At 46.7% G+C, this 135139-nt stretch overlaps 16 protein-coding genes across 25 annotated transcripts; 7 read left to right on the top strand and 9 right to left on the bottom strand.

Annotated features, from left to right (window-relative positions):
- Positions 1 to 4991: 4991 nt before the first annotated feature.
- LOC112896192 (AT-hook motif nuclear-localized protein 1-like) lies at positions 4992 to 8608 on the bottom strand. The gene is made up of 5 exons (XM_025964110.1): positions 7745 to 8608; positions 6660 to 6727; positions 6116 to 6247; positions 5827 to 5988; positions 4992 to 5680 (listed from the first exon to the last, which is right to left on the bottom strand). Exons 1-5 carry the CDS (start codon positions 8262 to 8264, stop codon positions 5396 to 5398), a joined length of 1167 nt encoding a protein of 388 aa, XP_025819895.1. The 5' UTR covers positions 8265 to 8608; the 3' UTR covers positions 4992 to 5395.
- A 7135-nt stretch (positions 8609 to 15743) lies between these two features.
- LOC112896984 (50S ribosomal protein L9-like) lies at positions 15744 to 18543 on the bottom strand. The gene is made up of 6 exons (XM_025965136.1): positions 18350 to 18543; positions 17830 to 17964; positions 17470 to 17529; positions 16652 to 16714; positions 16423 to 16494; positions 15744 to 16341 (listed from the first exon to the last, which is right to left on the bottom strand). Exons 1-6 carry the CDS (start codon positions 18470 to 18472, stop codon positions 16177 to 16179), a joined length of 618 nt encoding a protein of 205 aa, XP_025820921.1. The 5' UTR covers positions 18473 to 18543; the 3' UTR covers positions 15744 to 16176.
- Positions 18544 to 18682: 139 nt separating this feature from the next.
- LOC112896983 lies at positions 18683 to 22715 on the top strand. The gene is made up of 7 exons (XM_025965135.1): positions 18683 to 18886; positions 19784 to 20326; positions 20738 to 20904; positions 20992 to 21072; positions 21168 to 21243; positions 21323 to 21439; positions 22249 to 22715. Exons 2-7 carry the CDS (start codon positions 19804 to 19806, stop codon positions 22377 to 22379), a joined length of 1095 nt encoding a protein of 364 aa, XP_025820920.1. The 5' UTR covers positions 18683 to 18886; positions 19784 to 19803; the 3' UTR covers positions 22380 to 22715.
- An 88-nt stretch (positions 22716 to 22803) lies between these two features.
- LOC112896986 (cation/H(+) antiporter 15-like) lies at positions 22804 to 25794 on the bottom strand. The gene is made up of 2 exons (XM_025965137.1): positions 25294 to 25794; positions 22804 to 25160 (listed from the first exon to the last, which is right to left on the bottom strand). The coding sequence occupies exons 1-2, from the start codon at positions 25744 to 25746 to the stop codon at positions 22944 to 22946; spliced, it is 2670 nt and encodes an 889-aa protein (XP_025820922.1). The 5' UTR covers positions 25747 to 25794; the 3' UTR covers positions 22804 to 22943.
- Positions 25795 to 28264: 2470 nt separating this feature from the next.
- LOC112896815 (cation/H(+) antiporter 15-like) lies at positions 28265 to 36027 on the bottom strand. Its single transcript, XM_025964945.1, has 3 exons — positions 35776 to 36027; positions 33615 to 35663; positions 28265 to 28471 (listed from the first exon to the last, which is right to left on the bottom strand). Exons 1-3 carry the CDS (start codon positions 36025 to 36027, stop codon positions 28265 to 28267), a joined length of 2508 nt encoding a protein of 835 aa, XP_025820730.1.
- Positions 36028 to 39826: 3799 nt separating this feature from the next.
- Positions 39827 to 43167, bottom strand: LOC112897329 (probably inactive leucine-rich repeat receptor-like protein kinase IMK2). The gene is made up of 4 exons (XM_025965606.1): positions 42657 to 43167; positions 41633 to 41893; positions 40667 to 41542; positions 39827 to 40543 (listed from the first exon to the last, which is right to left on the bottom strand). The coding sequence occupies exons 1-4, from the start codon at positions 43108 to 43110 to the stop codon at positions 40071 to 40073; spliced, it is 2064 nt and encodes a 687-aa protein (XP_025821391.1). The 5' UTR covers positions 43111 to 43167; the 3' UTR covers positions 39827 to 40070.
- A 6777-nt stretch (positions 43168 to 49944) lies between these two features.
- On the top strand, positions 49945 to 50932 carry LOC112897726 (probable calcium-binding protein CML7). Its single transcript, XM_025966120.1, has one exon. The coding sequence runs from the start codon at positions 50069 to 50071 to the stop codon at positions 50513 to 50515; it is 447 nt and encodes a 148-aa protein (XP_025821905.1). The 5' UTR covers positions 49945 to 50068; the 3' UTR covers positions 50516 to 50932.
- A 2861-nt stretch (positions 50933 to 53793) lies between these two features.
- LOC112897724 (40S ribosomal protein S13) lies at positions 53794 to 55643 on the top strand. Its single transcript, XM_025966118.1, has 5 exons — positions 53794 to 53912; positions 54044 to 54116; positions 54219 to 54357; positions 54438 to 54624; positions 55386 to 55643. The coding sequence occupies exons 1-5, from the start codon at positions 53890 to 53892 to the stop codon at positions 55417 to 55419; spliced, it is 456 nt and encodes a 151-aa protein (XP_025821903.1). The 5' UTR covers positions 53794 to 53889; the 3' UTR covers positions 55420 to 55643.
- A 2408-nt stretch (positions 55644 to 58051) lies between these two features.
- On the top strand, positions 58052 to 59978 carry LOC112897725 (40S ribosomal protein S13-like). The gene is made up of 5 exons (XM_025966119.1): positions 58052 to 58209; positions 58298 to 58370; positions 58490 to 58628; positions 58745 to 58931; positions 59710 to 59978. Exons 1-5 carry the CDS (start codon positions 58187 to 58189, stop codon positions 59741 to 59743), a joined length of 456 nt encoding a protein of 151 aa, XP_025821904.1. The 5' UTR covers positions 58052 to 58186; the 3' UTR covers positions 59744 to 59978.
- A 453-nt stretch (positions 59979 to 60431) lies between these two features.
- On the bottom strand, positions 60432 to 62921 carry LOC112897723 (28 kDa ribonucleoprotein, chloroplastic). The gene is made up of 4 exons (XM_025966117.1): positions 62294 to 62921; positions 61530 to 61631; positions 61061 to 61366; positions 60432 to 60640 (listed from the first exon to the last, which is right to left on the bottom strand). Exons 1-4 carry the CDS (start codon positions 62774 to 62776, stop codon positions 60581 to 60583), a joined length of 951 nt encoding a protein of 316 aa, XP_025821902.1. The 5' UTR covers positions 62777 to 62921; the 3' UTR covers positions 60432 to 60580.
- Positions 62922 to 62985: 64 nt separating this feature from the next.
- On the bottom strand, positions 62986 to 67823 carry LOC112897722 (kinesin-like protein KIN-1). Of its 6 annotated transcripts, none has more exons than XM_025966111.1 (17): positions 67558 to 67823; positions 66824 to 66953; positions 66323 to 66425; positions 66159 to 66202; positions 65921 to 65950; positions 65706 to 65822; positions 65572 to 65597; positions 65390 to 65471; positions 65215 to 65256; positions 65100 to 65133; positions 64936 to 65011; positions 64300 to 64448; positions 64136 to 64197; positions 63943 to 64034; positions 63734 to 63848; positions 63465 to 63644; positions 62986 to 63338 (listed from the first exon to the last, which is right to left on the bottom strand). In XM_025966111.1, the coding sequence occupies exons 2-17, from the start codon at positions 66935 to 66937 to the stop codon at positions 63174 to 63176; spliced, it is 1431 nt and encodes a 476-aa protein (XP_025821896.1). In that variant the 5' UTR covers positions 66938 to 66953; positions 67558 to 67823; the 3' UTR covers positions 62986 to 63173. The 6 variants fall into 6 exon arrangements, with proteins under 6 accessions (XP_025821896.1, XP_025821899.1, XP_025821897.1 ...); XM_025966114.1 differs by having other exon boundaries at positions 66824 to 66938; XM_025966112.1 differs by having other exon boundaries at positions 67584 to 67823.
- Positions 67824 to 76735: 8912 nt separating this feature from the next.
- On the top strand, positions 76736 to 80216 carry LOC112896989 (beta-1,6-galactosyltransferase GALT31A-like). Its single transcript, XM_025965143.1, has 11 exons — positions 76736 to 76945; positions 77145 to 77184; positions 77275 to 77336; positions 77436 to 77641; positions 77712 to 77772; positions 77866 to 77944; positions 78047 to 78167; positions 78257 to 78344; positions 78550 to 78675; positions 78762 to 78871; positions 79888 to 80216. Exons 1-11 carry the CDS (start codon positions 76830 to 76832, stop codon positions 80034 to 80036), a joined length of 1158 nt encoding a protein of 385 aa, XP_025820928.1. The 5' UTR covers positions 76736 to 76829; the 3' UTR covers positions 80037 to 80216.
- Positions 80217 to 80655: 439 nt separating this feature from the next.
- Positions 80656 to 104927, top strand: LOC112897164. Of its 4 annotated transcripts, XM_025965385.1 has the most exons (48): positions 80681 to 81033; positions 81414 to 81491; positions 81583 to 81695; positions 81791 to 81884; positions 82206 to 82249; positions 82346 to 82414; positions 82947 to 83020; positions 83922 to 84102; positions 84268 to 84333; positions 84449 to 84528; positions 84970 to 85119; positions 85764 to 85827; positions 86314 to 86415; positions 87167 to 87343; positions 87486 to 87610; positions 88516 to 88666; positions 88746 to 88835; positions 88941 to 89042; positions 89560 to 89618; positions 89701 to 89803; positions 90273 to 90464; positions 90548 to 90664; positions 90823 to 91082; positions 91169 to 92751; positions 92838 to 94000; positions 94547 to 94675; positions 94751 to 94903; positions 95185 to 95775; positions 95854 to 95925; positions 96093 to 96554; positions 96636 to 96822; positions 96904 to 97138; positions 97212 to 97580; positions 98562 to 98678; positions 99085 to 99358; positions 99431 to 99544; positions 99628 to 99711; positions 100280 to 100330; positions 100454 to 100630; positions 100794 to 101104; positions 101178 to 101501; positions 101584 to 101665; positions 102325 to 102471; positions 102880 to 102984; positions 103072 to 103182; positions 103261 to 103365; positions 103595 to 103664; positions 103912 to 104927. In XM_025965385.1, the coding sequence occupies exons 1-48, from the start codon at positions 80937 to 80939 to the stop codon at positions 104571 to 104573; spliced, it is 10266 nt and encodes a 3421-aa protein (XP_025821170.1). In that variant the 5' UTR covers positions 80681 to 80936; the 3' UTR covers positions 104574 to 104927. The 4 variants fall into 4 exon arrangements, with proteins under 4 accessions (XP_025821172.1, XP_025821173.1, XP_025821171.1 ...); XM_025965387.1 differs by lacking the exons at positions 102325 to 102471; positions 102880 to 102984; positions 103072 to 103182; ... (1 more) ...; positions 103595 to 103664; positions 103912 to 104927 and adding an exon at positions 101923 to 102318 and having other exon boundaries at positions 80656 to 81033; XM_025965388.1 differs by lacking the exons at positions 102325 to 102471; positions 102880 to 102984; positions 103072 to 103182; ... (1 more) ...; positions 103595 to 103664; positions 103912 to 104927 and adding an exon at positions 101904 to 102318 and having other exon boundaries at positions 80656 to 81033.
- A 1087-nt stretch (positions 104928 to 106014) lies between these two features.
- On the bottom strand, positions 106015 to 107531 carry LOC112896205 (60S acidic ribosomal protein P1). Of its 2 annotated transcripts, none has more exons than XM_025964126.1 (4): positions 107413 to 107531; positions 107230 to 107335; positions 107012 to 107135; positions 106015 to 106457 (listed from the first exon to the last, which is right to left on the bottom strand). In XM_025964126.1, the coding sequence occupies exons 2-4, from the start codon at positions 107296 to 107298 to the stop codon at positions 106321 to 106323; spliced, it is 330 nt and encodes a 109-aa protein (XP_025819911.1). In that variant the 5' UTR covers positions 107299 to 107335; positions 107413 to 107531; the 3' UTR covers positions 106015 to 106320. The 2 variants fall into 2 exon arrangements, with proteins under 2 accessions (XP_025819911.1, XP_025819912.1); XM_025964127.1 differs by having other exon boundaries at positions 107230 to 107330; positions 107417 to 107494.
- Positions 107532 to 115223: 7692 nt separating this feature from the next.
- On the top strand, positions 115224 to 121033 carry LOC112896461 (polyadenylate-binding protein-interacting protein 11-like). Its single transcript, XM_025964436.1, has 10 exons — positions 115224 to 116135; positions 116236 to 116367; positions 118690 to 118734; positions 118834 to 118906; positions 118991 to 119103; positions 119216 to 119275; positions 119355 to 119402; positions 119525 to 119593; positions 120430 to 120491; positions 120577 to 121033. Exons 1-10 carry the CDS (start codon positions 115788 to 115790, stop codon positions 120632 to 120634), a joined length of 1008 nt encoding a protein of 335 aa, XP_025820221.1. The 5' UTR covers positions 115224 to 115787; the 3' UTR covers positions 120635 to 121033.
- A 2359-nt stretch (positions 121034 to 123392) lies between these two features.
- LOC112896460 (adenosylhomocysteinase-like) lies at positions 123393 to 125789 on the bottom strand. Its single transcript, XM_025964435.1, has 3 exons — positions 125015 to 125789; positions 124042 to 124578; positions 123393 to 123947 (listed from the first exon to the last, which is right to left on the bottom strand). Exons 1-3 carry the CDS (start codon positions 125723 to 125725, stop codon positions 123738 to 123740), a joined length of 1458 nt encoding a protein of 485 aa, XP_025820220.1. The 5' UTR covers positions 125726 to 125789; the 3' UTR covers positions 123393 to 123737.
- Positions 125790 to 135139: the final 9350 nt, after the last annotated feature.

The following is a 135139-nucleotide window of genomic DNA, read 5'->3' as shown; positions in this document are numbered from 1 at the left end:
CTAGAAATGAACCAAATTTTGTCCATACTGCTGCTTGCTGCCCGTATATTCCATGCAGCTCGTCCCCTTTCTTCAGAATTTAGCTTGCCTTTGAGCACACTTCTGACGAGCACGAGCATGCGGAACTGAACTCGGTTGATGTTCAGTTGCTTTCTGCACTTCCAATAGCAACAGCTCGAGCGAGATTTGGACATGGATCAAAGCAGGTGGCCTGGCTGGCTTTACTCCGCCTCAAAGTGTACGACGACGTTTCTGGTGGAAGGAGGGGGCCAAAGATTCCATTAGTCAAACGCTAATGCCTCGAAAAGCAGGGGTTTGGCCTTTTGCCCGGAGACGAGCGTGGTTCGTGCAATCATGCAGCACCTCTTGCTCTGAATAAAGATCCCTGCAGGCGTCCCCGGCCGGCTCCAACAGCAAGAAACAAGGAGCTCGACAACAAACCGGGCTGTTTTTTTTTTTGATACTTAACTAACCGGGCTGTTGATGAGCGCAGCTGATGTTCTTGTCCTGTCCTTGTTGGGTTGGGAACTTCCGAACTTGGGATGAGCATCTCTTGACTGATGAGGACACCCTGCTGTGTTCTTGGCTTAAACAAACACCAGTTGACGGTTCTACTTCTGCGGCAGGCTCTTCGGAATTGGGAGATGGGAGTGGGACTCGGTGGCGACAAGCGGGACGAGACGGGCATCTGCGGCCAGCGCAAGGTCCATGCCGCCGCCCGCACGGCCGGTGGCATCTCCATCAAGCAGACAAGCAGTTGGGGCGTTGTGCTGAGCAACGCCGGCGCTCGGCGGCGGCTTTTCATGCCGGTTGGATGGTTCCGCATTGGCGCGTGCCGTCTGGGCGCATGCGTGTTGACCGGCTCGGCTCGGTCAGGGCCTGGCTCTGGCTGCCGGTTGCAGCTGCATGGACCAGCAGGCTTCCGTGCCGTGCGGGCCAACATGTGCGTCGGACACGGCTCGAGCGTGACATCTGTAGCAGTCGGACGAGACAGTGAGAGAGGGAGGGAGGGAGGCAGTTTGGTCGGATCGAGGAGTCAACGCGCGCCGTGGAGGCTGCCGATGGTGACCCTACTACTTCGTTCATGTTTGCAGGCTGAGAAACTATTCGTCTCACGCCGTGCCGTGCCATGGAGGGCTGACGACGAGCTGCTCGCCGCCGGGTGAAGTCGCCGGCTGCTGCTGTGTTGGAAGCGAATGGCCTCGCCCCCTATCCGTAGACGGATGCATGGAGCAGCTGGACATGAGACATGCAAGCAGCAGGAGCGAGTCATGCTCTTGTAGCCGTAGTCTCGTAGAGCATAGATGCCAACCAAAACTGGCCGGGCTGATGGATGCCTAGTCTCCTTATTACTAGCCAGGTGTGTCTGATGATCCAAGGTTAGTTAGTTAGTTAACGAAGAGTAGAGCATCATCAGGGTGTATGTAATCACGTGGGTGGCTGGCATGGAGCGGTCGGCTGTCAGCTGCTTGGTGCGCGCACCGGCATGGCGGCATGGCATGGCTTTCCACGCACGCTCCCTTGTCTCCCTCCAGGCTTGGTCCTTCTGACCAGGGCGCTGCCCTGTCCTGTCTGACCAGCACGCAAGTGTCGCCTCGCTTCCCTCCGATCCCAACTTGTTTTGTGCCAAACCTAACCACGCGCCTAGCTCTCAACACACACACCCCGCGACCGCAGCGTGCTCTCTTGGTTACTGAATTTTTTGAGAAAAAAACGCTTGGTTACTGAAACATGATGCGCTATCCTCATTGACAGTAGGTAGAGGAGCTGTGCTGACCTGCATTTCACCAGGAATTACAATTCAGAACGAACGCTGAAGGGCTGCTACCACGTTCGGTGATCAGAACGGTGCTGGAGTGCCTCAGTAACCAATTGGCTGGACTGACATCTGTGGGTAATACAATGCTATCTGCTTACTGAAACTGACAGTTTTTAACTGGTAGTGCAATCTATCTGGGGTTACCAATGGGGACCAAGGGCAGGTGCATTGGAGTCATCTAATAGACAGTCTTTAATGACACGTCATCCTGAGATAATTGAACAAACAACCTCTACAATTGTTGTCTGGTAGTAGTATTGTATCCCTTGAATTATGGAAATGAAAATGGAATATTGTGAGTAGCACGACAATAAGTGAACAATGGTGATTAAGCGGTCTCATAGTGCTTTATTTTAGACTATGAGGTGATTGTTTCGCGAAGCAACCACCTAATTCTCTTTCCTCCACATCATCATAAATCCTATGTGGATCTGCCTAAGACAACCTACGAGACCGCTGACATGTAGAATATACTTGCCCTAAGAGGATGACCATATGCCTAGCAGCCTAAGACACAGAGCAAGCAACTGAGCATGCCTTTTTTTTTCCAGAGCTGTGCAGCCGTGAAACAGTGAGTACAGACTGGATAGTTTGATTGCTACCATGAAAGTTTAGTGACTAACAGTACATAGTATTAACAGTGTGCACAAAATACTGTAATTTGCAAACTTGGTTTCCAGTTGATTGTTTTCAAGGTCAAACAGTTTCTTCATTGCATAGCAATTGCCTCGCATTGCGATTCAACAAACAAGATGTTCAATCGCAGACTATGACTTCTCACTACACACTACCAGTGCAGTGCGAAGAGAAACCGGGCAGATCCACGATTTTCATTATGACTTCTCTCTGCCAACTAGTTACCATATCTGATTCAGATGTACAACAGTTAGACAGAGAAGAGGTAACGAGGACGAACTTAAGACTATTCAACTGTCTAATAGCCAGAGTACACGACAGAGCGCAAGTCCACCAACAGCAAACTGAAGAAACTGGACACAAAATTCTCCCACAGCAACAGTCAACTTGATGTTTATTTATCCTTGCTGGGGATGCTCTGTCAGCACCCAGACCCCTGATGTCGATCCCCAATCCTAAGGGCTCCAACGTTGGCGGTGTTCGTCATTGAAATCGGCAACCTCGTAACTGTCTGCAGCAGAAGGTTCACCCGCTCCACCAGCATTCTCGGACGTCCTCAGCATGCAAACCTATCCAATAGTGCATAAGAACACATGCATAACAATGTATCTCAGATGAGTTTTTGATATTTTTTCCATCAACACAAATTTAACTCATGTTTTCCAGATAGCCCAGCAAATGGCTGCTATTCCAAATGTATAAAACATGTCCCCATTATGAAGCCACTTTTTAACCCGAAACCCAATGCTGAGCTAAATTCCCTGTCTGCTATCAGCACCAATACTTTGAGCAATAATGGCCCAAACAACCTTTAGCACTGAACACTTGGAGAACAGATGAACAATTGTCTCGCCATGATGGTGAAAGTAATATTTAGGGTCTCCGAATGAATAATTGTTTGTTTGAGTATATTCTCGGACAGGGGGAGTATCTTAGTGTTCACAAAGTTGAAATAACAAAGAAAATTTCATGCATATTGGTTCATCATACAGCCAGCTATATTTCCAAAAGAGGGTATTACTACCATTTTTGTTAGTCCAACTCCCATGGAGGCAGGTGGGTTTGACCTTGAGAGTGTCAGTCCGGATGGGAGTCATCAGATACCTTTCTCACAGTGCGTATAGACTGACCAAAAAGTGATAACCTTGTTGCAATTAAGCTTAGACAAAAGCAAGCAAGTATCCTTTGGTTCACATATTCAACGTTAGTCTGCCACAAAATGTTAGGACAAGAAGGAATGGATTTTTACTCTGAAGTTAGCCAGAATAAAAATAATATATGCTTATAGCTCAGAAGATCCCAGTTAATATGACTATGCATGATGGGGCTACCGAGGAAAATAAGAATAGAATGCAGCAAAATGACACTGTTGTATGTTCTATAACGCTTAGGATTGGAAGAACATCAATGACACGCTATGCTGTGACCTATACAAGCCATGCACCAAAATGAGCGGAGCGATGCCGTCCGGGCCTGGCCCCCAGTAGCGGTCGGATTCAGCACGTGCGGCCCAGATCGGGGCGCGGACTAATAAGCGGCCAGGGACTCGGTCGTCCTCGTCAGCCGCGCGACAGGCTGGCGCGCGCGGGAGCGGAGCGGCGCGGCGCCAAGGTGGAGGCCGCCGGATGACGAGAGCACGATGCTGCGCGGCGGCGTGGCTCGGGCTCGGAGCCCTCAGCGGGACGGGAGCACGATGCCTGAGATGCCTGTCAGTCGAAGGAACGTCGTGCAATGGGTGGCGAGGTTGGTTCACACACACCTGCTGATTGCTGGACGCTCGCCGACGGTCGAAGCCAAGGCCCAAGGAGAAGCTCGCCGGAGCCGAGAGGCTGAGCGGAGACGTCATGAGTATACCCACAGCACAACAAGGATTCAGGCTCACCGGCGTCGTGGCCCGTGGGCAATGCCGCCGTTGAGCGGCGCTGTGTTGTGGCTGCCTGGTTGGCTCCGCTCCCGCGTGTGCCTTCCCATGCACGCTGCCTTTCCTTGTCTCCGGCCTGAACGCCCCCATCACATGGCCTGAGACCGGGTCACCGGGATGCTGCTGTCCGGTCTGCCAGCAAGCAAGCATCGCCGTCCGGGGCAGGCAGGTAGCTCTACGCTGCCGCTGGCTGTTCCCTCTCCCCAGGCTAGCTGCTTCATCTCTCCGTCGTCCGGACCCTTAATCCCGCTGCCTCGCCTTGTTTAACGCGTAACCACGTGCCTGCTTTGCCCTAATCATCAGATGGTCTCCGGGAAGTCTGGCCTTCACTGCCGAGCGAGCTAGCTAGCTAGGCAACGCTAAAGCTTCAGATCTAATGTCTGACAGGCTACCAACTGTATGTGTCAATGTCCAGAAGAATTGTAGCCTCCTTTACGCATCCGAACCCAGCCTCAGCCAGCCGGAGTGCAAAACAAACACCGGCTACTTGGCTGGCTGGCGTGCGAGCTAGCCCGAATGAGGTGGAGCACTTCTGAACATATAGATAGGGAAAATCACCATTGCCACACTGAACATCCAGAATGATGAGGCCACACATGAATGAAACAGTATGCAGAAACACAGATCAACAGCAAGGCAGAGAATTTCTAATGCTAATTTAAGGGATCCAACAGGTAATAATCCAACACAAGAATTACTAATAGGGACGCCGCTAGCACGCAAACTGTAACTACACACACACACACACTCCCTCTCTCTCTCGGACAAAGGTTACAAAACCGTAGGTAGGGTAGAACAACTAAAGTCGCACAGCTACAGCAAATGCAGTTAGACTCTCCTGCCTGATATATGTAGCCCAATTAAAACCTAGTGCGAGATCCGCAGACACGCATCTTTTACAAGTCAGGAACGAATGAACCCATCCATCCATCCATCTTCTGCAGCAGCATCGGCGGCGGCAGACGCAGCTTCAGTACTCCGCTCCCCCTGTCAGTGTGGCTCCGTGCTGGGTTTCAGGTTCAGGATCCAGAGGCAGTCGTCTTCTGGTCGCCCGACGGCGTCCGGGACGCCTCGGGTGTTGGCTGCTGGGCAGGGGACACCCAGCTCTGGTCTGCGCCGTACGAGACGCTCGCTGTTCTCTGGTGGACCGCGGAGCTGTGCTGCCCTTGATCGCCGCTGTGGGTGTCCACACTTGAGATTGGAATGGCGGGAGGTGTCTGGGGGAGGGTGGGTGCCGGGTCCACCCGCGGCTTCTTGTTCTTCTGCTCCATCTGATAGCTTGGCAGGAAGGTCCCCACGACAATCTGTCAAGCAGACTCAACTGTCAGCCAAAATCAGAATTTTCACAGCATGTAAAGGAAGATCATCTGGGGACCTCAAACACGGCATGCAGTTCAGTTGTACAATTAAGCTTATAGGCATTCAGATCTCGAAGAGGGCAAGCACATACCTGAACAGGACTTGCTGCCACCAGGAGGCCGGCAACTCCACCGCCGACGACACGACCGTCTGGGCTGGCAAGAGACACACTCATCCCACCAGATCTACTTCGTGTTCCGCTATTTTCAGTTGGCATAAAGGAGCCAGACAACGACAGCAGCTCAAAGCGTCCCTGCAATCAAAATAGGGCATCAGATGGGGTTAAGTAGGACCACCCAGAATCCTTTGTGTCCTCACAGCCATATGAAACCCTGCCCACAGTAAGTCATGAAGGAGTAAAAGAGTTCTGCATTGCTAACCTCATAAGTCAATGTGCCACCAGATGAATCAGGCTGGCGGAGTGTAACATTTGATATCACGCCGTTTGCAGAGAGAATACAGATAGCCCGTGGTCCTTGTTGCGAAAACGATATAACCTTCATTGTCACATCCTGAACCAACAGGGAAAATACAGATCACTCTTTCACACAACGATAGAGATCACTTCAAGAAAAAGATTAGTATAGCTGTAAGCTTTGAGGAGTACAGGTACAGTGATCAACAAGGGAAAAATAAAGACGCATTCATTTCAATCTTTGTCGACTTTGACACAGATGACACATAAGATCTGTTCACCTCTCCTTATCTAATTGAATGAATGGAAAATGACACTAAAATAAGAGCATTTCATGATCACGATTTGCTTAGGTAAACCAACAGAGCATACAAAATCCATTGTGTCCTTCTGTACAGCATAACATTTGATCTGTGAAGTCATCAGCAATCACATTACTTCTGTAAGTTATTATATAACCTATAGTGCATAAACATAAATAAAATGATGCAGGTGATCCAGATCCATACCTCACCAGGTGCGACAGTAATTATATGTGGGGTGAAATTTGCACCAGCAGAACAAGCCACCATGTCACCTGCCAACACATGGTGGAGTTAAGAAAATCACAGCAAATTGTAACGGACCAAACTGAAAGATCAATACGGAACTACCAAATGGAAGGACTGCCAATTTGCTAGAAAAGATATTTACACTACTGCGACAGTGATCCCCCCATCATCAGTAGATCAGGTCTGCACACCATCCTGAGAAAGGTGCAATTCTGAAGCTACAACGCTACATCATCAATATGATCCCTCCAACTACAAGTGCCCCGCAAATGTTTATTCACTATACATCTCCAGTCCAACCATTCTAACTTTCACAGCCGTGTTCTAATGCTGCATGCATTAACCGACTGCCTTGAAAAACAGATGTCTGCACAATATCCATGGCCATCTCCCTGAACATGGTGACACCAGCAGACAGGGATGATGAAAAGCACCATGTTACAACCTAACAAGGAGGATCTTCGTGTGATTCACCCTCCCCTATTTTGTTCCAGAATCGTTAACCACCAGTACAGCACCACCATGGCACCCCCACAACAGCAGAACCCCACCACAGAACACCATGAAGCCTTGAGAGCAACCCAACAAATTGGGTCGGATTCAGGCAGGATATGCCTCCATCCTGGCCCACACTTTGCTCCCCGGCCGAGCCACGAATCTTGGAACACACCAACCAGCCGCCTAAGCCTGAGGTCCCTGACTATCAGAACTATCTGATCATGCAGCACGAGATGCGTAGAGCGGAGGAGACAAGAAATATTCGGATAAGAGAGGGACAGACACGGACAGTGTCATGACAAGGAGTGAGCGGTGACACCGCCAGCCAGTTACTACTCGTGCCATCGCCTTGGCCCCTCCCCCGCCGCCCAGCCATTCTCTAATCGACTAATTCCTCAAGAGGAAAGCGAGAGAGAAATCCAAACTTTTTCTCCGGAACAGTATGTGGATTAACCCAAAAGATTAGTAGATTTTTGGATATTGATTAATCTAGAAAAAAATTGGGGGAAAGATGCGAGCATGAGTGAGCTTGAGTAGGCTGGTACCGATCGAGTCGAAGTGGAAGCCGAACGGCGACTGGTGGTGGTGGAGCTGGTGATGCTGGTGATGCTTGCCCGCCGCTGCTGCTGCGGCGAAGTCGAGGGGCCGTCCCCTCCCGCGCTTCATGGCGGCGCCGACCGCCGAGGCGGGCGTGTACTGCCCCGCCGCCACGGCCGCCGCCATGGGCGCCGACGCCGAGATCGGCGTGGCGTTGAGCGGCCGGATCAGGCTCCCGTCCGGCCCGTACTTCCGCGGCCTCCCGCGCTTCTTTGGCACCTTCATCGCCACCGGGCCCAGCGCCAGCGCGCCGCCCGGTCCCGCCGGCGGCGGCGGCCCCGCAGCGGGCGGTGGCCCCGTAGCAGGAGGCGACACCAGCACGCCGCTCGAGCTACCCTTCTCCACCGCCGGCGACTGGAAGCTCACCGTCGCCTCCGGTGCCGCCGTAACTACTGGTGCTGCCGCTGCCGCCATAGGCGCAGGCGCAGTCGCAGGCCCGGCACTCGCCTCCCCCGACTTGGCCTCCATGCACGCCGCACCCCGCACGCGTCCACCTCCTCTTAGCCCTAAGCTTCCCGCCACGAGCACTCGCCATTGGAGCTCACGCACGCTCGCCCCATCTCCTCCCTCCCTCCCCTTAACCCCCCTCAAAAAAACAAATTTTCCCCGGCCAAAAATCCCCCCAAAAATCCCGAAATATTCCTCCAAAAATCCCGAAATATTCCACCGGAAAACTCCCCAGGCCCGCGGCGCGGCGGAGGGACGAGGACGGAGCGCGGAGGTCGCGAGGCGAGGGGGGAGCAAAAGGGGGCGGCGGAAATGGGGGCGAAATAAAAAGCCAAAACTAAAAGCAAAAAAGGAGGCCGCCGCGGGGGAGGGGGCGGAAGCGAATTACGGGATTAAAAAAGGAAATAAATTAGATTATCGGGGGAGTATTAAATTAGTATAATCCCCCCGCGCGCGGCCGTAAAGAAATGGGGGCCGAAATTGTCGCGGTTTAAGCGGGCGGGCCGGGGGCCCACGCGGGGCCGGGGTTTTTAATGCGGGGATCGAAAAATGCCCGTTGCTTGGCGCCGTGGGCGAGGGGCAAAACCGGAAGCGGGAAAAGGCCTTGGCCTCACGCGGTTAATTAAGGCAGGTGGGGCGCACGGTTCTGCCACTGAGGGGGGTGGTTGACCGGTCGCCGGCTTGTCAAAGCGAACAGTGACCGCATAGGACAGGCGCTGTGGGGGTGATCCGTGTGGAAACAGCTCGGATCCAACCAAAAAAAAAAGAAATTAGAATTCAACCAGCGACCAGTGTCATCTTGTGTTTTCGGCAAAGCTTTCTCTTTTTTTTTTTGTTTGGTTTTTGGCCAACCAGGTCCTACTTTTTCTCATGGACCAAGCTCACCTGTCGAAATCCGTAAAATGGGGTACTTTATCTGTTGACAATGGCCTGGAGTAAGTTTGTTGCACTGTGGCGTATTTTACAAAAGGAAACGGTTTTGGTTATAAGGTTATCTTTTTTCCTACAAGAATGGCAGGAGCTATGCCTTTGGATCAAGAAGGAAAAAAGAATTTAGCAAAAGTTATAGCCTGTAACAACCAGCACAACCCTTTGGTGGCTTGGCGCACAGCAACGCACGTCCAAGCGCGTGTGTGCTCTAAAGGAATAGAACTTTGATCAAGATCGACTACGCTAGCGCCCTGGAAGCTCGTCTCCTTTTGATCGATCCTCCTTTATTGTATCCTCTTCATTAGTATAGTTTCGATTTACAAAAATTCACTTACGGGTTTAAACTTCCTAAAAATGAAGGTGAAGGTAGATTGAGCAAAATGTGTTTATTGACTTGATAGTTACAAGAACAGAGTAACCATTTCTCCCATCAAAATTTTCCAATTTAGGACTGAAATAGAAAACAAAGAATTAATGCCACCACTTGGTAGCTTGGGTCCCCCTTCTTCTTCATTTAATTCAATGGGCAGTCTTTTGTGTGAAATACATTTTGCTGAAACTCATAAATAGTACACAGCCCACCAACTATTTTATCATAAAATATATTGTTTATAGCTAAAATGGCCGCATGAAGCGGTTCGAAATATGATTCCTGCGTTCATAGTGTGAAATGAAATAAAAACACGTTTCTCTTTAAAAGAGCCTTTTCAATCTGGTCAACAACTTATCTTGCAGACCAATTTCCTAGAAATCCATAATAGCGTAAAGTAGTGCGTAGTTGGCTGCATACGGTACTTTCTTGCTTTCCATTCCATTCATATATATATATATATATATATATATATGTATGTTTAATATCGCTACATTTCATCATCCAGTTAGGGGTTTCCCCCATTTTTGTAGTTAAACAGGATATGCTGATTTCATTTGTCCAAAGAAATATGTCTTCTTAATCGGATATTCTAAAAAAATTTCTGCATCGTATTCTTCACCAAATATTTCCACTTTTGATCTGTATGTAATGATGATAAAAAGAAGAATTCATGCCGCAGCTTGATGTGTTAGGCGCAAATTCAATATGAACGGAATATGTATGGTTGCTGGAACCACCACCTTTTTAACGCTTTTCTCCTTGGCACAACTAGAACCCAAATATATCCACCCTAGCTTCCATCCAATCTCCAAACATATACAAGACAAAAATCGCGGAAAATAAAATACAGGACAAGCGCCAAACTTCCCACTTACAAAAGAAGACAATTATCTGCGAGCTGCATCTCGCAATGAATTGTTGCCATCCTTAATTATCTCTCACCAAATGGGCACCCATAAACTAATACACACACACAAAAAGAAAAAAAAAACAATGCACAAAACCATGCTGCAATGTAAAGGTTTATTAGGAGGAGTAGGAACTGCAGGAGGAAGCCAGCAGCAACACAGCAGTCAGAAGCAGATAACTTTTCTAGCCTCTCCCAATTTTCTTTTCTACCGTGAGTGCTACGAGCTGGAGTGGAGTGGCTTTATGTTTCTTCTGCGCGTTGGAACGTGTCCAGGTAAAGCTAAGCAGCGGCGCGGCGCACTGCACATGCATGCATGCATACATACTGGTATACGTACGGATTGGCTTGAGGTGACCTACGCCGGCCAGGCTGCATGCATGTATGATGTGCATGCGTACGGAGGCCAGTGTGAGGCGTAGCTTTTGCAGTAGTACGTAGCAGAACTGGAAGGCAGGGTCGGTGGTCAAAAGACTCAGACAGCACCCCATGATTAAGATCACACCGAGAGAGAGATAGGGTGTCCATTGATAGGTACATGAGAAGTCAGCGGGTGAGGTGGCATTGCGTGCGAGTGAGAGTGAGCGAGTCCAAACGGAACGCAAGGCTGCTGGCCGGTCAACTTTGAGGAACCAACGCAACGCAACGCAACCTAGGTCCTTGTCCTGACACTGCTGCTGAACGCCGGTCCTGTCGCCGTCCTGCTCGGCGAAAATGGCGGGAGCTGCTCGCCTGGACTCCAGCGGCGGCGGCGGCGGCATATGCGGTTGGTTCATCCTTGTTCATACGCGGCCGCCTTGTGCGACCAGCGTGTACACCACGCGGGCCCGCGCTGTCAGTGTCGCGAGATTCGTTAGGGCTTCCTGCAGCCGACAAGCGGGCCCTCCCTGGAAACATTCGGCACCATGCGTGCGTGCTTTGCCCAGATTCTCCCGTACGGAACGGATCTGGTTGTGCGTCTCCGCTCATCTGCCAGTGGTCTCGATCGATCCCTCGTAGCACTGTACAGTGTGATCGTCGTCGCAAAGAGGTGTAGCAGCCTGGCAGCAGGAAGACGACCAGCCACGTCAGCGTTCGTGGCTTGCTCCTGCACGCGCGTAGGTGCACTCGTACGGACGTCGTCTCAGACTGTCGGAAGTCTTCGGTGTGAGCGAGGGTGAGGCGGAACAGAAACCTGTTTATCCTGAAGACTTCCTCCGTTTAAATTATAAGTTATTTTATCCTTTTTCTTGTTTCAGATACATGGTTTTAACAGTGTATTTAGATGCATAATAAAATATATATACTTAGAAAGACCAAATGACTTATAATTTGAAAATGAAGGGGCGCTTAATTAGACCCAATGAAATATGCTTATCCGAAATGCGTTTTTCTTGCTTCATCATCAATTTAGGCATAGCCTCTTGCTTCAGAAAAAGTTTAGGTGCATGTTAGGATGATGACCGGAAGCAAATTTCTTTTGACAAACAAACTAACTAGTACTAAATATATGATTATTAGGCTCTTGATTTCTTCAGGTAGGCCATGCATGGCTCTGGATTGATCATGTTGAAATTTGAGTGCATTACAAGGGAGCCGCTCAAGGCCGGCCGAAAGTAAAGAGCAGTTGAGATTAAACAAAAAACAAAGTGCCGGGAAAACAGTTCACTACTGCTACTTTGTAATCCTAATTCAACACCCACGCTGATTATAAATATATATATGTACACACACTCACATAAGTGTACATTCAGAAAAGGCCATCCGCGGACAGCTCATCAACCTTCAACAATATTTTTGCTCCTACTACTTTTTTTCTTGGCAAGATGATAATCTATCAAATCTTTCATTTTCTTCCAAGACAAGTATGCGAAAGGAGCGAGTTTATTATTCCTCGAAAACAAAAGAAAATCACAGGAGGGATTAGGATGGGAGCATTTATAATGATGAAGGGATGGTGGCAATCAAGCGACAACCATACTGAGGAGGAGTCAATGCCCAACAGTGGATGAAAGCCTAGCAACACATAAGATAATGAGATTAGTTGATTAAGATAGGCCTAATGACAAGCTTTACTCCAACCTGGCCCCCCTCTAATCCATCTACCATCTATCTAATAAACAACCGAGAAAAAAGCCAAGGAAAAGGGGATAGATAGATGCATGAGGGAGGGAGGGATCATGGGCACTCCACCACCACCTCTAAGCAAGCAATGTTTACCCGTGGGAGGACAAGCAAGCAAGCAAGCAAAACCTAAAAAGCAGGCTATGAGGCATGCATGTTGTACTTAAAGGATGTGATGGGCATGCAAGTGGATACCTTGGTCACTTTATCGCAGTTAGGAAAACGGGAAAGTGATTGTAGTTAAGAACCACTACTTATTCACAAGTTTAGGTGAAATGCTCCCTAGCTAACTGAGGGCCCCTCCATCAGGAAGCCAACAAGTGGCTGCAGCACGCACGAAACAGCTTGCCGTAGATGCTAGCTCAGCAAGGCAACAAGGGGCAAGCCCATCAGCTATTTTGTTGGCTTGCACACAGCTTCGAGCAAGAGGAGTTCGTTGAGATGCACGCGTGTGGGTCGGATAAGGGAAAACAAATGTCCTCTTTTCAGTTCGATCGATGCAAAGCTGTGTGATCCAAATCAAAGAGCATCTATCGAGTCCTGGAACAAATCAAATCAGGCCAAGTGATGAAAGATAGACTTACGTATCCTGCAAAACAATCAATGGATTGGAAATATTTTTTCCTCTAACACGCAGATGAGCGGTGTATCTTTGTATTAAGAAAGAAAAAAAATCCAATTATAAACCCACCACCTCACCTTGGACTAGAGTGAGGGATGTAAGTGTTTTTAGGAGAACTATTACATGCGAACAAAAAAAACCATCACCTCAATGGATCAGAACTCAGAAGAGCTATATATATCTCGCATCCCTGTTGAACTGATTTTAGTTCGACATCCAGATTTTGAATGAAAACAAACAAATTGATGTAAACTCAAGTCTGTACTGTGTTTTGCAAAAAAAAATTATCAGAGGTACTTCCTCTATCCTACGAAGAATGTAATTCTAGTTTTTTCAGACAGATTAGCGGTGGCATGAAAAGACTCTCGTACTCTCATTTGTTTGCCACATCTTGCAGTTTTTCAAGCCAGCAAATTAACCAATCCGACCTGTTTGATTTGCAGGCTTAGTGGAGTGGCAGGCACATGCATTGCCCAGGGCCGTTGTTGAAAAAGGTTAATTAGAAGCGTGTTTAATTATCTACAGTACCAAGCAAGCAAGCAACGGATATATTCTTCTTCAGTTCATCAGTGATTAGACGCTCGCATGCAACTAACGAGAGCAGGCGGCAGCTAGCATGCTAATGCTAAGCCCGAGCCGCGTGCAGCACTAGCTGCTTGCTGTGGTCCAAGCTACTTGATTATTGTTACTGCCTGCGTACTGATTAACTAAGCACCCACCCAGCCAGCCAGCATGATTATTGTTACACCGTCGCCACTTGCATGATGCTCTGTGTGCATCTGTTTTTGTTTTTTTGAATTATTTGTAGTTTAATCGGTTTGGTTTTGTTGCTCCTCGCTTGCTACGGTGGGCATATTCCACTGGCTACTTTGGAGAAGCTCCTTTTTTGGGGCAAGCAAAAGGCAGCTGCTGGCCTGCTGCCACACTGCTTGACAGGCCCAGATGAAAGGGGGAGAAAAAAGAAAGATGGGTGGATTAGTGGCCTGCAAATCGAGTTCCAGCACGCATGCGCGCTGATGCTGGCGGCATCTATCTCTGCAGCTGAGGCTACTGTGCCCCTGCTGGCGCCTACTGGTTGGTCGACGCGCGATACGTGTCTGCTGCTAGGAGTTGGCAGCTGCTCCCTCCGTTCTAAATTATAAATCGTATTATAGATTGTTTTAGTAAATTTAGATGCATAATTTTTGCAATGTATTTATAGATACATAGCTTAGATTTGCCAAAACGGTCTATATTTTGAAATGGAGAGAGTAAGTTACAATACGTTTTAGACTTTTAGATACATAATTTTTGCTACGTATCTATATATATTGTATATCTAAATACATACGAAAATATATATAGAAAATTTAAAATAAATTGTAATTTGGGACGGAGAGAGTATCCTATCAGAGTGATGGATGCCGATGAGCAAAGAAAGGGAGAGCAGTTTACAGTGCATGAATGTTCACAGTTACCGAGTTTTGGTGACTAGTGCTTTCTTTCCTCCCTTCGTTTGGGAGTGAAATTGCAAAGATAACCATCCACATTGAGTGTTTATTTGATACTACTCCCTCCGTTTCAAATTGTAGGTCGTTTTAATAAATCTAGATGTATATGCTATATATTTAGATATAATGATTATCTAGATAAATAGTAAAATTTATGTATTTGGCAAAGGATCTGCATTTTGGAGCAATGGAGGAAGTAGTATTGAGTGACGAGCATACTCCCCCTCTAGGCACCAGCGAGCACGTAATGCATGTGCAGCTGGTGCTAAAGCGGAGCCTCTCTGCAAAGCACGCATGCTCTTTTTTCCCCCCTCCGATCCCTGCTGCTTTGAGCTGCATTGACTGAATATTGTTCAACGTTCAAAGTTGAGACTTCAGGGGGACGAACCAAGGCAGGCCTTGGCCTGACCTGCAAATCCATCGTACGCCGGCATAATTGCAGCCATGAGCAAGGAGCCTGCGGAGATGCCAGCACAAAAGGTCCATGCTGTACGACTGTACGAGGCCAGCTTGCATGCTGGAACGCAGCAGCGCGGAGGCTCGCCGGCCGAGCGGTGGCATCGTGTGGCCAGCAGACAGGCAACAAGCCTGGATGCAGTAGAATAAGAATGCAGAAGCTTTGGCTTTTCAGAGCTACTAGCTGAGCTGGGGCCGGACAAGGCAGCTCCGGCGCAGTTTCAGAACATCTTTAGAGGGCAACTTGATCATCCCAGTCCCCAGGCAACGGATCAGACAGACGAGCTGGTTGAAGGTCCTTGCGTTGTCTTAACCCAAATGAATATCAGAGCATCAACTTGTTTTTTTTTTTTGGGAACATACAGAGCCCCATTCCCCTTTCTGTCCAGCAGTCCAAGGCCCTCTGATTTTTCTCCTGTTCCACTTCCCAGATTCGTATGAACCTGAAAGAAACAGTCTGTGTGTAGCGTGCGCTATCCAGGTTCCAGTGCTCCACCACTTTGGGTAGCACCCCTTTAAAGCACACAAAAAATCATTATAAAAAAATTACACACAAAAATCCCCAACCAGAATATAGATGGATAGGGCATGCAGTGCAAGCATCCATGTGCGTGCAGTGTTTGATGTCAAACTTCATCTTTACTTTCATCAAATAAATTCGATCAAATGGCCGTGTTGCATAACAACCCCTATCCTATCCACTGCTACCACAACCTCCTGATATGGTTCCTCGCCTTTTATCAGCCACACTCCCGTTGTGATTGGGGACACTAAACAAGTCAACAACAACAATATAAGATTTGCCCTGTCCTATTGCAAACAAATTATTCAACACTTCCCGCTACATTTTCTAACAATCACATCGCCATTGATGGCATCCTGTCCAAAGACGGGCAAGAAGTTCAAACAGCAAAAATAAAGCCAGGAAGGAAGCTTGCAAATCAGATATATCTGATCAGCAAAACATTTGATCTGAAAACCTATTCCACAGGTCCCTGGATCTGAAAGCTAGAAGGGCTCGGGTGGTGAATTAAATTTCCCCAATTACTGCACTATTTCCTCCTGATCTTGACATTCAGAGTCCATTGTAGCTTGCCTTCTGGGCGTGGTATGTCCTGCGGTAAGCGCAGGGGCAGCTCAAATTCACCAAGGGACGACAAAGGTGACGACAGATGCAGATTGTCCGGGTGGATGTTGATGTTGAGTTGCCTTGCCACCTGTAGGTAGAGTAGACAAGTTTCATGGGAAAACTGAATTTTTGGGATAACACAGGCAGGACATTTGAGCTTGAAAGGTACCTCGGAGACAATTTCATCTTTCGTTACAGGAGTGCGCAGCTCGGTTCCAGTCGAGATAAACCGCCTCAACACCTAACAAAATAACAGTGATGAACAAAACTAACATGAGCCAAGTTTATATTAATCGGAAGATGCAAGCACACCCTACATGAAAACATAATTGCATGACTAAAACATGAGAACAAATACGATGCAGGAGGATTTCCACTTTTAGTGGTAGCATACTAACCAAGAGTGCATTATCTAGCCGCTTTGCTGCTGTCTGGTACTGCTTCAGTCTCTCTTCCTGGAGCTGTTGAAATGATGGTTAAGTACATGAGTACCATCAGAAAAACAACAGGAAGCAAATGGCAGGGAAAACACAGAAGATCAGCCTTTCAGCAGAACTAGAAAAAAATTAGCATTAAATTTATCCAAATTTTATCTTACATTCAGAAAAGAAAATGCTGTTTTATAGCTACCAATGGGGCTTTTTATATACTAACACAGAAGTATAAACATTTCACTTTAAGAGCCAGAAAGAAGCTGCTGAGTAAAATTAGGCAGTGCAAGGACATGCAGGCTACATTTTTTTATAAAAAATAGTAATAAATTATGCAGCACTGCCCATATTCAGAGATAAACAGGTAGAGGGAAAAGATTAACCTTCCAAGGCAACTATTCAGCTTTTTGTATATTAGATCAGTTATTAAATGGTTATGAAAATAGATTGAGCCTATGATCATAACCATTCTTCTCAATATAAAGAAGAAAAATACAAAATATTACTTTCAGAAAAGAGAACCCCCACAGCACATTCCTATGCTGAATCTCTGGCATTATGATATGAAGGTTAGTGAGCACACCCTACTTTAATGCATTATAACACATCAAAATAAACTTTAAGCCCAAACAGGAAAATCGATAGCTAATCCTGGACTTGACGTATATTCACTGGTGACCGGCTTGCAGAGAAATAAACGGTAGATTAAACTAAGCTGTTTGCTAAGACATTTCATCAACAAGGCAGGTCAGAAATATTTGTATCCTCTGAGATTCAGAACCTACCCGAGCATCATCATCTTCTTTTGTGACTTCTTTCACCACCTCCTCTTCACGTTGATAGAGCTGGTATAAAAAAACCATCTAGTGAGATTGCTATTATGAACTGAATTTAGGTAACCAACTTTGAGTAGGAATGGAAAAAGAGTCCAAAGTTACACTGAGCTCTAGGCTGTCTATCAAATTGCCATAGTAAACAGATGTGCCAAGGAATGTTGCATGATGTCAGGAGTGTATAGTCCATAGAACAATACACATTCATATAGATGGACAAATTTATCATATCAAACACCAAAGCTCACGCTTTTTCAGCAATTATCCTACATACTTGTCATACATTTAAGGACTAGAAGAAAAGAAGCATACCTTGCGCTGCTCTCGGATGAGTATGGCGAATTTGTCCATGTTTGGGACAGCGAGCATCTTAGGCATAAGGTGGTTGCGGAAGTGGCCAGGCGCCACCTTCACCACCTCCCCTGCTTTCCCCAGCTTATCAATCGTCTGCACAACAGCAAGAAGGGATGAAAGAGAGCAGTCAATTTCTTTCCCTGGATATCTATTTATCACAGAGGAATTAACAACTTGGGGTTATGCATATTTTTATAGCAAAGCACCAATCAAGCGGGCATTACTTGCTCCAACGAATCAAATGAAATGGCTCAAAACAAATTCAGTTTTTTTTTCCTATCCACCCTAAGGCGCCACCTCTCCGCCATTTCACGGTACAGCGCACCACCCACTGGATCAGGACATCTCTTTAGAATTGAAGCAAAGAGATCCCTCGCTAACATACCACACCCGCTAACATACCACACCGTCGTATCAATCAAACAACAAATTTGCAAAGCGAGGCATGGCGGAACGAAGGGACAGGTGGGTCCGTTACCGTGGTGAGGATGACCTCGAGCTTGCGGTAGCGGAGGCCATGACCGGAGAAGAGGTACGGGTTGGCCGCGGCGGCGCCGAGGCACTGGCGCCGCAGGAGGAGGGCGGCGCGGGCGGAGGCCATGGCGACTGTCCGGTAGGGTTTTGCGGCGGAGGCGTCGCGATGCCGAGCCCAAACTCACTCAGGGGCCCTCCGCCCACAGAGGTGGTGATCCGGGCTGTGGGCTTCCCATCAGTGGACAGTGGGCCATACATTCGGACCTAGCATACTTGGGCCAAACGGGCCAACAGGCCTTCTGCATCCAGTTTTCGAGCCTTCTGGAATTCTCTCTCTCTCTCTCTCTCTCTCCACCATTGCTAGAGCTCGACACGGGAGGGCACAGCACGAGCAAACAACAGAGGAGGAACTCAATTTCTCCCCGCCCCGTCGCCTCCGCCTCGCCCAATCGGAGCTTCGCCCGCTTCCGCCATTCCCAGGGGTCGGTCCGATCCGACCGATCCCTTCGCACGCCGCGCGCCCGGCCCTCGGGGATTTCAGGTCTGGTGCTCTTCCCCCGCGTCCCGTCTCTGGATCTGCGCCCCCCTGATTTCGGTCCGGTCCGGTTGCTTGTTCGTGTAATCGTGCTCCGTGCGACGGTTTCTAGTACGGTCTCTCATCCGTTTCCAGTCCGGTGTAGCGACGCTGGGTCCGTTCCCCCGTCATTTCTCTGGCTCAAGGGTCCATTTTGAGGTTTTTCTGAATAGGAAAATAAGTTGTGCCCCGTTGGTTGGTGCTGTCTTGCGGGAAGCAGATGTTGATCATGCATGATACTATTTCCTTTGTCTTCAGATGCTTGAGGCACATGCTATGATGAGTACCGACACTGGTAGTACATCTGGGAGAAATTTATTTATGCTGGGACATCACGGTACTGCCATCGTAGGTGTCTGACGATGGCGTTGAGTGCATAGAAAATCCTGTGTGATTTTTTTTCGTCACGTATTGAACGAGGGAGGAACATTTTCGCCTGCCCAGCTGGTTTATTTGGTATTCGGTGGGGAAGAAGTGGAGAACGGTTGTACGTCTGCTTGCTCGAATGGAGCCTAATGGATTACTGTCGCACCTATGCTTGTGTCATTACTCATTACTAGCTTACTGGCTTACTGCTTAGATGATTGTAGAGTTAATGTCATTGTTGTCATTTAGGACACCATGTTTGATCATCTGGTTGATGTTATGGTTCAAGGTTCGGTCTTGGGATAAACTCCTTGATTGTGTGATGTTGCAGTTTCAGTTATGTTATGGTTTGCTGTTTATTTACCTATGAACCATGCTGCCGCTTGTTCATGTGAGTTGATGATTTTGGACTGCAGCTCAGGGTGTAACTATGTCACTTTATTTACTATCTAGCCATGACACGCAATCATTTATTATTTTGCCTGTATTTTGAACCAGGTAAGGTGCTTTAACAGAAGATGCAAGGGGGAAGAGGTGGGAGACATGGTTTATTCGGTTCCGGGGACCCTTTTGCTGGTTTTGGCGGCTTTGGACAACCAGGGAGCCTTGTTTCCGGTTTCTTTGGTGGCGCAACTCCCTTTGACGACCCTTTCTTCACTAACCCCTTTGCAAGCATCATGCAACCTAACTTCCCAAGTCCTTTCAGCAGTATGATGCAACCTAGCTTCATGAACCCCTTTGGTAGCTTGATGCAACCTAGCTTGCTTGGACCGAGTATGCTTGGGCCCCATAGCAATCTCAATGGAGTGATGTTTGGAAGCCAGACAGATCTCAATCAAGGCATGAGCAATGCCAGTGGTTTTATTCAGCAGGCCCCTGAACCAAGCAGGCCTAAAGGGCCAATTATCAAGGAGCTGTCTTCAGATGACGAGGATGATGCACGCGATGATAAAGAAGATGAGAAGAAGAAGGTTAACTTCAGGAAGCATCCACGGGAAAGCAAAGAGCCATATGTGGAGGACCCAGATGGAGAAGTAGAAGGTCAGTCCATTTACCTCTTCGTGTTTGTATTATGCAAACATTTGAATTAACATAGGCGGTCCTGTCTTGAGCCCTAGACCAATTTTTTTTGCCTTCGTAACTCAGGGGCTGAAGTGTTTTCTAGTAATTCTTGGAAAATCCATTCAGTAAATACATTTTTTTATTCAGCAAATATACTTTGATCTCATATGATGTAAATAACTAGCCATCTTCATTGTTCATAAAAAAAAATACTGTATCACATTGGTTCAATATGATCTCATCTTGTAGTATTGCTATGCAGCCTACATAATTGATATTCTGTCTTTCTTTTGTTAAGCAGAGTACTTCTGAGAATATTCCCTTAGTGTATGTCTTAATGGATTCACATTACAACTGGAGGTTACTATTGCATACATGTCCTTTAAGCAGATAATAAAAGACCTAAGCATGGACAATTTGGGAGGGATTTCAGCAGAGCTAGCACATCACATCCGCAGCCTCAGACATTTATGTTTCAGAGCTCGACTGTTTCATATGGTGGTCCAAATGGAGCCTGTTATACATCTTCAACAACTAGGAGGACTGGTGCAAATGGAGTAAGTGTATCTCATGAATGCTGTTTTCTTCATCGGTGTATTTGTAGGGTTCAGAGTTGTAGTCGTAATTATTTTTTAATGCATTAGATTACATTGGAAGAAAGTAAGGAGGCTGACACAACTACTCGTAAAGCTACTCACAGGATTTCACGTGGCATTGGCAGTAAGGTACCTAGTATTTCTTGCAGATCTCTTCCTTTCTCTCTTCCAATGGCATGTACTACGATTGGAGCTACTGACTATCTGTTGTTTTCTTACTGCAGGGTCGCTCTTTAACAAGAAACCTGAATTCTGATGGGCATGTTAACAACTTACAAACCTTACACAACTTGAATGAAGGTTAGTGGTTTTTTATTCCTGGCACCTTATTATTTTTCTGTCAATCTGATTCTGATGCCATTCTTCCTTTTCTATTCAGATGAGCTTACTGCATTTGAGGAATCATGGCGAAATGCCAGGGATAATTTACCTGGCTGGGATCCCGGAATGAACATGCTTGGCAACAGTACAGCGCCTCTCCCTCCCTCCCTCCCTGGTACATTCACTCACAACCATTTCTTTTTTATCCCATCATAGAGAAGAAAAGGATATTATAGAGGCAGGTATCTTTTTTACAAAATTAAGGGTTTGACCATAACATTTCTTTCTTTGTATTGGTGATGGTATCTTGACGGAAATGCTGTGCAACAGTAATCCAGTCCCCCTACAATAATGTCAAATGTGCTAACACTGTAGATGGGGAGTGATTACTGGCTTAGAAGTGGTTTAGATATCCTGGGGAAATGAAATTCTTTTTCTGAACTGAAATAATCACATATAAAATTCTGTCATAGAATAGATCTCTGAATTGTTGACAAAAATAAACCTTAAGGGTATTAGGGAGAACTACAGAACCTTGGGATGGATAACTTGTACATGTGGCTGCATCTACTATCTACACCACACAATTTGCATTGAGATCTCCACCAAAGTTTTGTCACATGTTCGCCATCCACCCTTGGAACATGCATTTCAATGCATAAATCTATGGTGTAGATTGTACATGTGGCATAACAGTTGACCACAAATGACATAACAGTTAACCATGATGATAGTTTGATCATCACACATCCTCTGTAGGCAACAGCACAAATGTAGAAGGATATATTGTTTGACCCTGTATTGCATTTTGAGTGTATGCTTTCAGTTGGCTTTCAAGATCTTGGATGGTACTCATGTTGGTCGTACTATTCTCTCCGTGCACTTGTTAATAACTTTGTTTGTGCTCGCCTGATTTACTTATTCAAGCTTGATTCGTAGAGTTCCGAGATCTATCACTCCGTCACTCATTGCAAATGTATGCAGGAAATGTTCACCCTGACTTCCAAGATGCGAATCAAATGCTTGCACTTCCTGCGCATGATCAATCCCGTGGCACCAATTCCTCAAGGAACTCCCAGGTTGGCTCTTCCACGGGCCGTGGACGCCGCACATAAGTTCCTCTGTAGTATATGCAGATCACAGTGCCAGATAAGGGTGAATTCCACTGTTTTGCAGAAAAAGTGTTGTAACTTGAGTTCTTGTAGGAAGACTACTGGAACTTGTGAGGGTCCTATAGTCAAGAGCTTCACGCCAGATGACTGCTTTAGATAACTGAAAATTTTCTTTGTTCAACACTTCTGTCCCAGTGCTCAGTCACGGTACTTTAGAAATTTAGAATCTAGTGCCTGCTGCCTGAGATACAATTAGAATGTGTGGATGTAGCGGATTTCTTCGGAAACTTTACTGAATTTGGTGCAATCTGATGAAAAGGAATGTCCCTTATAGTCTTATCTAACAGGTTTTGGTGATCTATAGCCTCTTAAACTTCATGAATGACTGTCTCGGCTGTAACGTACTTGTTGCTGCAGTTCGTGATCCTTGTGTGGAGCTGTGAGTCGTAGTGTGTTTCTCGTTTTTCTTTCAAATGCAAACTAGCTGCCAAGATGCTACGCACAGTACAATGATTATGGTTACAGCTTACAACTAGAGAGAAGCTAAACAAAGTTGCATGGTTCTTTTCAGACGTGGCCGTCAGATTCAGGCCGCGGCGACCGGCTGACTTCGCCGGCGGCCGCCCTAGTCTGCTGCTGCACTACCAATGTCGTCACTCGGCACCCGAAGTCCGTCGACGTGAGGAGATCCCCGAGGACGCCGAGCTCCATGTGCTCGCTCCAGTCCGATATGCCGGCCGTCAGCGGCGACTCCGGGCTCTCCGCTCGCCGGCCGACGATCAGCAGGTCGGATGCCGGGCTCGCCTTCCGGATGACAGCAACCATCTCGTCGGAGCCACTGACCACGTTCTCGCTGTACACGAGCCGTCGGTCATCGACCCCCCGCCGGACATGCTCCTCCACCGCCTCGTCGTCGAGCCGGTCCTCCTCGAGGTCGCCGCCTTTGCGCCACTCCGGCGGCAGCACGAACCGGAACACGGTTAGCCCGATCTGCGCGTCCTCCGCCATGTACGCTGCCAGCGCGAGCGCCTCCCGGTCGTCCGGCCCGCCGAGGAAGTACATCGCGACGCGGTGGGGGTACCCGTCGGCGTCGCCCACGGGCGCCGCGGCGGGCACGACGGAGAGGCTGCCCCGGTCGACTAGGAAGGCGACGGAGCAGGGGGAGTAGTTGAGCACGTTGATGTTGGCGGCCTGGACGGCGCCGGCGTTGGCCGTGGTGTTCTCGACGGAGCCGTCGATGGCGAGGCGCTTGTGGAACGGCACGACGATGAGCGTGGCGCGCTTCTCGAGCGCGACGGCGCAGACGTCGTCGTGCATGGTGGCGTAGGGCGCGATGCAGACGTAGGGGAGCAGCGACGCGGAGCCCAGCGGGCGCTGCTGCACGAAGAACTGGAAGGCGTTGACGATGCGCTCCGCGTCAGTGCCGCCCGACGGCGTGCAGTTGCGGTCGCCGCGCTTGAAGGGGCGGAGCACGGAGGTGGTGAGCCCCGCGAGCGGCGCGAGGTGGAGGAGGTACACCGCGATCGGCGACGCGGGCGTCGGGCTGGACGCGTCGAGCAGCGCCAGCATCGGCTCCACGTCGGCCTGCGAGTGCACGCACGCTAGCAGCCGCAGCTCCTCGCCCAGCTTCTTGTGCTGCACCGTGCGCCGCCGGTACGCCACGTACTTCTCCTCCGGGTGGTACATGTGCTTCACCAGCGACGCCGTCGTCGCGCCCACCACCAGCACGTTGATCATGAAGGTCGTGTACACCTGGTCGTCGAACACCTTGGCGTCCATGAACGCGGAGGCGTAGACGACCTCGGTGATGCCTTTGAAGTTCATCATGAGGCCGATGAGGAAGGCTTCCTCGTGCGACATCCCGAAGTAGAGGCACGGCAGCATGCAGAAGACGAACTTGGAGACGGCGCCGACGACGAGGAACACCTCGAGGAGGAGGCACGTCGAGGCGTCGGCCAGCTTGAAGATATCCATCCTCATGCCGCCCTGCGCGAACAGCAGTGGCATGAGCACCCCGGCGACCAGGCGGTCCAGCCGCTCCGCCAGGGTGACCCCGAGCGGGGCGCCGCCGGGGAGCATGAGCCCCAGCATGAAGGGGCCGTACGTGGCGTGCAGGCCGAGGATCTCGCCGGCGAAGCTGCAGGTGATGGTGATGAGCAGCACGGCCACGAGGCGCGCCTCGCAGAGGAACGCGCCCTCCGGCACGTCGCGCATCAGCCGCAGGATGGTCGGGCGCGCCACGAACGCCATGAACCCGATGAAGACGCTGAAGGTGATGAGGGACAGGAAGCCGATCCGCTGGATCTTCTCCGAGGGGCTCGACGCGAGGAGGTAGGACGTGACGCCGGCGATGGAGAAGGTGTTGGCGAAGTCGCCGATGAGCGCGGAGGACATGGCAAGGCGGCCGAGCTTGGAGGAGAGGAGGTTGAGGTCGTCCAGCGTGCAGCAGACCACGATGAACGCGGAGAGCGACCACCACGAGTTGAGGTTGGTGAGCATGAAGGTGGCCTTCCAGGCCGCCGGCACGCGCGCCTTGAGCGCGGCGCCCGCAGCGAACATGGTGAGGTGCGGCGCAGCGGTGCCGAAGAAGGCGATGGCGACGGCCTTCTTGCCGGACTTGACGATCATGCCGAGGTCCGTCTTTACGCCGACGACGAAGATCTGCAGCATGAAGGCGTAGCCCCCAACCGTGTTGATCTGCACCCACCCCTCCGGCGTGGCGAAGAGCTCGCCGGCGTGCGGGAGCACCTTGCCGAGGAAGGATGGCCCGAGCAGCGCGCCGGCCTACATGTACACGTACACCTCTGCGCAGTTAGCTAATCGATTCAAGTGTTCTGATGGATCATGGGCACGATCGACAAGGACGCAGCCCAATGCAAGCAAGCTTAGGACGGAGGAGCCACAATTAAGGACGTACGAGGATCTGGGAGATGACGAGGGGGACGTTGGCGCCGCGGAGCATGGCGTGGATGGCGCGGGAGAGCGCGAAGACGGTGCAGACATGGTAGAGGAGCAGCGGGAAGTAGAACTTGAGCGGGTCGTCGCCGGCGAAGACGCCGGAGGAGGTGGCAGCGGAGTTGTTGGGCGGGAAGCAGAAGAGGCTCTTGTTGACGGTGAGCTCCCCGTGCAGGTGCGCGCCGGGCGGCGCATCCAGCGACATGGGCGGCCAGGGGCTTGGGGCGAGGAGAGCACGGGTGGAGGGGGCAGCAGGGAATAGAGCGCCGGGAAGAATGGGGAATTTTCCATGGCGCGCCGGATGACTTGCGTGCAAGATGGCAGCCAGCCAAGGACTCACTATAGCACGCGGGACAAGCCGGGGCGATGGCTGAGCGACAAACATGGGAAGCCCTCTTTGCATGCATGCATGCATCCTCTTTGTGTTTTGTTTTTTTGCTATTTTCTTGTGCAGTAAATTTGTCCGTGGTTTCTCTGGATGGAGGAGTAGTGTGTTCTTCTCCCCACACGAATAAGTTCTGCGTTGAATCTGAGTCTTTTTTTTCTCTCTAGTGTATTTGCTTTTTCTTTAGTTTTCTTTTGAAAGTTGACGGCGACTCGGTGCTGGTGGTGCTCAACAATAAGACCCATCTCCTTATAGTCAGAGCGACCCCTCAAGCTCCTGACGATGCCGGTGGTCTAGTCTATCACTGGTTCTAAAAAATGAATACTCGGCGTTAGTTCTTTACCTTGGCGACTTCATGCAGTGTGATAATAATGGAGCAGCGGAATAATCAAATTAGCAAATTAACTTCTCGCAAACGTTTCACCGAACACCTTGTATGCAGGAATAAAAACAGCACCTATGCTTGAAACCACCAAAGCATAAGTTGTCCAATAATTCAATAACAAATAACAAGATACTTGCAGCAGCTAGCTCACTAAACATCAATCCCCATCATCTCATAGCAACATATCAAAGAACACACATATATCTCTAATGCCAACTTATCCATACAAGCAACCACTTGGGATATGGATCAGTAGCAAGCAAGATGGTGACTTAACCAACACAATAGCAAGGGAATGGGATATGGATCAGTAGCAAGTAAGATGGTGACTTAACCAACACAAATAGCAAGGAAATGGGATATGGATCAGTAGTAAGCAAGATGGTGACTTAACCACACAAATAGCAAGGGAAGGTACCGGATCGACACTACAGACCAAGATTTACGTGGAAAACCCTTACGGGGAAAAATCACGGGCGGCGAGCAATCCACCGTACGAAGAAGCAATACAAGGTGTGGGAGCCGACAAGAATGGGGAGACTCCAAATCCCCCACGAGTTTACTTTCTATTGAATAGATTTGGGTGGATTTAAGCTTCTTCTTTCCTTTCCCTAACCCTAGCTTTCTCCCAAGGATAACAGCACGACACCCTATCAGTTCCCGAGCTGGGGATGAGCCACATAATGATAGCTTTTCAGAATAGCCCTCGGAGCTTCAGAATATTACAAACAGCCCCAATTTCAGTATACATGTTGTATAGGACTTATTTTGCATAACAGATGAGCTAATGGGCTTCCATATTGGTGAATTAGGAGCTGCACAACACACGCAGCAATATACAGTGTATCAGATTTATGAATGCTCATTTGTCTCTAAATATTCATTGTTCTGTGTATTTATCTCTGAACATTCAGTTTTCAGTGTATTCAGTGACCATCGTCAGTATGCTAAGGTTTGTGAATATTCAGTGTAACAGCTATGTAGCAGCTTCTGCTGCTGTGTGAAACCATTCTGTTATAGCACTAGAAATCAGTGCCGTTAGTCCCTTTTCGAGCCTATATAGTTCATAATTGTTAAGTATTAATCAATTTACAGTCCTATTCATGTCTTCAATTTAATTTTAGATTTCATTTTTTGGCGGATTTTCTAAATAGTTAGTCTGACCTCTCTATGTTCAGTATGAGTGAAATGTCCCTACGTTTTCCATGTCCACTTAGCACGAACATGAATGAGATTCTGTTTTTTGTAAAGATCACTAACAGTCCCCTCTACTATGGTTCCAGAAGGAACACACTTTCATCGGCATCAAGTCTGATGGCGTCCAAAGCGGCCTGGTGTTCAATATTCAGCTGTGTCTCATGTACAGTTTATTCCGTTTCATGTTCTTTTTTTTTGGCAGTGTTTCCTGTTCTTATTCTGCTCATAAATGAACGCTGGAACAAAATTATTCTGAAAGTACCAGTTTCAGTTTTCTCATCTCTATGTTCAGTTTTCTTTCAACGCTTTTATGAACCAAGCAACAATGATCGGTGCTACATATATAATATTCAAAGAACAACCAATATTAAATGAATACTGCACGTACCTTTTAATTAAGATCATTAAACCCTTAGCATAACACCGCAGATGAGTTTGTAAGGGTCCGTTTGGATCCAAGTGCTAATAGGTGAAAGTGCTAAACTTTAGCACTAGGTCATCCAAACGAAAGTGTTAATGGGGTGGACTAAATAGCCAAGACTAAAAAAATTTAGCATGTGTATGAGTGCTAATATGTGCCAAAGCTTAGCACTCCACTTTAGCTCCTCCAAACAGACCCTAAGTGATTTAGAAATTCAGAATCCGGTGCTTGCTGCCTGAGATACAGTTAGAATGCTGTGTGGATGGGGCGGTTTTGTTCAGAAACTTTACTGATTTTGGTGAAATCTGAAGAAAAGGAATGCCTCTAGCTCATAGTCGTATCTGACAGGTTTTGATGATATAGCTTGTTGCCCTGTTAAACCTGATGGATGCGACTCGCGTGTAAATTTGCATATCTTGGTGCTGTAGTTCGTAACCTTTGTGTGGAGCTGTGACTGTGAGTTGCTTCCAATTTTCCTTTCAAATGCATTCTAGCTGCCAAGATGCTACATTGATCACGTTTACAACTTACAACCTAGAGAAAAGCTAAACAAAGTTCCGTTGTTTACAAACTTGGCCGTCAGATTCGAGTCGCTGCTCCACGTTCTTCACCGAGGACTGGCGGCTGATCTCGCCGGCGGCGGCCCTGGTCTGCTGCTGCACCACCAGCGTCGACAACCGGCACCCGAAGTCCGCCGATGTGAGCAGGTCGCCGAGGACGCCGAGCTCCAGGTGCTCGCTCCAGTCCGATATGTTAGGAGTAAACTTGTGTTTATCTTTACCCTTTCTTTTTCATTAGCTTGTGGGGCTCTGCGTTCCGGGTCAAACTGGCTCAGAGCCGCGTCGGTAGGACGTGCAAGTCCTGTGTCGGCATGTCGTCCGCGTCCGTGTCGCGCGGCGCGACGGGAGGAAGTCTGTATATTGCCTCTCGCCTTCTTTTGTTAAACGCTGCTATATATAAGAGAAAAATAGAAAAGGTCGCTGGTTAGCGCGACACCAAAAACTATCGTCTTGTGTTCACTTGTGTGTGTTCATCGCGTTCTCTGCGTTCCTCGCCGGAACGTCCAGAGCAACATCACCGGAGAGAGTCCGGCTGACATTTGGTATCAGGGCTAAGCATCCAGGGAGCTGATGTCCTCGCAGCCGCATGGCGGGCGGTCGCACACGCCGCCGCGCCGCCGCCGTCCATCGCTCTCGCCTACGCCACGCCGTGGCCGCCGTCCGCCGGAAGTGGTCATCCGACGCACTGTCAAGGAGACCGGCGCATCGGTGCAGTACCCCATGCTCACCCGTTCCAATTATCAGGAATGGGTCATGCTCATGCAGGTGAACATGGAAGCTCAAGGCATCTGGTATGCGATCGAGCCCGAGGAGGACGAAATCGTCGAGTACCGTGACGACCGCCTGGCGATGGCGGCCATCCTGCGCTCCGTCCCGGCGGAGATGCTGCCTGCACTTCGTGGCAAGTGCACTGCGCAAGCTGCGTGGGAGGCAGTGAAGTTGATCCGCGTCGGCGTCCAGCGCGTGCGCGAATCGAACGCCCAACAGCTCCGACGGGAGTTCGCGGCGATGGGATGGAAGAACGGCGAGACGGCGGAGGACTTCTCCATGCGCCTCACTGGACTCGCCAACAACCTGCGCATCCTCGGCGACAACATCACGGAGGCGGAGGTGGTGCGCAAGATGCTTCAGGTCGTTCCCGAGGATCTCTCCCAGGTGGCGATATCCATCGAGACTCTCCTCGACCTCAACACCATCTCCGTCGAGGAGGTGACCGGTCGTCTGCGCGCCGTGGAGCAACGCCGCAAGCCGCCGCCCGTCGTCGATAGCCAGGGCCGGCTCCTCCTGACACAGGAGGAGTGGATGGCGAGACTCAAGATCGGCGGAGGCTCCGGAGAGAAGGGGAGCTCCAGTGGCGGCGCGGGGAACAAGCGCGGCAGCGGATCCCGTGGGCGTGGCCGTGCTAACAGCGGCGTGCGCCAAGCTCCTGGGGCCGGAGAAGGTACGGGCCAGCCCAGGAAAACTGACAAGTGCAAATATTGTGGAAAAAAGGGCCACTGGGCCAGAGAATGCAGGTCCAGACTGCGGGATGAGGCCCATCTGGCCCAGGCGGAGGGAGAGGATAACGAGCCCGCACTACTGATGGCGAGGGCGTCGTTGACCTCCGATCCGCAGGGCTGCTCCTCGCCCCTTCCGCACGCGATCTCCGATCCCGATCCGCAGGGCTCCTCCTCGCCCCCTCCGCATGCGACCTTCGATCCCCTTCCGCAGGGCTCCGCCTCGCCCCCTCCGCATGCCGCTGGCAAGCGCCGGCCGCTCGAGATTGTTGAGGCGAAGGTCTTCGCCTAGCTCGACGATGGGGACGACGACCGCGACGATTCGGTGTGGCACCTGGACACCGGCGCCACCAACCATATGTCCGGGTGCCGCTCCGCATTCCAGGACCTCGACAACAAGATCTGCGGCGTAGTCAGATTCGGGGACGGCTCCGCGGTGCCGATCGAAGGTGCCGGGACGGTGGTCCTCGAAGGAAGACCGGCGAACACACTCCCATCACGGGGGTGTACTTCATCCCGAGGCTCACCACCAACATAATAAGCCTCGGGCAGCTCGACGAGGGCGACTGCGACGTCCACATCAGGCACGGGATCCTGCGCATCCGCGACGAGAACCAGCGCCTCCTCGTCAAGGTGAGGCGCTCCGGGAACCGTCTTTACAAGCTGCAGGTCAAGGTCGCTCGCCCACTCTGCCTGGTGGCACGGCGAGACGACGAGCCATGGCTCTGGCATGAGCGCTACGGCCACCTGCACTTCGACGCGCTGCGGAAGCTGGGGAAGGACAAGATGGTGGACGGGCTCCCCTACGTGGAGCATGTTCACCAACTCTGCACCGGGTGCGCCACCACCAAGCTGAAGTGGAAGCCGTTTCCTGCTCAGGCGAAGCGGCGCGCCGACGGGCTCCTTGATTTGGTCCACGGTGATCTCTGCGGGCCCATCTCTCCGGCGACACCAGGAGGGAAGGCGTTCTTCCTACTACTCGTCGATGACCACAGCCGCTACATGTGGCTGTACCTGCTGACGAACAAGGGAGAAGCATTGGCGGCGGTGCAGCAGTTCCAGGCCCGCGTCGAGGTGGAGACGGGGCGTCACCTGCGTGTCCTGCGCACGGACAATGGGGGTGAGTTTACCTCCGTCACCTTCGTCGAGCACTGCGCCAAGCACGGCATCAAGCGCCAGCACTCCGCCCCCTACGCGCCGCAGCAGAACGGCATCGTCGAGCGAAGGAACCAGACCGTCGTCACCATGGCGCGCGGTCTCCTGAAGACCAGGGGCCTCCCAGTGGTGTTCTGGGGCGAGGCCGTCACCACCGCCGTGTAGCTCCTCAACCGGGCTCCAACCAAGAGTGTGATGGGCAAGACCCCGTTCGAGGCTTGGCACGGACACAAGCCGAATGTCGAGCACCTGCGCACCTTCGGCTGCGTCGTGTACGTCAAGACGGCGCGTCCTCACCTCAAGAAGCTCGAAGATAGGAGTATCGCCATGGTCTTCATCGGCTACGAGCCCGGCGCCAAGGCGTGGCGTTTCTACGACCCGGTGGCGCGGCGCGTGCACGTGTCACGAGATGCCGTGTTCCAGGAACACGAGAGGTGGAACTGGAGCGAGGTGTACAGCGATGAGGCCGAGCGCAACCCCGATTTCGTCATCGACTACGCCGTGGAGGACATCATCAGCAACCAGGGCACGACGAGCTCATCACCTGGGCACGCCGCACCCACTTCTCCAACGACCTCGAACATGGGCACGGTGGAAACAGCTCCAACACCTGCGTACGTGTCGCCGCCGCCTGACGCCCATGAGTACCTCGACCCCGACAATAACGACGTCACGCCCCGCTACCGTGCCATCGACAATGTTCTCGGGCCAGCGACACCGCCCGGCCTCGCTCCCCGCAACCTCGACGCCGAGCTGCACCTGCAGATTGGGGAGGAGCCAGTCTCTTTTGCCGAGGCCGAGCAGCACCAGCCGTGGCGACAGACCATGCTGGAGGAGATTGAGTCCATTGAGAGTAACAACACCTGGTGCCTAGAGACCCTCCCCGCCGGCCACCGGCCAATCGGCCTCAAGTGGGTCTTCAAGGTAAAGAAGAACAACGCCGGGAAGATCATCAAGCACAAGGCGAGGCTCGTTGCCAAGGGATACGTGCAGCAGCAGGGAGTGGACTTTGAGGAAGTCTTCGCACCAGTGGCGCGTATTGAATCAGTGCGCCTGCTGCTGGCTCTCGCATCCCAGGAAGAATGGACAGTTCACCATATGGATGTCAAGTCGGCGTTCCTCAACGGTGAATTGCAAGAGGAGGTGTACGTTCTGCAGCCGCAAGGTTTCGTCGTCAAGGGGCTGGAACACAAGGTGCTGCGACTCACCAAGGCCCTGTACGGGCTGCGGCAAGCCCCTCGCGCCTGGAACGCCAAGCTGGATCAAACTCTGCGCGCCCTCGGCTTCACCAACAGTGACTCCGAGCACGCGGTGTACACACGAGGACATGGCTCCTCCCGGCTGCTTGTGGGAGTGTACGTCGACGACATCGTCATCACCGGCAGCGACGCCACCGAGATTGGCAGCTTCAAGCTCGAGATGCAGGCCCAATTCAAGATGAGTGACCTTGGGTTGCTCAGTTTCTACCTGGGCATCGAGGTGGCACAGAGAGGTGATGGAATCAGCCTCTCCCAGGCTGCGTACGCGCAGAAGGTGCTCGACAAGGCGGGAATGTGCGGCTGCAACCCTTGTCACACTCCCATGGAGCCCAGGCTGAAGCTCAGCAAGATCAGCAACGCTCCACCAGTCGACGCCACCGAGTATCGTGGGATAGTTGGCTCCCTTAGGTACCTGGTGCACACAAGGCCAGACATCGCTTTTGCCGTGGGTTACGTGAGTAGGTTCATGGAAACACCAACCACCGAGCACTTGGCGGCGGTGAAGAGGATCCTCCGGTACCTGGCAGGAACAATCGACTACGGCTGCTGCTACAAGAGGGCTGGAGCTGAGGCAAAGCTGCTCGGTTTCAGCGACGCAGACATGGGTGGCGACATCGACTCAAGAAAGAGCACCACTGGTGTTCTGTTCTTCTTCGGCCCATGTGCTGTAAGTTGGCAGTCACAGAAGCAAAAGGTAGTGGCGTTGTCCTCCTGTGAAGCAGAGTATATCGCAGGGACGACGGCAGCCTGTCAAGGCACCTGGCTGGCACAGCTTCTTTCAGAGCTGAAGAGTGAGCAGCTAAAGAAATTCACTCTGAAGATGGATAGTCAATCGGCAATTGCACTCAGTAAGAATCCTGTTTTCCATGAAAGAAGCAAGCACATTGATGTTCGTTATCATTTTATTCGGGATTGCATTGGAAACGGGAAGATGGATGTTGAACATGTCCGGACTGAGGAGCAACTCGCTGACATTCTTACGAAGCCGCTTGGACGCGACAAATTCTGTGAACTGTGTCTTCAGTTGGGGGTCGCCAAGATTGTCAGTGAACATCAAGTTTAGGGGGTGAAATGTTAGGAGTAAACTTGTGTTTATCTTTACCCTTTCTTTTTCATTAGCTTGTGGGGCTCTGCGTTCCGGGTCAAACTGGCTCAGAGCCGCGTCGGTAGGACGTGCAAGTCCTGTGTCGGCATGTCGTCCGCGTCCGTGTCGCGCGGCGCGACGGGAGGAAGTCTGTATATTGCCTCTCGCCTTCTTTTGTTAAACGCTGCTATATATAAGAGAAAAATAGAAAAGGTCGCTGGTTAGCGCGACACCAAAAACTATCGTCTTGTGTTCACTTGTGTGTGTTCATCGCGTTCTCTGCGTTCCTCGCCGGAACGTCCAGAGCAACATCACCGGAGAGAGTCCGGCTGACACGATATGCCGGCCGTCAGCGCCGACTCGGGGCTCTCCGCTCGCCGGCCGACGATCAGCAGGTCGGAAGCCCGGCTCGTCTCGCGGATGACAGCAACCATGCCGCCGGAGCCAGTGACCATGTGCTCGCTGTACACGAGCCGTTGGCCGTCGACCAGCCGCCGGACGTACTCCTGCACCGCCTCCTCGTCGAGCCGGTCCTCGACGGTGTCGCCGCCGTTGCGCCACTCCGGCGGCAGCACGAACCGGGAAACGGTAAGCCCTATCGGCGCGTCCTCGGCCATGTACATCGCTAGCGCCAGCGCCTCCCGGTCTTCCGGTCCGCCGAGGAAATACAGCGCGACGCGGTGAGGGAACCCGTCGGTGTCGGCGCCTTCCCCGGGCACGACGGAGAGGCTGCCCCGGTCGACGAGGATCGCGACGGAGCAGGGCGAGTAGTGGAGCACGTTGAAGTTGGCCGCCTGGATGGCGCCGGCCTTCTCCGTGGTGTTCTCGACGGAGCCGTCGATGGCGAGGCGCTGGTGAAACGGCACGACGATGAGCATGGCGCGCTTCTCGAGCGCGACGGCGCACACGTCGTCGTGCACGGTGGCGTTGGGCGCGATGCAGACGAACGGGAGCAGCGACACGGAGCCCGGCGGCCGCTGCTGCATGAAGAACCGGAACGCGTTGACGATGTGCTCCGAGTTGGTGCCGGCACCCGACGGTGCGGAGTTGCGGTCGCCGAGCTTGTAGGGGCGGAGCACGGAGGTGGTGAGCCCGGCGAACGGCGCGAGGTGCAGCAGGTAGAGGGTGATCGGCGACTCCGGCGACGGGCTGGACGCGTCGAGCAGCGCCAGCATCGGCCCCACGTCGGCCTGCGAATGCACGCACGCCAGCACCCGCAGCTCCTCGTCTATCTTCTTGTGCTGCACCGTGCACCGCCGGTACGCCACGTACTTCTCCTCGGGGTGGTAGATGTGCTTCACCGCCGCCGCGGTCGTTGCGCCCACCGCCAGCGAGGTGATGATGAACGTCGCGTACACTTGTTCATCGAACACCTTAGCGTCCATGAACGCTGAGGCGTAGACGACGTCAATGATGCCTTTGAAGTTCATCATGAGGCCGACGATGAAGGCCTCCCGGTGCGACATCCCGCAGAACAGGCACGGCGCCATGCACGAGGCGAACTTGGCGACAACGCCGACCACCAGGAACACCTCGAGGAGGAGGCACGTCGAGGCGTCCGTCATCTTGTAGACGTCCAGCCTCATGCCGCCCTGCGCGAACATGAGCAGCAGGAGCAAGCCGGCGACCAGCCGGTCCAGCCGCTCCGCCATGGTGACCCCGAGAGAGGCGCCGCCGGGGAGCAGTAGCCCCAGCATGAAGGGGCCGTACGTGGCGTGGAGGCCGAGCACCTTGCTGGCGAAGCCGCAGGTGATGGTGATGAGCAGGACGGCGACAAGGCGCGCCTCGCAGAGGAGCGCGCCCTCCGGCACGTCGCGCATCAGCCGCAGGATGGCCGGGCGTGCCACGAACACCACGAACCCGACGAAGATGGTGAAGGTGGCGATGGACACGAAGCCGATCCGCTGGAGCTTCTCGGAGGGGCTGGACGCGAGGAGGTAGGACGTGATGAAGGCGACGGAGAGGTTGTTGGCGAAGTCGCCGATGAGCGCGGCGGACATGGCGAGGCGGCCGAGCTTGGAGGAGAGGAGGTTGAGGTCGTCCAGCGTGCAGCAGACGACGATGAACGCGGAGAGCCACCAGGACGAGGTGAGGCCCGTGAGCATGAACGTGGCCTTCCAGGACGCCGGCACGCGCGCGCTGAGCGCGGCGCCGGCGGCGCTCATGGCGACCTGGGGCGCGACGGTGCCGATGATGGCGATGGCGACGGCCTTCTTACCAGACTTGACGAACACGCCGAGGTCCGTCTTGACGCCGATGACGAAGATCTGCAGCATGAAGGCGTAGCCGCCGACCGTGTTGATCTGCACCCACCCCTCCGGCATGGCGAAGAGCTCGCCGGCGTGCGGGGAGACCCGGCCGAGGAACGACGGCCCGAGCAGCGCACCGGCCTATACGTGCATGCACCAGACCTCTGTGGAATTAGTCGGTCGATCGATCAAACGCTCGGAAGGGATGATCGTTCATGACACGGCACGCACGGCGACCTCAAGAGATACGTACGAGTATCTGGGAGATGACGAGGGGGACGCTGGCGCGGCGGAGCAGGGCGTGGATGGCGCGGGAGAGCGCGAAGACGATGCAGACATGGCAGAGGAGCAGCGGGAAGTAGAACTTGAGCGGGTCGTCGCCGGCGAAGACGCCGGAGGAGGTGGCGGCGGCGGCGGAGTTGTTGGGCGGGAAGCAGAAGAGGCTCTTGTTGACGGTGCCGTCGCCGTGCAGGTGCGCGTCCGTGGGCAGCGCCTCCAGCGACATCGGCGAGCGGGTGGAGGGGCGCGGTCAGCTGGGAATGGGGAATTTTCCATGGCGTGCTCTGACCGCATGCAAGATGGCATGCCAAGGACTCTAGCAGGTGACCCGCCCAGGACGATGGCTAAGCGATAAACATGGAGCGCCAGAGACACTTCTATTGTTCATGATTTTTTCCAAGAACAACTCCAGTAGCTTCTACTTTTGAATCCCTATTTATTAGTAGGGGCTGTTCCAACTTTTTGAGACTAAATTTAAACAGTAGCTTCTACTTCATAATCCTATTTTCATATAATTCTTTATTTTTTATTTTTATTCCCCTCGTCTACCTCTCTCGCACTCTTCTCTCCCTTCCCATACTCTCCCTTCCGCACTCAAATCTCCCTCCCCGCACTCGAATCTCTCTCATACTCTTCCTCCCTCCGCATACTCTCCATGGCCGGAGCACCAGAGCAATGCCATCTAGGCTTGGACGGCGCACGCACGCTCGACCTCGAGGACAACGATAGGCAAACCAGAGCTCGGGAGAGGCAGCGTCGAGCATGCCGTAGCTTGGGGCCCTCGACACGGACATCGCAGCTCGGGCCGGCAGCAAGCATGCTGCAGCTTGGGGGCGCGGAGACGCGAACACCGCAGCTCGGCTGGTGACGAGCGGGCCGCAGCGGCAAGTGCACAAGGTAAGGGAGAGGGGAGAGGAATAGTAGAAATGAAAAGGTAGGGACCTCTCTTGCCACCCGTGGAAGAAGGGGTTGAAAGGATGGTATCGGTACATACAGATAGGTGTACCTCCTGCTAGGATGTCCAGACCCTTAGCGTATCACCATACGCAATCCCCCCCTCGCCTCCTGGGAGACGTGGCATGTGGCTCAGGCCTGACAGCTGGGATCATAGTCTCCGGACCCTCCCCGAGCTCTCTGAGGTCCAGAACCTCCGCATGCCACGGAAGGTAAGGGAGCTCTCGGGTAGCCCCCGCGGACCCGAACTCCCCAGGGAGGTCCGGGGCCGCCACGTGTGATGGCCGGACCATCACGGGCCTGACCGCTCCAACCGGCCTCGGGGGCCTGGACCCCCACCCTCCGAGGAGGGGTCCGGTGCCGCCACGTGCCGCCCCTGTGGAAGGAGCGGGGCTGGCCCTGACACGTACGCGTGGCTGGAGGCCATTCGCGGATCTCCAGCCCACCTACCAGCATTTAATGCGGTAGCTGGGCTGGGCGCGCCCAAGTCAAAAAGTGTGGCCTGCCCCTGACACACGGGGCAGCTTGACTGACACCACGGTAAGCCCGCCTGCTACCAAGGCGGCGCGTCGTATCACCGTCACTGTGCGCAAGCGGCGTGCAGTCCCGTCACGGTGCGGCGCGCAGCGTGATGGTGGCCTGTAACAGGAGAGCTGAGGCGTGCGCTGCTACAGTGCGCGCGGAGGCGACGGCGCGGCAGGTCAGCACTGCCCCCACGCCTGTTGAGCAACACTGACAACGGTCACTGTGCCTGCAGGACAGCACACGACCATATCCAGGTTGTGGATACGCACGCTATCTTCCCAACCGTGAAGGCTACAACGGGGAGCTGGAGATGGAGATCTCCATATCACTTAGAACAGGTTCCTGATGGCCGGGCCCGCCTGTCGGGGCCCCGCACAGTGTAAGCACCTCCCTTGAACTATAGAAGGGAGAGTGCACTCGTTAGAGGAAAAGTTCCAGGTTGCACACATAAGCTTATGCTGCTTTCTATTTAGGCTCACGCAGCCAATACAACACCAAAGTGGACGTAGGGTATTACGCTCCGGCGGCCCGAACCACTCTAAATCTTCGTGTCCTTCCTGCGTTCATCTGTCCACCGATCGAGCGCTCTTAAGTATCCTCCAAACCCATCCTTAACTAGGATTAGGCGGGTACTTTCCGCCACCCGGCTGGAGAATTCCTCCGACAGATGGATTTGAGGTTCCTTCCTAAGAACTCGAGTAGGGACTCTGCTGGAGTAGAATTTTTTATCTCGATCGCTACTTCTTTTAAGTAGGAGCTCAAGTAGAAATTTTACTGAGTTGCTGGATCCTATCTACACCTTTCATTATACATCATGCAGAAAAGAATCCTCAATCACACATAAACAGTAGTCACCCATCCATGCATGCAGTCTAGGTGACATGCAGCTATAAGCAGGCAGCATCAGCTCCAGAAAGTTAGGAGTTTGGCAAGGAGTTCAGGAAGCGAGATTGGCCTTTTTGTTTCTTACCACTCGGTTTCCTTGTCTCTGCACTGAAAATCGGACTGAAAACAACGAAGTGGATGCGTCATTATTCCCTCTGATGAAAAAACTGATTACAACTGAAAACATTTTTACCCTTTTTATGTTTTTTTATTCCGTTGATGAGTAGATGGTTTGATGCATACCATTGATGAGCGAGGCCCTATTTGGATCACCCAGTCTGGTCATATGAAATGCTTGCTACAAATTAGAAAATATTAAATATATACTAATTGTATAAATGGAAACGAATCTATTAAGCCTAATTAATCCATCATTAGTATATATTTACTGTAGCACAACATTGCCAAATCATGGACTAATTAGACTTAATTAGACTTAGGCTAATCACAATGCGAGTTTCATATCCCTGTTTCCAAGAACGCCACGTCAGCTTGGGGATGAATGAAATACTATGCCTCAATGGAGAGTTTCATTTCACTGTTTCCAAAGCTAACCAGTGTAATTAAATGCTAGTTGATCTATTGGCGTACGGGATCCTCCACGAAACAACGGCGGTCACAGTAGTCGTTTCACGCCATTTCCAACGTCTTGGAAATGAGTTAGCAGAGTGTCATGGGGATGAAACTGGTTTCTTCTCTTTCCTCATTAAATCAGTGCCACATCATAAAAATGCTGACGTGACATAGTAATTAATGCCATGAAACTCACCATAAAACCCCATTGTGATTAGCCTTAATGGATTCAACTCGCGGATTAGTCTCCATTTATGAAATTATTTTATAATTAATCTATATTTAATACTTATAATTGGTGTTCAAAGATCAAAGATCCGATATGACAGTGACTAAAATTTAATCCAGAGTATCAAACACCTCTCATATGGTCGTTGCATGGCCGCCGTACGCAGTCGGCCGGCGTTTGAAAACCGCCGTGAGATTTAGGGTCGTCGGCGGCGAGGTACGTCCGGCCACTGCCACGGACCGCCATGTCCTGTACTCTGTCCCTCTATTCAAGTCCCCCGTGTGTTCTTCAATGCCTGACCTGAACCGCCTCGCCTGCTCAGATTCGGAGCCTGCAGCGCAGGGAATTCCATTCCCCAAAGGACCACCTCCTTCGTCGCAACGGCAGCCAGTCAATGGCGCCAACTACCAAACTGTCACCTCCTAAATGCCCAGCACGCGCCAAGCATGCCCCGAATTGCATCCGCCATTCAAATTCCATCAGCAACGCAACACGAGTACGGCGACCAGGACTGACTGTCCTAAACTCTGGACCTGCACTTCTTCCGTTCCAGCCATCAGGGCCGGAGTGTGTCTGAATTCTGGAATTTGGCGATTTCCTTCGTGGAATCTATCAAGAATGATAATCGAATTGCGTCGATACGAAACGCATCCGAGTTTTATTGCGAAATTCCTTCGTTCCAAACAGTCCCTTTTTAAAAAGGTAGATTAGGTTGAACATGCATGTATGCATTCATAGCAGTGACCAGAGGCCAGAGGTCATCACACAACATCAGTGCTATAAGGCAATGACTTACTATTCCTTCTATTTCAAAATTTAGGTCGTTTTGGCAAATATAAATATATAAATTTTACTATGTATATCTAGATGCATTGCAAAATTTATATATTTAGATTTGCTAAAATGACATACAATTTGAAAAGGAGGAGTGCTAGCAGATTGCGATCCTGACAGCTTACTACAAGCAAGCTAGCTCCTGAGGAAGGAGCTGGAACTAAAACAAGAAACAATGGCAGCTACAAAGCTAGTAGCCGATCACTAGCCGTTACTCCATATAACAAGCAACAGCAGGCGGCGGTCTCTAGAAAGCAACGCCGCGGTCACTACTGGCTGGTGCCGAGCTGCTGCAGCACGGCCGCCATGGCGGGGCGCTGGGCGGGCGCCTCGGCGGTGCACAGCAGCGCGATGCCGGCGAGCTTGGCGGCCTCGGGGCGCGAGAACCGGCCGCCGAGGCGTGGGTCCACGAGGTCGTCCAGCCTCCCGGACTCGGCGCCCAGCCGGAGGTGCGACGACACGGCGCGCCGCCCCGTCAGCGCCTGCAGCACCACCACGCCGAACGCGTACACGTCGCTCTTGTCGGTGAACCGCCCCGTGGTGGTGTACTCCGGGGAGAGGTACCCCATGGCCGCGCTGTCCTTGAGGGAGGAGAACACCACGTCGTCGGCCAGGAGCTTGTGCAGGCCCGCGCCGGAGAGGTGTGGGGTGAACAGGTGGTCAACCAGGATCTTGTCCGCAGAGATGCTCTGGTGGACGAGTGGGGGCTTGTTGGGCTTGCTGCTGTGGAGGTAGTCGATGCCTGAAAAATTCAAAGATTTGCAGTTTATGCATATCAGCATATATTATGCAAACTTCTAGTAGTGCACTACTAAGTGCTAATCCTATAATAGATAGCGAAACGGAGATGCTGAATTATGCATACCTTTGGCAATGCCCTTGATGATGGAGACCCGAGTGGCCCAGTCGAGGACAGTCACATCCGCATCGCCATCCTTGACATCAAGATACTGCGAAAGGCTCCCATTCGCCATGAATTCATAGACGAGGAAGCATTCCCCTCTTGCCCGAGACCGGCAGAAGCCCCTCAGACCAACAAGGTTCTCATGCCGCAGCGACGTGAGCATGCGGAGGCCTTTCAAGAAGTCGGCCTCCTCTGACTTGCAGCTGCTCTTGTTGATGCTCTTCACTGCAACGACTGAGCCATCTCGCATGATCCCCTTGTAGGTCGCTGCGAAATTGCTCTTGCCCAGTAAGTTCACATCCGAGAAGTACTGTGTTGCACACTCCACCTCTTCGAGATTGAACCTCACACTTGGTGAGCCCTCCGACGACAGCCTCACTCCATGCTGTGACCCTTCAGATGAAGTGTCCCAGCCACTAGAGTACTCAACATTGATCAGTGAGGAGGCACTTCTCTGACATGTTTCCTTTGACTGGTCCAGGCTAAGCCGGCCTTCCAAATGCTCAACTGAGCTGCCAACCTTCTGCTTCTGGCGACGGTGCCATGAGAACACAGACAGGCTGCAGGCTGCTGCTCCGGCTACAATGATGATTGTTCCAGCAATAACAGCCCCTGCAGAGAGTGTCGAAGATTTTGAGCAACCTCCGTTGCCGCAATTTCTGTTGAGGTCGGCTGTCTTTTGAATTTGTTGGGGCTTGACAGAGGTTGATTCAGGTTTATGAGGCATTTTTCCATCGTCATTGCCGTCGTCAGGACAAGCTTTCAGAGAATCGAATTGAGCTCCACATAGCTCTGAATTGTTCTCATAGTGAAACCCCTCATGCAACTTCTTCAGACCTGCATCATCAGATTATTTTTTTTTCAGATAACAAAGAAAGTGGGCAGTGACATCAAGAAAGAACACCATTCCTGAGTTGTACCAATTACCAGATGGAACACTTCCTGAAAGCCTGTTGTTCCGGAGGTCCAGTGTCGAAAGCTGAGGTATCTCAGCAAGCTTGGAAGGAATGGAGCCAAAGAGTTGATTGGAGCTCAAGTCCAGCCGTGTCAGTGCCGGCAAGTCCCCCAGGGATGCGGGTATTGCGCCAGTGAGCTGGTTGGACTGAAGGGCAAGAACAGTGAGCTTCTTTAGCTGACCCAGCTGAGTGGGGATGCTCCCTGACAACTGATTGTAGCCGAGCTGCAGTACTGCACAAAGAAAGGAACTTTTTTGAGCTAGCTACCATTAGAGGCGGACAATTATTGCTGCAAATTAACTTTTGGTAGGTTGATCTACTGAATTTTGGGCAGGCCAGTTTGATCCTGAAGCAGACAGAGAAGTAATGCCAATTATGAGCTGTAGAACAACAGGAGCAAAGCTGTAGGAGCAGTGTGATTGCAGAACTCTGGTGGAGCAAATCAAACACATTAACGGAATTCTTTGAGCCGAATCCAAGCATCTTTTTATGCCAGTAACCAGCTTTAGGCCTCAGTACAAGAGGTACAGAATAAAAATGAAGTATCATGATTCATAGTACATCAAAGTAGCCAGCCGTACAATCAAATCCACAAAGGCCAAAATGTACTGAGTTGGAAAAAAAACAACCTTTGTGTCGCTTCTTTCATGTGTTGCTGTCCTGACTCCTGAGTTGCTGTAAGCCTCTAGGCAGGCAATCAGCACTCACGAGTCACGACAGAGGAAGCACAATAAGATTGTTGGCTAGCCAAATTCAAACAAAAAAAAGGGATTTTGTGTGTTACTAGCCCAAATTCAAAATTCAAATTGCCACCAGTTTTACCCATAAGATCCGAGGATGCAACTGAGCTGAAGTAGTTAACCATTGAGGCGCGTGAATGCACACATGGAACTCCAAACTACTCAGCATTTCAAATTCTACCGTTAAGCTAAGTTAGCCCCAAAGCATGAAACACCCAAGAGGCCAAGACCCAAGGCAATCGAAGAAGAGGTCACCTTGGAGGCTGCGGAGTCGGCCGAGCTCGACGGGGATGGCCCCGGACAGGTTGTTGACGCCGAGGTAGAGCTCGGCGAGGTCCGGGAGGCCGCCGAGCTCCCGCGGGATGTCCCCGCGCAGCTCGTTGTAGTGGAGGTAGAGGCCGGTGAGGCCCGGGAGCATGGCGACCGCGGGCGGGACGGCGCCCGCGAGCCCCTTCCCCTGCAGCGCGATGGTGGCGACCCTGCCGCGCGCGTCGCAGGAGACGCCCTCGAAGTAGTCCCCGCGGCCGCAGGGGTCGCCGCCGCGCGCCCAGGAGGCGAGCGCGCGGCCCGAGGGGTCCAGCGCCGCCTTGAGGTCCATGAGCGCGTCCAGCTCCGCGCCGCGCGAGGAGGACGCGGAAGAGGACGCGGCGGCGGAGAGGAGCAGGAGCAGGAGGTGGAGGAGGCGGGGGAGCGAGCGCCTGGACGCCATGGCGGGGAGAGAGGGAGAGCGGGGACTGTCACTGTCGCAGTGTCACTGGTGAGCGAGGTCCTGGGCGCCGTGTGTGTGGAGGCGTGGGAATCCGGAGGTTTATAGGGGGTTCACGGTAAAAAGCGGGGGAGTCAAAAGTTGGGAGACTCGCTCGAGAGGCGTTTGGATGGATAGTAAAAGAAGGTGGAAAAGGGAGGGGTTTTATCGGGATTGTAGCTGGTACCATGATGATGCTACTGGTGTATGTACTGCTGCGAGAAGAATACAAAAAGGTGGTGTTGGTGGTGGTGAGGTGTCGTAGCAGTACTAGCTGCTGGTATAAACGACGGATCAGATACTGTACCAGCGTGGAAGTACACTGCTCAAGATCGGTGGACCGTGGACTCTTGTGGGGGGGTCAAATTAGGAGACCAGTGTTGTTTGTATAGAAAGACAATCAAAAAGAGGTCGTGAAGACATTTGGCACCATCTTTGCAAAAAACAAAGGAGCATTTGGCACCTAACGTCGGTGTACCATCAGCTTACCATACTGTACTCCCTACGTTCCGAATTATAGATTATTTTTATATTTCTATGTATGCAATTTCATACTCTATAGATATATATGAAAAACTATATATAGCAAAAGCTATATACAAAAATCAAGATAATCTATAAAATAATTTAGAACTGAGGGAGTAGAATCTTACCAGATGCAGTAGCTGTTTGGCCGACCGGGCACTGACGCAGGCGCTTGTACAAAGCCGCACAGGTGCCCGGGAGGAGACACGACCATGCACGCACGACCACGGTGAAAAACCTGACCAGCGCCGGCCGCCGCGGCACGGGAGAAAACAACAGCGAGATGATAATAACCGCAGGTTTAAACAAATCGCGGCTGCGGTAACTAATTCAAACATGCCCTGAGCCCCTGGCCCACGGCGGCGGGTGGCGGGGCACGTGCGGGCCGGCCCCGCACCGCACGTATGTACGGCGATCTGACCGGAATGGGCAGGGAATGAGCGACCATTATATAGACTAAATTTATTTAAAATTTAATTTATATCATATTGAATATAAAGTAATTATAAAACTAATTAATAGATAAATAAATGAACGCTAATTCGCGAGATTAATTTATTAAATTTAATTAATCTATTATTAGCATAAATTTACTGTAGCACTGTGTTATCAAATCATGAATTAATTATACCTACCAGATTCAACTTGTAAATTAGTCTTCATCTGTATTCTGTATAATTAGTTTAATCTATATTTAATACTGTTGATTACTAAATATTCTATGTAATATAGATTAAAGTTTAGTGCGCGGAACCAGCCCACCGTTCGTGAGATAGTGACATGCTTCGCTGCTACTGGTGCCTAGTGGTGGCAATCTTCACGCGAGTTTCTCTGCATGCAGGCAGGGCCAAGCGCGGATTCAAATTTTAAATTATACTAGGAGCGTGTCCTCCCGGCGTGACCGCATTAAATTAAGCGGACCAACGCGTGGCGCCGCATCAAGCGCGGAGTTAATGATGCTTCCGCGCACAAGGCCCCGCGCCAACAGTGGCAGGGCAGGCAGTGGGCTCCTGTATAATTTGTGAAAGCTGGTTAAATAATATGGCTTTAAAATCTATTAAGTTTAAACTAAAAATTCAAATTTAACATTTTGAAAGATTAGATTCAATATTTTTAAAAAAGATCAACATTTGAAAACGGCATATTCAACATTTTTTTAAACACAAATCCACATTTTCAGACAAATACTATCATCAACATTTTTTGAACCTATTTGAACATTTAAAAAAACTAAGTTCAATATTTTTCAAAGTCTAGATCAACATTTTTTAAAATCTATTTCAACAGTTTCCTAGCTTCTTCTCCGACTGGCGGCGCACGACGGAGGCAGCCGCGGCGCATGCGCGGGAGCATCAGCCGTGATGGCCGCTGGGAGCGCCGGCGCCCGCGTGCTGCTGAATCGGCCGCGATGGTGGCGCGCGCATGCGGGGCGGCGGCGTGCCCGCAGCAGCAGCGCGCCGGAGGAGGCGCCCGGCCAGCAGTAGCAGCAATGGTGGGGAGCCGGCGGGTGAGAGTGGGGATAGGGGTAGAAAATCCGACGGCTAGAAATCTCTGCACGAATCTCCAACACCGGAAGCTACGTAAGAAAAAACCTACCGAAGCTATATAGGTTTAGCGGGGCAGGCAGGCCTCCTCAAAGTGCCTTGTCAGTCCGGTCCGACAAGATGGGATGGGATGCGCCCAGTGGGCCTAACCAGGAGGAGCGGGGGCAGCCTAGCAGCCGAGTTAACTAAGCCGGCGGTTTCGATGTTTTTTTGTTGCTGGACTCCGACTTTTTTTAAAAAAAAAAGTTAAAAAAATTTAAATTCGAAAAAGGGTGCCGGTTTGGAACAATTCGAAAAATAGGTGCCTCTCGCCTGATCAACGGGCGGGAGGCGACATCCCGCCCATCCAGCGGGCGGGGTGTCGAAAAAAGCGAATAGGCCCCCGAGGAGGGGCCTCTTCGCGAAAGAAAACTTTTTTATTCGCGAAGAGGCCCCTGATGCGGCATCCCGCCTGGCCAATGGGCGGGAGGATCCCCGAGAGGCATCCCGCCCTCCCAACGGGCGGGAGGCTCCCCCGAGGGGCATCCCGCCCTCCCAGAGGGCGGGACGTCCCCCCCCCTATTTATGCCCCCCACCCACCCTCTAATTCTCATAATATTCAGCAAAAATCAACAAAAAAGAAAAGGAGGAGAGGAAGCGGCGAAGCCCTGTCCACACGTCGGTTTGGAGGTATATTCTCGTTATAGTCGTATAATTATCAATTATTTTTTCAAATATTTGTTAGGATAGTTATAAGTAGAATAGTTTTTAGTATTTTCAATAGTTTTTAAAATTTTTGTTAGGGTAGTTCTATTTTAAATAGTTTTTAGTATTTTCAATAGTTTTTAGATATATTTCTTAGGGTAGTTATATTTTGAATAGTTTTTATAGTTTCAGTAGTTTTTAGATATATTTCTTAGGGTAGTTATATTTTGAATAGTTTTCAGTATTTTCAATAGCTTTTAGAAATATTTGTTAGGGTAGTTCTATTATAAATAGTTTTAATATTTTTAATAGTTTTTAGTTATAGTTCTTAGGGTAGTTATATTTTGAATAGTTTTTAGTAATTTTAATAGTTTTTATATACATTTCATAGGGTAGTTGTGTTTTGAATAGTTTTTAGTATTTTCAATAGTTTTTAGGAATATTTCTTAGGGTAGTTATATTTTGAATAGTTTTAGTAATTCAATAGTTTTTAGTAATTCAATAGTTTTTAGATATATTTCTTAGGGTAGTTATATTTTGAATAGTTTTAATATTTTCAATAGTTTTTAGGAATATTTCTTAGGGTAGTTATATTTTGAATAGTTTTTAGTAATTCAATAGTTTTTTCATGTAGATATGGCTCAGACACCGGAGCTCCTTGACGCGAACACCGACGAACGGCACAGGTCGTACCTGGCAGCGGTGGAGGGGCAGGAGCTTCACGAGTTGCGCCCTCGTGTAGCAAAGGAGTTGTTGCACCTGGACGACCGCTGACTTGACAGGTGATACTTTGTATTTTTTTATGGAACTAATGTATAGCTTGTACGATAATTGTAACCACAATGCAAAATATACAGGTTACGTGAGGCTAGTTTGCTGCCACTCACACATATGCTTCAGGCCGGCGACGGCCAAGACGGTGGCGCCAAGAAGCGGATGCAGCTGGAACGCTCTCTACTTGCGGCGTTGGCGGACAGGTGGCGTCCGGAGACGCACACGTTCCACCTGCCGTGCGGGGAGATGGCCCCCACGTTGCAGGACGTGTCGTACCTGCTCGGGCTTCCCATTGCGGGTGAAGCTGTTGGCTCGGTTGCCGTGCTACCTTTCTGGAGGGCGGAGCTTCAGGAGTGGTTTGCTCCAGTGAACCCGCCACTTTTTGTGAATGTACCGGACGCGCCCGGCCCCGCCAAGTGTTGGATAATACAATTTAGGGTAAGTACAAATATTTTTTAATTAATTTAATTGAATCATATGTGACTACCTCTAAGCATTGAACAAATATATTTCAGGCTCAGGATCTCCACCCTCTGGCTGGGCAGTACGAGGTGTCGCGCTACCTGCAGGCATATCTGTTGTGGTTGTTCGGCTGGACTCTTTTCTGCAACTCTAGCGGGAATTATGTGGACAAGGTTCTCATCCAGTACGCGCGCGATTGCGGATGCGGAGCCGGGCCAGATACCTGGGTGGAGCTGGGATCGGCAGTGCTTGCTGCCACGTACCGAGGCCTTTGCCAGGCCTGTTTCAAGACGGAGAGGACCGTCGTCATCACAGGCTGCCCACTTCTGCTGCAGCTATGGTCGTACGAGCGGTTCGCCATAGCATGCCCCCTAATCAGCGAGGAGCCTTATCCGCCCGAGATGTATGGGATGTGGCACGAGGATAGCCCCACGATGGGTTCGCTTTGGACCAATCGACGGGTAAACTCTTTAATTTACTGTTGTACATTTCTGTATATGCAAAGTACCGATGCAATTGTGTAATTTTGCAGATGAGCTGGGCACATCGGCAGGTTCGAAAAGCATACCCGCAGTTCGTGTCCGAATTTGATCGGATGCGGCCACAGGATATCATCTGGACCCCGTACACCGCTGCGGCTATCCAGACACGTGCGCCGCACGGGTTGTCATCCCTCTGCACGCATGACGAGGCGTACTGGCTCACAAAGGCGAACCTAGTGTTCGATACTATCATCGAGCCGTACTGCGTCGAGCGAGTGATGAGGCAGTTCGGGCGACGACAGCACTTCCCTCTCCTACCTCGAGCGTTCCAGGCCGTGCCGCGCAACGTACACGAGTAAGTTTGTGATAACTCATTTTGTATTAATTATGTAATCGTTATCATAAAGTAATGTTGTCTTTCAAATATTTGCAACAGATATTCGCGCAGGGGATATCATGCCAACGAGGTCAACTAGATCGTCAAGCTACAGGAGTACGTAGAAGGGTGGCATGACGCATGTGACGATGTGCGGGACGAGCCGCAGCCACACACGGAGGCGTCATACGGCGCATACCTCCGCTGGTACCTCCCTCGCACGCGTCCGTACGTTACTCTTTCACGTATTGATGACGCGGAGCATCAGCACCAGCCGACCATCTCGGACACGTATCCCTCATACCGTGATCAGGCGCAGCGTGGCGCGGTACGTCTTTCGCAACTTGAATTATTAAATCTTTTTTTACAAAAGATCAATAACAATATTACTCTGCTTCCCATTACATATGCAGATCGATCTGATCAACTTCGCGGAGGTCGAAGCTTCATCTTAGATCACGTTGCTTGAACGTGGAGTACGTGTACCGGAGGCACAGTATAAAGATAGCTTGCGTAAGATTCAAGACAACTTGACGCGAGCGTTACGTGCACTGACGTGTCGCAGCAGAGACGACGTGGGGGCCTCCAATTCATCTCATGCGTCCGCCCACGTGTACACAGCTGGCCCGTCGACCTCTGCAGCACCGCACGCAGCGTCCAGCGGTATTGCCGCTAGTTCAAGCTGTAAGTCCTTTATAATTGCTATTTCGATCACCTTTGATTTACACGACTAATTTCGTTTGTTTTTATAGTCATGCACTCGACAGCAATGGGACCTCCTCCTGCAAGAATGGAGCCTCAGACGTTTGGCGCCTATGCTCCAGGAATGTCTCTCCCGTCGGGTTTGACGCCAGCTGCTCCGTACTCTCAGGGCTATACTCAGCATGCATGGTCGATGGGAGCTTCTGCACACGGTGGTCCATTCGGTGTGCCGGATGGGACGACTAGGAGGGCGGCTCCGCCACTTGGTCGGAGTTGGTGGGCGGCGGCGCCGGGCCTGACATCATTGGTCCCTCCCAGACCTATGACGCTCCAGATGCACAGTCCCAGGATAACCCGTTCACGCCTGCACCTCCTTCGCCTCGTCCTCACCGTGCTCCAGATGCATTTACGTACTCGGAGGACCACGTACGCCGACGGGCTAGGACTAGGGGGGGAGAACGAAGAGAGCGCGAGGTCCGGAACAGGCGAGGTAGATACTCCTGATTCGGTGGATTTTTTATATTTAAACTGTTTTTGTATGATACTATTTTCTTTTTAATTGGTTGACGTGTCGTACTATCGTAATATTTTGATTCTACGTTACAAAACGTTATCGTTTAACCATCTTCATACGAGTTTGAAATACAGTAATCTTCTTCGTAAAATTGAATTAAAATTTTATACGTATACAAAAGAGTATGGCGAATAAATATTCTATTTGAAAAAATTCTGAATTTCAAATAATTTGTAAACCATAAATTCCAACAAAACATAACAATTCCAACCAACAAAATATAAAAAATAATAAAGGGGATCTCCCACCCACTGGCCGGGGAGGATGACTGCCTTAGGGACCTCTTCGCGAATAAGAAACTTTTCTTATTCGCGAAGAGGCCCTCGGGAGGGGCCTCAACGGGTGGGGGTACGCATTTTCCGAATTTTTCCCATCCGGCTCCCTTTTTCGAATTTTATTTTTATCCCTTTTTTAAAAAAAGCTCGCTGGACTCCTGCTGTTTTATTTCAGCCCCCTGGGCCACAGCCCACGCACACGCCCGCCGCGACCAGCTTCCAGTGGCGGCCCGCCCAGCTACCAGCCCACGACTACCACCTGCACGCGCCGAAGAGGAGGGCTCAAGTCAAGAGGCCCGAGTGTCAATTAACCCAAACCCAATTCCACCCGCAAGCCCACCACGGCACGCCACCACGAGCGTTGCCACTAGCCCACCCCGTGATTCTGATTCCCCACCACCACGGCACCACCCAATCAATCCCACGCGCAAGCGCGAGCAGCAGCACCCCCGCACGCCTCCCCTCCCCCTCGCCGCGAGATCCCCTCCGACCCCCCCAGCCCCGATCCGATCCCCGGCGGCGCGATGGGCGGCAAGGACCTCACCGAGGACCAGATCGCCTCCATGCGGGAGGCCTTCTCGCTCTTCGACACCGACGGCGACGGCCGCATCGCGCCCTCGGAGCTCGGCGTCCTCATGCGCTCCCTCGGCGGGAACCCCACGCAGGCGCAGCTCCGCGACATCGCCGCGCAGGAGAAGCTCACCGCGCCCTTCGACTTCCCCCGCTTCCTCGACCTCATGCGCGCCCACCTCCGCCCCGAGCCCTTCGACCGCCCGCTCCGCGACGCCTTCCGCGTCCTCGACAAGGACGCCTCCGGGACCGTCTCCGTCGCCGACCTCCGCCACGTCCTCACCTCCATCGGCGAGAAGCTCGAGCCGCACGAGTTCGACGAGTGGATCCGCGAGGTCGACGTCGCGCCGGACGGCACCATCCGCTACGATGACTTCATCCGCCGCATCGTCGCCAAATGATTCGCCGTTCCCTTCCTCGCCCATCCCACTGCACCCACCCCCCGCCGCGCGCTTGACGATCTGATTTGGTTTGGTTTCGTATCATCTGATCTTGTCTCATTTGAATTTGCCCATCACTTCTCTTCTCTTCTCTTCTCTTATGTGCTTTCATTTCGGAACTGCTCTGCCTACTAGGATTTGGATAAATGGATGGATAATGGTGCGTGCGTGTGTGTGTGTGTGTTTATCGACCGATCAATTAATTAATGGATCTGGCTGATGATGCTTTGCTTAGCTCCATGTAATGTAATACTTTTTGCAATGTAAAGTGTGGATCTGTTCCGGTGTTTCCATCATCACTGTTTGGCTATCTTGCTTATTTGATGCTACCGTTATTGGAACAGTCGATCCGAAAACGGTTGCTTGCCTTATCTCAAATTGATGCTATATGATCTGTGCTGGTTTACGGACTGTTGCTGATTTGGTGCTGCTACTTTTGTTCGTTGCTGGTATAAGAATCTGGAAATTTCATGGGGCGGTGTAGGACTTCTGGTGTTGCCTATTTGTGTAGGCTGCCACTCTCCCAATTGATTGATTCATTCATGTAACGGGGATTGTCAACAATAGTGGTAAACACGATCTCACTTGTGATGATAGTGATAGCAGTGTAGGATCTGTGATGTCGTCGGTCCACCAGTCCAATTGTTCCTAGTCCCACTGGGTTGTCTTATCAATCTAAATTCTCATGAGTGGGACTAGCCCTTTATAGTTAGTAACCTTGCAGTTCATGAGGTAGATACTGATAAGTGGATGCCCATATACATGGAATTGCAGTCATTTCTTTAGGTTATGCTCAAAAGCTGTTCATGATTTTCTGGCATCATGAAACAGTACCCAAGTCTTCCATTGTCTTCAATTAGAAATCTTGTTTTCATTCAGTGTTTGTTTCATAAGCTCAATTGATATTCCTGATGAATGGATTGAAACTCCCTCTGGTAAAAGGCTAGAAGCTATATGCTCTTTCACTGATCTAACTTTATACAATGTTAATTTACTCATGGAGAAAACTGCCTTCTGATATTAAGTAATCTAGCAAGAAATATGTCAAATACATAGGGTGATTTTTTTTAGTATGTATTCATTGTTGATTTGGTCCCAAGCGTCATTAAGATGTTCCTTTTCAGAGAATGAATAACTGGTGTCTTCCACATACTTATAAATTTCATCATTTGTTTAGATCTTCCCCAAAAGGTTTCCATGCCTTTCAAGGTTGTCATGAAGCACAGTCCTTGAGCACCTATAACACAGTTTACTCTCTTGATTGACTGATTAAAATGCCCTCTAGAAAGCTAATGTGCTGTTACACTGATCTAGCACTATACAATGTTAATTTAACAAAGGGGAAAACCTTACATTGGGTTTCTTCTAGCACATAGTTGTGGGCTTTTGCATGCTCAGCCAAAATTTGGGAAGTGTGGCTAACCATAAATGGAAGGGTTTCCCTGTGTTCAACAAAGTTAAATGAGAAGCTCTTAGATCTCAGCTTTTGCATACTTGCCAAGGTTATCATGAACTATATCAATAACCGTAAACTAAATCCCTCTTTGTAATATGTTTCCCTGTGCTCACAGAAGTCACAAAGATTATCATGGACTACCTCAATGAACTAAACTAAAAAGTAATTCGTTTTCACCTCCCTTTGCTTTTGATTCATGTAACCTATGGTCTTACATTGGTTCAAAATTCCTTTAGAAGTCCATTACGCCATTACATCTTACAAAGCTCTTTTGGAAGCAATATGTTGTTTCCCCTTGCATTGATCTTCCAGAAACGCGTTGTGCTGTTTTGTGTTACATTGATCTAGATATCTAATGCTATATGCTGTCAGTTTGCTCATGGAGAAAAGTTCCTGATTCCCTGTTGGTACCCAAGGTTGGAGGCTTTTGCCTGTTACACCTATATGTGTTGCCTATAGTCCTCCAAGTCTGTAAGGTTTTTTCAATAAAACTGTTGCTGGTGAGTCGAAGGAATTCATCAATTGTTGACTCCTCCCCTAGCCTCAGAAAGTTGAAAAGATAAGCGAAAGGATTCATTTACTATATACTTGATGCATGCAGTTCAGAAAGCCGTTGCTGCGCTGAGCTACCGCTAACTGACATCATCTGCAGATATCTAGCTCTGTGGTGGAGCTTCAGTCAGCCGCTGAGCTCCCCTGCATACCGATCATTCTTTAGCTGCTGGCCGGGTAGTTGCCCAGTTGGCTAACCGGATTCTCCTCCACCTGTTCACAATGTTGCACTGCTATTTCGGTGTGTGAGTGAGGTCGTATGGGGGTACCCTGTTCGATCAACTACCACATCGTCATGTTTCTGAAACTTTCAGAATGTGAGTAGCTAGCTATACCTGCACGAATCAGGCTGCAAGACGCTGTACCTCGAATTTCAGGAAATGTCGCTTGAGTTCTCCAGTTCAGAGTTCAGACGCTGTGAGCATGCTGAAGTGTTCATTCAGCTCAAAACACCGGAAATCGGATACCCAACGAACGTTGTGCACGGAGCTAAACTACTTCCTCCATTTTAAATTATAGATCGATTTAATTACTTCCTTCATTTCAAATTATACAGGTCGTTTTAATAAATCTAGATATATAGTTTGTGCTACGTATCTAGATATAGTATATATTTAGGTGATTAGCAAAATCTACGTATCTAGACTTGCCAAAACAATTTATAATTTGGAGGGGGGTACTAAACTTTGTGGCGGTTGCGTTTCGGAACTTTTTCTTTTGGCAACATCAGTTCGATGCTTTCTTTGTTCACTGGCTGCGTTCGACTTCATCAGAGCTGGCTTAGGCAAAGCAATGACAAGGCCTTCCACGAACAATCAAGAGAATATTGCTTCCAGTGGCCAATCCAACGGACAGACAAACACGCACGACTTAGTTAAAAGAAAAAGAAATTCCAAAATCACTAACTTTTCAGTACTAATATTTTTTTTTTTATAAAATATAGTACAGACGCAGATACTCACAGTACAGATGCTGACACTAATATCATCTCATAGGCCAATAATCGTAAGGCTGAAACAAGACAAAAGACATTTTATAAGATGGTTTGCCACAAACGAGAAATTCCAGCAAACTTTTAGATGACGTTCCCTGGGCTGAAACATCCCCTGCACATAAACGAAGCCCATCATACGGCCCAGCCCAAAACGGGCAGCCCTAGCCGCGAAACCCTCAGCGCCGCCGCTCACTATAAGTAGCGCCCCCAAACCCTAGACCGCACCCTCTGCTAACGCCGCCCGCGCCCCCTCTCGCCCTCGCGCCGCCGCCGCCGCCGCTGCAGCAGCAGCAAGACCCCGCCGTCGCCGGAGACAAACCCCCAGCCGCCGCCATGGGGCGTATGCACAGCCGCGGGTAAGCCCCCCTCCCTCCCTCCGCTCGTGGAGCCATCGCTCTGCCTCTCCCTTCGCTCGTGGTGGCATCGCTCTCTAGCTTTATGAATTCTGTGCGCTCGCTGATGGCTGATGTGCTGCCCCGTGACGCAGGAAGGGTATCTCGTCGTCGGCGCTGCCGTACAAGAGGACTCCCCCGACCTGGCTCAAGACCGCCGCCTCCGATGTGAGTGATTTCTCTTGTCATTCCTCGATTTTATTTGGGGCGTCGATGGCTTGCTTGTGTTGATGCGAATCGTTAGCTGCTGCGTTTGATGCTGGTTGGTAGGTGGAGGAGATGATCACCAAGGCCGCGAAGAAGGGTCAGATGCCGTCGCAGATCGGCGTCCTCCTCCGTGACCAGCACGGTATCCCGCTCGTCAAGAGCGTCACTGGTAGCAAGATCCTCCGCATCCTCAAGGCCCATGGTGAGAACCCGGAACATGTTATCTTGTTTGTTTGTCAGTGTTTGCGCGCGGTTTGCCAATGAGTGGATGCGCTTTCGTAGGGCTCGCGCCAGAGATCCCGGAGGACCTTTACTTCCTGATCAAGAAGGCGGTGGCGATTAGGAAGCATCTGGAGAGGAACAGGAAGGACAAGGACTCCAAATTCAGGCTCATTCTTGTTGAGAGCAGGATCCACCGCCTTGCCCGCTACTACAAGCGCACCAAGAAGCTCCCGCCCACCTGGAAGTAGTAAGTCAATCCAGCCCATTCATATGCCTCGTAACTGTATCTCTGAAAATGTGCAGTGCTTGTTGAATTTGTAATTGTTATGGTTTAGTTGTGAGTATAAATGCCAAGTGCTACTTTGACCATTGTATTTATTATATGTGATTCGATGCTATGCAGTGCTGGAGGAATTTTTATATGTTTAATCCATGTAAGCTAGCTTGGCATGATTAGTGTCCCTTCCTTCATCTCGTGGGGTGAAGATCTAGGCTACTGTTAGTTTAGGACATATTACCTATGTGTTACTCATGTTTAATACTACAAAATTGATACAATACAATTTGACTACAATTGATAATCTGCACTGATTTCTAGCAAAAAATCGTGTTGTTGAATACAAGTAATGTTCACTAGTGAACTTTGTAGTTTGTGAAATCATGAATCCTTTATAGTTATGTTTAAGTTGAGAAAAGGCAGCTACTGTTTGAAGACCTCCATTCAAGTTATAGCTAGTTCATGTTAGCTTGTATGTAACTGCTGAAGTTTTTTGTTAGAAGCAAAATTTAATAGCCTTGGACATACCTTATTGGTTCATGAACATGTTATGCCTATGTTTCAGGGGTGTTTCTTATTCTCTGATGAATAAATATAAGGTTCATCACTGTTTGTTTAGCAGAGCACATGACCACATGTTATGAATTGGATGGGTTTTTTCTCTACTTGAACTCCAAGTATGGACTTGTATTCTTATTGCTGATCATGAATGTTTCCTTGCTTTTGTGCAGTGAGTCGACCACTGCCAGCACTCTGGTGGCCTAAGTGATCTCTTCAGATGGTGTGGTCTTTAGCTTCTTTGAGATTGGCTTGTTCTAGATATGAATTTATGTAATGCTTAATGAGTCTGGAGCGGGTTAGATGGACAAGGAACCTCAACTTTTTCTATGTTTACTTGGAGAATCCCATAAACCATTTTTGGTTTCTCGAATCTGTCTGTTAAACGTAACATGCATCCATGTTTTGTCCCAGATAGCCCCTTTTTTCTGCATCGGCTAGCATCGTCATGGTGGTTTGCTATACATTGCTCGTGAAGCCTCCTTTTCTTTGTGGTTGATTATTCTACGGAGAAGTGCGTGAGACAATTCACAGTACTTGACCAGCCTCGAAATGTTTTCCCATATTAAACAACTATATGCCAGTGTTTGACATGTGAAACATGTTAGCGTGTTAATCTGTATGATTGGCCAGCGTGTTATGACGATTGTAAGTGTAGCGGCGGACACAGTTTCAGAATGTGTTAAACCTTAGGTTAGCGTTACCTGATGCATCGACGAGTGTTTGCTTCCAAAGCAGATTCAGAAAAGAGAAGCACAGCCACCACTTCAGCATACAGTATAATCCACACTCCATCTTCGATCCACTTTCTCTTCTTCTCAGGTTCCTCTGCTGGTTCGTTTCTTCTTTCTTTGCATGTCAGGTCGCTCTGCTGGTTCGTTGTGGTATAAGAGGCACATCAACAATCTTATGTTGCTGTGATGATGCATTTTTGGCCCGTTCGTCTCATTTCCCTGCTTTGATAATGACATTGTTAATACATCATTTTTTTTGTGATTGAGCCTTGGACATCATTGTGGATCCAACCTTGATGCAAAAAATGTACAGCAAGCACCTCCTCAGATCAATACTACTATCTTTCTTGTTCAATGAGAAATTGGCGCTGTTCATGCTCATGATCTAAGGCACTCTCGCTGTTAGCAGTTAGAAGTCTTTTAAGAAGCAAATGAAATTGGCGCTATCTCTTCATCAACAAAAGGAATCCACAGCCTGCATCATTCATTCAAAGTACTTTTTCAGGACTTGTTGCACTAGAGTAGTAAATTCTCAGCAGGGGATTGCCAGCAACCTCGTGTTTTATCTGACAGACTCTTTCAACCTCGAATATTTTGTGGGGGAGAAATGTGACTTCACGCACCACCACCGAGTGTATTCATAGGACTACGTACGTCAACTACGGTGACAACCACTTACATTATTAAATCCATTCCTGACCATGCTTGCTAGCTTAATCAAAGCGGAAGCTTTATTGTGGTAATGTTGAAGAATTACCATTCCAACATTCCCACATGATCACCATAGAAAGCCCGCTTAACAATTCGCCTACAGGAAAATGATATTCTCACATGCAATCTCTTATGTGGATCACCTCTAAGAATCTTATCATTTCACAACCTAAATAAAACATTCTAGCATTTGGAATCCATATCCGGAATCCTAGATCATGTCATTATTGTTGCAACTGTGTAACTATCACACACACACACACTCGTGAGCTTCGTTAATGGTCCCTCCCCCCTCCTAGTCATATGCGTGCAGCGTGTCGTTGAGGAAGAGCAAGTTGTTCATGAACAAGCACATTCATCGACCATGGATGAGACGAGAGTTGGTGCCGATGTGCTAGTGGATCCATTATGGACGATATTAGAACCGTTGTGCATGAGCTATGAATCTGCTTGCTATCACCATGAACGGACTCGCAAATTGGTTCTGCCTCCTCATTGATGTCATGGACAAGGCCAGTGAATCTAGCAGCCGTTGTGGACGAGCTTGTCGAAAGAGTTTTAAAAGGCAAGTGAATTTAGAGTCACCGAGGGATATATTCTATTTAAGTTTTTCATGATGCGGAGTGAAGGGCAACCGATTTGATATCATTTTGCATGTCTACATTTACAATTGATGAGTGACTTATTATGGACTTAAATGTGCAATGTTTAGTAAGTAGATATGACTTTTGTATAGGAATTCGAAATTGAATGCTCTTTTTAATCTAAAAGATAATTCCAAGGCCAATGTGAGAAAAATAACCGGTGAAAAGCTTGTTGCCTGGTTACCTTAAAATTTATTGTCTTCATGCATCTTTTAGCTTTGCAAGTTTCTAACACCCGTCTTTAGCTTCCTTATTTTGTCATATGGTTTTTTCTCACTTTTGAATTTCACTATTCTTGTTTTTAGGTCCATCCTAAGTTTTTGTGTACTTTTAAATTTTTTGAAAAGGGTAAAAAAGAAAATAAAATGTGAAAAGAGAAAGAAAGACCATAGCTTGTGTTCATAGTCAATTATCACATGTGGCTCACTTAACAAACCACAATAAAAATGGCATTTTCACAGGAAATTTCTAATATTAATACCCACCTCTAAAAAATTATCTTCTTTTTGTGTCTTTGATTAAATTGAGTTTGGTAATAAATTTTTTTGAACTGATATATCATGCCCATCTCATCTTCTAGTAAAATTTATAAATTGTCTGCAAGCAATTTTAGTATACAGAAAAATAGAATGTACAGCACCGCCATGTTTCAATATTGTAAATTCCATTTTCACTTGTCTAAAAAGTTTTGTAGTAAGCACGTATCTGCAAATAGTATCATTTTAAGGATCCAAGTGAAAATTCTCTCAGATAGTACTAGTAAGCATCCCAAAACCCTAACCCGTCCCCCTCTACTCGCACTCGCGCCGCTTTCGCCCTTCGCGCGCCGCCGCCGCCGCCGGAGCACCCGCCCGCCGTCGCCCGAGTCAACACCCCAAAGCAGCCATGGGGCGTATGCACAGCCGCGGGTATCCCTCCCTTCCTCATAGCCTGGTGCTATTGCTCTAGTCAAGTGAATCTGTGTGCTAATGGCGGCTGCGTGGCTCCCTGACGCAGGAAGGGTATCTCGTCGTCGGCGCTTCCGTACAAGAGGACCCCGCCGACCTGGCTCAAGACTGCCGCCTCCGATGTGAGGGACTTCTCTTCTCCCTCGATTATCGATTCCATTCCATTCGGGCGTCGCCTGCTTCCGTTATTAGTGGGATTGTTGATTTGGTTTGTTGATGCGTGTTTTGGTTCTCCTGGTAGGTGGATGAGATGATCACGAAGGCGGCGAAGAAGGGTCAGATGCCGTCGCAGATCGGCGTCCTTCTCCGTGACCAGCACGGTATTCCCCTTGTTAAGAGCGTCACCGGCAGCAAGATCCTCCGCATCCTTAAGGCCCATGGTGAGAATTAGATCCCCGTTGCTCGATCTACTTCTTGCTATATTGTGATTTATGGCGTATTCATGATTCGTATTTTGTGATTTGTGGTGTATTCGTGTTTCGATGGACTTGTGTAGGTCTGGCACCAGAAATCCCGGAGGACCTCTACTTCCTCATCAAGAAGGCGGTGGCGATTAGGAAGCATCTGGAGAGGAACAGGAAGGACAAGGACTCCAAATTCAGGCTTATTCTTGTTGAGAGCAGGATCCACCGCCTTGCTCGCTACTACAAGCGCACCAAGAAGCTCCCGCCCACCTGGAAGTAGTAAGTCATTTGAGCCCATGATATCTTCAATTTTTGCTTGTCAGTAATATCTAGCTCCATATATATGCGGTGCTAGTTTAGATAACTTTATAATTGTTCTGTGCCTTGGTAAATTAACTGTGCGTCTGCCAATTACTATATAGGAGCTGCAGTATTATCATTTTCCTCATGATGAGTATTGTTGATTGTGTGCAGAAGCCACTGGTCTCTTGCTACTTAAAGAAACATGTCATTATGATATAGATTCTGCACTGCTTGAGCTTGCCTTTATAGAATGGTAGAGCCGCTTTGCTGCCCTGCGTGGCATGTAATTCTGAAGCGGTTAGATTGGGCTTGTGCCCACTCGTTAGTTTAGAAATAAGCAAATAGCTGTGGGCTCAGGATGCTCGATTAAGTTCAGAATATTCTTGCTTGAAATGCATATACAGGCTCTACTTCACCATAGTTCAGAGCTTGCTGAAGCATGTCAACCGGACACGATTCCATAGGGCAAATAAATCAATTCACGTTTTAGTCTGTACTGTTTTGTTTTGTTACCTCGGTACCACAGTAATAACAAACTGAAAATCAGACCTGTGTAACAAAGAAAACATCAAACAATGACTGTTGAATTTAGGGATACATGGTACTTGAGCTGATTTACCCGTAGTTCTTATTTTAGATTATGTGTTGATTTTTGTTAACCTCGAAGGGTGATGTGTGGTTCTCATGCGTTTTTGTTCCGGTATTATATACTTATGATATGATGTAGCTGACACAAATTCTTGCTCTGCTGCAGTGAGTCCACCACCGCAAGCACTCTGGTGGCCTAAGTGAGGAGCTCAGCATCAGAGACACTCCTAGCAGCTTAAAGCTGGCCCTATTCTTGGGATACCGCTTTATAAGTTTAGAGCCTACTAGAAATCGTGAATTTCCTGTGGAGGATGGTGTAAAACCCTTTTTGGTTCCGCGGATCTGCCTGTTGACTTTTGCTACCCTGCATCCAGATTTTGTCAGCTACATTTGATCATTTACATTACATGGTTTGCCCATCCTGTGGTTGCCTCTGCCTTTGTTATTTCACATTCTGGTGTATGACGTTAAATGGGTTTATAATTCTTGCGATGACAGCGTTGGTGATGAATTGGGGACTGAATAGCGTCCTGTTTAATAATGTGCTTCAGCCAGGTTGCGTGGGGATCACCACGGGGCATTGCTTCTGCTTAGTGCTTACCGCCACAAGAGCGATCTATGGCGGGGGCTTCACAAAACTGTTATCATGTGGTTTGCTTGCTGCGCCACTTGTAGAGGCTGAAATGCAAAACATCATGTCATGTCGATGTGTGAGCAGTGGATTACTGAGGACACTTGGATCACTTGCGTGCTTAACGCTTATGGATATCTTATGGCTACAATATCAGTTGTCAATTCCTCCTAAATTTTTCACAAGGCCATCAATCCCGGTGTTAACAAAATTGCAGCAGCCGCACACTGGTACTCAATTACGCTACCACTTCTCTTTTTGTTGATGAACAGGGAACTCAATTGCTTCATACATACATAAGGGGTCATGCTTGTTAGCTGTGTGGCCTGTGCCTGGAACGTAAACCCAATTAGCCAATAAACCACAGACAAAAATGCTGGAGTTCTGAAGTGTAACCCTCGACAGCTTATGGCGACTGACGCTCTACATGAGCTTCCTTGACGACGATATCCCGTCCGAAAAAAACCTGTTGCGGAGGCAAGAGTTTAAATAAGCCAAGATGCTTGTGAACACAGGAGCAATATTACTGGGTATGATAAGCAGAAGACTAGAGTACAGGACTTGCAGCAGGTGTTCAGTGTTAAATAGGAACTTAGGGCTGCTAAGTAGGGCTAAACTCAAATAAACATTAATCAAGATTTTATCTAGGATACTGGCAGGAAATAATTGGGCCATGTTTCAATGCTTGAATTTCATGGGAATCAGCTCAAGTCCTCCAAAATTCATATGAACTTCCTCTATTATTCAGAACACTAGGTATGCTAGATTAATATATGTAACCAAAGTTGCAGATCAATTTCAGGAAGGAATTTATAATGACTGTTTTGTAAAAGCAAGCTACTGGAACAACTCAAATAAATAATGAAACACAAAACTTGAGCCTTACTGTTTTGTCAAGCTTTAATGCGGCCTCAAGCTCTTCAGCCGAAGAAAACGAAAGGAACCCATACACACGGTTTCTCCCTCCTTTGCGATCTGTCAGCAGCCTTGTACTAACAACGGTTCCACACTGGGTAAAGAGTTCTCTCAAGTCTTGAGGCTGAACAGACCAGGCAAGGTTGCCAACATATATCTTGTGTGGGCTTTCGAAGATGTGGTCCTTTGTGGGCGTTATATGGGTCAGGTTGACATTTTTCCTATTGGAAATGACATCAGATGCTAGTTTAACAAATATTTCACGCCCATCTAAGTCCTGAAAGAGAGAAACACATGCAAGTACAAGTTAGTGACTCGTAGGAAGAAGGATTGGTATGTGCGACAAAAATACATTTGATGACAATGCGAGAATGGAGTAGCTCCATTTTAGATAACAGGGAAAGAAACTGCAGCTGAAGCTGTGGTGTAGTGTGACTCACAAATCCATCCAGAGCATTGATGGCTGTTCTTGCTTCTGCTAGAGAACGCATTGTGACAAAAGCAGTCCCTCGGCTAATTCCTGTCTCAGCATCACGTGAAACCTGCATGTTATCAAAAACCGAGGTAAGCATCAAAGCACATTTAAAAGTCCTGGTAAGAGTTGCGATACAAAACAAGAGATTTAACGACATCATTTGAACGCAGGCATGAAATGAAATGCAGTTTCTACTCATAGTGTACCATTTAAAAAATCTAGCTAAACGGCTCCACGTTCAGTCGGCAAGACATTTAAAAAGTAGCATCTAATATAGTGTCCATGTGAAGTTCATGGTTTAGGTTTAAATTCTGCATGATTTGTTCATCTAATAGTTCTTCATCTAGATAATTGCAGAGTACAATAGATGCAAGACTAGTAAACTACCAGTAGAGATTCTAGATGTCTGAATAAATAAATAAATTCACCATATTTGCCCGAACAAAGTATCCAAGCCAATCATAATTGATTCAGAACAAATATACTGAATTCTGCGCCTTGCTGATGCATTTTTTGGCAATGGCGGCAAGCTACTTGTACAATTACAAGGGGTGTATGCATTTTTCAAGACCGCTGATGATCAGTTCCTAGTCAACTACTGCAGTACCTAGCACAACCAAAGAGCAACTAATCTATGCAGGCCTGTCGGGTAAAAATACTTCTATTCATCAGAGCAAACATTCAGAAATTCTATTCAGACGAGTCGGATGCGGCAGGTGGGTAGTGTACCTCAACGGAGAGGACGGTGCCGTGGGGCCTGAAGAGCTCGAGCAGGTCCTCGACGTCGCAGCGGCGCGGGAGGTTGCACACGAAGAGCTCCCGCGGGCGCGGCCACTGCCGCGTCCAGCCGCTCAGGTCCTCGCCGGCGTCCGCGCCCAAGTCCTCCCCGCGCGCCGCGCCGTTGCCGCCCGCCCACTCCTGCTCATCCTCCACCTCGTCACTGAACTCCGCCTCCGCATCCGACCACCCACGCTCCTCCTCCTCCTCCACCGTTTCGAAAACCGGTGGCGGTGGCGGTCCCGAGCTCGCTCTCGCCCTCGGGCCGGAACGGGCGGTCCCTGACTCGACGGCCGCGGCTCGGCGGGTGGCGAGCGAGAGCTCCGGGCGGTGCGTTGGAGGAGGGGAGATGCGACGGAAATGGGTCAGCCAAGGCAGGTGGAGGAGGGTGTTGCAACAGTAGGTGGAGGCCGAGGCGGTAGCGGCGGTGGCCATGGCGGGGGTGATGGATAGATAGGGGGGACGGGATTGGAGCGGCAGGAAGAGGAAGAGGAAGCGGGCGGAGCTGGGCTGGCGCGGTAGGGAGGAGACCAACGGTTGGATGCGAAGCCACGTGTGCAACCAGCCGAGAAGACAAGCCGATTCCCAAACAAATCAGAGCAAATCCAATCCTCAAAGGCAACTAGGCATTTCCAGCAAAAGAATTTCACACGAGAAAATCTGATATGCATGTCGATAATTTTCTTTCCGCCGCCGCATTTCAAACAGGCTGATCCTCAAAGTATACCATGATCTGTACTGCAAATGTATGACATGGTTCGTCCGCTAGCTCCTCATATGCGATGAGCCGAGCGAGATACACGGACAGGCATCCGATATTCGGCTCTAGCCATCAGTCTGGAACAAACCCAAACGGCCGGAGGAGGGGCGCCGGCACGAAATCGAGCAGGGTACGGCTCCGGGCTGCTGCTCCGGCAGCGGCAGCAAGCTGGGCCTGAGCGGCGATCTCCTGCGCGACTTCGAGCTCACGCCTGAGCTTCTCGTTCTCATCAGTGAGCTGCAATGGGAAAGCGAGAATCAGCCCCTGCACCTAGAGAGTCTTGACAACCGGCAAGCCAGGGGTAAATTCGCATAACAACAGCGAGGATGGATGGATGGATGTTTGAATGACTGGTGCTGCTACCTCTTCCACGGTTCCTTTGAGCTCTTCCACGGCTTGCATCAGCAACGAGATCTCCTCGCTTGCGGTATCCTGGCACGCCGAGTCGATGTCCGTGATAGAATCGGGATCAAAGATGATGCCTTCTTGCAGGAACAGCTCCTCCAGGAGGTCTACATCTTGCTCTTTCAGGCTCAACCTTAGCTGAACAGGAGATTTGGTTCAGAGCAAGACGTCGCCATTGAAATAATTATACAATCTAAACTAATCGCCTTGGCTTGATTGCTACAGACCTTGGTCAGTATCCTATCACGCAGATCATCTTGATCATGGGTCCCAAGGATGGGCTTCTTGGCATTGTCCACCACCTCAGGAATAGATTTTGGAGAAGCCTTTATGAGCTTTGTCCTGAAAGGGTATTTACCATAGAGGACAGCGAATTACTGTGGTACAGTAAAGATGTGAGGTTGAGTGGTTGGCATGCCGTGTTCATGGGGCATACCTGGTTCCGAAGCGAAGCGTAGACAGGCTCTCTGGTGCATTTGATGGGCTGGGAGAACAGCAGCACAGCAACGCTGCTCTTGAGTTGCCACCCTGGAAAAGCAGTAGTGTTTAGAAAAGCCACATGATCTTGAATCTTGTAGATATACTTCTCCTCCAAAAAAAAGATAATGCTGGAGAAACTTGTGACAAACCAATGCATCTTGGAGAATGCGTGTAAGCTTTGAGTCACGGAAAGGCACATGGTTCTGTTTACCTGAAGGTTAAATAATATGACAGGTAAAACCAATCGCAAACACACGGCGGGCTAACTTTTTATCAAGTTTGTTCTTTCCACACAAGATCTTTTTGTCCTTACCAGTTGTTAGGGCGTTGATGACATTTCCTAGAGCTGAGAGGGATTTGTTTATTGTTTTTGCCTCATCGAGAACCCGCCCTTCAGCACCAGTTTTCTCAACTTTCTCAGAACCAGCCAAGTCAACAAGAATAATCTTCCCTGCTTTTACCCTATAAGGTTAAATGGTAGTCATTAACTCCATGCACAAGAAAGGAGAATTGAATTGCACAGAAATCATTGCATGCGTAGCAAGATGAGAGTTGCTTAATAGATATTTTATCAAAAGCACTTGAAATTCAAATATTCATGGTCACTAATGGTCTAGAAAACATCATGATGTGCGAAAAAACCTGAAGTCCTGGTCATCTATCTAATGTTATAAAGGTATGCAACAATCTACAAGAACCATCTAATCATGATGCAGGAAAAAAGAAAAACTCAACAATGGGGGCAGACTCCCCCCAGGCTTTATTTTAAGAAGGTGTCATGCTTTGAACCCGGGTTGGGATGGGAGTTTCAGCGACTCTCGGAGTTCAACGCTCTAACTGGTCCACCGCGAGAAGCTTGGTAACCATGATGCACTCCCTCCCTCCCTCTCACACACACACGCACACACTAAATGCACATAGAGCCATGTATTACTGATGTTTGGCATACCTCTCATCTGAAGTAGATCCGTGCTGTACTGAGAAAATGTATAAGCAGTGACTTCTACTGCTAGCAAGGTTCATTTCTGTTTACATTAAGGATGGCATACCCTATCAAATTCAGATGTTTTAGAATAACTGTTTCAGGACTCTAGATTAACAAATAGAGGATACGTGTTTCCCCAACAGCTCTGTTGGCAATTCCTTGCTGTAATTTAGACAAGTAAACAAAACTAAATTCATATCTGCTTAGAGAAAGGCATTCCAAGTAAAACTCAAGAAAACTTACAGAAAGGTTCTCTAATGCATCCGAACTGTTCACAATAGATATCTGCAGGGATAACAGATACCAGATAAGTGTTCAAGAAAAAACAGATATTACGGAGGTCCCAAAGCTAAGTACCTTTTTTCTGAATATCAAAGAAAATAAAATAGAAAGATGGTTCCATGTTCTCCATTCTGACCTCTGTTGCTCCAGAAATGAATATCCCTTGGGTTTTACTCTCCTTGATCTGTAGGTTGTCTTTGGACAAATCGAGAAGGTCCCTGGGATATGAGGAGAAAAGAATTGATCCGATCCATAGCAGCACTTAAACAAAATATTCTCTAGAGAGAAATCATAAGAAATCCTCTACCCAGTGCTCACCTCACTTTTTCCAAATATATCTCCACCTGAGAAATGGTAAATGAACTTAATGTTACTATAAATCACCTAACCTAAAACCTTAAGCAAAAGTCTACCAATGTAAATGTTAAATCAGCATGAGGCTGGCATGTTACCATTGACAATTTTACAGTCCATGTGCTTGCTGATGATCTTAAACATACAAATAGCTCATCCACAACTCGCTGTACCAGTCCAGTTTTCTGCTCATTGCAGTGCAAGATGCTTGGTCCCTATGTTACATTCCAAATTAAATACACATGTAAGGTCAAAGCTGAAGCGACAGGATCAGTATTTATCCCAAATTGATGCCCAAGGACGTTCACTTTACCTCCATGCTATATGTCTTTCCAGCCCCAGTCTACACAAAAGCAAATTTAAAATAAAACGTCAGTATGACAAAAAAAAAACATTCAGACATGTAAGTAGGTGCACCACAACGACAAATAATGACCGTTTACTGCAATTAGAAAGTTGCAATATGACAGACATAGTTTAAACTTTTAAGAAAAAGCAGTGGTTTCACATATACATCCTGTGCACCAACAAGTGTGCAAAGCAACACATACCTGACCATAAGTAATTATAGTCCCATTTATTCCGTTGATGGCATCTGTTTCCAGAAAATATAGAATTGCTATCAAACAATCCAGACATGAGAAAAGTATAGTAAAACGAAACAGCTCTGACTGTCTTGAAGAATAAATCTAGAAGGAAACAGAAAAGCTCAAACCTGAAACAATGGGCACTGCCAGGAAGTTGTAGACATCAGATTGTTGCGCATCTTCATAGAACACCTTGTCAAAGCTGAATATAACATCTTCTTCCCTCTCATCCTAACTCAAAGTGTTTGTCAGCACATTAGAAACAGAAGCATTAACTCAACATGAGGAGACTGAAAAGTCACACCAAGATCAAAGGGAAGAGGATTGATGGTAATGAATGCATCAACACAACAGACAGGAGTGCATTCCATTCTCGATACACTAGTTCTAGATCCACTCTTGCTCGCAGTGCCCATTAAATAATTGTGTATGGTGATGCTTAAGCAGGTTAATGTTCAGAAGGGCATGGTCATAACTCATGATAACTGACGACCTATTCAGTAAACTGATCTAGTGCAGTGTATAAAACAAGAACATAACAGCGAATCCCAAAAGAGACTGCACATGAATATTCACTGCATGCATTTAACTAAGAAAGCTAAAGGCAGCAGACTGAAGAGGGTCCAAACCTTGAAAACAAAAGACTCGGAGTCCAGTTTCCTGAAGCAGACATTGTCAGCATTAGCCTTCCTCTCTTTGTGACTCAGCGGTCTGAACCGCACGCACACGGTCACATTGGACATCCTGGCAGTCCAACACCTGTCAGATTTGGTCAGAATTGAGAGGAAACAATATGATAGCTTCAAACAGCAAAGCAAAGCCTCTAGGTCTATAAAATCAACACATATGCAGAAACGGAACTGCAACTGGGCAAGCAGCTCTCCACAAGCTTTGCACAAATCTTTTTGAAATTTTATGTGATGTCATTGTACCATTCTTACCAGCAGTACCAAGCAACCGCGCAGCATTTTCATCCTTTTCCTTGTACCATTCTAGCATCTCAAAAAGTTTCCCTTGCTGCTCGAGCTGGAGTACTCATTATGTCCACGAAAAAGCATGTGCTTGCAGGAAAAGAAATCTTACGACTCCCAATATAACGAACAACCTCTATATTCTTCTTCTCCCTTCTTAGTACCCTTAGCTACTACATGTCTCACACTTTGTCTCTGATTTTTGTAGGACTCATAATCCTTTCTTGCCTTGTTGTGAGCAGTGGAATTAGCATAATCATCAAATAACTTTGGTCCATCCTTCCAATTAATAAACCCATTTCTCGTGAAGGATTCAACACCAAAGTTATCGACTCCTAATAAAGGTCTAAAGAGATAGCAATAGAAGCAAAAGGCAGCAACCTTAGAAATACCTACGAAAAAGGGGAACCGATGGCACCTGACGCCTTCCGGCCGACGGCACGCACGTGACGACGGAGCCGAAGAGCTACGAGCTGCCGACGAGGCGGCGACGGGTGAGCCGGCGAGAGGCGACTACGCGAACGACGAGGGCTCCGCGCCTCCGGCGGCCGGCACAGCGAACCAGCCGGGCAGGCGGCGGCGCCGGCACCGTCGCGCTCGCGAGAGCCGCGCGTGCTGCTGGGGACGGCGTTGCCTGCCCCTTGCCTGCTGCTCTATGGATTGGACCTCATTTTAGGCCTAAGGGTGTGTTCGTTTCACCCGTCTAGAACCCGAAACATCTAAACTTTAGAGCTCCAGCACCAAACAGCCCTCTAATTCGGTCTCTAATAAGACTGCGATTCTTTATAGTGAAGGAACACTCTAAAATTTTTAGAGGGCTCTAATCGGAAACGAACACACCCTAAGACTAACTTTACTGGTGTCCTCTGGATCTCACCCCCTAAAGCAATATTATATCATCCTTGCATCCTCTGTGTCAAAATCCTCTCCATCAACACTTCCTATATCATGTCCTTTATATCCCACAATACAATTTTTAATAGTTATATCTGAAACAAACTCCATCTAACTCTCCCCTTCCCTCCAACCAACTGAATCTTCTCCACGTACGTAGTATTTGCAGCTAACATTACTTCAGAATAAATTGGAAGTCTTGGCAAGGAAGAAATGCGGTAGTCTTGGCAAAGAAGAAATGTGTTAGTCTTGGCAAAGAAGAAACAACCAACAGATTCTATATATATATATAAATGGAACGCAAGAGAACGAAGTACTAGCACTCTCGTATCCTTCACATAGTCTCTCACCCATGGAAGGCAAGAATTTGGTGCTCAAGTACATTCAGCAGCATGATGAAGATTCAGAGGAAGAGATGGAGTTGGAGCTCCATCAAATGGAAGTGACGACGTTCATGCTCGCCTCCATGGATGAGGGTGGATCTAGTCAACAGCGAGGCCCCCGGCTACCTCGTCAGGTCGTCCAGCGTGACATCGGTAGTGGACACGAAAGGATATGGGCCGATTACTTCGCCTCGACGCCGGTGTATGGCCCCTCTAAGTTTCGACGTCGGTAAGCGCTGCTCAAAAGAACCGTATTATTTTATCAATTTGTTAGCAAGCTAAGCATCTAATTTGGTATTGTTGAACATGCAGATTCCGCATGAGGAGACATGTTTTCAATAGGATTGTCGATGCAGTCCAACGTGTGGACACTTACTTTGTCCAACGTGCAGATTGCACGGGCCTGATGGGGCTCAGTGCCTTGCAAAAGTGTGTGGCCTCGATTCGTATACTCGCTTACGGTATCCCAGCTGATGCCGTTGATGAGTACGTACGTATGGGCGAGTCAACGGCTCTGAAAGCTGTGCGCCATTTCTGTAGAGCAATAATCACTGCGTTTAGTGGATACTACCTTCGCGCACCCAATGAGGCTGATATAGATCGCCTCCTCGCTGAAGGGGAGAGTCGGGGATTCCCGGGAATGCTCGGTAGTATAGACTGTATGCACTGGGAGTGGCGTAACTGCCCTACGGCATGGAAGGGCATGTTTACGGGACGGGGAAAGACACCTTCCATGATTTTGGAGGCAGTGGCCTCCCAAAACATTTGGATTTGGCATGCATACTTTGGCATGCCCGGTAGTTGCAATGATATTAACGTGCTTAATCGGTCGACCATCTTCTCACGGTACATGCAGGGAGAGTCAATCCCTGTTAACTTCACGGTTAATGGAAGGGCATATGACATGGGATATTACTTGGCAGACGGAATCTATCCCGACTGGCCAGCCTTTGTGAAGAGTGTGCGTAACCCCAGGGAGCTGAAGCAACGCATCTTTGCAGAAAAAGCAACGCATCTTTGCAGAAAAACAGGAGGGTGCTAGGAAGGACATTGAGAGAGCATTTGGTGTTCTTCAAGCTCGTTGGGCAGTCGTTCGAGGGCCTGCCTACGGCTGGGACAGGCAGACAATCGGGGAAATCATGACAGCATGCATAATCATGAATAACATGATTGTCGAAGACGAGGGCGAAAACGCCGAGAACACAAACTTTGACGATCCAGGGCAGCACGCTGATCTTTCTACAGGCATCCTTGCTGAACGCAGTGCTTTTGTTCAGGCACATCACAAGCTCCGCAACCGTGGTGTATATTCACAGCTTCAGTTGGACCTTACTGAGCATAACTGGATGATGCTAGGTTCTAGGTTTAACAGTGGGAGTTGAACTGTAAATGTATCCTTATCAGATCGAACTATGTATCCTTTTAATTGTTCCATTAGAAGTAGTAGTTGAACTATATATGTATCCATGAGTTATGTAAGTTTTATCAGATGGAACTATGTATCCTTTTAATTGTTCTATTAGAAGTAGTAGTTGAACTATATATGTATCCATGAATTATGTAAGTTCTATCAGATCGAACTATGTATCCTTTTAATTGTTCTATCTGAAGTGGGAGTTGAACTATATATGTTCTCACGCAATACTTCTCACAAATAAAATTGTTCTCATACAAGCTCTAACACAAATAAAATTGTTCTCATACAACAGCTCTCACACAAATAAAATTGTTCTCATATAACAGCTCTCAAGATGGTGGAGTCGAGTACTTGGCAAGGATCTTTTCCTGCTGTGCCTTGTAGAACAGGCGCAGGGCAGGTTTGCATATGTCAAGGTCAATACTAAGAATACGTTCTTACTCAGCCAGCATCCTTGACTCATCCTTCCGTTCTTCCCAGTCCAACCGCCTTGCTTCCAGAGCCAATCGACGTTCCTCAATATCAACCTGACGATCAATCTTCTCCTTCTCTAGCGCTGCCATTTGTGCGAGGTATTTGTTCTTCTCAGCTCGACCATCCTTCATGTCAGAGAACCTGTCTGCCCAAAGGTCAAGCATCTTAGAAATATACTCCGAAGACGATGAGGATGAGGCAGCCTTCTTCCTTGATTCTTTAGTTGCATCCCGTCCAAGTGGTCTCTTATTCCCAGCACTAGGTGGGGTTGATGAGTCACCACCAGTGTCAACTTGATTGGAGCCAGCAGGAGGTGTTCCATAGCAATCATCTTCAAGGTTAATTGTCTTTGATTGTCCAGCACAGGCCTCATGAAACTTTGGCTCATCTTTTAGGTCCGACCAAGCTTGATCAATCGACCTTTCCAAAATTTCGAACCCTGCTTCAGATACTAGTTCAGGCGACAATGACACATTCAGAAACCGTACTAAAACCTCCAGGCTTGAGGAATCGAGAGTTTCTACAGATTCGAGCTCTTGTCTGCACATACCAATACACGGCGGCGGAACTAAACCTGGGGCAATAGAGTTCAATCGAGCCCCCAAATGTTTCCTCAAGGTAAATTGCTAGATTAATAGCATACATCAAGGTTTTGGGCGTTCTATTTCGCACAGAGGGAAGCGAAGGGAATAAGCGGGCATACCTGTCGGATGCTCATCGCCGGCGCCCGACAAGACTAGGCCAAGGGTGGCCGCCCGATGGTGGGCGTGGGCGTGGGGCCGCTCGCCTTGTTGTCGCCGCTAGGGAAGAAATGCCGGCAGTGGAGCGGAGAAAGGGAAAGGAAACAGCGGGGGAAAGAAAGCTGAAGGCGCACTCTGGACCGTGCTAGGCCGGAAGGAAGCTAGCCCTGCTAATGGGCTGGGTTGGAATGGGATACAGTTCGGATCCTTCCAAGGGCCACTTTGAACAAGAAAGAGGCATGTTTTGAACCCGTAAAAAATCCTTTCAACCCCCCTCAACTATCAACAAAATCTAATTTACCCCATCAACTGAAAAATCAGATATTTAACACCTCCAACTATTGAAACCGTCCAATTTGCCCCTTCAACGGTTTCGAAAGACGGCTTTACCGACGTCACGCCATATCAGCAATTCTACGTAGCGCCACATCAGCCACAAGAGGGTAAATTGAACTGTTTTGATAGTTTAATATGGTCAAGTAGACTTTATCAAAAAATAGTCTCCTGCTTCAGATACTAGTTCAGGCGACAATGACACATTCAGAAACCGTACAAAAACCTCCAGGCTTGAGGAATCGAGAGTTTCTACAGATTCGAGCTCTTGTCTGCACATACCAATACAAGGCGGCAGAACTAAACCTGGGGCAATGGGGTTCAATCGAGCCCCCAAATGTTTCCTCAAGGTAAACTACTAGATTAATAGCATACATCAAGGTTTTGGGCGTTCGATTTCGCACAGAGGGAAGCGAAGGGAATAAGTGGGCATACCTGTCGGATGCTCGTCGCCGGCGCCCGATGAGACTAGGCCAAGGGTGGCCGCCCGATGGTGGGCGTGGGCGTGGGGCCGCTCGCCTTGTCGTCGCCGCTAGGGAAGAAATGCCGGCAGTGGAGCGGAGAAAGGGAAAGGAAAGAGCGGGGGAAAGAAAGCTGAAGGCGCACTTTGGACCGTGCTGGGCCGGAAGGAAGCTAGCCCTGCTAATGGGCTGGGTTGGAATGGGATACAGTTCGGATCCTTCCAAGGGCCACTTTGAACAAGAAAGAGGCATGTTTTGAACCCGTAAAAAATCCTTTCAACCCCCCTCAACTATCAACAAAATCTGATTTACCCCCTCAACTGAAAAATCAGATATTTAACACCTCCAACTATTGAAACCGTCCAATTTGCCCCTTCGACGGTTTCGAAAGACGGCTTTACCGACGTCACGCCATATTAGCAATTCTACGTAGCGCCACATCAGCCACAAGAGGGTAAATTGAACTGTTTTGATAGTTTAATATGGTCAAGTAGACTTTATCAAAAAATAGTTAAAATATTTTTTCTTAGAAAATATATGCAATTAAAATTTCTAAATCTGGTTTCATCATAAAAAAATATAAAAAACCCGTTTCATACTTCTTTCTAAAACCATGCTCTATCTTCTGGTTCCTGGTTAGGAGTTATCAGATCTTTCAAAAATATTTTGATTAAAATTATTTTTATTTTCAAATTAGAATTAGATATTTTTAACGGAAGTTAACTTCAACTCGGCTCGTTTAGCTCAAATGATACAGGAGATGATGATAAATAAGTTGAGCCACTTACAATAAATAACAAAACCAACTTTTAGAAAAAAAAATAAAGTATGACCATAGGATCTCAATAATTTTTAGCTGGACAGTGTAAATAGAGCATAATTTTAGAAAAAATAAAATAGTTTCATGATTTTAGGATTTTTAATTACATATATTTTTCTAAGAAAAAAATATTTTTTAACTATTTTTTGAATAAAATCTACTTGACCACTTTAAACTATCAACACGGTCCAATTTACCTCCTAGGTCACACTGGGCAGAAAACCCGAGCCCGAAGACCAAAACCCGAAAAACCCGAACCCGAACCCATTCAGCCCATTACCCGATACCCGAACATGCTTCTCGGGTTGCAATTGTCAAAACCCGAACTAATTTCGGGCTTTTCGGGTTTAGGGTCGCGGTACCCGAACTACCCATTTAGCCCATACTTTTTTTTCTTTCCGTCTCACGGCCCACGGAACGGATCATGGCCCGGCCCTATCTCCCAGCATCCCACTCTCCCAGTCCCAGGCTCCCAGCTCCCAGGCGGCCAGGCCCCAGCCTCCCAGGCGCAGCGACTCCCAACTCCCAACCCTAGCCGCGTGCGCCTCCGGCCTCCCCGCGCGCCGCCGCCGGCCTCCCCGCTCCCCCGCAGCTGGCCTCCCCGCGCCCCGCCGCCGGCCTCCCCGCCCCCCGCAGCCGGCCTCCCCGCGCGCCGCCGCTGGCCTCCCAGCGCCCCGCAGCCGGCCTCCCCGCGCGCCGCCACCGGCCTCCCCGCCGCCGGCCTCCCCGCTCCCCGCGCGCCGCTGCCGGCCTCCCCGCCCCCCGCAGCCGGCCTCCCCGCTCAGGAGCACGCCACACGCCAGCACGGACCAGGGGCCATCGGCGCCTCCCTGCTCGCCCCCCTCCGGCCTCCAGGACTCCAGGAGCATGAGTAGTTCGGGTAGTACGGGCTACCCGAACCCGAACCCGAAGTTTTCGGGTACCCGAATTTTCGGGTAGTAGTACGTGCAGGCCCATTTCGGGCTTAGGTTTTGAAAGCCCGAACTTTCAAAAGCCCGAATAACCCGACCTGAAAGTTCGGGCTAACCCGAACGCCCAGAGTGACTCCTAGGCTAATGTGGCGCTATATAGGATTGCTGATATGACACCACGTTAGCAAAACCATCTTTTGAAACCATCGAGGGGGGGGGGGTAAATTGGACGGTTTCAAAAGTTGGGGTTGTTGAATATGCAGTTTTTCAGTTGAGAGGGTAAATTAAATTATGTTGATAGTTGAGAGTGGTTAAAAGGACTTTTTTGTTTGAACTTCCAAGGGCTACTTTGAAGAAGAAAGGGGCTGGATTGAAGAAAACATAAATTGGAAGGCCCAAACACGCCCTAGAGGATAAAGAAGCGTTAGGATACAGAAACACCTCATATACGCATATCGATATTGCAGTATAATGTCTCGACAGCTCGACATGATGATATTGGAAACGTGGCTATATAGAACCTGTATGAGTCGTGGCAGGTGTTGAAACAGAAACAAGGTGGCACTTCAAAGTGCCATACAAATTGGGTGGACCATCACCTTCCAAATTTTAAGTAAAAGAGCAGAAGCAAATGGGCACGGAGCTTAGGTATTAGGTATATACACTATGACTTTGTTAATGAGAAAACAGTGACCAAAGGCATTTTCATCCGTGGCGATTTAAATTCTTCATTAGAAAAATAAAGAACACCGTACATTTCACCTATCTATGAGGAACATGCATGGAAGAATCTACATAATATAAAATTTATTTCAATATGGTGCGGTGGCGAATTTAATTCTAGCATAAATAATCTTATTTCCATCTAGCATACATGCTTCACCGCCGCCGTCGTGTTGGTTGGGGATCATTTCAGGTGGATGCTTTGCCGCCATGGTTGGTTGGTTGGGTGGATGCTTTGCTCCTCCCACGGTAATTCTTATTCGTTTGTTGAGATCGTCCGCCACTTGATTGGTGGTTGCTCTGTATCCATCTTAATAATCTCTGCCTATTAAAATTTGTAATGGTAGTATTGCTTTCCTCTTAACGAAATGCGTGCTTAGATATATTTGTAAAAAGAAAAAAGAAAAGGAGAAGAGATAGCAGGTAGGTGCACCATTTTTCTTCCAACTACTCCTAAACTCATGGGCTAAAAAAGAACGCAATCATCAGCAATCATCCCGTCACTTGGCGGCGTCACATGCCCATGTGCAAATGCAATGCATTAGCTTCTCCAGCCTCACAAAGGGGGACAACAATCAAAGGGGCTAGCATTGAAAAACGATCATGCGGGCAACTAATGGGCGTTACCTATCATTGCTGTATGCATCCTTTCGGTGAGGGCAAAGTGAACGTCCTTTATCCCATCTTTTTCTCTTAGAGAGAGGACACAATGCTTACGCGACTCTAGTACTCTACCAACCACCTTTAGTACCTCTAGATCGCTGACGAGCTCAGTTGTGTAATTACCATGCGAAGCTCACTTATCTTAGATGAGGGTTCTTTGCTTTGTTTGAGAGGGGAATGCTCATACTATATATTGACCCCAAGGGACCAGCCGGCTTAGTTTTTGAGAACGCTAACCAGCTTACTCCATTACCATGCCAAGCTTGCTTAACTTTGATGTCTGCTTTTTCCATCTTTTTTTACTTTTTGAGAGTTGAGAGGGGAATGGTGATTACACTAATACCAACAAGCTTGGATCTTCTAGCTATGCTAGTTTAATTACCATGCGAAGCTCACTTAACTTTGATATTCTGATCAGGGTACCTTATGAATAGGCTCAATTAATAATTTTTTTTTACCGGAACTGTATTATGCCAAGGAGTTCCCTTAGCTGATCCTAATGACTATATTCCTCCCTAATCAACAATGCTCGCTATCTTTTTACCGGAAAATACCCCACTGTGATGAGCGTAGCGTTGCCTCAGGTGCACTAGCAAACAGCCACCAATGACAGTGGGCCCGCAAAAAGGAGCCTTTACACTATTGGCCGTGTCCCGCCGGTGCACGGTGCACGGTGCACGGGCAGCACGGCGCTAGTTGGCCTTGGGCCTCGGCCCGCGTGGATTCGTGGTACGACGGCGACAACATTTTCTTTATTACTATTTTTTTTGGCGGGGGCAGGCAAGCAAAGCAACCGGCGAAGCTTCCACCACCACCACCCGTGGACGGTGGACCACCAACACCCAGCGCTGGCGGTTTGCGGTCTCGCCCCCTCCTGGCTCTTTGCGGAGTCGGTGGTGAGTCGCCGCACATGTGGTCTTCCAACACCGGGTCCAGCCAGGCACAGAGGCGGAGAGAGGAGAGGACATGCCCCCCCGCTTCGTGCTCCGCGTACAAACACCCAGGAGGGCTGCAGCGCCAGTTAATGCCCCTGTCTGCGAGCTGCGGGGAAAGTTGTTGGTGGACCTGGTCCATGGCATGGCAATGCAAATTTCGTTTCCGCAAGGAGAAGACAAGGTACTCCCACCGTACCGGTTTGAACTAGTACTCGCTAACTTGCGGGGTTTCTATTGCTTTGCTTGGGTGGCTTAGCAAGTTGGCATTAAAAAGCATACTTCTTAGTCTAAAGAAACATATCTGTTAGACAAGGAAAAAAAAGAAACAAAGAAAGGGAAATCGGAGACCAAGATGAAAGATGTACATGTAGGAAATGCAATAGACATCCTTCAAAAAAGAAAAATTTATGCCTCCTCAGTCTTATTCAAACATTGCAATTTCATATTTGTATCCAAAAACCGCAGTCCGCAACATGTAACTATCAAATACATCGTTAACATCGTTGACGTAGTTGCACGGAGGACAGTGATTATGAGGCATCGGATTATTAAAAATGATCGGTAAATGTTTGGCATGCCACACATTCAGAAGCTAGAAGAAGTACCAAAGCTTTTTTATCACTTTTTTTTTATTTAGCACCCCCTAAAGTCGCATAGTATGATGACACTCCCAAACGCACTGCAGAAGATGAATGGTAAATGGAAGCTTAAAATTCACAAGAAAAAAAAGGCGGGGTATATAAGCATGGACCGAGTCCACGGAACACTCAGGCGCCCTCCGTTGGCAGCATTGCAGCAGCAAGCAGCCAGAGCCAGAGCTCTCAGCCATTCACAACGCGGACACGGTGACGGACCTTTCCCTTTCCCTCTCCCCCCTTTCGAACGAGGTGGCCAAGCGCAGGCGGGCACCATGATGGCGGCGGCGGCGCTGAGGCCGCACAAGGCGCCGCCGGCGCGCGTGCCCACGCGGTGGGTGGCCACGCTCTGCGCTGCCTGCTTCCTCCTCGGCGTCTGCGTCGTCAACAGGTCAGTTCGCCCACGCCCCCCCCCCACCCCCCCAAAATCAGCCGCCCGTTCAGATGGAGTCCCCGCGCGCCTCCAGTTCCTTGCTACTCTGGTCTTGCATTCACCAATCCGTCCTCTTCGCTGCTGATTGAGACAATGCTCGTCGATTTCGAGGCCGAAAATGGTGTTAATTGGTCTACATTGGTGTGCTTTTTTGCAGGTACTGGCCAGTTCCTGAGCATCCCGGTTGCCCAGACAAGGTAATGCATATTTACTTTTTCAGATTTCTTCTCCTCCCCCTTTCATGTTCCTATGGGTGCGCATTAACATTTTGCTTTCCAATTTTCCAGGCAAGCTCTGACCACTCGAGGGCCGCGCTGAACCAAGTGTCGCAGACTCGCGAAGTCATCATGTAATGCCAGACTATTCAGTTCCTCTGAAATAAACTTCGTTTCAAAATTTATCTGGACCAAGTATGAATTTTTATGAATATTGGTGTTTCAAATCGTAGGGCGTTGGATAAGACGATATCGGACATTGAGATGCGCCTGGCTGCTGCTAGAGCTGCCCAGGCGATGAGCCAGGGCATGTCACCGAGTGATTCGGAGGGTGACCAGGGAAGCATGCGGCATAGGATGTCTTTTGTCATGGGGGTTTTCACCACTTTTGCTAACCGAAAGCGGAGAGACTCAATAAGGCAGACATGGATGCCACAAGGTAGATGCCCTTTTCTTAATTTTTGTACCGTGGAGCCTTTGTTTCATGTAAAATGTTGAACTTTTTGTAGGTGATCAGCTACGAAGATTGGAAGAGAAGGGTGCTGTTATCCGTTTTGTCATTGGACGCAGGTATTGACCTTGTTTGGAGTGGGTTTTAAAACAAACAATGGCGCAATCTTATTCTGTGGTATATTCCTGAAATTTGGGGATTCCTTCTTGCAGTGAAAATCCAAATCCCGACAACGAGGTGGACCGCGCAATTGATGCAGAAGATAAAGAATACAATGATATTTTGAGACTTGTATGTTCAGTTGATTAGTGTCAAACTTTCTTCTTCTTCTTCTTTTATTTAATCAATGACCCGCACCACTGATGTGTTTGCAACATTGATCATCCTTTACAGAATCATGTGGAAGGCAATGGAGGGCTACCTATGAAGATTCAGATGTTCCTTTCAACTGCTCTTACCACGTGGGATGCTGATTTCTATGTAAAAGTTGATGATAATGTTCATGTCAACATTGGTATGCCAACACGAGGACCTTTCAATTTTTATCAATCTGCTATAGCACCAATGCACTACACTGAGATTGGAGGGACTCTTTCAATACAGGTATCACCAGATCGATTTTGGCACGACACAGGATGAAACCTCGGGTGTACATTGGCTGCATGAAATCCGGACCTGTTGTTACTAAAAAGTAGTGTTCCATAATTCCAGACTTTCTTTTTTACATGACATGGTTCATCTCCAAATCGATTGAACAATCAAGATTACACTCTTTCACATTTACTCGTTATAAGGACATTACTTACCAGTTACTCCCTACAGATAGGTTCATCTAACCATCTTACCAAGATTTGTCCTCAGAAATGGCATAACAAAGTGCCTGTTTATGTTAACAGTGACTCCAAGTATTATGAGCCAGATCATTGGAAGTTTGGGACTGAGGGTAACAACTATTTTAGGCATGCAACACGGCAGCTTTATGCTGTTACCAGGGATTTAGCTACTTACATATCAGCAAACCGGTGAGTTGTAATAATGGTGTGCAATACTATATACCAGATTAGCTGTCTGTTTAATTCATTTTTTTTTGTCCGACACCACCTTTCAGGCATATCCTGCACAAGTATTCAAATGAAGATGTATCATTTGGCTCTTGGTTGATTGGGTTGGAAGTCGAGCATGTTGATGAGAGAAGCCTTTGCTGTGGTACTCCCCCAGGTTGGTGCCTGCATTTTTACACTAAATTTTTTTCATGCTTCTTGGGTATTTACTCCTGCTGCATCTAGTTAATTATTGCATGGTCATTGGGATATTAGCATGACGTTGCTTAACCTGGGAGTTAGTTGCTTTACTGCACTAATTAGCTGAGCAATTTTTTGAAGTTTCTAGTAGAAAAGGATGATATGAATGTGTAACAACTACACCACTGGCTAGCATCAATCTTCACTAGTCAAAAGTTGCTTTCTCCAACTTTCTGTCCTCAGCTTACCAGCATTGTCCTCTGCTTAACAGCAATGGCCCCATACTCAAAATATGTTCATAGCTGACAAATGGTGTTCAACAACAATCTCACCAATACAATACAAGACCCTTGATCATTTGTCACTGCCCCTAGGCAGCAGGCAGCAGGCAGACCACCGCCTAGCACCCAATTGGGTGATTAGGCAGGCAAGACAGCTTGGTGGGATGGTACCGCCTAGCCCCTAAGCAATGCATAGGCGGTCTAGGCATCCACCTCGGGCAATAATGGAGCCTGAAATTGAATTTCATTCATTTGAACACTACCAACATTGAGCAGTAGATGTAGATGATTACTTTTGAACAAACTCGAAATATAGTGCCATGTGGAAAATTTCCCTGCCACTGTTTGCAAGTGTACTCTGTGTTGACCTTCTGCAGCAATAAGCTTTTTGTCTGTCATTCTCTTAGTTGGCATGGTTCTATCTTTTTCATGTTCAATGCTGCTGTGATTGGTACTGTTCACTGTCTTTGGGAATTAATGTATTCCACGTACCTGGCCAGTCACTACCCGATCGTTATAGCATATTCTCAGATGCACCTAAATGGCATCTTTAGACTTTAGTTCATGGAATGGACACGAGTATGAAGCATCATTTTACCTGCCATATGTTTGCAAACCTATTCAGGTCATTGTTCAGGTTACAGTGTGGTACCTCTCTCATAAATCTTACTATACTCTGCACACATTTCATGCATCTCTGTTGATCTTGCAGACTGTGAATGGAAAGCACAGGCTGGAAACCCATGCGCAGCGTCCTTCGACTGGAACTGCACGGGCATCTGCAACCCGGTGGAGAGGATGACAGAAGTGCACCGGCGATGCTGGGAAGGCCGTGGAGCCGAAGAGCACGCACAGTTTTGACAGCCAGGGGACATCGCTGTACCGTTTCTTCTGTAGGGCTCTGTAATTAGTCAAGAAACATTCTTGGTATGCAATGGTCCGGTTTTTCAGATGTGCAGCAATGCCATCTTTCCTTGATCTGTTGTATGCGGAAAATGGGAGAAGGTGAAAGATGAGGACCACAACCTGCAATTGACCTTAGCTGACGAAACCTCAGTGTATGCTTGTCTAGATATTGGTAGACGGATCTCTGAAGATTTGTCTTCGACTCTGAGCGGAGGATCTGGTCTCTCGTAAAAGAGAAGAGAAACGGAAAGTTTCTTACCAGAATTCAGCTTACATGAAGACTCCAACGGATCCAGCACGCATAAAAACCAAATCCGTTATCCTTTTTTTTTTCTTTGAAACTTTTTGCACAAGTATATCGTGAAGTTGAGAAAGTTTTCCATTTATTTGATATACAGACGGAATTACAGATATTACATGCGAGAACGTTTCTTTTTCCATACGAAATACTGAAATACATGCCGAGTACATGTGCGGCCACATAGATATGCATCGAACGCAGAAGATAAGGGAATACGTGAATTGGAAAAAAAAAACGTTCTACGGTTACACGGATACTTGCCGTGTACTCGCATACGTGGCACGACGAATCGTCCACACGGAGCCCAGGCGCAGCGCAGCAGAGGCCAGGGGCGGCACGAATCGCCGTCGCCTCCGTCGTCCGCCTCCTCCAAGCAAACGGAACTGAAAAAGCCCAAGCCCCGACGCCGCCACCCGGCCTCTCCACCATCCGCCGCTCGCCTCCCTTTCCTCCCGTCTCCTCCTCGTCACCCTCCGCGCCGCTCCACCCTCTCCCCGTCTCCTCCCCGCTACATGGGAGCGCGGGCTCCCTAGGTTGTCCCCGCCGCCGCCGCCATGTTCGAGGGGGTGGTGAGCCAGGTGCTCGCCGGCCTCCTCCGCCGCTACGTCAAGGGCATCCAGAAGGAGCAGCTTAAGATCGGCTTCTGGAACGGTCGGTCCTCGATCCCCCTCCCCTCCCTCTCTACCGCCGCTTCGCCCAATCACGCGCAAACCTCAACCCCGCTGCGCTGCAATTCGTGCCTGTCCTGTTGCTGCAGCATTTGTTTTGGAATTATGTGACTGCGTTTGGTGTTTCACTTGTTCCGGCTTTCATCACACTATCACAGTGTAGTACCCCTGCCTGATCAGTCTCCAGTTTGATCGGACTGCGGGGTTTATGTGCAGTTTCCGCATTGTTCAGTGTTACAGTTATTTTAGTAAGACATGCGTTGCTAAGTAACGCTTCGTAGTGTTGATACTTGATAGCGTTGGCTCCTGACCGTACTGTGTATGTGATCGAGATTGTGTTTTTGATGACCCCATGTGCCGCAGAAGAAATACTGTTGGAAAATGTAGAGCTGATTCTGGAAGCCTTTGACTACCTGCAGCTGCCATTCGCGCTGAAGAGCGGTATTGATTTCTTGATGCCATTGTAGTGTTTTCCTGTATTTTAATCGTTGCATTGTTGTAAAAGTTTTAGTTCCACTCTACTGCTTTACAGGACGAATTGGGAAGCTAAGCATCAGGATTCCATGGAAAAAGCTTGGATGGGATCCTATTATTATTGTCATAGAAGACGTCTTTGTTTGTGCATGCCCGCGGGAGGATTCTGAGGCATGTCATTGAATTTGGACATAGTAGACTGCTCAATTTGCTTGTCAAATATGTTTCCACCCTTCTGATCAGTGAATTCTTTGTTTATTTATCAGTGGAGCTCTGATTCTCTGGATAAGAGAGAACTAGCTGGAAAGTTGGCTAAACTTAATGCCATTGAGCTCGCTAAATTTTCCAGAAGAGTTACAGGTCAGCCTTCATACCCATGTTCTTTATAGGCTATTTGGATTTAGTGATAGAGTGTTAGGATTGGGGTTGCAGTATGTCAAATGGGTAGTTGTAACCCTCAATTGAAAAAGATGAAGGGTTAGGATTAGCCTACCCTCGCATCCTGATCCTTATGCCATCTATGTATCCCAAATCTAGGTACCGTTCTGTTGGTTTAGTAAACTTAGCTTAATAACTTCATTTACATATTCTAGTTGTAGCTTTAGGTTTCATATCATGTGTGTTCAGAAGAGTTATGCAATTTACACTATTCATGGTCTTCCCTATTCTTTTGACCTCTAGATAACCAAACGGGGCAGTCATTTTTGTCATATATATCAGCAAAGGTAACAAACTTGCATTATTTCGGTCAAATACAGTAGTTTTGAAAATTGTGCTGAAACATTGGTTATTTACTGCTTGTGTTTGACTCCTGATGGCAGATACTGGACAATATCCAAGTTTCTATGCAAAATTTTCATATTGTATACATGGATACCCACAACAATCAAGTACGTCTGTTTTTATTTCTGCTATTCAGTGCTGTGCATGGTTTTGTTTCTGTTGACATCTAAATTTGGTTTTATTGTTTTCTCAATTAGGTGAGGGTTCACAAGTATCCGTGCATCGTAGATTAGGTCTAAACCTTTTTTGTAAAATATTTCCCATGAAGATGGCTAGGAAATATCCAATTCATTTTTATGCTATCACAATGACTGCTGAATATAATTTGTTTAACCTATTAGGGGTCCTTTTGAAGTAAAAAAAAAACACTTGGCCCTCTCCAGTCTCCATAGATCCAATTCTAGTCCATCCAAAATCTCTCTCTCTTTCTGTCTCTGAAATTGTAATTGTGTTGCTTGAAATAAATATGCAAATAACATCTAAAGGGCATTTCCTTCTGCCAGCAACCTAGTTTTAGTCCACTTCACCCACTTATGTTCTAACATCTACAATTCTGGCCTTAACTGTTATCTCTTTTTTTTTTTCTGTCTTGTTGATCTGTCAGCGATTCTGATGTTTGCCTATTATTCTTGTCAATAGGGGAACTTTGTATTTGGTTTGGAATTCTCCAGTCTCTCAATACAAACAGATACTCAGAAGCAAAGTTTTACCATGTGAGTTCATCCAATTATTTTATTCCTTTGTTCTAGAAAAAGCAATATTTTGAGAACAAAAGTTTCCACTATGCTAGTTAAATTCTTCTCCGTATACAACTTTTTCATCACGGAAGATTAGGATTAGAAGGATATGTTCTGCTTAGAAATTGTATAATTTTTGAACATATGAAATTGAGACACAATTAGTAAAAAAAAAATTGACCACGGGCAGAGGGGCTTTGTCTTAAAGAAGGGGTGTGCTGAACCCTGGCTGGCGAGGAAGCTCGCTGAAACCAGTTCTCAGAAAGGTACCTATATTTTGCAAGCATCCGGGTTCGAGCCCAGTTGGATGGTCTCCTCATTGGGAGACTGTATTAACCATGCTCGCTCGGTTCTCAGATGCAATTACTAAGAAATAACAGAAAAGATGTTTGCAATTATGTGGAAATACCTTTGTGTCAGATCGCATTGGGAATATTGCCAGCTTAACATGGAAGCATACTGTAGAAACTACCGCTACACATGAATGCCTCGACTCTTGAAGGAGGCCAAAACCTCATGAGAATAGTTTACTTTTGACTTTATAGTTCTGTCTTTGGGTTTTCCTGTGGTTCTCTACATTTATTTAATGGAGCACATAAGATACCTGATAGACCTGGTTTTATTTGCGGATAAAAGCGCTCATTTTCTTGTGTGGAAACTATTAGGAAGTTTTTACACGGCCATTAAAATTTTCTATTGCATATTTTCAAGGACATTATAATTATGGAGTAAGGACAAAATGTGGAAACATTGTTGCCATGTACTTTGTAGACTCACAGTAACAGACATTTTAGTATTTCATGCAGTTGATACAAACCTATATTTATACTTTGTAATTTGTATGCAATATGTTAATGTTCATCGTCTTTCTGTGCAGGTCATTGATGGCTAGGTCAAGACAGGATGAAGTCAATAAGATAATAGAGATATCAGATGTTGGAATTTACTGTCATCAGCTAGAAAAACAGCAGGACCCATGCAGTGTTGGTGCTCTTGGAAATGGCCATTCAAGAGATGATTATCTTGTAAATCCATTTTCTGTTACTGTATCTGTGCTTGTAAGTGAATTGTTCCCTCAGCATGTTTCCATCAACGTCGATACTGTCATCAGTCTGCTTTTTCCAAAAGGCTTCCAAAGATTTCTGAATACTCTCATATTTGCTTAGTTACTTTTTTACTGAATGTGACCAGCCTGATCTAATGCAATCATGTCTTCATTGTAGGCTAACAAAGCTGCAAAGCTTGATGGTGCCCCTCAGTATGATATGACTGTAGAGCTTACTGCATTGGTTCGTTTGTAAGCTTTTGTAGATGTCTAGTTTTATAAGTAGCACAGAGTAACATCTGTGCTGAACTTCAGGATTGATCTGAGCAGTTGCTTATATTTCCATCATGTCTCTGTAGGCCCTATCAGTTGATGAAATCCAGCTCAAGCAAATCTTAAGTCTTTGTGATTACTTCACTATCTGTGCTTTGCGAACAAAGTAAGCTATTCTAATCTAATTTAGATGGCTAAACATCCTATCCTGCTATCTTATTACCAAAATCCGTTACCATTCATTTTGTGTGTGGAAACCATGGGTTTCTTTTGTTGTTTTTCGTAAAAGATATCATTCCTAGCTTAAAGTCATTGTCTGTTCACTTGCCCTTTATCCTTCTACCTTCAAACAGATAAGGTTGTGATACATATTAACTGCCACCATATAGCCAGTAAATCATATAGCCAGTAAATGGGCTATGGAATTTGCAGCAGATCCTCACTCCCACGACAATATTTTTACAATGGAATTCATGTGCTTTGAATATATGGAACTCAATTGGTTTACTGATATGTTGAATGTGAACAAGGGATGCCAGATTTTTGAGTTACCTATAATTTCTGATGCAGCAAGCAGAGTCTAACAATATTCCTGTAACTTTCACAGATATGGTCGTTACCGTCCATCTCAAAGATCTTTATCTAAGAGGTGTAAAGGTTGGCAGAGAATGTGGTGGCAGTATGCTCAGAATTCCGTATTAGCAGATGTTCGCAGAAGACTGAAGAAAACTTCATGGCGTTATTTGAAGCAGCGACTGTAAGTTTGACTTTCCTTGTTCAATTTGATTGCGAAATTTAAATTGAGAAGAAATACTGTATTAGTTGAATGGTACAATATAGGCATGGTGAGTTTGAAATTTCTTGAAAGTTGTTCTTTTGTGTCATGGTTAGGTTGTCAATCACAGGAAATGCACTAAATGGTTTCATGAATGTGTTTTGGTTTCTCTTTTCTGCTATAAGCTTCAGGGAGCTCAGACCAAAACATAGCATAGAACCTATCTGCTGATAGATAGGAACATCAAATCAAAATTCCATTGTGCTATAGATGATACTTGAAATTGATGACCTGGTTTGCCCTTGTGACCCTAGAAGCACTACTCTTGATTTGGTTCCATCAGCAGAAGGCAATACTTTAAAAATAAGCACATGGTTTTCAATTAGGTCTGGTACAATTGTGAGAACACTTTTTACATTTATGTTCATGTTTACTTGTCTGTACTGCCTCATTTCGCTCCTGTTGCACTAGCACTTCGCTGTTTGGTGATTTTGCTTAAGGTGGAACAACACATACATCTTTTGCTTACAATAGCATTGCTTTAGTCTACCATTTTCCTTGATATTGTATTAATACACATTTAAATATGGCATCCTTTAGTTGTGTCTTTTCTATACGTTTGGCAGAAATTATCGCATAGGATACGTCAAATTGTACCGAATGAAATTGGAGCTTCTGCAGAAAGGACAGGTATGCATTTCTTCATGAACCTTCATTTTTCATGTTTCTGAAGTACAACTCAATGAACAATTGTTATAGTTTAGTGCAAATGTACAATGAACTCAAAGGCGGGGTAGCTGTAATTGCACTTACTGATTCCAATCTTTTAAAGTTTACACATAAATCCTATGCATGTGAACCTGTCATTTTTTCCACTGCCGTCTCTTGCAAAAGAAGCTGATTCTCACATTGAGCTTACCGTACCTATGTTCGGAATTTAATCACACTGGCTATATAACCCCTTCTCGGGCTGCTGACTTTTCATAATACTGTGTATATTGTTTCCCTCTTCCAAGCAAACAATATTTTATGGATGAATTTTCTCTCTAGACAAAGTTCTGAATTAAAGATTAGTTTTTATTATACCAGGAGATTCTTCCTTTACGTGTATGATTATGGTTTCTACACATCATGATTTTCATGAGTTTTACTTTGTTTGATGTTTGCTTTTTTCAGATTGTTAGTAAAGACATTCTACAAGAGCTGGAAAATATGGACAAAGAATGTGATATAGATGACATACTTAACTACAGAACAATTGCAGAGCAACAACTGCAGGTAGTTCATGCTTCTATTAGAAGAACGTGAGTGAATTACATTCTGTTCAGTTTAGCCATTAGGGTTGAAAATGTGACCTAAACAATTGGACCACTGTGATTGAATTTGTATTTGCCTGCATTTCATGTATAACATCATTCATTGTTGGTACACCACTTTGGCCCGGGAAGTACCTGTTTAAGATGGTTTGATGCTGTTTAAACCACTGTTAGTCTTGGAACCTAAGCAAACATTGGCTCTCCAAGGCTGAAGTGCATACAGTGGACTCTAGTTTCCTGTTGGAACATATCTGTATGTGCATCATATCTGAAGTGTTGTAGTAACTCAAGGGTGACTTTGACACCACAATGCTGTTCAGGTCTTTCTGTTAATGAATCCTTTGGCACATCAAATATCAGCTGCTGAAAAAAGAAACTGTTTGAAGGCAATTGATGTGAGCTGCTGTAAAGAGAAAAAAAATGATTGAAGGCACTTGCTGTGAATGACTACCAAATTGCATGCCATGTGTATGTCCTTTAAAGTGGGACTGAACCAGGTGTATTATAACAATTTTTTTGGGTAGAAAGTAACTTTGATTCATTATGCTTACTAGAAGAATAACATCATATTTGTCTAAAATGCATGCAGTATTGGAAGGTATATATATATATCTTTTGGTGCTTATTCCTCACATTTTTCAGTATAACCATAATGAGATAGTCCTATGTTTTTTTGGCGTTATCTATGGTAACACTTTACTGATCATTGGCAGGAATCATTGGTGAAATCTACCAAAGATACTTCTACTCCAGGAAGTCCTCGAACTGAGGAACAGTCAGCAGGGGCAAGCCGGGGATGGCTAAACTGGCTCTCTCTTGGAATGCTTGGTGCTGGTGGAACAGCTGACAGTAGCTCATTTGCTGGTGTTATTTCTGAAGACATTATTAAGGTTATACTTTATAGCGCTTGACCTATTCTGCTTATGTGGTTAGCCAGTTTAGTGTTTTTTTTCCTTGGACATGGTTAACCAGTTTTATGCACTTAAGTTTTTAGGAACAGGCAGTTCTAAGACATCTGTTTTCCGTTTTCAGGATATATACGAGGGAACAGAATTTCATCCTGTTTCTTCTGCTGAAAATTATTTGACAAAAGAAAACTACTATTCTTTGTTTGTTAGACTATCTGTTTCTCAGATAGTCACAACTGTCGCCTCCAGGCAAGTGATGTTTTCTTTCTTTGGTTTTTCATGGCCCTTCCATAACTAGTAAAGTTAACAACTCAAAAAAAAATTGACAAACCTAGTAAGTAAAATGCACCCGGGGTCCTTAAAATTTTCAGTGGGTTCTTAAAGTTTTCAAGTTGTTCACTCTAAATTCACTCGATGGATTCTCACTTGGGACGAACCACTTAAAAAGTTTTAAGGACCCAGATGGCTCACTTTGAGAGTTCTTGGACCTAGATGAGAATCTACAAAAAGTTTAAGGACCCCAGGTGCATTTTACTCCTGTTCTATTATGGCTCTAAAGATGTAGTCTCCACTTAGTCTTTATAAGAGTTCGAACAACTCGCAAGGGAGGAAAATGCATCGCGGTGGCAATTGGACTCCTAATCATTCTATTCTGAATGTCCACATATACTAGCAGCTTCGTGGGATCCTGAAGTGTTGACTTTATTGGTTTCTGTGTGGCCTAATTGAGAGTTCCAACAACTGGCATGAAAAAATGCCATTAGAAAGCCATGTTGAATTATTCTGTAAGAGTTGCCCAAGATGATCCTTATCCTGAGCTTGCCCAAAAAGTCTTGAATCCCAATCAAGTTGGGGTAGGGTAGTGTTGAAACCAACAAGAGCCACATGAACCAAAAAGAAGATAGAAAAAGTAAAAATGCATTGTACTTTTAACATGGATAAATGCAGATCTACTAAATTTTCTTCATTTAATTCATCATACGTCCTTCCAGGTTATTTGTATTTTTTAACACTAGCAACTCAAAACTTCAGTTTCTTAAAGTTCAATATTTTCAGCCAATGGTCAAAAATTGTTTTGCTGCGTGAATGATTTAACTTAGAGGGACGAGAGGCCCTTTGTTAGCTACTAACTTTTCTGCTCATTGATTGTCTAGGCGGTTCGGGATGAAGCTTGTAAATACAGTGTTTGCTGGGCTTGGTATGGAATGTAAAATATGGGATGATTCAGCAACTGTACTTGCCTGGCTTGATTCTCTTCAAATTATCAACCCGTTAAGCGATATGAAAATCTTACTGGCTGAAAAGGTACAATGCGGTTTAATCCTCAGATCTTTTTCGTTACATTTTATGGGTTGCTTGTATCTCAAATTGATATATATTTTAGTGTAGCACTGCTGATGGTCTCGGGGCACCTGTTATCAGTATCCAAGTTGATTTTCCCAAGGCAAACCAAGGATCAGAAGCTTCAACAAGAGTACTTATGTTCTTTTCTATACAGTTAGAGATAAAGTTACTGGCTTATTGCACATGCGGTGTTTGTGATTGCTGATTCTAGGTACGTTGTCATGTTCCATTTCAGGTTGTTGTCCAGGAATTCAGTGCCATCTATGAACCGGAATTTTTTATTAATGTTCTACACGTCTACAATCTGTTTTCTTCTTTCCAATTTCAGCATGATAGGGTAAGTATTATTGCTGTACATTCACGTTGTACTCTATTTTCTAGTTTCTTGCTTTGTTACTGTTACCGAATTCTTATGCATAAATTTTTATTAAACATAGCTAACACTGGTAAGAAGAAAGAGATGGATGCACTAGCCAATATGCAATTGGTTTCTCAAGTGAGACTTTTTGAGAATGTTTGGTACAACAGAAGTTAAAATGTTTGCTGTTGTAGCCATGGTCCCCTATCTGTAAATATTTTTGTTCGTTTGCAAAAATGCGAAGTCAGTTCCTCTATATCTTTATAAGATTAACTGCCTTTTCCAGCATTTCCCATAGATCAGCAACTTTGTGACGCCTGCCTTTCGTCATATGATGTTTTTTGTTTCCCTGGACTTGACATTAGCTCATTTTGTCATTTATTTGTTGGGCCATCGAAGTGCTTAATTATACTGTATGCGGGGTTGAGAGACCTTGGATATTTCATGCAATTCTCCCTGTAAGAAATGTTATGCATGACTATTCGGATTTATGCAGGTGCTTTCTTCTCTAAATCAGTTCGATAATTTGGGAGCCAGACTTGTCTCAAAACTAAAGTATCTACTTATCTCCCTTTTCTTTTCTGTTCACGCTGTGTATGATTGTCTAATTTGAGTAATGTTCCGAACATAAATCAAGGTACATATCTGCTAATCGTAAAAGGCTTATTTGGGATTTGAGGATTCACCACTTCGCCATTAGGCTACCATCACAGAATTGTGAAAGGAAAGAACTTACCATGGTACGTGCTAAACACTAAATGACATTGCCTTACAATAGTGTTCAAGGGGCGTGTTAATACCTTGATATTTATGTGAGCATAATTTCTACAGATTAGGTTTCCCATATTCGTGTTGAGACTGATGGCTACCAATTTTCCCTGGACCCAACCAGAATTTGATAAACTGGCCTTGTTTAATTTATTTCAAGTTTGAAATTTAAATTTGATATTTGATAGTCTGGAAGTAAGCAAATTTGGAAGATGCCAGCATCTATGACTTTTTTGGTAATACAAGGCCCCATTTGCCCGTGCTGTTGTTTCAAAATATGAGCTCCTACAAAATCAAAAGATGCACTAGCTTAATGTTGTCAAAAGAGAAGATCATTCTAATGGGTCTTAATTATCACCATCTGTATTTGTAGCTTCAATTGGTTGATTCAGTAGCTAGTTTTTTCTTTCTTTTATCATTGAACAGTTATTGTAACTGCAGGTTGTTGAGGCTGGAGATGTATTGGTTCAGTCCAAAGATGTTGTTGAGGATGTTTCTCGGACACAAGAAAGCAATTCCTTTCTTGATCACATATCAAAAAGTCTTCCTAGTTATTTTTCTGATGATCTGTTACATGGTATCCAGTTGGATGAGCTTTATAGCCACTTTGAGGTTGGCCTTACTGGGTTTCAGGTCAGACATGGTGCATACTTTGTAGTTCTGTTTTTTTGTTTATTGAATATCTCTATGAAACAACAATAAACGATTGTTTGCAGGTGAAGGTATTGCTGCCTGACGGACATAGTGTTTCCTCCACACTGATTAAACTTGATGCTTCCATTGCACTACGATTATGTGTGTTCCTAGATGAACCAGTGCTAAAACAATTGGAGGTAAGATTCTTAAAGGATGGTGACAAATTATGTCTTTAATGGTATGTTTTCTGGTGCAACTGTACAAAGCGTATACTAATGTTGGTTCACCATGGTTACGTTATTTTCTCTTGTTGTTTTCTGCAAGAAGAATATTTTCTAAACTATTTTTTTTGCAGGTGGGTTTTATTGTGCCATTTATTGACATATACCTCTCTCAAGCAATCTACAGTGCTATTGTTAATTTGCCTAGAGTGAAAGAAACTAACCTTGTGAGGAACAGTACGTCTGATAATGCCAAGACACATGGACCCAAGAAATTGGCCTTAAACATGTGTGTCTCTCTCAAGCTATCCAAGTTGGGTTTACAGGTTGACCTTGATGGTAATTATGAGGAAAGTTCAGGTGTCATTGTTGGCGTTGAAGACATTGATATCAGGTTAATAATTGGCTACTAATCTTGCGATCTCGTTTTTTTTTGCTGTTTTCTGGTTTTTTATGTGTGATTTGATGTTGTATTTTTAGGTATGCTATCTGTGAATTGTCAGACCTCTCTCTCGCCATGAAGACGGTCAATATTACTTCCAATAATCGGAAGGATGAATCAGATTCACATGTGTTATGCTTGTCAGGAAACTTAACACGATGCCCTGAAAATTCTGTTGAAGCTTGCTTGAATCTGCATTACAGAACTCACAAGCATGATGGTCAAATGCATCATGTGTACCAGCTAAATTTATGTGATGTTGATCTGCATGTTAACCCATCTGTTATTGGCCAGATACGGATGTTTTTGAGAAATCTTGATTCAGGACCTTCAGCTGGCAGTGATGTTGAATCAGCAATGATTGGTCAGGGTTCCATGAAATCTGGAGCAGCTAATGGCATACTTCCCAGTTTTGTTGAATCAGCAATGATTGGTCAGGGTTCCATGGAGTCCGGAGTAGCTAATGGCATACTTCCCAAGTTTTCCTTGTCAAATTTATGTGGGGCAGATGGTACACTATTCGCAGGCGTTTCCATTGAGCACTTTCCCTTTTTAGATACAGGTTGCACATATGGATATAGTTTTGGATGCTTAGGAACTCACGATGTTCAAGCACAAGAAGGTTCATTTTCGAAGAATGGGCAGTGTCATGATTCTTCAGGTTTGAATGGCTATCATGCATCAGATCTTGAGGGCAATTCACTGTGTATTACTCAGCATTCAAACTGTTCATCCACGTCATCAAATAACCCCAAGAATGTCAGCAGAACTGTTCTGGATCTATCACTTGTTTCAGTCAGAGTACATTTCCCTGAATCACGTGGCACTTTAGCAACAATTACCATTCCTGAATCTATAGCAACACTCACTTTTTTTGACGCAAGCTCATGGGACCTACTACTGTCTGCTAATAATTTGACTCTTGCTTCACCATGGACTCCACCAAATATCCATGAGCTACTCTTGGGCACATCTTCACATCATAATGCTAGCGTGCTCAACATCCGAGTTCAAAAAGAATTACCGTCAACCGAAGTATGTGTTGGAATTCAGAATGTTTGCTGTGTATTGCCATCAAAGTTACTGGCTATGTTTATTGGATTCTTTTTGTTGGATGATTGGAATCCTATAGCAGAACAGGAACACCCTGTGGCAGGTAACAATCTTGAGTGCATGGAAGAATCACATGACTGTATAACATACAAATTTGAGATTTGCGATTGTGTTGTAATTTTTCCTGTGGAAGAGCAAGATTTTTTTTGTCTAAAGCTGGGAGTTCCACGCTTGTTTTGTGAGTTCATTGCAACTGGAAGTTTTGTAGAATTTGCAAAGCGTATTCCCAAAGAACTCTTCAGTTCAGAATGCATAGTTTCCAGTAGAGTTGATGTCATCTGCATATATGCAAGAAATGCATCTATATCACTTCTATTTGTAAGCGAACAAACAAATTTTATGCTGAAGCTTGATGAGAACGTTCCTAAGAGAATCCATTCTCTTATTGAAAACCTTGATGCTGGCATATGGATTCAGGTTCCTTGCAAAGAAATATCATGCTCCCAGCTTCCAACTTTGCCCACCTCAATTATCAGCAAAATATCACAATGCAACTTGGTTGCTGAAGGTACCAGATCATTGTTTATCTTGCTTTTCAACTTCTTGAAATGTCTTTTTGTAATATTGACTTTAACTTTGTCAAATCCTATACAGATCTCTATTTTGTGAATGGGATGGAGATGGTTATTGGTGTTGTTGACAAGTTAATTTCGATCGGCAATGAAAGTAAAATGTACAATGGCAATGCCTTGCAGTTTTTAGAACATAGAAGTTTAAATGAGGGCAACCCTGACCCTAACGAGCGTACCAATATCATTATTTCGATCAAGGATCTGAGGATTTTCTTGGGTCACTTGAAAGATAAAGATTTGGCACCGGAGAGAATTGCCACTGCAAACCTGGAGTTTGATGTTTCTGCTTTACTAGTTTGTGAAAAACCAGAGCGCATGAACTTTGAGATTGTTTCTTTAGTCCTGCAGTCACCCGGTGGTTACTCTCTCATGTCCATTGTTTCTGATGCGCCTTTATCTCCTGTTTTCATCAAGTTTACGAAGCACCATGCTGGACAAGATGAGATATTACTAAGTATACCGCTTTTCGAGGTCTGGTTATATTTAGAGGATTGGAATACAATTATTAATCATTTCCAATCATATGTAAACAAAAAGGTAGAAAGTTTGCCAATGGAGCATCCAGCTGCTTTGCCTCAATTTCCAGAGATGACATCATCACCTTTTATTGCATCCGAATTTGGTTCACCAGATGATTCCAACTTAGTGGTAACATGTGAAAGTATTGCTGGTGTGGTTCATATACCTATCTGGGAGAAAGAAAATCACACAAGCAATCACACGAGCGGGACTTCCGCTTCTTTTCCAATGCAAGTGAGCACTCGTCATGAGGCAGATGATATTCAATATTGTGAACCAAAAGGCTGCAAGTTTGTCACCGTAAGTTTTGAGAGTAAACATTTTGTGGTGATGTCAGGTGATAGCTGCATGCACTTTAAATGTGATTTAGAGAGGATGAAGATAATTCTGGAAATGATTCAAGAGAACAAGGGTACCTCTGTTCCATTTCTGCATATATCTAAGGTTAAATCTTCTGGTTATATTCATCAATCAGAAAGGACTTTGCAACATGTTTCTGTTGATCTACAAGCTGAATACATGGATGTTAGTTTTTCACACCAGATATTTAGCTTTTGGCGCAACATGGAACTCAAATTCCCTGCTGCATCATCTGCATCCTCTTTTTATTATGTGACATTCAAGGCAGGATTAAGGAAAGGGTCTCTTCTGCTAAATGATGGAAGGGTAAGTTGTGTTACATGGCTGCTCGTTCCTGCACTCTATTAAATTAGCTGCTTATTAAATGTTGGAAATAGTTGGTTCATGTATGTGCATGCTTATGCACATTCAGAAGATGAAAGAAACAATTCAATTATATTGGTGTCAAGAAAAGAGCATCATGAAATTTGAATTGTGTAATAATGGAAATATCACAAAATAGGAAATAACTTGTACTAATTATTATAAAGTATTAGATTAGAGGACAAATTTTACTAATCACTGGTCAATATATAATTTGGTATTTAGCTGATAGAGCAGCATGATACAGAGATGTTTTGATCTAAAGATGAATTTTGATTATCAGACATGATCAGGTGCAGCATGGATTATGTTTGTTTCATTAGTTGGTAACATTAGATAGCTTTGAGCTTATTTCTGTAATTCAGTAAACAAAATAGATTTGTATATGTCTTGATGCACTTTTTATATATCAAATATGCCCAGTGGCATTATGTTCCGTTCAAGCTCTAACCTTCGACTCTTTACTGTTCTCGGTGATTTTTTTGGCAGTGGAGCAGTCATGGACCGGTAATAGAGACCTTATTAAAGAATTTAACTGTGCAATTTACTCAAATGAAGGATCAGACAGAAGTTTCTGCTTTTGTTGACCTTCTAGTAAATTACAACAACATTGACAAGGTAAAATAATACTCTATTCTTGCCTCTCGGATTTTGGCTGTGATAGTGCTGGAATAACAACTTATATTTTTGCAGGTTATGTGGGAACCTTTTATAGAACCCTCAAGATTTCAGTTGAGTATGCGTAGAAAATGTGTTGATTGTGCACTGAATATATCACCCAGTACTGATGTGTGTTTAAGTTCAACCAAGCAGCTTAATCTGAATATATCAGAACCCTTAATTGAGGTATGCTCCTGGTATACTGTGATTTTTCTATTGCCACAAAGCAAATGTTGTAAATACTTGCTACTATCAGTAGTACTAAGCGATAGTATTTGTAGTTTAATTGCCGATAAATATATTTTGATCCAAAAATCAGGATAGTAAAGCATTTCTTATTTCTCTTGTATCTGCTATATATCTGTTTTCAAGGGAAATAAGAGATTGGTGCAAAATTTGGGTTTCATGGTTATCTATGAGGTCCGTTCTCAAATTTATTGTTTTGAACTCTTCATTTGCATATGTAGGCTATCATCAGACTTAGCAAGATGATTACTGATTCTCTTGATCCAAGTAATGGTGGTGGTCTTCGAGAAGATCCTGGAATCTTGAGATTAAGCCATGATGATGTGCGCACCAGAAGATATGCACCATACATTCTCTCGAATGACACATCGTTGCCCTTTAGATTCAAGGTGTACCGTGGTGCTGTTAATTCAGATGACATTGACAGTTTCTCTGTAATAGATGAAAACTATGTGCCAGCAGGGTATGCTGTCCCAATATACGTCGAGGAAACTCTTGATGAATTCTTCTTCCAACACAGAGAAGCACGATCTTCTGAACATCTCATTGAGAAACGGATGAGTGCTGTATCACACTATATGATCTCTATTGAGTTTGATGGAACGTCAGGGCCTTCAAAGCCAATGTCAATGGACCTTGTGGGTATTTACTTCTTTGAAGTAAACTTCTCTTCAAGTAAAAAGCCAATTTTCGGTGAAGAAAGTTTAGGGGCATTTTCGTCTAATAGAAAGGGCAGCAATGGGTTAATTGTGCCTGTGGTGCTCGATGTTTCCTTGCAGAATTACAGCAAGCGTATACGAGTTTACTCGACGGTACTGACTAATGCCCATTTGAATAATCAGTTACTATACCATTGGATGCGTACATATATTAATGACCTCCTTTTCTAGGTAATACTATACAATGCGACATCAATGCCCCTCGAATTGAGATTTGATATACCATTTGGTGTTTCTTCAAAGGTACATAATTTTCAACCTTGTTAACATTTCAAATTATTTAGATGAACTTATACTAGTAGGAAATTGAGTTGCATTTCTATGCCTTCAAAATAAAAATAAAAAATCCCCTTCAAAATAAAAAAATCCCCCCAAAACTTGAGATTTATCAAGAAAACTTTATTCTGCAGGTAATAGGGCCCATTCCTCCGAACAAAGAGATTCCACTACCGGTTCATTTGTCTGAAGCTGGCCAGATTAGGTGGCATCCTGTTGGCAGAACATATTTGTGGAGTGAAACCCACTCGCTATCAAGTTTGCTTTTACGTGAAAGCAGGGTTGGGTTCATGAAATCATCTGTTTGCTATCCTTCTCACCCTAGTAATGATCCATTCCGTTGCTGCGTATCTGTTGAAGAATACAATGTCCCTTCATCTATTAGTACCCGGAAAGGCCAGTTCTGCACTGAACGTTTGAACGCACAACCAGTTCCTGGAAGTTCTCCAAATAATACTAAGCAGAGTTTGACAAGGACACATTTTATACGACATGTCAGGCTTAATACACCACTTCTCATAAAGAACTATCTCCCTGTGTGCATTTCTTTGACAATAGACAATGGTGGGTCTGCACGTGTAGTTTCGCTAAAGGAGGTAAGTTTCTGGTGCCATGCACATATCTTATCTCAGCTCTTTTGGTTTCCATTTTCAAGTTTGTGACGATCATATTCACAGGTAGCCTCTGCCTCTATTTTTTCTGTCGATCCCTCCAACGATCTTGGAATTACAATTGATATTCAAGATTATAGGTCCTTGGCCATAAAGTTTCCCAGGGGTGAATCATTCTCTACTGCAGCCAAGTCAAATGGCTTCAAATTCTCCACAACAGAGACAATTACTTTCTACTCGAATTTGTCGAATTGTATGGACTTTGGACTTCCTTTTTATTATTTAAAAACTTAAGCCCACTATAACAAAGTTCTGATGTCAATTTGTTCTGCAGCTCCTCTTAATGTTATGCTGGAGAAATCAATGGATGCTCGTTCTGGCGCAAGAGAGTTGTATCTTTCTGTTCCATTTTTGTTGTACAATTGCACGGATCTATTGCTTACTGTCACTGAAAGCAGCTACGAGAGAACTGGATCCACCCTTGTGATTCCTCCTAGTTTTGAGTTGGATGGACATGCAAGGCATTTGCTTGAAAAAAATGGTCTTTCTCTTGTTGATCCATCCGTACAGTAAGTGGCTTTCTGTCCTTTAGAATTCAGTTTCTGTATCTATGTTAACAATCTGTAAAAAAAAATTCTACAGGCGCTTTGTAGGCAAAATGCCCCAATTAGTTTTGATGGATGGATCTTCTTCAGAGATAAGTTGTACCAATAACAGTGAGCCTGTAAAGAAAGAACTTGACAAAGAGGTAAAAGCTTATATGTTTGCTCCTGATGGACACACTCCAGCAACTGAACTTTCGGTTAAGTTGAATGCAACTCCACCCAATAACGGAACTGAAACAACTCGGCGAGATTGGTCAAACCCATTCCTCCTTGTCCCTGGCAGTGGTTCAACAAATGTTACTATTCCTCAGTCATCTACGTCTGCTGCCTTTTTAATTGCAGTGGCATCTATACCTGTTTCGACCGAACTTTTTGGAAGGACAAGGGCTATTGCTTTCAGGCCAAGGTAATTGATATGTTTCCATTTCATCTAGTTGTGGCAACATATTTGTTTCTGGCTGTCATCCTTCTACCACGACTTCATAAAGGGTACAAATTACCCTGTATAAAATGTTTTAAGCACTTATATTTGAGGAACAATTCCAGTCACTATAAGCAAAGCAACAAAATAATAGTTTGATCATTTAACAAAAGCTTGGAACTTTACTGATCCATTGAAATAGACATAATTTCCTTTGCCCATTATCCACAAAATGCTCATACCAGATTAATATATGTGAAATGAGTACTTGGGATTAATTGCATATTTTGTGATGATACCATAAAAGAAACCACTTGAGCAAAATGGTTATTATAACATACTAAAATGGGGAATGTCTGTGTTGTTGGTCAAAAATTTTAAATACAACAACTACAAAGCCTTTTAGTTCCAAGCAAGTTGTGGTACTTAGAAATGAAACCTGTCAAAAAGCCACTGATATGAGCAAGCCACTGTCAAAAAGCCACTGGTAAGTAATAGCATTACATAGTAGTAACAGTACTATTGTTTCGGGGACATGGATAATGGATTACTGATTTCCATAAGCTCCTATCAATTCTCCCAAGTCTCTCTTCATGGCCCTCTTCCCATATCAGGTTTGGTCTACCCCTGCCTCTTCTTAGATTATCAGCATCTCAGGATCTGCCGCCATGTGCTGGTTTGGATATGGACAAACCATATCAACTGGTTCGTGGAGGCGGCCTCCATTGGTCAAAACTTTTTTAAATATAGTATGAAGACAAGTATAAAAAAAATTCTTGTTTCATTGCTGTGAGTGATTCTAATGTGAATGGCTACCATGTACTAGAGTTGGATTTATAGTTTCTGCCAACAAAGAGGCTCCTTATATTTACTCACTAACTTCTTCTTTTTCTTGTACCATGTATCATTTCATTCTGTGGTCACCTGTCTAATATACTTCTGTCCTCTGTTCCTGCTATTTTGCAGGTATGTGATATGTAATGCATGCAGCAACGATTTGTTCTTTCGACAAAAAGGAACAAGGTTTTCTAAGCACTTAAGTTCTGGGCAGCACTCTTTCCTTCACTGGTCTGATACAGCAAGGTGATTTGCATCATTTACTACCCTGTGTACCTTGGCATCCTGCTTTATTTGAACCTATGAACTGTTTAACATAAAAAATGAATTTTACAGTTTAGATGCATGCTGCAGAAATCGGGATTGAAATTTTATACAGCCCTACTTTCTCCAATGATGTGTTCATGCCACAATTACTTGTTTATTGTATGCTGATGTGACTTTATATTTAAAAATATCAAAGGAAAATGAATCTTATTCTTGAGTTGTATTTAAAAATTGAAAGAGTACTAAACCTCATCCTTATTCTTTGCGCGCGTGTGATACACAGCTCTCCTGTGTGTTCGAGAAAAAAATCAGGGTGCTATGTTCGTTTTGTTCTTTGTACATCTTCCAATCTTTTACCGTTTGTGCTGAACAACCTTGTTTTCAGAGAGTTGCTGGTCTCTGTTCGATTTGATGGGCCAGGATGGCAATGGTCGGGAAGTTTTTTCCCTGATCACCTGGGAGATGCTCAACTGAAAGTGAGGAATAGTGCCTCAGGTGTATCATATATGGTTAGAGTTGAAGTACAAAATGCTGATCTAGACGTACACTGCAAGAAATTTTCTGGAAGAAATAATATCAATACTGGTACAGTACTGATTCTGCTTTCCGATGACAAGACTGGTTTTGTACCTTACAGGATCGACAATTTTTCGATGGAGGTAACTAGTTTGTGCTGCCTTGGCTTCGTTTGAAAATTGAATGATTATCATTCTTATGATTACTGTTTTCAGAAATTGCGGATATATCAGCAGAGATGTGAATCTATTGAAACAATTGTTTATCCCTACACATCATGTCAATACGCTTGGGATGAGCCTTGTTATCCTCATCGCCTTACTGTTGAGGTACATAGCTTTTTATCAATTTGACTTGTCTTGAACAAATTATGCAACATTATTTCTCCCTCATACAGTCATACTATGTACAGATTCCTGGAGAACGAAGTTTGGGTACATTCAATCTGGATATTCTCGGTGATGATGTTCATGTGTCACTACCATCCACATCCGAGGTAAAAATGTCTTCAAATTTGATTAGCATGTCTCTCATGTGTTCAAACTTTAATATACCAAAGGAGTGTTTTCTTGTCAACAACTACTATTTGATGGAAAGTTTTATAGTGAGACCTCATGGATTGTGTCCTCACTGGGCCAGGGCAAGCAAAAGTTGTTCTGGCTCCGCTCCTTTGCTTCAGTTTTGTTTATTCTTGCTTTTGTTTTTCTTGTTTTTTCCCTTTTGGCAACTGTTACCTTCAATTCCTCGTAATGCAATGACGGTGGATCCTCTACCAGTTTGAGGAAAAAAAAATACAGCATATGTACCTACTTAGGTGTATACCTATGGGTATAAAATGCCCATGGCACGTTGTCCAGATATTGTAGTTACTTCCCCTGTGTGATTAGAATTTGGAAATCTTTAACTTCCTGTCCAAAAACGGTTTGAAGCAAAGTTAATCACATCAACAAACGGAGAAAGATAGATCGGTGCTTGTCTTTATATATCGCAATCTTCAGCTATTTCATCATGAGCGATGTTTATGTTTTCCTTACCTCAATATGTCTTATACATATCTTTTACAGAAATCTGAAAGGAAATTCTGCATTTCAGTACATGCGGAAGGAGCGATTAAGGTTGGTTTCTGGGCCACCAACTGCCTTAGAACTGTTTGATCAGTTTTGTTTGGGCCACCAACTGCCTTAGAACTGTTTGATCAGTTTTGTTTATCATTTTTTATTTGCAATCATCATATGCAGGTGCTAAGTGTTATTGATTCAAATTGTCACAATACGGAAACAAAAGAAAAGGATTTTCTGGCATCAAAGGAACCTAAAGTTGCTGATCAGAAACTGGAGCTTGAGATGAACTTTGCTGAAGTTATCAACATACACATACCATTCATCGGGATATCTTTAATAAGCGCTTCTCCCCAGGTGAACTCTCTATGAGCTTTAGTTGAACTTTGCTTAAGTTATCAAAATACACCTGCCAATTTTCATCATTGGAATATCTTTGATGTCCTACCGTGAATATTTTTTTTCCGTCACTTATGACTTAAGGAAACTTTGTTTCACTATACTTATTTTTCTTTGGCAGGAATTGTTGTTTGCTTCTGCCAAGGAGATGACAATTGTTGCGATGCAGAGTTTAGATCAGCAGCGATTTACAGTTGAAATACAATCTATGCAAATCGATAATCAGTTCCCTGATAGCCCACACCCTGTCATGTTGTCATTCGAGGGCAGTCAGAAGGGAAAATCCATGAATATTTTTAAGAGTAAAGATATTAAGCTGAGATCAGCAAGTGACACTCTTTCCAGTACCACAGAACCTGTGCTGCGGTTTGCTGCAGCTAAATGGAGAACCAGAGATTTATCATTTGTTTCCTACCAATGTATAAACATAAGGTACTCCTTACTTTTTGGTTACATCTCATTATATCTGTACTTGTGGTGACACTTTTTGTTTGTTGGTTGGCAGTGTAGCACCTGTTCGCCTTGAACTTGAAGAACGGCTTGTATTGAGCATGATTGAATTTTTTAGATCTGTTTCCTCTAGAATAAATCTTGGACACCTCGAGAAAAGTCTTGAGTTAAGTATTTTAGGTGGTGCTACAGATCTGTTAAGAGAATATGAAAAGATCTCAAAGCACTTATCAGACAAGTCCCTACTGCAAGACAGTGAATTGTTGCCTTCTGTTGATCCAATTGGTGCTCCATGGCAACAGATACACCTATTAGCGAGAAAGCAGAAAAAGGTGTACATTGAATTATTTCAGTTGACTCCTGTCAAGTTGACTTTCAGGTTATCTCTTCTGTAATGTTTTGTGGTCATTACCGCATATATATTATCAACTTAACATTGACAGCTATGTTTTCTGATGTAGTTTTACAAGCACACCGTGGATCAATAGGAATGAATGTGGTTCAGATCCCAGCACAGGTTTCAACAACACTACCGCGATCCAGGTAGAGACACATATCCCTTAACAGATAGGTTTCCAATTTTTAATATTGTCTATTTTTATAGTGTTATTTAATCCAGCCTCACAATTGCTTATACAACATAGCAGCTGTCTTTGCGTGTGTTTGTGACTTCATTCTGTATTGCAACTTCTTTACTAGAATTAACAATGATATTTACAAATGGGCACCTTTTCCTTTGGTTGTATGGATCTATGCTCTAACCGATTTCCTAAAAGAAAAGGTTCCAATGTCAACTTCAGAAGAGAATGGTGGCGCCCCAGGAGAAAAAAGGCCTGAGTGAGATCTTTCTTTTCTTCTCGAGGGGAGTAGTAGTGATATTCTCAGTTCTATGCTCAATGTGTAACTAACAAAATTGCCATGTTTTGCTGACAAAGTCTTGCTGTTCCTGAAGCTAAGGCTCTAATTTGGATAGCATGCATTGTGATTGCTTCCAGTGTTATGATGTACAGTTATTAGGTTGCTTAGTAATATTGTAGTATAAATATAGATTTTTCTCAATGGTTCTTTCTTCTCATGTGTGTTCGAGAGAGAAAAAAAGTTTTTAGATATTTGTTTGATCTGTTGATAGTATGTATGATCCACAAATTTTTGTTAGAATGTATTGTATCATTTGCCACTTAATGTTGCCATTTTGATTGCAGAGAGGTCTCATGGCCCTCTTAGATGTTGAAGGAGTACCAGTTCACCTTGGAGAAATAATGGTGGAAAATCTTATGGCCAGCTGGCAATCTGTTCAGGACATTCTTGTGAGGCATTATAGCAGGCAAATCCTCCATGAACTTTACAAGGTAAATGGTAGCATCCAAAATGAACTGACTAGAATGCAAAGTTGTAAACACTTATTGAACAATACTTGAGTTTAAAATGTGCTTATATTTAATAAAGAACACATGATTAATTCAACCAGGGGGAAAAATCTTGAGTGGCTGCACCTGTCTCTATGCAGTCTATAGGTTATAGCTTAAACTGCTGGTGGCTTTCTGCAATGAATGTGGCAAATCTTGCCTTTTTTCTTGTTACGTTATGGGAAGTGGGTCCTAAGGACCGCTTTGGATTCTATAGTGACAGAAACCAGTGGTTCTGAAAACATATTTCAACTGAAACATTAACCTTAGAGCTTGAAACGAGTCTCCTTTTCCAAGGTCTATCTACATGAATTGGGAGCGAAATTTATTTTGCTTTACGTTTTATTGCAGGTTCTTGGTTCTGCTGGCGTTATAGGAAATCCTATGGGTTTTGCTAGAAATGTTGGGTTTGGTTTAAAGGACTTTATATCCGCCTCAAGAAAAGGGAAATTGCAGGTTTGTAAATGTAATGTCTTAGCAGGAATGTCCATTCATTAACCTTCCAGCTTAAACTCAAAGATCTACGGGTTGCTCTTTTTACAGAGTCCAGTTGAACTATTAAGCGGTTTAGCACAAGGTTCAAAAACTCTTATTGGAAGTACAGTTTATGCAGTCAGCAGCGCCACTTCTCACTTCAGTAAAACTGCTTATAAGGTATTTATGCTGATGGCCGTTGGTCACTAAAATGTACATTTACTGAGGTCCGTGCTAAGGAATAATTCCACTATGCAGGGCCTTGTTGCCTTTACATATGATGAGCAAGCTGCTTCAAAAATGGAAGAACGGGAAAGACAGCTAGGTTTGCATGGGGAAGGAGTACTGAATGGGATTTTAGAGGTAAAAGACATTTCTCTTGATTATGCATTGTCCTCTGATTCTAACAAATTTAAAATCAATGCGCCTTTGCACTTCGAAACTAAATCATAGATGATGTCATCCTTGGATCATGAGGGCTACTTGGAATGAAACTTGTTGTACTTTATTTTATTTTTACTTTTCACCATACACCTTATTGGACCTCTATCTAAGCACCATGTATGTTCTACGCTGCAATGATTTTCTGTAGGGTCTGACTGGGCTCCTCCAATCACCAATCAGGGGTGCTGAGAAACATGGTCTTCCCGGGGTCATCTCAGGTACTGTAATTCTATTGAGGGCTTGTTTGGATGAGCTAAAGTTGGGTGCTAAACTTTAGCACCTATTAGCACTCATACCCCATGCTAAAGTTTTTGAGTCTTGGCTAAAGTTTAGCCCATCCCATTAGCACTCCTGTTTGGAGGAGCTAGTGCTAAAGTTTAGCACTTGGATCCAAACACCCCCTAAGCATACTTATTCATATGTTATTGTTCCCATCTTTGACCAACTGCGTATTTGTTTCTACAGGTTTAGCAATGGGAACCGCTGGGCTTGTGGCGCGGCCTATGGCTAGCATTCTTGAAGCCACAGGCAGAACTGCCCAAAGTATAAGAAACAGAAGCAACCCTCATGAATCCAACCGCTTACGTATTCGTTTCCCCAGGCCTGTTGCCAGAGATCGTCCTTTGTTTCCGTACTCCTGGGAAGAAGCCATTGGCATATCATTGCTTGCCCGAGCTGATGGTGGTAGGCTAAAGGAGGAGACATTTGTCATGTGCAAAACACTCGAGGAGCCTGGGAAGTTCCTTGTGCTGACCGAGAAACTGCTTTTGCTAGTCTCAAGCCCATATTTAGTGGATCTAGGGTCACCTCAGTTTGTTGGTGTTCCTCCTGACCCTCAGTGGTCAATTGACACGGAGATGCACCTCAAGAGCGTTGTTCATCTGGACAGGTCTCTGGAGGTTGTGAATATTGTTGGGAGCAATGGAGAGACTTCACCAAGGGACAAAAGAGGTGTCACGAGAAACAGGGTTCCGAGCTCGGCGTTCGTCCCCCTGTTTCACCTCAGCATCAAGCTGCCAAATGTTGAGGATGCAGAAGGGACGCTGCAGGTCCTACAGGCTCTCATCGAGAAGGGGAGGGCGCGGAGGTGGGATAAGAACATCCTACACCGAAGCAACATCAGTTGAGGTCTTTATGATCAAGCGATTTGTACAGTTTATGGTCAGCCAGATGCCAACATACATTGAGCTAGACAGCTAGCGTGATCTTGCAAGTAACCCAGTGTTTCATAGGTGATCCACCGCGGCGCAGCTGGGCGTGCTCCGGTTTTTTGCAGGCTAGGTGTACACATGTAGCTATAGAAAATTTTGTCGACGGCTCTTTTGAATGAAGGGTGAGGGGGTGGGGGACGTATGTGTAGCAACATAATTGTAAAGATTTTGTGCGTGCAAATGTCATCATGCTTTTCGCTGGTCTCTTCTCCTTCAGTATGTGTTTGTATATGCATTTAGTCTTTGCACACAGAAGGCACTTCCAGAGTTCGAGTTCCCGCTGCTGGTTCCCATTTGCCTCTAGCTCTGATCATCAGATATATTTGAATATTCAGAGCTACTATCGCAACATTTGCAATATGACACTATGTTAGCATCCACTGATAGCCTCAGCGGCAACATGTAGAAAGAAAGTTTTGTAGCATCGACGTTTACCTTTAGCAACTTTTGAGAATTATAATTACAATATTCTTAAACTACAATTGCAACATTCTAGAAGAAAATTATTTTAAAAAATATCAATAAAACAAATATAACTAGTCAATTAGAGTAAAAAGGTGCAATAGGGCCAGTCAACTATTCAAACATCTAGAATAAATTTTGCAACATCCTAAAATAGTTGTTGCAATATCATCTCAAATCTCAAACATATAAAACAGCAGGAACATAAAAAATGACCACTACAGCATCACAGATCCACATAACCATCGAACAATTTTTTAAAAAAACTATTATAACAACAATAATCAATTGCACTTCCCACTGCAACATTAGTAATCAACTGAAACTGAATATCAGTGCATGCCTACTACAACAAAATTACATGTAAAAATTCTCACTGTAACATCACTAATGGAGTTGGTGGGTGCAATTTTTTGTTGTCTGCTATAACCCAAGCATTGCCGCTGAATATTTCCCACTGATCTGATGGACCTTGCTTGCTTATAGGTGGTAATGGATCATGATTCTAGCTCAAAATATATAGAATTTGGGTCTAGATCTTTTGAGCCTGAGCATTTAAGTTTCTATACTAAATTCCCAAGCTTGCGTAACAACATTGCCATTATTCTGATTCCTACTGCGGTCACTTTGGTTAACATGAAAGAAACAATCATAGGTGACATCCGCACCTCCGACCACGATGCTCACTATGCAGCTGCAAAAGTAGAAAGGGTTTGATGTTCTTCGCTTAGGTCTAAAAACGAATAAGACCAAAAGAGTGCTTGTTCACTTCCATGAATAGCTCGTGCAATACAGTGACTAAACTGCTTAATCCAGTTAACCGACAGTTACCAAACAAATCTAAACAAGCAACCAACAAATTAACTCAACGTTCAAACAGACGGTCAATACAAAATAAACAACAAATTGAAACATAGATAAGTTGAAAACGCAGAGCAGATCCATAATCTGCCAATCATCACAAGATTGCAGGGCATCTGAACCAGAGTATAGTAGACAAATAAACATAGACCTAACCTGGTTGAACACGAGAACATAGAAACAAGTTTCACTCTAATAAGATGGTTTGCTGTTCATCACATAGCCATAGCACATCTCAAAAACTCAAAACTTGAGTACTTGTAACAAAAGCCTAGAGAGATAACATAAGATAGTCTTGGACAGCATAAGTGAATTTGCTAATGGCTGGGCCAGGGGCTCCTCAGTCGAACAGGCTGAAGCCCATGTCGTCATCAGACTCCTCCTTGGCCTCTTCCTTCTTCTCCTCAACAGCCGGGGCAGCTGCAGCTGCAGCACCACCAGCAGGGGCAGCGACAGCAACTGGTGCAGCACCACCACCTAAAAACAAAGTTCACCGCACCCATAAGTATACAACCTTTGCTGACCTATCATAGATTTGCTGTGCAAAAACAGACCGAAATTGCCTTGTGACAGCCTAGTCTTTGGAACCAGTTCAAGTTTACACAGATATCAACCACAGCATGACAACCAGAATACAAAATGAAGTGACTTGACATGTTTACCATGCCAAATTAAACCTTACATCCAGAAACACTGAAACAGGTAGAAACTAACAAATCAAGAAGAGAATTACAGCAAGTGGGCATGCATTTAATGCCTCAATTAAATTTATGGGTCACGACTAAAGGTAACAATCATCTATTAATCAGCGTTTATTGACCAGTACACTGAACTACCAGTGCTAAATAATGAAATTATCATAATGCAACCAAATAATGCTATAAACAGTAGGTATCAACAAAAGATCAAACAGGCTACATGACCGATAAAGGTAACACTACAACAATTGCCATCAAGCAATTATACAGATATATCAGAATCATGAGCACAAACATACACATAGTAGAATGAGAGCGAGGTAGGGGGTATACCAGATCCAACGGAGAGGATGAGGTCCTCAACGCTGCGCTTCTCCAGGAGCTTGGCGAAGAGCGCGGGCCAGTAAGACTCCACCTTGACGTTCGCGGCCTTCACGACCGTCGCGATCTTCTCAGCCTGGCGAACGGGAACACCCAAAGAATCACTCGACCGTCCAACGAACGTAGAGAGAAATTCAAACACGACAGATAGCGAGGAGGAGAGGACGCACCGTGATCGGGATGCCGTCATCGCTGAGGATGAGGGCGGCGTAGGTGCAGGCGAGCTCAGCGGACGACATGGCGGCGGGCGGGTTCCTCTCACCGGACGGATCTGCTAAACAGGAGGACGATGTCAGCACCCGATGCAACGGCGGCGGCCGCGAGCGAGGAACCGGAGGAGGAAGCGATGGCGCGTACCAGAGGGGGAGAGGCGGCGAGGAGGGTGGAGGCGCAGGAGGCAGGGGGCTTCTAGGGTTTGGGAGGAGGTGGCGTGGTTGCGAATATATAGGGGGCCTGAGTTGCTAGGGTTTCGCCGGCGCGAGGACTTTGGGCCGGATGGGCCGTATCGTGGGCTCTCGTCCCCTGCGTCGCTACCCGTCGGTATCACGTTTTGGTTTGACTCTTCCAATTTTCCAAATTGTATCTAGAAATTCCGAAATCCGATTAAAAAAAATCGTACTCCAAAGGGTCTTTGGCAGAGGTACAAGCTATTACAGCGGAGTCCAGTTGAGATTTGAAAGATGCAACTGAAGCAGAGGACAAACTGTTAAAGAGCAAAAAGGTCCAGTGGAGATGTTATAGCAAGGATTTACATTAGAATTATCTAATCTTTTAAATTATATACTACATCCGGTCGAAACTATAGGTCATTTTAATTTTTCGATATATATAGCATTCGTTATGCATGAAAATATAAATCGTTTTGACATTTTTAAATATATATCGTTTTTCATGCATCCAGATATACGTTATGTCTAGAAATGTAGAAAAAAATACTAAACTAGAAAAAACAAAACAGATGATGCATCCAGATATATGTTATGTCTAGATATGTAGAAAAAAAATACTAAACTAGAAAAATCAAAACGGATGAAGTATATCAGTCACTCGATCTGAACTGGATCAGACTATGCTTATACACATAATAAAAATCAGTTTTTCCAATAGTTTGGTTAGCGAGTCATGATATTTTGAACTTCACATGGTGTTTTGAAAGCAACTAGTTCACAGATAAAAATGAGAGTTGAGCTGTTTTTTTTTCTACAACATGACATGCATGTACTTCTTTTCAAAAGAGTCAGGAGGTGTTTGGATTCAAAGGCTAAAGTTTAGCCTGTCACATTGTATATGTTTTGATGCTGATCAGGAGAACTAAATATGAGCTAATTATAAAACTAATTGTGAAAATTTAGGACTAATTCACGAGATGAATCTATTAAGTCTAATTAATCATGATTAGCTATGTGATGTTACATGTGCTAATCATCTGTATTAATTAGGCTTAACATATTTATCTCACGAATCAGCGTAGGGGTTATGCAATTGGTTTTGTCATTAGTCTATGTTTAATATTTCTAATTAGCAACTAAATATTTAATATGATAAGTTTAACTTTAGTCCTGCCGGATCCAAATAGAACCTTAGCAAAGTTTAAATTAGTCGAGGAAAGATACTTCCCAAGAGAATGTGACACACACCTTGCAGCAAGCAGGCACTCTCGCGGGCTTCTGGTTAGTGGAGCTCGCTCTCACTTAGAAGATCCGGATTTGAGCTTTGCTCCTTAATTTAAAGCAGGGAGGTTGTCTGCCTCTTCTAAATATCCAGCCCACACTATACGAAAAATTATTGTCGCCATTGTGAGAAAAATACCATCACTTGATGTTGCGTGGACTATATTCTTTTCCTAAAGAAAAAATGGATGGCATAATAATAGCATCTCCCTTGTTCCTTTGACCAACTAAATTCCATATCGCAGCACAGCAGATCATCCTCAAATCTACCTTATATCAGGTGGTAATACGCTATATATACTAGAGAAATACAAATATACTATTATTATTATTACTAGGTTCATGCCCGTGCGTTGTAACGGGACAATAATTATCTGTGCAGTAGCAATAAAATTAAGGGATGATCTTGTATGCAATGGCAGTAGAATCAAGTGATCGTTATCAAAGAATCAGCTTATTAATCAAAACCACTTCATTCAAATTTACAGTGATCCATTTGTTACAATATGAAAATAGTTTTAACACTTTATTAAATTTTTGCATTTCATGTGCTCAAAGCATAAATGTGTAAATTATTGTAGCATGCGCCTGTTCCATATTATGTTGCAATTACACCCTATCTGGCTCAATGTTTCATACCCTATCCGGGCATAATCATTATGGAGAAGCTTTGGTGTTAACAACAACAAACAGATTATTGGTGCATATGTCACGAGAAACCATTTTCTGGACACAGTATCTACAATTGGAATCTTGAACTGGTAATTGCCTTGCCTACATAAATTTCAATTTAGACATAGGAGCAACATGAACATACACTAAGTCAAAAGTGGAGGGCGGCTGAAACCATTCTATTCACACTAAGTCAAAAGTGGAAGGCGGTTGAAACCATTCTATTCAAAAGTGGAGGGCCTATCGGCTGAAACCATTCTAAGTCAAAAGTGAACACTTAATTAGTCATAGGCTTCTCTTTTGGATCCTCATCCATAGTGCCAAAAGCGGAGGGTGGCTAAAATCCATAGAGGCCGACGATGAGATCCTTTCAAGTAGTAGAGGATTTGGCATATAAAACTGAGAACTTTGCATTTGTAAATTCTTTATCTCAACCTGGTAAAAGAATAAGTATGTGACTAATTCCCCAAATAATACATGTCATTTAGAAATGCCAGTCTAATCTAAAAAATATATCTTTTTTTTGCAGGTTCCTCTTATACACCCTTTAATCCTTTCAAACCCAATCGGTTGACCTTTATACAGTAAAGAGACCAGACAAAAATACAAGGATGGATATATGATTTGAGATTATGGATCAAATTCTCTGCAACAGTTAGAGCAATTTCTTAATTTACATAGTAAATGAAACAACTTATTTTGTGTCTTCTTCTACAAACCAAAGTGCTCAGATTAACACCAATGTTGAGGACCAACAATGAACAATTCACACCTACAAAATGGTAAGTGCACTTCGAGACATGGCACCAGATAAACCAGTAAAAAGTTCCCCAGGCTGTGGCTGCTCGTGGAGTCAATGGTAACGGTCAGCTGTGGCTTTTTTTCAAGAAGATAAGCCTGCAACTCATTCAATATGATTTGTGTAGCAGAAGGTGACATTAGAGTATGAAAGGAGGGCAGGAGGCACTAATTCAACAACGATTATGAAAGGAGGCACTAATTAAGTGATACCAGCTGTTGGCTGTTGCGGTGCTAACTCACCACACTCACATAACGCAATACTCATAGCAAGATTTCAACAAATAGGTAGCTAGTGTGCAGGACCATAAGATATTTAAAATAATTAATTTTACTATAAACTACAATGTTTTGCATCATTCAAAGCAGAGCAGGGGTTTCAGAAGCCTTCAACAACTTTTCATCAATTAAAAAAATAGAGAAATAAGCAAAGCAGGCTCCTCTGGTGTAGCACGCTAGTCAAGTTCCCCTTTGATATTTTTCGTAATTGCATTCAACCCAATCCCCAGGCTCTCATCCTGCTGCAGCAATAATAAGTGTATGGTTTGGTTTTTGTGACCTAGTAGAAACACACTCAAACCACGTCCAAATTGGAGGTATGCTCATTTGTATGACCTCTCCCCTCTCTCTTCCATCAGTTCCTTCCAAGTCCATTACAAGGGCGCATGGTTCAATGTTTTTAGCCTTCGCCAATGCCAACCATATACCTTTGGTAGTCTGTGACCTGAACATGTAAAGAAATGTTAATTAAATTACACAAGAACACACAGAACCACAACCAAGAAAGTTTAGCGACAAATATAAAGGAATAGTAGCACACCTTAATTTGAAAGCATCCGCCTCCCTAAAATTGGTGCCAAAAAGATGATTAAGAAGTGTACTTTTCCCTGAAAGAAAAAGAGGAAGATGGTGAAATTGGACAAACAGAAATATCAAGTAAACAGAGTCGAAACAATGGAAAAAAGAGACCACATACCACTACTTTGCGGGGCCATTATTGATACAACAGCATACGAGAGCCCGCATTCATCCAATCTAACTTCCTTCATGAAGTTCTCACATTTGGAGACATTGAAGATTCCACCGTCAATGAGTTATGTAGAGAAACACGCGCCCCCCATTTCTGATCTGCAAGGCATAAATTCATGAAAAATACGTAATAAGCCATCACATTCATAATCATGAAGGAAAAAAAACTAAAACCCAAAGTAATAGGGATATGATTGTAGAGCTTTGCTTGTCTCCGGCATTCTCCAAAAGCAAAATCGGACGCAAAGCTTATTCTAAGAGTTTAGCACACAAGAAGAATATCAACATGTTGCTATAGATATACACTTGTGGTGGAACCGGAGAGGGCGGATGCAGTTGGCAACATCATGCAAACAAGCAGTCCAACTTTAATCAATCAAGCAATCCAAGTCATAATAAATTATTTAATCATATATATGAAACTATCATATATCAATGCTTGTGTTCAGTGCTCCTTTTAATCAATGGTAAAAGATCAAACTGTTGCATAGTAGCTAACCATAAAGGATGAAGTTGTATAATAAAGAACATATGGGAAAAAGGATTATTGAGCTGCGGTATAGGCTACAGCGTTGTCAAAGGTGAATTTGAAGGTCCAAATTGGCATTAAAGATACACAACAATTGCATTGCCTGTCAGAGGGGCAATGCTCATGATATGTAGAAATAGTACAGCAAAGAGCAACTTTCCCATTTCGTACAAAACATGCATTATGTTCTTGTAAGTTGTAACAGACTCATCTCATACCTGAATTGATGATTGTGAGAAGTATCCAAGATCTGCATACATAGCTTCAGAGCACAAAAGTTTCAACAATAATAGAAAAAGGTGTTAGCCTTATGACATTTCAATTCAAGTAGGGCCACAACCAAATAGCAGGCAACAACAGCATAGCGTATCTGTACATGTTACACGTAGAAAGATTCCACCCATTAACATCCAGTGGCCAGCCACCAGTTTGAGTCTTCTTGAGGAATTGATACATGTAGTATGGCGAGAGGGCTCGATAGACATGGTGGTGCCAATGGATGAAATTGTAGAGGCCTATTGCACTTATGCAGAGAAGCCAAATGCATACTATTGGTGCAAAAAGAAACCCAACTTGTTGCAGCGAACATCTCATAAGCATGGCACAATTGAACATATAAACATTAAGCTGACTGAAACTAACAGAATTCAACTGTAACCGAAACATCGGCTACTGTTAATTCAACTGTGTACCATGTAGTGGAAAGCGTGCAACCAAAGAAAGGATTTAACCTACATTTGTGCTGCTCCTTTTCCATCGACAACTCGAGCCCAGAAACTGCAGAAAACACTGCAAATGAACCAGAAGAGCACACATATGGCATCAGATAATTCCATTTTAAGCAGAAACAACTGACAACAAGTCAACCATGAGTTGAGATTTCGTAGACACGCGGCCGAGATTTCCTAGCGGCGGGACGATTAGCGCGAGGCGGGCGACGGTCGCACCAGGGACGACGACGGAAAAAAAACGTCCCCCTTAGCCTTTCTTTTGGTAGCAGAGAGACTATCGTGCAGCTGCGCCTCCTACTTCAACGAAGGCAGGAACCAAACCGGCGCCGCCGGCCGCGCCATCGACGAGCACGCTTCTCGCAGCATGTCGCCACCCACCGTCTCCGCCCGTCCGCTCCTCAAGTCAAACGCGCACGCCACCCCGTCCAGCTTGCTGTCGATGAAGTACACGCAGCTGCCGCTCAACCCCTGCACGTCCCCGGCGCGCACGGCCACCGTCTCGTTCCTCCCGACGAGCACGGCCCAGTCGCCGAGATCCGCCGCCTCCGCCCAGCACGTGCTCCGCGGCGGGTCGAACCTCACGGCGCCGGCCTCCTCGATGCGATGACGATGCATCATAATTGCCTCGTCGTCGGAGTCTTCCTCCTCCTCTGGCTGCACGACCACCAGCGCCGCCCATATCTGGTAAAGCTCGCCGTCGACGAGCACGAGGTGGTTCTCCACGTGCATGCCCGAGCCTCCGACCGACTCGGACAGCGCCAACGGCTCCGCGAAGATGCTCACCCTTGGAGAGTGGCCATCACAAGCAGCATGCTCCTCCGCGTCATCAGCATCGCCGACGCCGTGGTCGTCGTCGTCGCGGCCTCCCTTTTTTCCCAACAGGGGCATCTGCCCGAACTTCATTACTCCACGAAGCAGCGAAATTACAGAGTTCACCGTTCGCGAGATGAAAGCTCGTTCGCACCCGTCGCGGCCTCCCTGGGCGGCGGCGAGGTCGAACTCCAGGACCTTGATCCGCGGGCGGCACTCGGTGGCGGCCCGGTCGGCGATGCAGCGGACGACGTCAAGGGGTGGGTCGGGGACGCTGCCGCTCGCCGCACGTTTCTTGGGGGGCGCACGGCTGACACGCACGATTGATACTGCCTGCGGTCCGCACGAGGCTCCAGAGGTTTTTCATGGGCCGTGCCCCGACAGAATAGGTTGGGACAGGCCCATGTCTGGCTTACCGGCCACACCTTTTTTTTTTGGTTGGGTTTGGGCTACTAGTAGTAGTTCTTTCCCTGGACTGGGCTATGCCATTGACTGGGCTAGGGCCGATGGCTCGGGGAAGTGTCGAGCCGCTAGTGCTGTCGTCACCATTGCTGCCATGACTTGGAAGACTGATCTGTGGATTGGTTGGAAGCTCATCACATTCGACAAGTAACATAAACACTCTAGCAGTGCTCGTGCTCCCGATGCATCCAGGACATTTGCAGCAGCGTGGTTGGTCTGCCGGACGACGTGGCATCGATCCTAGCTAGCATCACGATCTCATGATCTCCATGAACACAGGTGGAATCCCTTCCGTCCATCTGCAGGTTGAGCAGCGTACGCACGCGTACCGTGCCAACCCGCTAGGGCCAAGTGTCCGATGTTCCATCGATGGCGGTGGAACAGCGCGCCGCGGCAGACCGGGGCCAACCCCTGCCGCTCGGCAATGGCAGGCCTCCTTTTGAATTCAGAAACTTCAAATTCGAAATGCGGATTTCTTTTTGAATACACGAACTCGGAAACCGTCCGATTCACTGTCACGAGAAGAAGATGGCCAAGGAAAACTTGATCGGCAACGAGCCGTTCCACGGTGAGGCCAGCATGGCGCGGGTGCGCCCCGCGTTCCGGGGAAGACGACGCCGGCTGCCGACGCAGAGCCGGGTCTACTGCCTGGGCGCCTCCTCTCTCTCTATCTCCTCTGCAAGGCCGCCGGGATGAGGCCCGCTGGACGAACGAACGAACTGCCCTGCTGCTGCTGCTGCTGCTGCCAGTTTTGATGAAAAGCCGGGGCGAGCTGTGCTGCTCTGCTCGTCTGGACAGGAGTCAGAGCACGGAACGCAACAACCTTCCTCGTCACCTCCCGTTTCCGGCATAAGCCCTCGCAGTTTCTCGGTTTTGCGCCGGATCGAACTTCCTGGTGTGATTCGAGAGAGTTTCTTTTTGTCCATAGGCAGGGAACTTCAGTTTAGCTCCAGAGAACCTGCAAATGGAATTCACACTGGCCAGAATATTTCGTACGTGTTAATCGAAACCGAGACGAGAAGATACGTGGGGAGCGGTAACCGTCCATCTTTATCCCGTTCTCACTTAGTCGTGTATATGGAACATCAATGCCTCGTGTGTCCTTTTGCTGTACAGTCAGCAAATATTTTGGATTACTATACCGTACCTAATTTTTTTTTAACATGCATTCAGCACTCTTATCATGAGTCGCTATAGTAGGAGGACATTAATACTTTCTTCCCGGCAAAAGATGCCCATGCATGTAGCAATTGATTGTTGATTCTTCATGTTCATCATGGTAAGTGATGACATCATAAATTACATGGAATGCAGCGACGTACTACGAACTGCGATGTTTTATGATGCAAATGCAACGGTAATTTTGGCGGGTCATTAGTGGAATGCAAATAAGCCCTCGCTGAGTGAAACGGTTGGGCGAATAGGAGGTATCGCGGGGAGTTTCCCGCGAAATTGCAGGCCCGGCGGGCAATGGGAGGCGAGAAGGGAACAGGCGCACGAGAGGGGGAGGAGGAAGGAGGCAGGCGGCACCGCCGTACCGGAGCCCAGGCGCCCAAAAAAGGCAAAGCGGAAAAGCATCCACCCCCTTCCCCCTTCCTCCCCGCCCCGCGAGCAACAGCAGAGGAGAGAGAGAGAGAGAGAGAGGCCGGCAAGCGCATCTCCCCACCTTGCCGTCCTTCCTCTGCTCCTCCCCTGCTCTCCGCCTGCGCCGGTCGGCTCTGCTCTGCCGCTGCCGCTGCCGCTGCGGCCGCAGGCGCAGCAACCACCCCGCCGATCGACGGGCCATGCGCGCCTAGCCACCACCCTGCGACCACCCACCCACCCCCTTCCTCCCTCCCTCCCGGTTGGCGTTGGCTCCCCCTCCCCCGATCCGCCTCCGCTGCCTGCCTGCCTGACCGCCCGCCTCTATATATACCCCCGCCAGCCCCCGCCTCGGCGCCTCCGACCCCGCCCCAGAACCTTCCAGAACCCCGGCCCCTCCCCTCCTCCCGAGCTCCTCCCCCCCGCGCCCGACCCTCCCGGCTCCGATGGCCGTCGCCGAGGCCGCCGCCGCCGACCACGCCGCGCCGCGCCCGGAGGAGGCGCCGGGCTCCGGCTCCGACGCCGGGGAGCGCGAGATGCGGGATCTGGAGGAGCTCCTCTCCAAGCTCAACCCCATGGCGGAGGAGTTCGTCCCGCCCTCCCTCGCCTCCCCCGTCGCCGCGGGCGGCGGCGGCGGCCCGGGCGCCGCCGCCCTCGCGCCCGTGCCCGCGCCGCTCTCCCCCGCCGCCTACGGGTACTACCCCGCCAACGCCGGCTTCGCGGTCGCCTCGCCGGGCCACCGCGGCGTCGTCGGCTTCCCGGCCGTCGCCGACGGGCCCGCCGGGCGCGGCAGGGTAACTAACCACCGATCCCGTTTCATTTCGTTGCCCTCTCCTCTGTTTCCAGTGTCAACGTTCGGTGGTGATGATCCGGTTGCTCGCTCGCTCGCTGCAGAAGAAGGGGGGAGCCGGAGGGTTCGGCGGCCACGGCCACCCCGGCAGGCGCCGGACCAACAGCCGCACCAGCATGGCGCAGCGGGACGAGGTCATCCGCCGCACCGTCTACGTCTCCGACATCGATCACCAGGTCGGTCGCCGCACGGATCCGCGCACTCCCTGATCCATTTCTCTCTCTTGCGGCTTTTAATCACACCAATTGGGAATCTTTCCCTCTTCCGCTACGAGCCTACCTACCAATAAATCCATCTGTGATGCAATTCGAAGTATTTTTTTTTTATTTTGTGCACTTCTCGTGGTGATTACTCCCGTTAGATTTGGGTTCGGTCACTTGTGTCCATGGGTGCTCCTGACCAGGATGAGATCACGGCATCAGTCAGATGATGTTGCGCGATGGCTTGATGGGGGGATGGGTAGGGGCAGGTTGGGATGCAGCGCACGCCACCACCTACACGTAGGTGCGGCTGCTACGAGTATGAGCCATCCTTTTTTCTGTTGCTTTGGTAGATTTGGATGCCACTTTCTGCTAGTATATTTTGCCGCCGCTGGCCATTTGTTCCGTGCGGAATCTGGAAAGCTGTATGCCCTGTTTTGCCTTTTATGTGCTTGGCTGCGCCTGCAGTGAGCCTTTAGTATGGTTCTTCTGTGATGAAATGTGGTTCATTTTTCTTGGTTTTCCTGGTCACGTGCTTCTGTCTGCAGCATGCATGCCGTTTGTGTCATGGCGTTTCTTGTTTACCATGTTACTGGTTTTATCTAAGATGTTTATGGATAGCCTGATCACCTATATGGTAGTAGGAGTTTCTTTAGGAGGCAGTGTAACCTTCAAGAGCCCTGCTTTGAAGTTCCTTCTATGGAGTGACACCAGGAAAGAACATAAGTAGCCAGACCATGCCCTGTTGACTGCTGTAGTTACTCCTAGAAATGCTAGGATCCCCTGCTCTATGAATTCCTTCTGTTATCCCAGGATTCCAAATATCCTTGAGTGCAATTCACAACTTCTCCTGTTTGGTGAAATAGCTAGGACCATGTTTCCTTGATTCCTGTCAATGTGTGCGCACAGTTGTCTCCATTCCTTTTCGTGTATGCCGCGGAAGATCTTGACTTTAAGAGCATGCAAGTCATATTGATGCTCCTGCTTGTTGTTGTACAGCTGAATAGATCTGTTTGACTATTTGTAATCATCATTATTAGTGTTAGTCATAGCTTGGACTGATATCTCTCATATTTGCCTATTGGAAAGGAATGCCTATATACTTAATTATGCATGAATTGCTAATGCAAGGTTTAATGACTGCATTATGGCCTGTGTTGCATGGCTATCTGTATTCCGTTATATGTATTTATCCTTGTAGGATTTGTTTATATACTTTGAATGTATTTACTAGAACAATAAAGCTGCTATCTTTGCAAAACACGACCCTGCCACATGCCAGGGTCGCTTTTGTAGGAAGAAATACTCTTGCTCACTGGCATCATTGTCTTGTCAGCCAAAGTACAATACCTTATGAAGTATTTTGTATTTTTATTCCTAATTTATTACGGGTTAGCCATGCAAACTGTGTATTTTGTGTCTGTAATGGATTTACAGTATCAGAATAGCTGTTACCATCTCAGTCTTAAATGAATTTGTTGAGAAAAATGTACACAGAGCAAGTTGGTATAGTGGATATCTTCTTTTGAACCGCTACTAGGCGTTGTTTTCTTATGATTCTGCTGGAGAGAGTTTTTGATACTATGCATGGGGCATGCCCCGTATTTCATCCACCTTTGTTAGCTAATGTTGTTTTCTACAACCTGTTCATAGGTTTGCTTGAGCTTTAGCCTTTAGCTCGCGCAAACTCTGGTTCTCTACTGTTGTTCAAAGTCATTGTTTAAGGCCTAATAATATTAATTTCTTCTTGTTGGTGGGTCCATGTGGTCACCTAGATGATCAAGATCACATCTTATCTTTAGTCTCCCACCTTTGCTATTGCTCCTGGTATAAAGCTTTAATGGACAATGCCCTGCTCTTTCTTAATACGGAAAAGGAAGGCCTAATGGGACAAAAGGTTTTCTTTTTGTTGCATGTAGAACATAGAAACCTTTTGCAGTGTACATGTTTCAGCCTGGCCCACTGGTATGATGAGCAAGTTTATTTTTTACTATGTAGTTAATTGGTTTATGTAACATTCTCAGAAATTGAGAATCAGTCAATGTTTCTCAACACTAGTACATAATGTTGTGGGCGAAGTTTTGTATGTTTGTGTCCTTTTCTTTCTTTGTTGTCATACCCAATAGTGTTACCTTTTTGCCAGTTGAAGTTGAAAAGGTTAGGTAATGTATTAGGGTAGTTTTTGCCAAACTGTTGGAGTTTAGTTATATGTAGTTAATGTATTAAGGTTATTGACTGTTGTAGTGGCAATTATATGTAGTTAAGTTGCTAATTTCTCTTTGTTGTTTTGTTGTTTAGGTCACTGAAGAAAACCTGGCAGCGCTATTTATAAACTGTGGGCAGGTACATTTTATGGGACAACTGCAAATAACCTTACGTATATTTGTCTCTCCCCATTTGTTTTTATGCAACTGTGCGTAATCTTGGATATTCCCTCTGAAGGTTGTGGATTGTCGCATGTGTGGGGACCCAAATTCAGTTCTTCGTTTTGCTTTTATTGAGTTCACTGATGAGGGTAATTTATCCAACCATAATTGAAGTTTCTTAGTTTTGTGTAGTTATCCAACTGTTCACTGGTCAATAAACATCCCTATTGCAGAGGGTGCCAGGGCTGCTCTAAATCTGTCAGGGACTGTGCTTGGATATTATCCTGTCAGGGTTCTGCCATCAAAAACTGCCATTGCACCTGTCAACCCAACATTTCTGCCCAGGGTAAGCAAACCTTCCGGGGACCAACATATATTTATCTTAGGTTCATGGTTCATACTGTGATCTGCTGTGATTTTATCTCTAAAATGGTTTACCTCTTTGATGTGATCTGCAGTCTGATGACGAACGTGAAATGTGTGCAAGGACTATTTACTGCACAAACATTGACAAGAAGGTTTGCTACCATATAATTATGATATCTATTGGTATTCCTTTCTGTTATGTCTCTATTTTAATATGTCCACTTACTACAGGTCACTCAGGCAGATCTGAAATTGTTCTTTGAGTCTATATGTGGAGAGGTTGGTCATTCTTTACTTCAAACCTCTTTTCCCTTCTGTACAGTTTGCATATGCTAAATGCCACAGAAATGACAATTCAAGCAGCACAGTGTTCATTGGCTCATTGCAATTTACTGCTACAGGTCTTTCGGCTGAGGTTGCTTGGTGATTACCATCATTCTACTCGCATCGCCTTTGTGGAGTTTGTAATGGTTAGCCAGCATACCTTTGTCTTTTTCATATTTGTCCAAAAGTTGCATACAGTATGCATTGTTAATATGTTTTTAGTATTACTGGTGGCTGAGAACTTCCAAATACTAAAATGCTAAAAATATGCTCTTGGATAGCATGCCATAACTTTGCTTGAGGAAGAAGATCCTGTACTGTCCTTGTAGCCAAAATTGGTATGGCCAGTTTTAGTTTCTAGTCAGCTAGTGTTCAGCTTTGGTCACCAGATATATTGAGATGGAAACCAATGTTAACTAGACTTCTCCTATGTACTGAGATTTAGCTCTTACCATCCAAATTAATTAGCCAGAGAACAGTTTCAGAATCTACCATGTTTTGAGGCAAAACTGGAGAACAATGAGCTTGAATGTTTTGGTTACTAAAAGAAATATTTACTTGTAACTATTTCCTCCTGTTATATAGTATTTCCTTAGGAATGGTTGCTGGTTTGGGTGAAATGATTCTTTTTTTTTTATCGGTGGCTCCAGGTCTCCTGTTCAAATGTCTAATTTTTCATGCCAATCTATGTGGATTGTGTAAGAATTCGTGTTGCAGCTTCAAGTGGTCCTAACTCCTTAGTAGAACTGTTAATACTTGTTCCTCGTCATCATGTTTAGCGTACTGAGCATTGTCATCAGTTTTGTAGTTTCTCACTACTATCTGCTATACAACCGATCTGTTCCATTGCACTGTCTAACTGTATTTATCCTTCTGATGCTGGTATCTGTGAAGCCAGAGTTTACTGATCCAATGCAATGTTTCCCCTAATTTTGAAGAATTAAGACCCCATCTTATGATCCGTTTGTTTCTTAATTATCAGGCTGAAAGTGCCACTGCTGCTCTCAACTGCAGCGGTGTGATTCTAGGTTCCTTGCCAATAAGGTAAAAGCTCTGGTCTTTTGAGAGGTTTTGCTGTAGTATAGACCTTAACATGTATTAACAGAGCAGGCCTGTTGTGATATTTCAGGGTGAGCCCATCAAAGACTCCTGTGCGTCCCCGCGCGCCTCGCCAGCTGATGCACTAGATGTTGTAGGTACAGGAGGTGCTGATGGCACTGGTTATATATAATAGAGATAGACATATATGAAAGGGGGGGAAGTCGCAATATGTGTCTTTTCTTTTTTAAGTTATGGGCTCGACCTTTTTTTTTTCTTCTTCACTGTTACCACCGTGAGTGAGTAAAGTATCTACGCTCGGAGCCAGAGAGAGGGGAAATTCCGGGTTGAGGTTGGGTCCTTTTTACCTTGCACATAGCGGAGAGCTTCTTAGAAGGAAGCGGGGTTGATCTCTTGTCCTTGATGCAACAAGGCGAAACTCCTGGACTTTTACCTGTGTTCAGTTGTTTGCTGTGTCTTGGTTGCTACTCTCAAAAACTTGGGAATTACTTGGAGATTATGAACGCTTACCGTTATGCCCTACTTTATGCTTCCGTGTAGTTATGCTTTTGTTCTTCTTCCAGTGCCTGCTCCTCCATTGTTCTGATTTCTGTGTGTGATGCACATTTTTATCATGCGTCTGTAGTTGTTTGAGACCTGCTCATGTGTTATATTAACTGCAACCAATAGATACTGAGTTGCATGCGGATTGCATCACTTCAGTTTTGGTCTGTTAACCTGCCCTTAATTTTGTCCTGTTCTACTTGTTGAGTACTGATGAACGTTAGTGGTAGTTTCCTCTAGGCGGTCTTGCGATTGCCAGTCAGGTTGCATAGTTCTCTGTTGCAAGTGAACCGTGCATGGATCTATCGATTTGAATCTGGGAGTGAGGTGCTGCATTTGGGTACCTGGATCATTGGCCCAAAGCTTCAACGTAGTTTTTCAGTTCTCTCTTTGGAGGCGCACAGGGCCTCGCGTTCCCGTTTGGACGCAGCAACGGCCGCGCGCGGGGGACCGCCGGCAGCTTCGGCAACAGCCGACAGCACGGGCTCCGCAGCTTTTGCATCGGTCTCCGTTGTGATTTGTGAACACCAGCTGAAAAGGTTCCGTTTTTAGGTGGCCTTCTGAGAATTTTGTGCGAGTATGGCAATGTAGTTTTTAGAATGCTTTATGAATCTTTCAGAGATTTTTTTTCCTTTTGGAAAAAATTTTAAGAGATGAATCCTTCCTTTTCCTACCTACCCACCAAACAGGTGCCACCATCCATTTGGAATTGGATTTGCCTTTTTCTCGAGGGAGGATCTTCGTTTTTGGATCCTACATTGCTCCTACTCCTAGTACGGTTTTAGCCTTCATGAGCACGTACGTGCAGGGTGTCAGCACCGGCAAGCACGCTCTGCCCCCTACCGGCCACTACGCCCTGCCGCCCTGGCCATGCCAACAGTAACACACACTACCAGGGCTGCCTGGCTAACAAGCTAACCATCAGTACTACTAGCTGGCTAACCATCAGTTGCAAAACAAAATCGATGGCTGTTCTTTCTTGTCCTTCTGACATACCACTAAAACGTACTCGATGCTTAAATTCAGTGTCTCCCTGGTTCCTGCCCCCCTGCTTTCAGATCACGGAGAAACCAGACAGAAGAGAAGAAACATTAATTCCATATTTACAGGATAAAGCATTCGATGATACTGCACATGCAGGAGCATGTTTCTCTGCTTATTCAGTTAAGTTGTCATGTAAGTTCAGTTGTGCTATAATGCTACTGAATCCTAGTTAAATTCCAGGCTCCATGAACCGGCGAGGAAGTAGATGACCAGATGTATTGGAGGAGCACTTCTCCAGTTCCTTTCTTAACTAATTCTGATGAGCTGCTAGTCATATGTCTTACTTTTGACAACAAATATGCTTCTGAACATAGTATCTGCTTATTTCTTCATTGACTGTAATTGGTTTCAGGGTCCAGTCACACAGATGTGGCTTTAGGAACGAAGATGGCAGCCCAACTGTTCATTTCAGATCTTTGTGTCGTGCTGTGCAATCTGTTGGCACAGGTTTCAGGCTCTGCTGTAATCAGTCGCACCAAGATTTAGGGGCTTTGATTTTGGAGCATGCTTTAGAGCTTACCTAATGTTTAGCAGCAGCAGATACAGAGATGTTCTGTGGTGTGACAAGTAGCATGTAAGATCATGGAAAGAACTAATATATGAATTAATCACCTCCAGTACAAGTGTAGAACAACCGCATGATTTCACCTCCAGTGACTGAAAGCTATTGACATTCCCACTGTTTCTTCAGGCGATGCACTGAAAATTGTTGCTATCAGAAGAAACAATCAGGATGTTAATGCTGTACAGAAAATAGAGCAAGGAAACATTTCAATGGCTGATCTACTAATAAATTACCTGTGCACTTTATTATTCAGATTTCATAGGACCACCTAACCAGCACATATGCCCAGAAGGCCAGAAATCTAAACCAGGAAAATACTTTACGACTGAGCTACACAAAGTCCCAGAAAGGAAACACAGAAAACGATCGACCAGGATTAAATTACTCCATGGACCTCGCTAGATCCAAACGCCCATATTCAGCTGCTGCCTTGTTCTCGAACAGCGACTGCAGTGGGCCAGACAGATCAGCTTCTCCAAAGAACCTGCATACTTTGACAACGGAAACACCACCCCCAACAGGCAAGCTGAAGCATTCCATGTTGACACTGAACCAACTGCAGCATATACACCATTCAAAAACACCAGCAAAGCTCATATGACCCATCCACATTCTATCATAATTCGTAAAACAGGCATGGATCAATGCATTTCCTGAACGGCATACAGAGACACAATAGAAGACAGCTGAGAAGGCCCAACCAGCTTGCTGGGCACAACCCAATTAACCAGACGTAAGAAAACTCAGGATCAGACTAAATAAGCTCTTGAAGAAAGCATGTTATTCATGAAAGACACATAACTAGAGCAAATCGCTTGCAAATGATAATCAGAAACTGTATAGTTCTGGCAACGCATGCTGCCTCACCCTACAACCAATTACGCCACTGTTCTTCCGCAAAGCAAACAGCTCTACCCTCCTCTCCCCACTCAACCAGGCTCAAGCGATGATCATAACAAATCCTCCTGCACAATATGATAACGCATGCAAAAGATAATTGACAAGCCGGTGTAGCGAACTTCGTACGGGCACACAACACAACCGGCCGGCCGAGTGAGCTTCTAGTCGTGCTGGGCAACCTAGTACCGGTAGTGAGCGGGCTTGTAGGGACCCTCGACCGGGACACTGATGTAGTCAGCCTGAGACTTGGTGAGCTTGGTGAGCTTGGCACCAAGCTTGCCCAAGTGGAGGGCGGCAACCTTCTCATCAAGGTGCTTGGGGAGCACATACACCTTCTTCTCATACTTGCCAGAGCTCCTCTCCTTCCACAGCTCAAGCTGAGCAATGACCTGTATCATGGACAAGATTTAACAATATGATTTCAATTGCTGATGCATCAGGTAACACGGGCAGGACTAGATGGGTATTGGTTGACATATTTACCTGGTTAGTGAATGAGCAGGACATGACAAAGCTGGGGTGGCCAGTAGCGCACCCAAGGTTCATCAGACGACCCTCAGCGAGGACAATGATGCCAGTGTTGGTCTCAGGGAACACCCAGCGATCGGTCTGGGGCTTGATGGTGATGCGCTTGACACCAGGGTAGGTCTCAAGACCGTGCATGTCAATCTCATTGTCAAAGTGACCAATGTTGCAGACAATTGCGTTGTTCTTCATCTTCCTCATGTGGTCAACCATGATGATGTCCTTGTTACCGGTGGTGGTCACAAAGATGTCAGCTTCAGAAAGGACATCCTCCAAGGTAAGGACCTGAAGACCCTCCATCAGGGCCTGAAGGGCACAGATGGGGTCGATCTCAGTCACGATGACACGGGCACCAGCCTGCTTGAGGGCAGCAGCACAGCCCTTGCCAACATCACCATAACCGCAGACCACCGCAACCTTGCCGGCAATCATAACGTCGGTGGCCCTCATCAAACCATCAGGGAGGGAGTGGCGGCAACCGTACAGGTTGTCAAACTGTTCAGAGGTAAAAACACATCAGTACTGTCAACTTAATAGTTGCATTTCAGTACTACATAGCTAATAACATGCCAGACTGTTTAGAAGAAAACATATTTGTAGCTACAAATTTATAGTTGCTTACAGGTACTATATAGCAAGTGACATTTAGGAGCCACACGATAACTGAACCACACATATCAGAGAATCTGGACAGCACAAACAAGCCAGGAAAAACGAAGACATTTCGTCACCAACCATCAATCTCGATTAACTACAGATCTGTCCAACAGAGATCTAATCACAGATCCATATAGTACAATATAATACCAGTTATCAACAACCACACTTCTAGAGAGCTACTCCTACTATATTATGCAAAAAGGGTAAACTGTGGAAGAACAGTAGAAAAGGATCCAGATCTAGGCAAGGACAAGCAAAGGAAGGCACGCACCTTGCTCTTGGTGACGGAGTCGTTGACGTTGATGGCGGGGAAGAGGAGTGCGCCGGTCTCCTGCATCTGGTAGAGCCTCTTGACCCCGGTGGTGGTCTCCTCCGAGACGCCGACGAGCCTCTCCTTCATCTTGCGGTACTTCCTGGGGTCTGCCTTGAGCCCGTCGCGGATGATGGTGAGCACGATCTTGAACTCGGCGTTGTCGGTGGAGTCCGGGTCCGGGACCTTGCCGGTCTTCTCGTAGTCCTCCTCGGCCTTGACGCCCTCGTGGATGAGGAGCGTGGCGTCGCCGCCGTCGTCGACGATGAGGTCGGGGCCGCCGGCCCCGCCCCAGTCGAGGCATCGCTCGGTGCACCACCAGTACTCCTCGAGCGTCTCCCCCTTCCAGGCGAAGACCGCGGCGGAGTCCCGCGCGATGGCGGCGGCGGCGTGGTCCTGCGTGGAGAAGATGTTGCAGGAGCACCAGCGGACCTCGGCGCCGAGCGCGGTGAGGGTCTCGATAAGGACGGCGGTCTGGATGGTCATATGGAGGGAGCCGGAGATCCGGGCGCCGGCGAAGGGCTTGGAGGGGCCGAACTCGGCGCGGCACGCCATGAGGCCGGGCATCTCGACCTCGGCCAGCTCGATCTCGAGGCGGCCGAAGTCGGCCTGGGACAGGTCCTTGACCTTGTACTCCCGGCCCGACGAGGTCTTCTCCACGGAGAGCGCCATGGCAGCGGGCGGAGGAGGGATCGGGAGGAGGGGAGGAGACGGCGGGCGGAATGGGGAGGAGGGAGGGAGGGAGGGGGTGGGGTGAGGATGGGGAATGGTTTTACGGGGAGAGACGAGGGCGCAGCGCCGTTGGATTCCAGTAGCGGCGATCAGCGGCCGTCGGATCTGAGTGGGGCATTGGTGGGGTGGGTGCCAGGGTGAGGGGTTTTGGAGGGATGGCCAAGGGGCTATTTCCATTCACACATGTGACTAGGATTTATCTATGGCCCGTCCATGTGCTCTCTTCTTTCCAATTTCTTCCTTCTCATGTTATCCCCACCTCCCATCTTGTTCCCCCCGACGCCACCCTCTCCTCCCCATCTTGTTCGGACGCCGCCCCCTCTTCCACAGCACCGGCCGGTTGTTGCCGCCGCCGCCGCGCCGCCCGCCCACTCACCACTTACCCGGGCGCCACTGTAGCACCGGCCTTCTTCTTAGCCCCGCCGGCGGCCATTGCCCGCCAGATCCAGCCCCGGCCGGTCGGCGGCGCTCCCGCGCCATCTCACCTCCGCCGCCTACCGAACCGCCACCACCATAGGCTCGCAGCTGCCCCCGACCTTTCCTCTAGAGCCACCGGCTATGGAAGTCACCCCCATCCTAGAAAATTCAGAACCCTAAAACCGCCACCTCGACCATCACCCCGGCCGGCGGCGATCTCACCGTCGGCCGTTCCGCCCACCTGCCACCCCCACGACCGCTCCAACCCATCTCCCATCCCCTCCCCTATCTCGGCGATCTCGACGGCTAGGCGAGCGGTGGCGACAGCGGTGGGTCTTAGATGGGCCTTATGTGATAGATCCGCACGAAGTTACGCGCGTGACCTCGATTATTCCTGGAATGGCCTGCTTGGCCTAATTGGTTGGTGGGCTCAAATGAGATGTCATTATAGCTAGAGATAGAAGCCTGATATTTCTTTTCTTATACTAAAGTCAGATTAATTCTATCATCTTAAGTGAACTGTAGGAGTTTCATGTTCTTTTCGAAGCTTTTTTGAGAAAGAAGAAGCACATTCGATAATAAAAGAATTTGTATTCGGTTGGGGGAGGCGGAGTTGCTACCACGCCAGACGCTGCTTGCTTTGATGTCAACGTGGTATCATGCCACCGCAGCGCAGATCTGGCTATACCTACCGCGGGTAAAGCATGTCTCTCTTCTCCCCCGTACCTGAAGAATTTGTGAATGAGGTGCTGTTTCTATTCGCGTGCGTGCATTTCCGACTTGGACAACATCTGATCGTCGTGATCCAACGGATGAGCCGCCTGCTCTGCCTCTGTATATGCCTTTGTACCACCAACCTGCCTTTATATATCTTTCTTTTTTTGAGAAATTTGCATGTGTTATATCTTATGTGCACATGAAGATACTAGTTATGCGCTCCGGTGGAGACCGGCTAGTATGGTTGAGTCCGTGTTGCGCGGAGTATTGTTGCGCGGCTTGTGTCGATGTCCCAATCCGACCGGTTAGAGTTGTTGCGGATCGTGTCGATGTCCCAATCCGACCGATAGTTGAGTTGAGTTGAGCATGCATTGATTTCCCAATTTAACTTGCTCATGTTATTTTTTTCTTCCATTTATTGTATTGCATAGTCTGGATTTTATTTTTTTAATATAATTGGTAGCTCTCCTGCCTAGTTCGTTAAAGAAAAAAAGATGAAGATACCAGTTATGCTGGAACGTGCCATCGTGACGAACTACTATGGTAGTGATTACTGGCTGTTTGGGCAGCCTCCAGCGAGGCTAAGCCCAACTCCGACTAGCGCAACGCATGTTTCAGCAATGCAATTGCCTAGCATAGGATAATTTTAAAGAAATCGGCGAGCTATGCGGCTGGACTGCTGCGGCGCATGCATCCTTGGCTCTGACGCGGGCGAGGAGGAGATCTTGGCCCGCCAGCTTGGGCCAAGAGCGGATGGCGGAAAAGGTGGGCTGGGAAAAAGAACGGGTCGGGCGACTTTGCTTCGGCCCGTGAGGCGGCCGGACCTATGGGTGGAAGGAAAAAGGCCCTCGAGCCGAGTTGGAGATAGGGCTTCGGCCTAACTGAAAAAAAATCTGGGTAAAAAAATAGAAATAGAAAAATGGTCGTGGTCTTTACCAGGCTGTTTTTTAAGACTCTTTTTGGTTCTCTGGATCTAAACTTTTAAGTGTGTTTTGGAACTATTAAATAAAATATGTTTGTAAATTTTTTTGCACATATGGGTACCAATTCACGAGATAAATTTAATGAACCTAATTAATTTATGATTTGCTACAGTAATATTACAGTACCCATCTGCTAATTATGGATTAGTACTTCTAAATGATAAGATTCTTTTCGATGTATGACTAAAGTTTAGATCTTCAGAATCAAACACCTCCTTACCACCAGGCTGTTGTTGGATTTATTTGCTGGGGAGACGGCCGAACAACTTGGAATTCATCCTACCGTGGACAACAGATAAGAAAGATCACGGAACGAGGCCGTGAGTCAGGCGGAGCATCACGCAGGCAGGCACAACGCCGCGCTGTTCCGGTCTGGTCTGGGTCTCGACGCTCCAACGCCCGGCCTCCGGCCAGACCCGGCAGCAGCGCCGGCCGCCCCGATCTCCGCAGTTTTCGCATCGTCTCCTCCGAGCTCCGACGACCTCCGTTGCTAATCGCCTAATCCCATTTCCAGCTGGGTAAAAAAATTGAGGCTTGGTGCCCTCCTGAAAGCTTTGGTTTGTGTATGGATCGAACGGCAATGGCAACGTACTGAAATGATTCAGGCGCCTCTCTGAATTTCCAGAGGCTTGGATCTGATGAACCCTTCCCTCCCCTTTCCTACCTACTACTACCCGAACAACAGGCGCCGACTGTTTAGCAAGAGCAACGTTCTTCTTCCCCCAACCCCCACAGGCTGGCTGGTTTATCTGCCCATCATCCTTTTGGCCTTTTGGGGATTGGATTGGGCTTCTTCGGATCTTCGTTTTTGGATCCTAGATTGCTCTTGGGCTCCTAGTACGGTTCTAGCCTTCAAGTGCACGGGCGTCAGCGCGGCCAGCACTCAACGCCGGCAGGCACGGCACGGCACGGCACGCGCAGGTCCACACTCTGCCGCCCCTACCGGCCACTACACCCTGCCAACGTACAGTAACAACACTACCACAGACCAGGCCAGCCTGCCGCCGGGCTTTACAATCGACTAGTACCACCTCGCCACCAATGATATGGTTTTGGGAACCCATGGGGTTGAGTGGACAGTTTCGTAGGGGATGTTTTGTGGACTTGGTCTATACTCGTGGGGAGTAGCTTGGCCTCTCTATCCACCACTAAATTAGGCAAAGATTCAAGCTCTTCCAAAGAACAAAAGAAAAAAAACCTAGGCCAAAGCGAGTCCATATATATTATTTCAGATAAGCCGCATGCGTGTATGAATGGATCTGAAAGCAACAACGAACGGCATGTATTCAGGCGTCGCCCCACAAACCCGGCAAAGCAATGTGGCCTTGTGGCCCATGATCCATGCCTGCACGCGCGCACACATATCCCAGGCTGGCCCGGCCGCCCGGCGAGAGCGAGCTGAGGAGGTTGCTTGCACACAACAGCTTGCTCCTCTCCCAAGGCATGTTCAGAGAACGCACTACTAGCACTCTCATCATCTGAACAAACGTATTGATTTGCCGCCCCCTAAGCCTACCTAAACCCCCACCAAACTAATCGTGGTTCAGCAAGCATGGCCCTAATGTCTTCTGGATGCAGCAACACACTGGCTGTGTTTGCCATTCAAAGCTCAGTGCGATCATGCTCTGATCTCTTTAGCTAGCTTGCTTCATGAATCTTGAGCTTTGACTTGAGAGGACCGACCTGCTGATGCTGCAGGCACACTCATTGTCATGTGTTTCGATCGATTAGATTCTCGTATGTTCCTTGCCGTCTGCAGCCACCCTTCATCATCTCGTGAGACCGATCTCTTGACGCTTGTCCAACCTCATGCATCCGCGTCTGCTGCTTGCGTTGGTTGCTTCCTGCAGCTCGCTTTGCTTCAGCGCCTCCATGCCGACTCTGCTCAGCAACAAATCTTAGCTTCGTCGGCATGCCACGCTATATATACGCTCAGATCGAGCGATGCATGTGTCACGTACAAGTTCTTTATCAGTTTTACAGTTAGTCAGAGATCGATCGATCCATGGGGAGCTGCGCATCCAAGTCGTCCTGCTGCAAGAGCGTGGTGGCCTGCAGGGTGCTGGTGAGGGCGGCGGCAACGACGAGCCCCGCGGCGGTGCACCCGTGGACGCCGCCGCCCGAGGTGCCGCCCGGCCAGCGGGTCACCGTGCGGATGCGCGCCAGCGAGTTCCGCGCGCTGGCGGCCGGCGGCAGGGTGGCGGAGGGCACCGGCGCCGAGGACGACGACGACGGCGTCGGCCGGATCATCCTAGACGGGTGCGCGGCCGGGCGGTGGGCGTGGTCGCCGGCGACGGATCGGAGTAGGATCGGAGCTAGCTAGCGCCCCGCATGCAATTGATTTGATGATCCGTAACCTACCTGCCGCCTCTATCTACGACTAGTCCAATTCGTGACAGAATCCTGTGTAAACACGTACGTGTACGTGCGCGTACATGGCGTACAGTGTAACAGTTGGGACGTCGTCCATGGCTCCGGCCACCTCGTGGTCACCGTCGTCGCCGTCGCCATCGCCGGCGTCGCTGTCAGCGGCATTAAACGAGGGGGAGACTAATCCGGCAAACCTTTCCCAGGGCTTAGCGTCTGGTTAGGACGGATCGGAGGGAGATTAGTTGCCGGATCGGCACATGGTTTTGACTTGCGATCCTCTCGATGCGTCGACAGGACGACGGGATTAAAGCGTGATTGAACTCGATGAGAAATCGCGCACCATGCGCTGTCGGGACGGGGCGATCTGATCTGATCTCATCGACACCCTGCCATGCGTCCATGCACGCGATCGACGCGAGCCCGGCCGTCTCGTAAAGCCGGGTAGCTTTTTCTTCTCCGCCCCGGCCGCGCACGATCCGGCGGATCGGACACTGACGGCGATCGTCGATGCATGGCGTCCACTCACTGCTCGACTGAATGCTGCAGGCGATCTGTTCTCCCTATCCGCGAATCTGAATTTGCTGTTCGTTCGTTCTTGGCGACACTTGGCACCTGTGATTGGGAAAGAAGCAAGAAGCACATGGAGATGCAGATGTGAATACGTTTCGTCGATGGAATCTACCCCGGTTTCGTTTGAGCCACACGCACGCGCGGCATGCGTCGTGCAGATTAAAGCAAAAGCTCAACGACGACGACGACCCTTTCAGTTTCAGGTAGTAGCTAGCTAGGTATGTTTCAGAGAAACTTGGCTCAGCTGATCGAGTTCTATACACATCTGATCCTCCTTTAAAGTCTAAACCAACCTGAAATTGCATTTCGACTACATGCATGCATGAACCGACAGATTGACACCTTCTGACTTGAATTGTTGATTGGCCACACCAAAACTAAAGCCACTGCTACCTGTCAGTCCAAGGTTGCATGGGTGGATGCTTTCGATGATCCATCAGTGATGGAGAGCTGCCATGCATGCAAGGCTGATAGCTCTCATTGCAAAGTGATCGACCTCTAAGCTTTTGGGAAACAAAATGGTAAGCACTCCAGTTGTCTCTGGGGGCCAGGCGGCACTCGAAAGTGGCCATGGCCCCCATGCGTATGCAAGGTCGAGGTCGCATCTCGCATGCCTGTCGATAGATAGATCGTGTTCTGCCGTGGCTGCATGCTATAGTGCCATGAACTGACCCGTTGGTTTCGAGGCCAGCAATGCCTGAATGCCTGATTGCCCAATCGATGGACGATCGCCATGGCCTGGCCTGGTGCGCATCGCCATCGGCAGATCGATCCAGCAGCATGATCCGTAGAGCACATACGCACCTGATGCAAAGGGTAGCAGAATGTCCATGAGATGGTTGATGGATGGATCATCGATCGGCCAGTCGATTCTGGCCACTGCTCTTTTCTCTACGTGCTGATCGATGACAACTACGTGGCGCTTACCTGTACCTGACACACGTGGGTCACGTGGCACGCCTTCAGCTTCAGGTGTGCATACGTGGAAGCTTTCAGTTGATCTGTCGTATTGCAGCTGATCACGACTAGCATTCTCTCAACAGTGCCATGCATTTCTCGATCTTACCCTCAGAACTTTGTATCGTTGCTGTTCTTGATAGCTACTGCACATCTATTGCCATGGACATTTCTCCATGCAAGTGCACACCCTGGGTTTCATGATCTCCAGCTCTGAATGTTGTTACAAGTTTATTATATCGCATCAAGCGTCTGCACGGCCGAATTGTTGAATGCACGCCTGTCGTACGACGCGCGTCATGTTACACCAGGATCATTGGCCAGGCTGCACACAAATAGGAAGGATTGCAAAGGTGGAAACGTGACCTTTAGTTTTATTTCCCTGTTGCAACCACCCGATGTGCAGTGATCCGATGACCAGATCACACACAGACTGTTCGTGCATCGATCTGAATGAATGAACCTTGAAGGACTTGTTGTACTGCCCGAGCGAGATGAATGATCGATGTGGATAACAAACTACCAGATCGATCGACAGATGGAAAGGTAGATGTGTGTGATTTTTTGATTAGGTGCCATGGCAATTTTCAGCTGGGGGAAGGAAGAAACAAGCTGCAGCTGACAGAGGAAGAAGAAGGGAGCTAGGGGATAAGCATGCATCTGCATGGATGGATGCAACGGGCCAACCACTACATTCCTGCAAAGTCAATTCGGGAGAGACCCTCGTGCGAGTACAGCGCCTCTGTGCATCATCCATGCTACCCCAGCGAGTTTTAGCTGCCAGCCTTTCACACAGTTTATACTGAAAAGAAAAATGTAACAAACTTTAGCATGCGCCACTTTTTCCCAATTCAAGCACAATTAGATGCAGATCTCCTTTGCATTTGTTGTTGCACAGATGCACTGTTTTTCTCCTATGAAACTTTGCAACCAAACAGTGCTTGGGAGCAGTTGGTTGGGGGACAACACGCATGTCAGTGGCTTGTTCACCTGGGCAATTTCTTTCTGACACTCTGACTGCTCACCTGGTTCCCATTTTGTTGGTGTCTTTTCTGAGTCATTGCATGCCTGGCTTCGCTCGTGAAACATATAATATATATGAAACTCTCAAACGTCTTAAATTAAAGTAGTATTGATTGTGTGCAAATAAATTATAGAATATATTTAGTGGTACCATGAGACTCGATCACTCAAATAAAAGTGTGGCTTTTGAGAAACATAAACACGGACAAATGGACATTTCGTTTAATTCACTATATATGCGCATAATAAACTGCTTCCCATTATGATTTCAATTCAGTATAAACTACAGAAGTGCAGAGCTCCTGCCATCTTGTTTCAAAAAAAAAACCCCTGCAGAAGTGGACAAATGGACCTGATGTACATAAACTATGCACTTAATAGTCCTTCAAAGGGAATGAATTAAGTATTACAGAACTCATCTATAAAACCATATATAGATATTCATAGAAGTGAAGAGAAAAATGAGTGTATATGTGCGCATGAGGTAAGCATATGCATATACATGTCATATGCATTCACATGGAGAGAGAGAGAGAGAACTGCACGGCTTTCCCCCTTTCCGTGGACAACAAAAGGGCACTAATAATAGTGACAGTGACGGCCACTTAGGAATCAAATTACCACATAACACGACCCGATTAGTTGGGGAGACACTGAATAAGCAACTCAACGAACACCATGTAGGGAAAAAGGGTATAATGTATCTGCACTTTTATCCTTTTAGAGCTTTCACCGATCGATAGCTGATCAAATCTTCTGTCCCTACCTATTGATCCATCGATGGAGAAATGATGGAAACATGCTAATTATATATATATATATATTTACATATGCAAAATTGTTGAAAAGTGTGTAAAATATATGCCACCCTAGATATTAACTGAAGACTCAAGATTTCTTTTTTGTGCATTTTCACTAAGATTTTCAGTGTTAAGTGCACAAAGATGCAGTTGCGGGACGTACTTAAGATGACTATTATGCTAGTGAACTCTTCCCAATCTATCGGATCTCTAGAGAAAAAAAAGGATCTACACAAACTATACTCCACAGATAGAATTAAATGGATTTCAATATCAATTTTCTCACCTTTATTTGCTTTGGGGCACAGAAGTACATTGGCATGATTGGAAATAAATATGCTCCACATCAGGATATAACCAAGATAAAAAGTTCGTAAAATTTTTAGCTTTCTTTCACATTGAAATTTTGGAGCAAACAATATGCACATAATAAAGGCGCAGTTAAAGAGGATCTGCTCATGACATTCTTGTATTTTACATAAAGGAAATATATAAGTGTCGTCACTTTCAGCGAGACATGGCACCGCATTTGAAGAAAAAGATGGTGGAACACCATGGCCGTCTTTAGAGAAACCAGAGCAGGCGAAAATAAGATCTTGCCATAAAAGAAGAATTCATCATTATGTATGTGACATATTCTTCTAGATGAAAACTATGGAGGGGAAAGTGGGATCACTAATGTTAATCGATCTCACACTATATGTCCTGTCCAATTGCACGCTTGGACGTTCAATTGAATTATTATTAGTACTCCAACTTTTTTCTGACGTGGACTACTGCTAGTTTTCTGTATGTGGGGAAAAAACCGCACTGTCTTTAGATTGCTTATTCTTCAACCGCCAGAAAATTAATTAAATTACCTATCTCTGTGTGAATTTTATTGACTTGCATTGTGTCTTCTTCATCTCTGTCCTATGAGATTAAGGTTAAATCCACTGGCGTCTAAGGTCCAGGAAGGCCACAGCTAGCCTTGGAGGGAGGTCAAGGTGGCGGAGGGACGGTGGTTGTGGTGGTGGTGAGATGAGGGGTACATGGTCGTGCCATTGCCGGTTTGATGCCATGTTTGGTGGCGGCAAGGAAATGTTGGGAGGAACAAATTGAGGAGAGGAAAGGGGTGCAAGAGCTAGCAATGATTGAAGGAGGACTGTCCGCCGGACTTAAAAACGTTGTCGACGGTTGGGGCAAGGGAGAGGTGTTCCGTGGTATGGAGGGAGAACGAGACACTATGGTTTGCCTCGAGATAGGTGACGATAGTAGGAAATTTGGCTGGACAAACCTATTATTTTCCCCACAAGAAATGCTTAGCTTTCCACTAGTTTGATGTATGTGTACATGGTGGCATCAGTTGTCAACTTGTCATGCATTAAGTGGTTTGTACATGAATACCCGATGTATGTCGATCTCCATTAGATAAATAATCGATCACACATACATGTTTTTGTTGTACTATGGGGTGGACATGCAGCACACCAGTACATGCTGATCATGTGCAAAGATGATTATTGGTAGACTACTGA

The sequence above is a fragment of the Panicum hallii genome, chromosome 6 (genome assembly GCF_002211085.1).
Source record: "Panicum hallii strain FIL2 chromosome 6, PHallii_v3.1, whole genome shotgun sequence".
NCBI lineage: Eukaryota > Viridiplantae > Streptophyta > Magnoliopsida > Poales > Poaceae > Panicum > Panicum hallii.
Note: the sequence above shows the minus strand (reverse complement) of the source record. Positions and strands in the feature narration are given on the sequence as shown.

What these genes read in the sequence shown, in the direction of transcription:
- LOC112896192 (XM_025964110.1), bottom strand. Translation starts at nt 8,264, where the DNA reads ATGGAGGCCAAGTCGGGGGAGGCGAGTGCCGGGCCTGCGACTGCGCCT. An exon ending in CTTCCACTTCGACTCGATCG is followed by an intron (nt 6,728 to 7,744) that starts GTACCAGCCTAC and finishes ATGTGTTGGCAG; the next exon opens with GTGACATGGTGGCTTGTTCT. An exon ending in TGGCAGCAAGTCCTGTTCAG is followed by an intron (nt 5,681 to 5,826) that starts GTATGTGCTTGC and finishes TCTGCTTGACAG; the next exon opens with ATTGTCGTGGGGACCTTCCT.
- LOC112896984 (XM_025965136.1), bottom strand. Translation starts at nt 18,472, where the DNA reads ATGGCCTCCGCCCGCGCCGCCCTCCTCCTGCGGCGCCAGTGCCTCGGC. An exon ending in TCGAGGTCATCCTCACCACG is followed by an intron (nt 17,965 to 18,349) that starts GTAACGGACCCA and finishes GCTGTTGTGCAG; the next exon opens with ACGATTGATAAGCTGGGGAA. An exon ending in TCATCCGAGAGCAGCGCAAG is followed by an intron (nt 17,530 to 17,829) that starts GTATGCTTCTTT and finishes TTTTTATACCAG; the next exon opens with CTCTATCAACGTGAAGAGGA.
- LOC112896983 (XM_025965135.1), top strand. Translation starts at nt 19,804, where the DNA reads ATGCAAGGGGGAAGAGGTGGGAGACATGGTTTATTCGGTTCCGGGGAC. An exon ending in CCCAGATGGAGAAGTAGAAG is followed by an intron (nt 20,327 to 20,737) that starts GTCAGTCCATTT and finishes TCCTTTAAGCAG; the next exon opens with ATAATAAAAGACCTAAGCAT. An exon ending in CACGTGGCATTGGCAGTAAG is followed by an intron (nt 21,073 to 21,167) that starts GTACCTAGTATT and finishes TTCTTACTGCAG; the next exon opens with GGTCGCTCTTTAACAAGAAA.
- LOC112896986 (XM_025965137.1), bottom strand. Translation starts at nt 25,746, where the DNA reads ATGCATGCATGCATGCAAAGAGGGCTTCCCATGTTTGTCGCTCAGCCA. An exon ending in TCGTCATCTCCCAGATCCTC is followed by an intron (nt 25,161 to 25,293) that starts GTACGTCCTTAA and finishes GTGTACATGTAG; the next exon opens with GCCGGCGCGCTGCTCGGGCC.
- LOC112896815 (XM_025964945.1), bottom strand. Translation starts at nt 36,027, where the DNA reads ATGTCGCTGGAGGCGCTGCCCACGGACGCGCACCTGCACGGCGACGGC. An exon ending in TCGTCATCTCCCAGATACTC is followed by an intron (nt 35,664 to 35,775) that starts GTACGTATCTCT and finishes ATGCACGTATAG; the next exon opens with GCCGGTGCGCTGCTCGGGCC. An exon ending in AGTCGGCGCTGACGGCCGGC is followed by an intron (nt 28,472 to 33,614) that starts ATATCGTGTCAG and finishes TTTACTCCTAAC; the next exon opens with ATATCGGACTGGAGCGAGCA.
- LOC112897329 (XM_025965606.1), bottom strand. Translation starts at nt 43,110, where the DNA reads ATGGCGTCCAGGCGCTCGCTCCCCCGCCTCCTCCACCTCCTGCTCCTG. An exon ending in TTCAGGAAGTGTTCCATCTG is followed by an intron (nt 41,543 to 41,632) that starts GTAATTGGTACA and finishes CTGATGATGCAG; the next exon opens with GTCTGAAGAAGTTGCATGAG. An exon ending in CATCAAGGGCATTGCCAAAG is followed by an intron (nt 40,544 to 40,666) that starts GTATGCATAATT and finishes TGAATTTTTCAG; the next exon opens with GCATCGACTACCTCCACAGC.
- LOC112897726 (XM_025966120.1), top strand. Translation starts at nt 50,069, where the DNA reads ATGGGCGGCAAGGACCTCACCGAGGACCAGATCGCCTCCATGCGGGAG.
- LOC112897724 (XM_025966118.1), top strand. Translation starts at nt 53,890, where the DNA reads ATGGGGCGTATGCACAGCCGCGG. An exon ending in TCAAGACCGCCGCCTCCGAT is followed by an intron (nt 54,117 to 54,218) that starts GTGAGTGATTTC and finishes GCTGGTTGGTAG; the next exon opens with GTGGAGGAGATGATCACCAA. An exon ending in CCGCATCCTCAAGGCCCATG is followed by an intron (nt 54,358 to 54,437) that starts GTGAGAACCCGG and finishes GCGCTTTCGTAG; the next exon opens with GGCTCGCGCCAGAGATCCCG.
- LOC112897725 (XM_025966119.1), top strand. Translation starts at nt 58,187, where the DNA reads ATGGGGCGTATGCACAGCCGCGG. An exon ending in CCGCATCCTTAAGGCCCATG is followed by an intron (nt 58,629 to 58,744) that starts GTGAGAATTAGA and finishes GGACTTGTGTAG; the next exon opens with GTCTGGCACCAGAAATCCCG. An exon ending in CTCCCGCCCACCTGGAAGTA is followed by an intron (nt 58,932 to 59,709) that starts GTAAGTCATTTG and finishes GCTCTGCTGCAG; the next exon opens with TGAGTCCACCACCGCAAGCA.
- LOC112897723 (XM_025966117.1), bottom strand. Translation starts at nt 62,776, where the DNA reads ATGGCCACCGCCGCTACCGCCTCGGCCTCCACCTACTGTTGCAACACC. An exon ending in GCACCGTCCTCTCCGTTGAG is followed by an intron (nt 61,632 to 62,293) that starts GTACACTACCCA and finishes GATAACATGCAG; the next exon opens with GTTTCACGTGATGCTGAGAC. An exon ending in TCAATGCTCTGGATGGATTT is followed by an intron (nt 61,367 to 61,529) that starts GTGAGTCACACT and finishes TCTCTCTTTCAG; the next exon opens with GACTTAGATGGGCGTGAAAT.
- LOC112897722 (XM_025966111.1), bottom strand. Translation starts at nt 66,937, where the DNA reads ATGTCCAATGTGACCGTGTGCGTGCGGTTCAGACCGCTGAGTCACAAA. An exon ending in ATATATTTGGAAAAAGTGAG is followed by an intron (nt 65,472 to 65,571) that starts GTGAGCACTGGG and finishes CTCATATCCCAG; the next exon opens with GGACCTTCTCGATTTGTCCA. An exon ending in CAGAGCTGTTGGGGAAACAC is followed by an intron (nt 65,012 to 65,099) that starts GTATCCTCTATT and finishes TAATGTAAACAG; the next exon opens with AAATGAACCTTGCTAGCAGT.
- LOC112896989 (XM_025965143.1), top strand. Translation starts at nt 76,830, where the DNA reads ATGATGGCGGCGGCGGCGCTGAGGCCGCACAAGGCGCCGCCGGCGCGC. An exon ending in CGTTTTGTCATTGGACGCAG is followed by an intron (nt 77,773 to 77,865) that starts GTATTGACCTTG and finishes TCCTTCTTGCAG; the next exon opens with TGAAAATCCAAATCCCGACA. An exon ending in TTGCTGTGGTACTCCCCCAG is followed by an intron (nt 78,872 to 79,887) that starts GTTGGTGCCTGC and finishes TTGATCTTGCAG; the next exon opens with ACTGTGAATGGAAAGCACAG.
- LOC112897164 (XM_025965385.1), top strand. Translation starts at nt 80,937, where the DNA reads ATGTTCGAGGGGGTGGTGAGCCAGGTGCTCGCCGGCCTCCTCCGCCGC. An exon ending in ATTTTCCAGAAGAGTTACAG is followed by an intron (nt 81,885 to 82,205) that starts GTCAGCCTTCAT and finishes TTTGACCTCTAG; the next exon opens with ATAACCAAACGGGGCAGTCA. An exon ending in TTGCAGAGCAACAACTGCAG is followed by an intron (nt 86,416 to 87,166) that starts GTAGTTCATGCT and finishes GATCATTGGCAG; the next exon opens with GAATCATTGGTGAAATCTAC.
- LOC112896205 (XM_025964126.1), bottom strand. Translation starts at nt 107,298, where the DNA reads ATGTCGTCCGCTGAGCTCGCCTGCACCTACGCCGCCCTCATCCTCAGC. An exon ending in ATGACGGCATCCCGATCACG is followed by an intron (nt 107,136 to 107,229) that starts GTGCGTCCTCTC and finishes CCCGTTCGCCAG; the next exon opens with GCTGAGAAGATCGCGACGGT. An exon ending in CATCCTCTCCGTTGGATCTG is followed by an intron (nt 106,458 to 107,011) that starts GTATACCCCCTA and finishes CTTTGTTTTTAG; the next exon opens with GTGGTGGTGCTGCACCAGTT.
- LOC112896461 (XM_025964436.1), top strand. Translation starts at nt 115,788, where the DNA reads ATGGCCGTCGCCGAGGCCGCCGCCGCCGACCACGCCGCGCCGCGCCCG. An exon ending in ACCCAACATTTCTGCCCAGG is followed by an intron (nt 119,104 to 119,215) that starts GTAAGCAAACCT and finishes TGTGATCTGCAG; the next exon opens with TCTGATGACGAACGTGAAAT. An exon ending in CTAGGTTCCTTGCCAATAAG is followed by an intron (nt 120,492 to 120,576) that starts GTAAAAGCTCTG and finishes GTGATATTTCAG; the next exon opens with GGTGAGCCCATCAAAGACTC.
- LOC112896460 (XM_025964435.1), bottom strand. Translation starts at nt 125,725, where the DNA reads ATGGCGCTCTCCGTGGAGAAGACCTCGTCGGGCCGGGAGTACAAGGTC. An exon ending in ACTCCGTCACCAAGAGCAAG is followed by an intron (nt 124,579 to 125,014) that starts GTGCGTGCCTTC and finishes ACCTCTGAACAG; the next exon opens with TTTGACAACCTGTACGGTTG. An exon ending in CCTGCTCATTCACTAACCAG is followed by an intron (nt 123,948 to 124,041) that starts GTAAATATGTCA and finishes TCCATGATACAG; the next exon opens with GTCATTGCTCAGCTTGAGCT.